General features: G+C 43.3%; 6 protein-coding genes, 1 non-coding gene and 1 pseudogene across 21 annotated transcripts; 4 read left to right on the forward strand and 4 right to left on the reverse strand.

The window, feature by feature from the left end:
- Positions 1–8,616: 8,616 nt before the first annotated feature.
- SLC30A3 (solute carrier family 30 member 3) lies at positions 8,617–33,882 on the reverse strand. 2 transcript variants are annotated; one of them, XM_072634008.1, is made up of 11 exons: positions 33,745–33,882; positions 19,387–19,549; positions 16,563–16,733; positions 15,948–16,074; positions 13,197–13,381; positions 12,584–12,730; positions 12,235–12,388; positions 11,616–11,814; positions 11,259–11,364; positions 9,884–10,018; positions 8,617–9,455 (listed from the first exon to the last, which is right to left on the reverse strand). In XM_072634008.1, exons 4-11 carry the CDS (start codon positions 16,040–16,042, stop codon positions 9,307–9,309), a joined length of 1,170 nt encoding a protein of 389 aa, XP_072490109.1. In that variant the 5' UTR covers positions 16,043–16,074; positions 16,563–16,733; positions 19,387–19,549; positions 33,745–33,882; the 3' UTR covers positions 8,617–9,306. The 2 variants fall into 2 exon arrangements, with proteins under 2 accessions (XP_072490109.1, XP_072490108.1); XM_072634007.1 differs by having other exon boundaries at positions 16,563–16,802.
- A 62-nt stretch (positions 33,883–33,944) lies between these two features.
- On the forward strand, positions 33,945–46,047 carry DNAJC5G (DnaJ heat shock protein family (Hsp40) member C5 gamma). Of its 2 annotated transcripts, none has more exons than XM_072634009.1 (7): positions 33,945–34,143; positions 43,056–43,183; positions 43,614–43,804; positions 44,111–44,324; positions 44,491–44,656; positions 45,521–45,658; positions 45,770–46,047. In XM_072634009.1, exons 3-6 carry the CDS (start codon positions 43,692–43,694, stop codon positions 45,604–45,606), a joined length of 579 nt encoding a protein of 192 aa, XP_072490110.1. In that variant the 5' UTR covers positions 33,945–34,143; positions 43,056–43,183; positions 43,614–43,691; the 3' UTR covers positions 45,607–45,658; positions 45,770–46,047. The 2 variants fall into 2 exon arrangements, with proteins under 2 accessions (XP_072490110.1, XP_072490111.1); XM_072634010.1 differs by having other exon boundaries at positions 33,945–34,093.
- Positions 46,048–48,487: 2,440 nt separating this feature from the next.
- On the forward strand, positions 48,488–82,829 carry TRIM54 (tripartite motif containing 54). Its single transcript, XM_072634018.1, has 9 exons — positions 48,488–49,054; positions 75,984–76,156; positions 79,827–79,998; positions 80,346–80,441; positions 80,953–81,186; positions 81,303–81,325; positions 81,548–81,672; positions 82,213–82,305; positions 82,702–82,829. Exons 1-8 carry the CDS (start codon positions 48,887–48,889, stop codon positions 82,302–82,304), a joined length of 1,083 nt encoding a protein of 360 aa, XP_072490119.1. The 5' UTR covers positions 48,488–48,886; the 3' UTR covers position 82,305; positions 82,702–82,829.
- Positions 82,830–83,305: 476 nt separating this feature from the next.
- On the reverse strand, positions 83,306–84,384 carry UCN (urocortin). The gene is made up of 2 exons (XM_072634026.1): positions 84,269–84,384; positions 83,306–83,879 (listed from the first exon to the last, which is right to left on the reverse strand). The coding sequence occupies exon 2, from the start codon at positions 83,851–83,853 to the stop codon at positions 83,461–83,463; it is 393 nt and encodes a 130-aa protein (XP_072490127.1). The 5' UTR covers positions 83,854–83,879; positions 84,269–84,384; the 3' UTR covers positions 83,306–83,460.
- On the reverse strand, positions 83,868–97,457 carry MPV17 (mitochondrial inner membrane protein MPV17). Of its 7 annotated transcripts, none has more exons than XR_011972430.1 (9): positions 97,218–97,457; positions 95,661–95,735; positions 88,257–88,372; positions 87,929–88,021; positions 87,700–87,795; positions 87,270–87,302; positions 86,963–87,015; positions 85,607–85,817; positions 83,868–84,872 (listed from the first exon to the last, which is right to left on the reverse strand). XR_011972430.1 is itself a non-coding variant. In XM_072634022.1 (9 exons), the coding sequence occupies exons 3-9, from the start codon at positions 95,728–95,730 to the stop codon at positions 85,748–85,750; spliced, it is 531 nt and encodes a 176-aa protein (XP_072490123.1). In that variant the 5' UTR covers positions 95,731–95,735; positions 96,229–96,348; positions 96,468–96,568; the 3' UTR covers positions 85,203–85,747. The 7 variants fall into 7 exon arrangements, 6 of the variants coding, with proteins under 6 accessions (XP_072490123.1, XP_072490120.1, XP_072490124.1 ...); XM_072634022.1 differs by lacking the exons at positions 83,868–84,872; positions 97,218–97,457 and adding exons at positions 96,229–96,348; positions 96,468–96,568 and having other exon boundaries at positions 85,203–85,817; XM_072634019.1 differs by lacking the exon at positions 83,868–84,872 and having other exon boundaries at positions 85,203–85,817.
- A 2,608-nt stretch (positions 97,458–100,065) lies between these two features.
- Positions 100,066–112,342, reverse strand: GTF3C2 (general transcription factor IIIC subunit 2). 7 transcript variants are annotated; one of them, XM_072634014.1, is made up of 20 exons: positions 112,256–112,342; positions 109,924–110,050; positions 109,205–109,488; positions 108,424–108,781; positions 107,608–107,899; positions 107,279–107,373; positions 106,994–107,071; positions 106,756–106,854; positions 105,991–106,218; positions 105,676–105,787; positions 105,288–105,396; positions 104,486–104,511; positions 104,166–104,295; positions 102,987–103,131; positions 102,723–102,884; positions 102,461–102,548; positions 101,982–102,110; positions 101,358–101,510; positions 101,110–101,217; positions 100,066–100,816 (listed from the first exon to the last, which is right to left on the reverse strand). In XM_072634014.1, the coding sequence occupies exons 3-20, from the start codon at positions 109,467–109,469 to the stop codon at positions 100,598–100,600; spliced, it is 2,796 nt and encodes a 931-aa protein (XP_072490115.1). In that variant the 5' UTR covers positions 109,470–109,488; positions 109,924–110,050; positions 112,256–112,342; the 3' UTR covers positions 100,066–100,597. The 7 variants fall into 7 exon arrangements, with proteins under 7 accessions (XP_072490115.1, XP_072490118.1, XP_072490117.1 ...); XM_072634017.1 differs by lacking the exon at positions 112,256–112,342 and adding an exon at positions 111,321–111,960; XM_072634016.1 differs by lacking the exon at positions 109,924–110,050 and having other exon boundaries at positions 112,256–112,334.
- A 299-nt stretch (positions 112,343–112,641) lies between these two features.
- Positions 112,642–117,496, forward strand: LOC140520208 (heterogeneous nuclear ribonucleoprotein H-like; annotated as a pseudogene).
- LOC140521797 (U6 spliceosomal RNA) lies at positions 115,179–115,288 on the forward strand. The gene has a single exon (XR_011973091.1). It is a non-coding gene; the product is annotated as a U6 spliceosomal RNA (small nuclear RNA).
- Positions 117,497–135,074: the final 17,578 nt, after the last annotated feature.

Raw genomic sequence — 135,074 nt, forward strand, 5'->3', positions numbered from 1 at the left:
TGAGTCCTGATAACAGGGAGAAGAAAGCAAAACCAAGAGGACAGTTTGTACAATGACCACAATAATGTAGCAGAAAATAACAGTGAAAGAGAGATGAACTCTGATGGATCCAGTGATCAGTTATGACTTCAGAGGACCAAAGTATGTCTTTCTTAGTCTCAGTAGAGAGGATTGAATGATAGGTATGGAATAAGGCATGTGTTGTCAGACAAAGCTAATAGATTAATAACATACACATATATACACACACTCGTGTGTATGTGTGTGTATCTGTGAGAGCTAACATTTATAGAATGCTTTAAGGTTTGCTAAGCACCTTACAAATTATCATTTTATTCTTACATCAACTCTGAGAGGTAGGTGCTATTATTCCCATTTTACAGAGAAGGAAACTGAGGCTCAGAGAGATTAAGTGACTTGCCCAGGGTCGCACAGCTAGTAAGTCTTTGAGTTGGGATTTGAACTTAGGTCTTTCCTAACTCCAGATCCAGTGTTCTGTAACTGTAATTGTAACACCTAGCTACTAAAAATTTTTGAGTGGGTCTCTAGCCATTGGGGGAGCAAGAGCAGGCCTCTTATAAAAAGCCTTGAAGGACAGCTAGAAGTTCCACAAAGTAGAAGCAAGGAAAGAGTATTCTAGATATGTTCGGAAGAGGTAGGAGGAGGTGGACATCTATGGAGAGCAACAAGTCCATCATTTTGGCCAGAACCTAGGTTGTAAAGGCCTTCAAATGTCTAAGAGAGAAGTTTGACAAAAGGGAGCCACTTCAGCTTTTTGGTCAGCAGTGTCACCATCAATTCCAGGCTTTAAGCAGTTCTATCTGACAGTTGTACAGAACATGAATGGGCGAGGGAGATGCATGATATAGAGAGAACAGCTAAAAGTCTATTGCAATAGAGTTGCTGAGAGGTGACTGAAGGCTTGCATGAAGGTGGCTGTGGCATGAATGGAGAGCAATGGACTTATGGGAAAGATGGGAAAATAGAATAGACAGAAATTGGCAACTGAATGGCCACAGGGGTTGGCAGGGGGTGAGTGATGTCACAGAGCCAAATAGGACTCCTAGGTTGAGAAAGTGAGTGACTGAAAGAAAATGATGGTGTCTTCAAGGGGAACTGGGGCATTAGGAGTTGAAGATGATTTAGGAGGGAAAGATAATGAGTTATATTTTGAACATGGTGAATTTGAGATGTCTGTGGAACATATGGGTAGATGTCCAGTATGCAAATGGAGAATGCAAAACTGTAGATGAGGAGAGATCAGGACTGGATATATGGGACTTGGGAGACACATGCAGAGAGACATGATAGGTGAACCCCTAAGACCTGATAACTAAGAAGAGTGGAAGAGAGCAAAAGGGAAGAGGAGAGGAAAAGAGAAAAGAAAAGAGGAGAGAGGGCAGAGAAGAAGAGGAGAAGGGAGGGGAAGGGAAGGGAACAAGGGGAGAGGAGGGAACAAGAGGAGAGAAGAGAGGAGAGCCTAGGACAGAGCCCTGGCATATACCTACATATTATGGGTGAGACATAGAGGAAGATTTTGCAAAGGAGACTGAGAAAGTCCAATAAGTGGGTGAATCATGACAGCATATCATGAAAGCCAAAGAAGGAGAGACCATTCAGAAGGAGAAATAGTTTGCAGTGTCAGCATCATGTGCTTCATAAAGGTCAAGAAGGAGGAAAGTTGGGAAAAGGTCATTTAATTAGCAATTAATAATTCATTCATGACCTTGGGAAGAGGTGGCTAAGTGGTGAAGACAAGAGGTAGATTACAAGAGATTGAGAAGTCAGGTAATGCAGAAAGATGTAGAATGAGACATACATTTTCAAACATGGCCATTATCTTGATTATTTTTTTGATAAACTATACATATTTTTATGCAAACAAGACCAATGCAGCCAAAATTAGAAGGAAAGCAGGAAATGGGTTGGGAGGAGGGAATTTACAACAAATTTCTCTGATTAAAGGCCTTATTTCTCAAAATAAATGGGGAACTGAGCCAAATTTATAAAAATAAGAGCCATCCCTCAATTGATAGATGATCAATATATATGAATGATCAGTTTTCAGAAGAAGAAATCAAAACTACCAAGAGTCTTCTGAAAAAATGTGCTAAATCACTATTGATTAGAGAAATTCAAATTAAAAATATTCTGAGGTCCTCACACATATCAGATTGATTAACCTGACACAAAAGGAAAACGACAAACAGTAGAAGGGTTGTGGAAAAGTAGGTATGCTAATGCCCTGTTGGTGAAATTGTGAACTAGTCCAGCCATTCTGGAGAACAATTTGGAACTATGCCCAAAGGGCTATAAAACTGCATACCCTTTGATCCAACAAGAGTTGATAGGTCTGTATCCCAAAGAGGAAAAAAAAAGGGAAAAGATCTACATGTACAAAAATATTTATAGCAATTTTTTTGTGGTTACAAAGAATTGGAAATTGAGGGGATGCCCATCAATTGGGGAATGACTGAAAAAATAGTATTATATTGGAATTGTGTTATAAGAAATGACAAGCAGGGTGGTTTCAGAAAAACCTGGATAAACTTATTTGAACTGATGTAAAGTGAAGTGAGCAGAACCAGGAGAACATTATATACAGTAACAGCAAAAGACTTAGCTACTCTGAATGATTCAAGATCATTCCAAGGACCCATTATGAAAAAACGCTATCCACCTCCAGAAAGAGTCTGAGTGAAGATGGAAGCATGCTTTTTTCACTTTCTTTGTTTCTTGATTTTTATTTTTTTTACATGGCTAATATGGAAGTATGTTTTGCATGACTTCCTCCTCATCTTCATCTCATATAATCCTCTTACTTCAATATGCAGCTCAATCACTATATGTGCTTTCTTGATCCCAACTGCTGGCTCCTTCTTCCCCAAACTATCTTATAGTTAAATAAATTAACTATCTTATAGTTAAATATAGCTTGTATTTATTCTCTTTACTCTCCGCTGTTACCTTTTGATTAGGGATTGTTTTATTCATTGTATTTTCATTCTCAGATCCTAGCACAGTGCCTGGCACATAACTGATGCTTGAAAAATACTTGTTGATTGATTGTCCCATATAATGTGAATAGAAGCTCTATGGCAAAGTATCTCTGTTAGTTTTATTTTTGCCACTAAAACATGAAATTAGGTATATATATATATATATATATATGTTCAGTCATTTTTCAGTCATGTCCAACTTTTTGTGACCCCATTTAAGATTTTCTTGGCAAAGATACTGGAGTGGCTTACCATTTCCTCCTCCAACTCATTTTACAGATGCAGAAACTGAGGTAGGGTCACACAGCTACTGAGTGTCTGAGGTCAGATTTGAACTCAGAAAGATCAGTCTTCCTGATTCCAGGCTGGGCACTCTATCTACTGTACCACTCAGCTGCCCCTAGGTATATATACATATCAAAATGTAATTTTTCATGCATATGTACATATCAAAAATATTACATCAATTTTTAATGAAAGTAAACTTAATTGTCTTTATTGTGTTTCAAAAGTCACTCCCTTGTAGACTGAAGCAGATTTTTTCCAGCTTATTTTTTCTTGCTTCCCCCACCCCAACACACAGAACATAGCTAATGTGGAAGTGTTTTGCATGGCTTCAAATGTATAGTGGATGTTGTATATCTTGTCTTCTCAATAAATGTAGGGAAGGGGTGGAGGAAAAGAATTTGGAACCAAAAAATAATTATTAAATGCTAAAACAACAACAAAAAAACCATTCCCCCACCCATTTCCCTTAATGCTAAGGAGTACTCCACATCCCTGAATATCCAAATTAGCATATGGGGTCCATCTATGTATTTCAAATTTTTAAGTGTTTCAGTGTTTAATGGATCAACTGGAAACACTGCCACAGACGATGTTGAGCCATTGAAGATTTTTGAACATGGATGGGATGAAATGAAATTGTTCATGGTTCAGTGCTAAGTGCACCAAATTCAACTCTAGTGAACTTTGTTTTAAGTCCCAACTCTTTCCCTTTACTAGCTCTGTGACCTTGGGCAAGTTGTTTGAGCTCTCTGAGTCTCAGTTTTCTCCTCTATAAAACTGGAGTACTAATATTTGTATTATGTATCCCACAGAATTTTTGTGAGGAGAATGAGGGAAACTTTAAAACCATTCATTATAGACATGCACTTTATCTTACTGGGGTGGTCTGGGAGCTGTCCAGCACCTCTCTTTCTGAAATTCTCCCTTAAAAAAAAGTAAGGAGCCTTAGATGCTCCCAGAATTTGGAGATAAAAGTAGAAGAGGGTGCCTCAAAATGAGCACAGTGGTCGTGAGGATGTGGATTGGTCCAACTGTTCTAGAAGGCAATTTGGAATTATACTAAGAAAGTGACTAGAATACCCATCTCCTTTAACATAGAAATCCTACTACTAAGCTTGAAAGAAAAGTCTTTCAAGGTTCAATTCAAATTCCACTATCTACATGAAACTTTTGCTGATCTCTCCCATACAAATTGCCTTGCATCTATTTTATATAACTAAAATCTATTTTCTCCCCATGCTAGGATGTAAGTTCCTTCAAAGAAGTGACTTTTTCTCTTCTGTCTTTATACCTAGAGCACTTGGCATGGTATCTGACACACAGCAGGCACTTGATAAATGCTTATAGATTAGTTGGTATACCCCAAGAAGATCAAAGCCAGAAAGGACGGTCCAATATACACCAAAATAGTTGTTGCAGCATTTGTTATGGTATCTAGAAACAAAATAGATTCCCAAGGCCTTGGGAATGACTAAACAAATCATTTTTCATGAATGTAATGAAATTTTACTGCACTGTAAGAAATAACAAATATGAAGAAATCAGAGAAACATAGAAAGAAATATAAGTTGAGGTGGAGTGAACTAAACAACCATTAAAAAATATACTCAGTGATGACCAAAATGTACAGAAAGAACAATAAAATGAAATTGAATGTCAGTCATCATTGGCCCTAGAGAAGAAAACAGAAAATTTGTGTCCTTCTCTTCACTGGGGGATGGGGGTGGGAGTGGTGGACTATGACTATAGAGTGTTGCAACATTCTGAATTGTCAGAAATAATCCATGTTGTTGGTTGATTTTGCTTAACTGTTTTCCTTTTCTTTTTTATTCTGCTGCAAGGGCAGGCTTATTGAGTAGGGGATAGGGAAGAAGAATATGTTGGAAAATCAATACGTTATACAAAAAATGGGGGCCTTAGTTTAAAATTTTAAAAATGAATGAAAAAATGAATACATAAAAAATAAAGGAAAAATGTGCTTCACGTGAGGTCTAATATTTGAGTAATACCAATCCTAAGTGTTCTGTATCAGTAAAGTAGCTGATTGAAGACAAGAACACAACAAAAAGTGAAAGGGTGGTTTGAGAGAATAGGAGCATCTGAATGCTATCCACAGTGAGGTTCTCCAGTGCAAGAGGAGCATGGAGGGTAGCCAAAAAATAAGGATATTTTCTGAGAAGCCAATAAAGTCTGGGGTGGTTAAGGTGGAAGCCTGAAGGTTTGGCTTTTGCTCTGACCTTATGTAATAGATTCTTCTGCCCAGTTCGGGACTCCTGACTCTGACCTTTTTGAATAGGAAGGTGCTACTGCTTAGTCTATCCCACCAGGAGGGACTCCTGGTCCTGTAGCCTCAAGGTAAGGGGAACAATGGTGACCCTAAGGCCCTGGGGAGGTTCTAGTCAAAAGAGAGGGAATTGTAGATCTTGATAAGGGCTTAGCTAGCCTTAAGGTTTTTTATACTCTGTCATCCAACTCCACCCTCACACTGATTATTTTTTCTCTCACTGTTACATGTGTTCACTTGTTCTCTGCAGCTGGCTATACTGTGTGTGTGTGTGTGTGTGTGTGTGTGTGTGTGTGTGTGCGTGTGTGTGTGTGTGTCTAATCCACTGCTCACTCTCACACGCTCTCCCTCCTTTCACTCTCATAGTTAATCAGCTGTGTAAAGTGCTGCCATGGCCACTGCTGATGGATAAGGAAGGAGGGAGGCACTGGACACTCATTCTCCACTTTCTCTTTGTTTTCTCCCCTTGAGCCCTATCCCCCTTCTTTTGCCCATTCCCTCATCCAGATATGCTGATTGTCCTTCTCTCTCACCCCTCTCCCCTCCTGAGATAAAGGAGAAAGGTAGAGGAAGGAAGACACCTAATCTCGGTTGAGGCAGCTGGGAAGAGAGATAAGGCCTGAGTCAAATCCCTCAGGAGAAGCCATGGCTAATGAGGAAAAACAAGGAAACCCGGCTCTCCCACTCTCACTGTATTTCACTGTCCTTCTCTGACAGATACTCTGAAGCCCATTTTCTGTGAAGCAAGGTAGAGAATTTACTCCAGTTTAGCTGAGGCTACGTCCATCCTCCAGACTTTTTCTCTCAGTCTCTGTCCTACTCCACCAGACTTTCCAGAACAGATTTCACTTTTTCCTGGCTGAAAATCTCTTCCCCACCCTCTGGGCCAAAACCTGCCTTGAGTCTCTTCCAAAACAGATGTCCCTAACCTTAGTTCAGATATCATCTAATATCACAGTAGTTAGAGTGTGTGGCATCCCATCAGGTGAGGGCTCCCTCTGAGCAGGTTCAGTGTTTTAGCCTCTCTAGACTGATAACTAACTAGAACTGAAAGAATTCAGGTTCTCTTATGGTGAAAGACCTATGACTATCCTATGAACCCATCAACCTTGATGACAGAACTGGCCTGGCTTTTCCCCAATACTGAAATCACTGGAGCATGTAGGATAACTGCTATTTCTCATATAGAAGGGAAGGTGGGGAGCAAGAAGGGTTTATAGGACAGGCCTAGAGTGCAAGCTGTTCCATGGATATTGATACAGGGTGGTGATGGAAAAGGTCCAAGAGAAGCCCTGCTCACAGAGGGAAATGGAACTCTTGGAGAAAGCTGGGAAGAGGGCCAGGGGCAATGAGAGATAGACAGAACACTGGCCTGTGAGACACAAGACCCAGCTGTATACTTACTCTGTTCTCTTGGTCTAATTCCTGGATTGGTTTTCCACTCTATAAAATAAGAGCACTGAACGAGTTGGTGGCCAAGATCTCATAGTTCTGAAATTCTGTGATTCAGGGATTCACAGTAGTAGGTAATAAGAATAAAGACTGTGGGGCAAACTGAACTGCTTTCTGTACATTGGAGAACTGAATTGGTCTGAGGCTTGAGGGCCTCTTAGCACACAAGCGATATACTAAGACTACATTGTTAGACCCTAGTATGGATTCTAGGATTCTCTCCAGAAGGGACCCGTGCTGCTAGGGGCACTCAGCTGTGTCTAGAAAAGCTGCCACTGGAGAATATTTTTAAGGTAAAATTAGATACTCTAACCTCTCTTCCTCTTTCTCTCCCTTCATCTCTGTCTTCCCCTCCTCCTCCTCTTTCTTCTCTCTCTCTCTCTTCCCCCCCCCCTTCTCCCCTTTCTCATCTTCATTTATATCTTTTTCCTGTCTCTCCTCCAACCCTATCCCATCCCTAGGGCCCATAGTCAATGAGATAGAAAACGAGAAGGTATCAGGGGCTAGCTGAGCGTGGAAACCAGCTGCGGCTGCTAGTCTGATTTCTCCTCTCTTAAATCTTTGATAGACTGTCAGTCTCTTCACCTCATTCCCACTCCCTTGTCCATAATGGTCCCTTCTCTAAACCATTTCATTCTATTTCCAGAGCATAAGGCCTGGGCCTCTTTTATTTTTACACTTCATTACCGTGTTCCAGCCACCCTCACTATCTTAGAGCCCTAGTTTTCACCCTACAAACTACCCACCTGGAACATGGAGCTCTGGGAACTTGGAATGCCTCAACCCTTGAACTACAGAGTAGTTCTATGACATTGGGAACCTTAAGATAAGCAGAATTAAAGCTTCCCAAAGTCTGGATATACAATAGGATATAGAGTCAGAGGACCTGGGTTTAAATCCTGGTTCTGCTATTATGACCTGTGAGATCATGGTCATCTAATGTCTCTGGGCCCCAGCTTTCCCATCAGTAAAATGAAGACATTGTACTTAAGATGCCTCTAATGTCCCTTCTGACTCTAAGCCTAGGATCCTATAATAAAGAGTACTTCACCCCAGGACTCTACAGTCCTGTTCTCATGGGACTTCATCCTTCCTGATGCAGGGAAGGTTCCAACCTGGGAATTCTCAAGTCTCCCCAGTAAACTGCTCAGGACATGGGATTCAGGTTGCTCATGTTAAGTATCTTGCAGATCAAATAAATAGTCAGGACCCCATTAGGGTGCTGGATGTTTTTGACATGGATTATTAGATTTAAATGGGCAGGAACAAGAAACATGTTGGGAAGATGTAGGCTCCTAGAGGACAAGGGCTGTTTTCTTTTTGTCTTGAATCTCTAGCTTCCAGCACAGTGTCTGGAATGTAGTAGGAACTTGATAAATGCTAGTTGAATGACTGGCAGAACTATTGAACTCCAGTGTCCAATTCCACTGATTCTCTACCTCCTTCTTACCCCCACACACATAGAAGACCATGCCTGGTACTGTTTGATATTCCTTTATTGGCCCAAAGCTGCTGTGGTGTCACCCCTTGAACCCAGGGCAGAGTGAGAGCACAGCACCAATAGAGGAGCAGACAGAGCACAGAACAAACAGGCGGTGTAGGCTCACAGAGACCACAGCACTGCCACATGAACAGACACAACACAGCACCAATACACGGACAAGCCACAGGCTGGGACACAGAGTACAGACTGAGGGACCCATGGATGCCCAGAGAGCAGCATTGACAGAGGGCTACACACAGACAAGGGACGCTGCAGGCAGATGGATACCGAGGACCACAACCACACAAACAGGATAGTCAGCCAGTGTATCACAACAGATGAATGAGGTACACAAACATGAGGCTATGTGGAGTTCCCCAGAGGAACAGGGGAGGGAAGATCATGTTACTCCCCAGCATCCTTCTCCCCTCTTCATAGTGGCTGCACTTCAGCCCTAGACCTCCACCTTTGGATCTGGTCATACCCAGTAGGGTAGCCCCCTACTTTGGTCATGCCCACCAGGGCTACAAGGCTTGGGGGTAGGAGGGTGGGGCTCAGAGTTGAGGTTGTTGGGGAAGGGAGGGTTGTTGACCCATCCTTGGTTCATTCTGCCTAGGGCAGAGAAATCAGGTTTTCAGACTTGGACAAGCGGCTACCTTTCCCCCCTGAAAAGGGACCTCGCAAATGAAGAGTCCAGTGCTGAATCGCGGTCTGGCAGTCTGGTGACGAGATGGTGGTGGGAGGAGTAAAGGAGGTCCCTGGGCAGCAGGAAGAAAGAAAGGTGGGGGAACCTGAAATGCTCAGGCCTGTGGGGGTTCCTGGCAGTTTGGGCACTGAACCATGTCAGGCTGGTACTGCTCCACCTGGAGAGTTATGTTACAAAATCCAAAGCGGTTGTGGAGCAGAGAGGCAGCTTCTGCCCGGACAGCCTCAGGGTCTGCAGCAGCATCTGTGGAAGAATGATAAGAAGGCAGTATCGGAGTCCCAGGGGAGATTAGCATAGGGGCAAAAGAGAATGAGATGAAGACTAATGGGGCTTGACATTATGGGGAGGGGTCCTTGGGCATTTCATTAAAGTCAGTTTGAACTGAGATTTCTAATTCATTTTAATACTTGTGAAAGAGTGAAACCCTTTCCAGAAAACCTGCTTCCCCCCAACTGTTATTTTCCTGTTTCGACCATGACTGTGTATGTGTGTGTGTGTGTGTGTGTGTGTGTGTGTGTGTGTGTGTGTGTGTTTGGGGGGGTGATGGTATAGGGAACACAAAGGAAGAGATACTTTTGCACCCACTCTGTTTTTGCATTCTAGTATGGGGTTTAGGACAAAGAAGATATCCTAAAGGTGAGGGTATCTCCTGGGGCAGCCCTGACACTTACCAATGGCCAGGTGGGCAGAAACAGCATGGTAGGTGAGGGTCAGGGCCCATAGGTGCAGCTCGTGAATTGCCCTGACTCCTGGCACTGACAGTAGCAGGTCCCGAACCGGTTCATAGTAGATTCCATAGGGGGTACCTATAATGTGATACAATGATTCTGTACTTAAGATGATCTGGGTTAAAATCCTATTCTACTACTTGTATGACCCTGGGTAAGTCACTGAGATTCAGCTTTCTCGGTTCCAAAATGACTTGGGTTAGACTGATTGTTCTCCGAGGTCCTTTCAAGACCTGTGATCTGATTTCCACCCAGCTTGCCTTAGTTTATGCTCCCTTCCTTTACCTTTAGACAATACTCGAAGCCCTAATCAATCTCAATAGTAATCCTCCCAGAGGAAACTGCGTCCAAATGACCTTGTTAGGTAGTTGTTCCATTTTTTAATTCCTTCCTTCTACAGGAGGAAAGAGTTTGAGATAAGAGTCAGTGAGGCCACTCAGCTTCAGGGGAGAAGGAGAAAAGCACCCTGATATTGTGGCATTGCTGGGAAATCTGGGAATCAATGAGTTCATTTTGCAAAGCAAATATGGAATCAGATAGTAAGAGCTACAAAAGGGGTTCACAACCTTTCATTCAGTGATTCCATTGCTAGGACAATGCTTTATATTATTATTATGATTATTTTTGTTTTTTAATTATTAATTTATTTGTTTTCAGTTTTCAACAATCACTTCCATATATTTTAAATTTTCTCCCTTTCCCTCTCCCTCCTTCCCAAGTCAGCAATGCAATCTTATATGAGTTCTACACATACATTCTTATTAGGCATATTTTCACATTAGGAGCACAACACTTTTAAGATGTTATTGTCCAGAGAGGGGGAAAAATATCTATTTGCACAAAGACTACATTCTAAGCAGTACCATTCATAATAGCCACAAACCGAAACCATCCTATATTCATCATCTGGAAAATGGATCAACAGATGTGGAATATGGATGTAATGGAACACACTTCTTTATTACACTGCAAGTAGGAAATATAGGAAGATTTCCCTTGGACATAGAAAACAGAATGGACCACTTTGTTACTATTAATAAAGCTAATGGTTTTATGGAAAGTAAGTAGGGAAGCAGCTAAGTGGCATTGTGGATAGAACACTAATTCTGGAGTCAGGACGAACTGAGTTCAAATCTGGCTTCAGACATTTACCCTGATTGCTTAAAAAAACACACAGAAAGAAAAAGAAAGTAGGTAGTGTTTGTATATTTAATATTGGTGGCTGCTGATAATAGAGGGTTTTTTAGCGGGGAGAGGAGGTGTTGCTTGTTTCCGAAACAGCCTGTACTGAGTAGGTTGAGTAGGGTTTGTAGTTTACCTTCCATGAGGATCCGAAGAACATCCCGGAGGGTGGGGGCAGTGGAACCCAGGGCACAAATGGAGAACAGGAAGGTGCTGATGGGGTCAGCTGCTTTATACTGGGGCTAGAGAGAAAGATGCCATTAAGTAGGTTGTGGATGGTAAGAGAACTGGAACCTTTGAAGTAGGGGGCCCCTGGATGTGGCTAGCTGGACCAGACTCAGGAGGCCACACCGACCGTGACCCTGAAGGAAGAGCAAGAAATGTCTGAGAGCAAGATCGAGGGTTCCGGTTCTTAGGGAGTTGTGGCAGGCTGTAGAGCCTAGGGTTAGGGGCGGGGCTACAAAGAGGGGCCAGGGATTCCCCTTGGCCATACCTTGAAGTAAATGAGGATGGATGCAGCCAGAACCCCGAGGCTTTGAAGTAAGTCCCCCAGAACATGCACAAAGGCTGCCCGCACGCTGGTGTTGTAGAAATTCAGAGGGCCCCTTTGCCCCTCCTCCAGTGGAGCATACTCGGTTCCCTTGGACCCATGGCTATGTCCGGGAGAGGCCTGGTGCAGCACAAAAGCCATTCTGGGGAGGGGGGAAGCCACAAGATACTGGACCTGGGGCACCAGTCACCTGCTCCACCTCATGCCCTGTTCTCTCATCTACTCTCACTCCCCAGAGGCCCCTTCTCTGCATCTTTGCTCCCTAGCCCTACTGCATCCAGGCTCAGACCCCAAAGGGAGGGGGAAGAAGGGAGGGGTAGAAAAGGAAGGCCGAGGAAACCCTCAAGTCTCCAGAGTGAGGAGCTCCGGTTTTTCCAGCCTCCTCTCCAAGCAGACTGTCTCCTCTCTGGGGCCACTGGGAAGTATGTGTGTTTTCATTTGATCTTTCTCCCTGTCTATGAATGAGTGAGTCAAACCTGTCTCCCATCTCTGAGCTCTGCCTTGCCAGGCTCCCTTTTAGATACAAAGCATTCCAGGTGCCCCTAGGGCAGTACATACGTACAAAAGATTGGCACAGACGGCAATGCCTGCGGTGATTAACATGGCATCTCCCTCAATGTGGTAGTCACTGTTCAGGAGACGCACAAAGGCCAGATAGAGCAAGACAGCAGTGACAATCCAGAGGGACAGCACAGAGGCTAAAGCTCCTAAGGTTTCTGTGAGGGGGGAGCAAGATATTAGGGGATCACATGGAGACCAGGTCCTCTGTGAGAAGGGAAAAGATAAGGAGGGAATCAGGGGGACAACATGGAGGCCAAAGACTGGAGGGGAAAGGATAACTAGGTCTGGTGGGTCACTCCAGGGGTCCCGGGATTGGGGAGAGGACACGAAGATCACAGAGAAGGCCTTACCTGAGCGGTGCCAGCCAAAGGTCATGGTTCGGGTGGCTGGGCGAGTGGAGAGCCAGAGGGAAAAGAGACTGCCTGCCATGCTTCCCACATCTGCCAGCAGGTGGACGGCATCGGTCATGATGGCAAGGCTGTGGGCTAAATACCCACCTGCAATACGCCAAGACTGGTGCTAGCTCCTTGATACCATCCATCCCCTGTTTCCTTCAAGCATCAGTTCAAATGCCACTCTCAGCAGAAAGCTTTTTGTGGACCCTCCCCTCACAAGCGGACAGTGACTTTTTCCTACTTTCTATGTGTCTTGAATATACCTGTATATGTATACATATGTTTTTGTATGCACACATGCTGTCTGTTCTTGGGGTTAGCACAGTACATAGTAAATTCATAAATGCATGCCTGTTGACTGATAATGGCCTCATTGCTCTTCCCCTCCCAAGTCCCCAAGTGCTCACAACACCCACTTTTCATTTATCAGTCATCCATTCTTAACCTCTTCCTTCCAATGTCCTTGGCCCTTTCCCAGGAAGCCAAGATTGGAAAGAGATAGCTGCTGAGAGTTTCCCAGAGAAGAGGACACTTGGGCAGGGGGTAGGGTGGGAGGTGCTTGACATACCCACAATTTCCCCTGCCATGAAGAGGAAACAGACTGCACAGGCGGCAGAGAGTTGCTTCTGGGCCTGCAACTGCTCAGGGCTAAGACCAGACCGAGGGACACAGTCTATGTGGCAGTGACGGAACCTAGGTTGCTCCAGAGCATCTTGTTCTTCTGGGGGGGACTTTGAAGACTCTGTGAAGAGACTGATGCCAGGGAAACCCTAAGCCAAGCAGCCTACATCAGGCAAACTCCCCCCCACCCCCTCCGCACCACTCCCAGACTTTGGGGCTAAGGACACCGCTCAACTTTGGTTGTCTCGGAGTGTCCAGTCCACATTGGAAAATTCTCTCAAACAATAGGGCTGAGGACATAATTCATCAATAACTATCACTAGTAGTCCAGCCCCAGACAACTTAATACCCACCTCCAACACCCACCAGGGGATTTGGATGCTGTTCTCTCCCACACCTCAGCTTTTAGCACCAATCCTGATCCTAAATTCAGTCTATCACTCCAACGCCTGTATCTCATAGCCTTTCCATTCCTCACTCCCACCAGGACCTAAGAATCAGTCCTTAAACTTCCCAGTCCCTTTTGGTAGTAGGGTTCTTTGCTTTTGACAAAAGGTTAAAGGATGGCCCGTTTAAGAGAGGAATGGCATCCTTTCTTAAAGTGAAGCCCAAAGAACCTGTGACAGTTAAGGAAGAAAATGGAGGAAAAGGTTTCACGGAAGGATGGGATGGGGTGAAAAGCTCAGAGGTGAAGGAGGCAAATTTCATATCCAGATGTTTGAGGTTTAGATGAATTTTCCAGCTCAATTCTTGTTCTAAAGAGAGTGCTACATGGACTGTGCTCCAAAAGGGTCTCCCATAGATTCGGAAACCCACTTGGTAACTGCACCAAATGAGGACAGTTATGTACAGGCTGCATTCAAGTGCATTCTCTGTAGAAGCACACACTCAGATATAAGGCCATTCAACACACACACACACACACACACACACACACACACATACACACACACACATCGAGAATCTATCTTCCTAGGAAGGTAACAGGCCTCTCTTGTTCTATCAGATATGAGAAGTGGGTTTGTGTTCATTTTTCAGAAGCAAGATCAGAATCGTTCAATTCTGCTCTGGAGAGGGAAGGACACTTTTCCAGGCCTCTCTCAACCCCCTTCCCTAGAAAGAGAAATCTAAGGGGAAGGATGTAAGAGGGACAATTTGGGCATGGAAGAGAGTGGAAAGCAGAGTCAAAGGAATCCTTCCCAGAACTTCACGGACCAGAGACCCTAAATCTATCTCTATATTCACTCTTTTGTGAGTCTTTTCCTTTCCTCTCAGCCCCTCATATAGGTTGGTCCTATTCCACCCTCCCAGGCCTTTCTACACAAAATTCTTAGTCTATAAGGAGAAAAGAGTGAAGAATATAGGAAAGACAAAGAAAAAGGGACAAATGAGGAGGGAGATACAGAAAGATTGGAACCAGAAAGATATCCAGAAAGATAGAAACTAAGGAGAAAATCCAGAGAAAGACAGACGGCCGAGGACCGCAAGCAGCAGACATAAGTAGATAGACAAGGCACGCACGCACAGTCTGGCCAGGGTGCAGAGGGAAGGAAGGCAAGATTGAGGGGGTGGGTGAGAAGGGTGTAGCAGGATGGGCTGGGGAGGGGGGTTGTATTAAATAGGAAAGCCAACCGAGGCTGTGGGGGCGGTTCTCCCGCCCCCAACCCCTCTGTCCCTGGCGGCTTCGCGGCTCATTTCACACCTCGCCGCCCCCGGAACCACGTCTGTGCTGAGCCGGGAATACCCCCCACCGCCCAAACCGCACCTGCTCTTTTCCTCCCCCTTTCCTTGCTTTCCCCGACACTAGCTTTGATCCTTATCCCCCACCCCCCTTCCAGGAGAAGACCCACCTCCCCTGACGCCGACCTCAGAGCTAGTCCTCCTCACAGACTGTCAGGTGCCAAGGCCTGAATCCCCACTGCCCCTCTGAACGCAGCTGGAATGATGCCCCCCTCCTTCGCCTCACAACAGAGAAGAAACAGGACGGGGGATCCAGGGGAATAGGACAAGGAAGAAGAGACTGGGGAGCTGAGGATGTTGGAATTGGGAGCCTCGGGATCTGGAGCACCCAGAATGGTTCGGAAGGAGTGCCGCCTGCCAGAAATGTGCCCCTCTTTCTTCAGTGGACAAATTTGCGAGCAACTGACATCCCAATCCTGCTGGCCTAATGCGGTCTGCTTCTCCTCAGTCACTGAGTACTCAGGAGGTCAGCTCTGGGTGGGGAGCCGTGATGGGAGGAATGGGGATGATGGGCTAATGATTGGGGGGAATGAGTAAATGGGGGGATAATGCGGACAGAGGGGAGGGCAACCTGCAAGAGCAGAGTCTGAGGCTGTCCCTGCGGCAGCTGCAACCCGGTGGCCGAGAAAAAGAAGAGAGCAATAAGGAAATGGGGGCCGGTGATGGGGCACTGGGATACAGGAGTTGAGGGGACAGAGGCACAGGAGAGCAGAGGAAGCCCAAGGAACTCAAGGGGACAGACAAGGAAACAGAGGAAGTCCTTCTAGGGATAAACTGAGGGAGGGTGACAGCCATGGGACAGGCGAGCTGAAGAATCGGAAGGTCTAGGTACAGAAGGTGGGACTATAGACAGTAGAGACTCTGAGGGGAGTGGGACAGGAAAAGAGAAAAGGAGACAACGAATGCTGGATGGAGAGTCAGGGGACCAGAGTATAAAAGGGAGGAATTGAGCTCTGACCTCTTGAGACGGAGGCTACCGGCGCAGCTGGGAGGTCGGGGGTTCACCAAGCGAGTTGTTTCTGAGTCTCCCGCGGCTGTTGGATGAGGCTCCATCCTAGGTCCACACGGACCGTCAGTCAGGGTCCCTTGGAGATAAGAGGCCGTTCCTTCACCGAGCTGGAGGAGACTTGAGGACCGCTCAGTTGGGATCAGGATACTGAACCCCGAGAGGGGCTCCTTAGGGCAGTGGGGACAGCAGAGATTGTGAGAACTGCGGCGGCTACTGTGGCGACTGGCATCCGGGCTGCAGCGCCCCCAGCCAACAGAGCCCCGCCCCACCCCGCATCTTGGGGACTCTGCCTCTCCCTACTAGGGCCCCTCCCCTCAGCACTAACCCCGCCCCCAGCTTCAGATCCCACTTCCCCCTACACACTACGAGGCCCCTCCCCCAGTTCTCTACCTGGAGACCTTGGCCTTAGAACAAGAGCGGTCTCAATGGTACTGGTACTAAGTGAATCCCCCAGGCTCCAGAAACGTGAGCTCGGGAACCCCCAACCTTCTGAAGTCTTTAACCCTTATCAACCAGAAGGTCCTGGGAGGCAAGGACTGATATCACACTATTCTAGAGCCTTACCTAAACCCCCGACTGAAGGCCATTGCAGGGAGAGGATTAATTAACCAGAGGTTTGCACGGTACTAGGCGCACTAGAATCTCTAGAGGCAGTGTAGGGCGATGGAAACCGTTCTGGACAAGTCCTGATCTCGATACTTCGCGCCCCGTGGGTAAGTTACCGAGTCTCCGTTTCTTCATTTTGGCAAATGAGAATAATGCTCTTACTACCTCCCCCACAGAGGTTGAAAGCACTTTGTAAACCTGAAAGCATTATTAGAAATATGAGCCTTTGTTATTATGACTCTAGGTAGAGAAAATTGTGGTGGATGGGAAGGAGAGGGGAGAAGACAAAGCGAGAGCCTCAGATGTAAGTCAAACAGGGAGACCTTTCTTTAGTCAGGGGCAGAGTGGGGCAAGTGGAGCCTGAGGGCCGAGTGGAATGGAGGGGTTGTTGGGAGCCAAGTTTTAGATGCGTCTTTATGAGTATCCTAAAGAAGGCTAAGAGGGGCTGGGCGTATAGGGGAGATCGAGGGAGAAGTGAGTTCTAGGGAGCAGAGGAGAACTGAGAGAGCAGGCTATGGGCTGCGCTAGGCGAGAGGAAACAATAAAGCTGTCGAGTTAACAACATTTAGGTAGTTGGGCCCACAGGGTCTGGAAGATACATTAAATATTAATGCAGGTTGTGGACCTCTGATTTCACCGGTGTAGGAAACTCCAGACGATTACACTCTACCAGTGCAAATAGGCACCTCTAGCCAACTCAGAGCTGGCTAGAGTCCTAAGACATTAAGTGATTTGTCCAGGGGTCACACAATTTAGTAGTGATCGGAGGCAGAACTCTTCCTAGGTCTTCGGGATTACAAGACTGGCTCTGTACTCACTGTGACAAAGCTGCCTTCACCTTTATCATTTATAATAGTGATCGGCGTTATCTTAGGTAACTGGGTATATAGTCATGGCTTAATCGATGTTTCTTGATTGATTGTATGATTGTGGGTAAGTCTGTTAACCCTTCAGTGCCTCCACTTCTACACTAAAAAATTTTTTTTTATTGATCTGTTGTTTTTACATCACCTACAGTGATAGGCAATAGTCAATAAACATTCATTAAGTGCCTTCTAAGTGCCAGACACTGTTCCAAGGGCTAGAGTTACAAATGTGAAAAAGAAAGACAGTCACCTGACCTCAAGCAGCTTACAATCTAAGAGGGAAGACAACATACAAAACAAAGCAAGGGGGAGTTCATACCTGGTGTAGGGGTCCACAATTATTTTAATTTTTTTATTCTGAACTTATCACATAGCAAAAAAAATTAACATGCACAAGTGTGTGTGTGTGTGTGTGTGTGTGTGTGTGTGTGTACACTTATATAGTGGAACAGAAAAGGAAAGCTATGTGTGCATCTCTTTGGTACAGCATGCTTTTCTTTTAAAATATATAATAAATTCATGTAACTTTTAAAGCTGTTCCTATCGTCTTTGATTCTTTTTGACCTATTCTCTCCTGTGAATTTTTAAAAAGTGCCTCAATGGCCCTCTTTTCTTTCCTTTTTTTAGGGCTTCCTTGTTCCACTTAGAAAAGAAAAAAAAGGTTTTTTTGTGATGTTATTATCTAACTTGTTCTCCTAGTTCTGATCACTTCACTCTGACTCAGTTCAAACAAGTCTTCCCCAGTTTCTCTGAAACTATTCCTTTTCTCATTTTTTTAATGGGGACAATACTATTCCATTACATTCAGATGTCATAATTTGTTCTGCCATTCCTCAAATGATGGACACTCTCCAGTTTCTGATTGTTTTCTATATAATTAAGAGTTACGATAAATATTTTTATGCTTTTTCTTTTTCTCTTTGGGATTTGGGTCTAATAATATTATTGATATCAAAACGTAGATACAATTTAGGAATTTTGGGGGCATAGTTTGAAACTGCTTTCCAGAATGGCTAGATTGCAATTTACAGCTCGAAGAATAGAAAATTAATATGCCTGTTTTTCCTAGCCTCTCCAGCAACTGTCATTTTCCATTTTTGTCATCTTTGCCAGTCTGATCAGGGTGTCACCAACATTTCCCAATGTAGCCCTCCCCTCTCTGCATCTTCATAAATTACAGACAGGTTGTTGGTCTGCACTGGAGACAGTTTCAACCCTCTCTCTCTGTCTGTCTCTGTCTCTCTCTCTCTGTCTGCTGTCTGTCTGTCTGTCTCTCACACACACCCCTTTCAGTACAGTACAACCAGATTTCTGAAATAATGATACTTTATTTTTTGCATAATTCTTTCCTGTTTATAAAGCATTTCACATCCTATCTCCCAAATGACTGTCACAATCATTCTGTGAAGCTAGAAAGAGAGGGAACCCGAGAATCAGAAAGATTAAGTGACTAGGTTAGTGGAATCATACAACTAGTTTAACACAGAATTAACACAGTTTCTGTCCCCAAGGGTTTTACTATGTAGCTGAAGACTAGAACATAATTCCTATATACATACGAAGCCTTAGAAAATCAAGAAAGTGAGGACCACGGTGCACATCATTCTGTAAGGGCTAAAAGCAGATGCCAGATAATCAAATGATTAGAATTAAGAGAGGAAAATGTAGAGGATGAGTTGAAGAGCTAGAGGACTGGGATAGAACTGTGAAGGGCAGCAAGACATTTAGAACCTAAAAGGATGGCATGTGTCCAGACTTGGAAGTTGGAAATGGACAAGGAATTTTATGGTGGACGTTAAATTGGAAGATGGGAGTAAATTAAAAGAAATAAAAGTGTCATTTCCCCAACTCCTCCCTCATCTCATCCTCCACTTCCCATGATCTTCCACGTTGCCCTTTGCTTATGTGGCTCCCACCTTGTCTTCTACTCCTCTCCATATTTCAAGGTCGATTCAAATCTCCTTCCTGAGGCCAGAGGCACCTTGGTGCTTTGGAAAAACCTGGGATCTGGCATCAAGGGAGCTGGCTTCCTATTTGCCACCTGACCTTAGGGAAGTTACTTCCCCTCAGTTCCTCCATCTATAAAAAAGGGAAAAACAATGTTTAGGTAAGTACTACCGTTGTCTCAAATTGTTTTGAGGACCAAATAAGATTAATCAATCAACATTCACTTATTAACTTCAGCCACTGGAAACAAAAAGGTGAAAAATTGATGTCTCTGGCCTCAAAGAACTTATATTATACGGGGCTGAGGAGATATGTAATATATATGTATACACATATACATACATATACGTATATATACATATATATTAATTGAGGGCAAAAGCATTAGAATCTGGGGAGGTCAAGAAAGTCTACAAGAGGATGTATGTAAAACATGCGGTAGCCTATAAAATGTTATATGAATGTCAGCTCTTGTTAATAGTATTTCCTGACCCATCCCACAGTACTACTATCTTTTCCTACTCTCCTCCTCCTGGGGATCCTTACCATATATAAAGTCTCTTTCCTCTCCTCCTTTGGGACATCTGTAATTTTGAAGGTTTAAGGGGTGCTTTCCATTGAAGCAGATACCAATTTTTTCATAACAGGTAAATTTTAGAGAATTGAGTCTCAGAGAAGTTACATGACTTGTTCAAGGTCACACCACTAGTGTCAGAGGAAGGATCAAAACCAGCTCTTCCTGACACTGTCTTTGTTTCACCCCCTCCACACTGTCTTATCATTCACTGGTCTAGGTGTTAGTCATTTGCTTGTCTATGTATTCCTATGAACTTGCTAAACTTGAGAGAGCAAGGGACTATGTACCCAACCCAGTGCCAAAAATGGGAACAGGCTAAAGGTTCCATCTTTTGTTCCAAGGGAAATAATGAAAGGGAAGCACAGAATCAAGTGATGATAATGATGATGATAAATGTTGTCTATTTGGTGCCAACAGTCCAGCTCCTGGGGACCTATAATGTGTGCAAGGTTAAAATTCTGAGATGATGTGTTCAGTCCACTCAGGCTATGTATAGGGATGTGTAAGTTTGTTGATTCTTTAATACCTATGTATTGTTAATTTGTTTAAGTTAAGTTTTTTAGTACTTAGCTATTGATATTAGCTGACAACTTGTACAGGATTTGAGGTTAATAAACACATGATATGCCTTAATCTTCATAAGCTGGAGAGGTAGTATTACCATTTTACAGATAAGTAAACTGAGACTCAGGTGAGATCTAGGAAGTAACTTCCTTGAGGTCACACAGTTTAGTGACAGTTAGGATTAGATCTTAGGTAGGCAGATCCAGTGACTGCCACTTGCCTTCTGAAACATTAACAGTCAGGGTTTGACTTGCTAGAGTAGCAGGTTCAGATTATGATTGAAAATGGACAAAAGTTTACATCTGGAAAAGACTAAAATCATCCACTTATCTTACAGGTGAAGAAGCAAAGACCGATAGAGGGCAAGGAGCTTACTGAGATCAGTAGCTCATTAGTTCTGCAGTCAGAGCCAGAATCTAGCTCTTCTCCCAAACCCCGCACTACTTCCAGATGAGTCTATGACATTAGAATGCTACAAGACAAAGGCTCTTGAAATGAAGAGCCTTTTGTCCTACGTGGTGATAAAGGAAAAGAGGGGAGGGGAGTTATGAAATCAAGAAAACTGTGAAGAAATTTGTCTCCATAGGATCAAAGAATCTTAGAGCTGGAAGTCCCTCTACTTTGCTCCAATCGTCTTATTTTACAGATGAGGACACAGATTCAGAGAGGAGAGATGTTGCCCAAGGTCACACATGGGGTAACAGCAGAATTCCAATGTTATGCTGTGTCTCCTAATCCAGTGAGTTCCATGTGTGTTTATATAAGTATGTATATATGCATAATGTATACACATAACTATATATGATATGCGCACATACATAAACATATACACGTGTGTATATACACATATAAGTATGTATGTTTGGCTGACTTTCGCCATTAGGCCGGCATGCCTCTTCCTTTCTGAACACTAGACACCAGTGATGATGAATGACTTTCAGTGTCTGAGTAGGCAGCCTCACCACAGCAGCAAGCGGGCTAGGACAAAGTGCACTGCCTGCTTCACAGTGGGTGTTGTGACGAATTAGCTTTGTAAACTACTGAGCGCCACAGGCACGTGAACTATTGTTGAGATGAATGGAAATTGTACTGGAGGGACTCACAAAGGTCCCGGGGAATGAGTGTAGCCTTGGATATCTGGGAGAGGGACTCCGGGATCACTTCTCTAGCTCCCCACGAGCCTGCCATCTGACTTCTGTGGGTGCTGGGTAGGTCACAGGCTCTGGGGTAGCCTTTCCCACGTTCTCATTCCGCTGCCAAGAGTGGAGGAGGTGTAGATTCACACCTGAAATACAACTAGGAAGCTTGGCAAATAGTGTAAGGGAAAGGGTAGAGTAACATGCTACAGCTTCCTCGCTTTTGCTAAGTCTGCCGACTCGCTTTTCCCCAACTAGGATTTGTGACCGCTCCGCCCCGCGCCGCCACCCCCCCCCCCCCCAATCTCGGTTCAGGGTTTACCCAACGAGTCCCGTGGTGCTGGATATGAACTGGATATTTCTTTTCTTCCCTCCTGGTCTCCCCTGCTTCTCACAAGCTGTCTCTGGAATGTTTAGGCTTGGCCCCTGCTGACACTTGTCTGTCATCCAGCATCTTTATATAATCTTCCTTAAATGCGGTAATCTGAGTAGGCAGACCAGCTTAACAATTCATGCAATAACAATAACTTGTGGTCACATAGAGTTTTAAGGACTATAAAGGATTTCCCTCACCAGAGCTGGAATCGTAAACTTGTGTCGGACTCTGGAGAGCCTGGAGCTTGGATTCCATAATGTAGTCCCTTTAGGGACTTTAGGGAGCTAGGTGGCTCGGTGAATAAAGCGACGGGTTTAGAGACAGGAAGAGGGGCTGAGTTCAAATCCGATCACAGACACTAGCTGTGTGACACTGAGCAGATCACTTAATGCTGGTTTCCTCATCTATGAAATAAGCTGGAGAAGGAAATGGTAAACCACTCCAGTATCATTTAGTCGGACACTACTGAACAGCAACATTCCATAGAGAAGACTAAAATGGAGTTTGAACAGGCAAATGATTTGATGAGATTAGTGTCTTAAGAAGATTAATTAATCGGGCAGCCACTATCTGTTATGAATAAGAGAAAGAAGACTGGTGTGGGAACGAGGAAATGGGCAAAAGCAAAAAACAAACAAAGGAAGAATGAACAGACTTGACTTCTGAGAATTGGTGTGAAAAGAAAATCATGTGTTCTCTTCCTGTTTTGTCGAGGACAGAATGATATAATTTATAGGAGAGCACTTTGTCATCTATAAACCATTATGAGCAAATGAAAAAATGTCATTTATGATTTGAGGTGCAAAAATGATAAAAGTTGTTTTGAGTCTGAGTTTGAAGAAATTCCAGTACCATCCACAAACAGGGAAATTAGGAAGGATAGTCAATTTGGAAAAGAAGCTGAGGAAGAGAGGGCAAGGTTAGACTATGGACATTTATTAGAAGTGTTAGAAACACAGAATGTGGGAGTTGGAAGGAATGTTCAAGGTCAACTTAGTCCAATACTCTCATTCTACAGATGGAGTGGAGACAGGAAGAAGTAGAAGCAAAATAACTTGCCCAAGGTAGTGACAAGAGGTATGACCAACACTCTGGTCTCAGTGCTTTTCATTGAGCACCCAGCCCAGTGCTTTTCCTGCTATGGAATAATGCTTCTTACTTGGTTGACACATTTTAATTTTTTTTTAAAGGAAAGACCTCACATTTCTCCTTCAAAATCAAAATTATTTAAATATGTTAATACATATTTGTTTTCTTAACATCAGCATAAAGTGTATACTTGGAGCCATAGTAGTAGATGAGATCTTGAAGGCGAGTAAATTGAAAAAGAGAAGAAATGACATCTGAAGATTGAACCTTAGGGAATTCCGTCCTTTAGGAGGTGGAACAAAAAGCTGAAAATACTGAAGAATGAAGGTTAACATATGCTCAAGTACTCATAGCCAGCACTCTTTTATGGTAAGCAAAGAATTGGAAACAAAGTGGGCGCTCATCAATTGGCAAAAAGCTGGGGAAAAGCCCATGTCATTTGAATGTAATGGAATGTTATTGTTCAGGGAGAATGAAGAATAAGAGGAATTCAGAGAAATATGGAAGAATTGTATGAATCAATAATGCAGCCTGAAATAACCATAGCTAAGAGAATATCATGCATTACAATTTATGACTATGCAAAAGATCATTAAAAAGGAAACAAATGCTGAGTATCTGGGAAAGCAGTGAAAGTCACTGATAGACTAGATAGATATAGAAGATAATGAAACAGACTGCCTTAGGCCAGGGAGGCTGAGAACCACTAGGACAAAAAGTATATACATTGTCTGATTCAGTCACTGGATCAGACAGATGTTTCTACTTAATTTTTTTAGAGAAAAAGAATTAGGGAAAGATATGGAAAAGGTGTTGTCAGAGAGGTGGGAGGAGAATTGGGAGAGCAGTGTCACAGAATTCAAGAAAGGAGGAATCACATTGGTACGGCCAGATGGGAAGGGACTAGAGGTCCACAAAGATTCCTCCCCCACCAACACACCCCAAGAAGACCCTGCAAGTGACCTATAAGTAAGCACTAGTTAAAAGGACTTTGACCATTCCCTTAACTTGCCTGAAAAATTTCAATTAATTATGTTGTATTAACTGGAATTCTACCAATTAAAACATCATTTGGGTTGAGAAATGACTTTTTCTTTAAAAAAAATGTTGGATTGATGCTGTTTATTTATTTATTTACTTTTGCGCAGTCACTTTCCAATAACTCCATGCTAGAACTCTCCCAGAAAGAAAAACAGTTCAGTGAAATCTACTACATCTGACAACAAATGTAATATTCTGTTTCTGTAGTCCATCACCTAAATACCAAGAGGGGAGGAGGGCAGTGTGAACAAGTGTCTTTTCTCAAAATTCAACTAACAGTATTCTCCTAAGAGGTAGGGGGAGTATGGGTTGGATGACATGACTTCCCTTCCAACTCTTAAGATCTGATGAGTGTAAAGGAGAAAGGGTCATTCATATCTTAGTGAGATTGGATGTAATTTGATCCCTTTACACTCCTAATATTAGGTCAGATAAATCCTACATTGGGGAATACTTCAGATGTAGCAGAGGTGAAAGGAGAAATGCAAAAGATAGTTTTGATGCATGAGATAGTGAGGGGAGAGGACAGGTCTTGGGGAAGGTACTACAATAGGGATTGTAAGCAAACCAGAGGAGAACCTGGGATGAAGGAGAATGGGGCTGTCAGGAGGCTGGAAGAAGGAACCTGAAAAGGTATGAAGGCCTTCTTGGAGGGTCAGCCCTGATCCTTCCCTTCTTCCCCAGCTAGCAGGTAAGACACCACTCCTCCCTTCAGAAAACCAGACCCATAAGACAGAAGCTCCATAGTCCATTGTCATGTCCTAGATAGTTCAAAGGTGGCAGGTAGGGGAGAAAAAGGGTGTTATGAGCTGCTTCCTTAAGAATTTAAGTTTTTCTCTCACAGAGAATCCGGGGCTTCCAAGGGATTGGACAAGGCAAACAGAAACTGTGCACAGAGAAATTTTTGGTCAGAGGCATGCCCAGAACCTGGGTAGGCGGATAGGGAGCTGATGAAGAGAGTGACATCATCTCAGTCCACTCTTTGGGGAAGGGAAAATGTATGAGTCACTAGTCTGGTCTTTATCCAGGTCTGTTTTCCAGGAATGGATTTTTCCAGGCAAAGCATACATTGCTTTACATATAGCCAAGGACTTAATAAACATTTGGTGAATGCGTGAATGAGTGAATATCCATTGTGGCATCTGCAAGCATCATGTTTCCAGTTCTATGAGTCACATAGTCCTTATAGGTGCCTGGGGCTACCTTTGAAAAAGGATTCAAGCTTGCTGGCCAAGGCTAATACCAAGTTTAAAGATGCCTCGTAGCATGGTGTGTGAAAAGAGCTCTTCTGGATTTTTTCTGGACAGTCTTCTCTGTACATGAGAGACTTGGGTCAGAAGATCTGAAAGGTCCCTCTAAGTCTGTGATCTAAAAGACCTGCACTGTGACAGACTACAGCTGAAGGTCCTCAAAGTAGACAATTAAGGGAGAAGAGCAAAGCAAGTAATAACCCCATAGTCCATAGCCTCCTGGTAGAGTCTATTCACATTTGCCTCCTCTCTCCTGTTAACATATGTGTGTAGGTGCCCAGGCCTGAGATTCTCGGGTTTCTAGGCTGATTATCTAGTCCACCACCCACTCGATTAAAGCCTTGTGTGTAAAATTAGGATTATCTCTTCTCTGTTCTCCTGGGGAGACCAAATGTCTCTGAAAGTAGAAAATATATTTTTAAAAATTCAGGTTTGGAAGCATGAGACAAACAGGTTTTAGTTCAGTAATAACTATATTTTTCAAAGCTGGGTCCTTACGTGATAGAGCAGGTATGATAGCTTTTATAGAGGAGGAAACATACAGCTTAAGTGACTTGCTCAGGATCAATCAAAAAGCATTAATTAAGCACTTACTGTGTGTCAGAAACCGTGCTAAGCGATGCATAGAAATCAGGCTAGGAAGTGGCAGAAATGACACTGGACTCTATCTCTCCTTATTCCCTAGTCCAGTATTCTGAAAGAAGCTTCCAGGCTTCTGAAGGAGGAGAGGAAAGAGGGGACACAGAATGGGTTTTTCAAGGTTAATGTGGTGGACCTCCCTCTGTGTGTGTGTGTGTGTGTGTGTGTGTGTGTGTGTGTGTGTGTCTAGAGTCAGGTCTGGAGCTTAATTTTACCCAACTCCTTGGACAAAATTTCTATGATCATTTCAGTCCAAAGAATAATTTATCCTCAAACAACAGCTATACCACTTAAAGCAGAAACTTATATTATAATACTTCCCACCATGATTTCTACACTTCAGTCAATGTAATCCAATAAGTATTTGCTAAGCAACTATTGTACTGGGAACGTACTCTTGTCAAACTAAAATATTACATGCAATGCAATCCAAAGAGGATTTATTAATTGCAATGTGCAAGGCATTGTGCTAGTAAGGCCAGCAGAAACAAACAAAAAAAACAAATCCAAACAACAAAAAACAGCCACTGACCTTAAGCAAGGGCATGTACTCAGAACGTGCCTTTTTCTTTCTCTTTGCCTTTGCTTATTCTGTTTCCTGTTCCCAAAACGTCCTCCCTCAACCTTTCACCTGTGGAATTTCCACTTATCTTTTAAAGTCCAAGTCATACGTTGACCTTTTCCTGAAGTTTTCCCAGATCTTCTCCCACTCAATCCATTTACTGTGAAACAATAAATTTTCTCCTAGAACCTTTGTTACATTCTTTAACACAAAACCAACCAACAAACAAAAAGGCATTGTGCTAGGGGGCAGAGGGATGAAGATCAAAGTTAAACCAATTCCTGCTCTCCAGGAACTTGCTTTCTCTAGGCGGGATGCAACATGCACATAGATAAATATATACAAAAAAGAAGTTCACAGATGGAAACTCAGAGGTCTTCAGGTTGTTTTCTCTCATTTTACAGAGCAGGAAATTGAGACCTGGGGAGATTAAGTGACTACAAGTTTATACAGGTAAGCAAGTGTCCGAGAAAGGACTTGAACCCAGATGCTCTGACTCCAGGGTGAAAACTCTGTTGGATGAGGGAAGGCATGGATAGTGAACACATACAGGAACTATATGAACACAATGACAAAACATTCTTTACCCAAATAAAGACAGATCTAAATAATTGGAGAAATATGAATTGTTCATGGGTAGGCTGAGTCAATATAACAAAATCCTACCTAAATTAATTTTTAGTGCCTAAGTTAATTATTAAAATTTAGTGCCTACATTTAATTATTTAGTGCCGTACCAATCCAACCACCCAAAGAATTACTTTATAGAGCTAGAAAAAAATAACAGTTCACCTGGAGGAAAAAAGGTCAAGAAAGTCAAGGGAATCTATGAAAAAAAAAAGTTAAGGAAGGGGGCCTAAGCAATAGTAGGTCTCTAACTATACTACAAAGCTATAATCATCAAAACAATTTGGTATGAATAAGAAATGGGCTAACAGATTAGTTAAGTAATATACAGAAATGAGCACAGTAATCTGGAGTTGGATAAACCCAAAGATCCCAACTACTGAGACAAGAATTCACTATTTGGAACCCCAATAAGGAGCAGTCAGACAGGCAAGGCAGGAAGGGATTCAAGAGAGCAGTCACAGAAGCCAAGGGAGGAAGGAGTCTCAGCAGTGTCAAATGCAGCAGAAAGGTTAGGAGGCTAATAGATTTTGCAGTTGAGTGAACAAGAAAAGCATTTATTGATCATTTATGTGTGAGGCGATGTGCTAAGCTCTGGGGATACAAAAAGAGGCAAAAAGACAGTTTCTGTCCCCATGGAGTTCATTATCTAACAATGACAGTGAGTTCTTTGAGGGCAGAGATCATCTTGTTTTGTTTTGTTTGCATCCCCAACACTTGGCAAAGTGCCCTATACGTAGTAAGTGATTAACATATGTTTATAGACTGACTCTGACTGAAGTCAAGAAGACCTGAATTCAAATCCAGGGGCCTTTGCAAGTTGCTTAACCTCGATTTACCTTGGCTTCCTCATCTGTGAAAAGGGGGTAATGCTAGCACCTACCTTCCAGGGCTATAATAATAATAATATAATAATATTAATCTATTACTAAGATAATAATCGTAGCACAGTGCTTGGCACAAGTAAGAGCTATATGAGTATTAACTACTATTATTGAGTATTACTGTGCATTGCAGTCGTGGAGAACCAGATCTTATCGAAACTATCTTTCCCACCTTCAAGGACTTCTGTCTGGGCTAGAGAAATGTTTGTTGAATTGAGGGATAAAGACCTAAGAAGAACCACAAACTGGGGTTAATTGGTTAATTATCATTTCAAAGGACAGTGATAAGGGGAAATAACAAAGAAGCTAGTAGCTGGGGATGGGGGAAGCTGCGTAAGAAAAGGAGTTTGCACAATTTCCAATTCACTGACCCTGCAGGCCTTTCACTTTCCTCACCCCTTCTCACCTTTCTCCCCTTTCCCCCTCACTCTCAGTGGTTGTATGGCAGTAGAATGCTGGTTCCTGGGTTTCACCCATGTCTTTCTTTTCTTTTTAGGATAGCCTCTTATTGTCTCCACTGGGCCTAACCCTGGCACTAGAACTTTTTGTCCACTGGGGTTCTAGCTTTCAAGGGGATTGGTTCAGGAATGGGTGTGAATAATAAACAGAAAGTGTTCATGGAGGCATTTTGGGTCGCATGACCAGAACTCTGTGGGCAGAGGGTTACTGGGCCTTTTTTTGCACTTGCCACAGAAATAAATCAAGTTGGTTCCTACTAGTTCTACTGTCTCTTACTATATATAATTTTAAAAGAGAGAGGTTGTTTAGCAAAGTTAAAAACACCCCAAAATGTCAAATTTTTCACCCTGCAGTGACTATTAATAGATTATCAAGCCTTTATTAAGCACCTAATATACACCAGACACAATACTAAGCAGTGGGGACACAAAGACAAAACAAAACAAAAAAGTCCCTGATCTCAAAGAGCTTACATTTTAATGAGGGGCATGGAGAGAGAGAGAACATGCACATATATAAACATCTACAAAATATATAGAGCAGTTAGATGACGCAATGGATAGAGCACTGGGCCTGAGCGACCTGGGGCAGGTCACTTAACCCTCTTTGCCTCAGTTTTCCCATCAGTAAAATGAGCTGGAGAAGGAAATGGAAAACCACTCTAGTATCCTCGACAAGAAAACACCAAACAGGGTCACGAAGAGTCTTGACACAACTGAACAACAAATAAAATATATAAAAAGGAGTACAAGTAGTACTAGGGAAAAGAGCATTAGCAACTGAGGGATCAGGAAAAATTCTTGTAGATGGCGGTACTTTAGCTGAGGAAACCAATAGTGGAGGTGAGGAACGACGGTTTCCCAGGAAAGTGAGACAATTGGTGCAACAAAGAGAAGGAGAGATGGATGGAATGAAAGAGTAGGTTAGTGTGGTTGGATCATGGAGGGGAGGATTAGGTAGAAAGACTGGAAGAGGTTTATAAAATTAGTTTAGTATCTCCAGCACTTAGCACAGCATCTCTTACGTAGTAGATGATTAATAAATGTTTATTGACTGACTAGGTGATGCAGAGATCAGCTTTCAATACCAAACAGACTAGTTTATCCTCGATTCTAAAAGTAATGCCATCCCCCCCCCCCCCAGCCCCCGACTGAGGCCAGTCCAATGTTTTAGGCACTTTAGCAGCTAAGTGGAGGATGACTTGGAGTAGGGGGTGGGCATGGGAGAGACTTGAGGAAAGGAGAGCAATTAGGAGTCTGTTGCAATCATCCAGTTAAGAGGCGATGAGGGACTAAACCCAGGTGGTGGTCTTGTGAATGAAAAGGAGAGATATGAGAGATATGAAAAGAAAAAGACAAGATTTAGCAATGGATTAGATATGTGAGCTAAGTAATGGATGACACCAAGTTTGTAAACCTGGATGACGGGGATAATCTATGTAAAGGGCTTTGGAAATACAGCAGGTGTTGCAGTGGATAGAGTGTTGGACCTGGAGTTGAGAAGACCTGAATTCAAATCTGACCTCAGATACTTACTAATTGTATGACCATGGGCAAGTTGCTTAACTTTAGCCTGTCTCAGTTTCCTTGTCTGTAAAATGGAGATAATGTTAGCACATACTTCCTAGGGTTGTTGTGAGGATCAAATGAGATAATATTTATTTCAAATCTTAAAACATTATATAAATGCCAGATAACTCAAATGGGCAGCTAGGTGGTGCCATAGCGCACATCAGGAAGACTTACCTTTGTGAGTTCAAATCTGGTCTTAGACACTTCCTAGCTGTGTGACTCGACAAGTCACTTAACCCTGTTTGCCTCAGTTTCCTCATCTCTAAACTTAGCTGGAGAAGGAAATGACAAACTCCCCTAGTATCTTTGTCAAGAAAACCCCAAATGGGGTCATGGAAATTTGGATGTGACCAAATAACAACAAAAATTACCTAAATCAGTGATGGTGATGATAATGCTATTTATACACTCTGAGACCTCATGTACTCTACATGTCTGCATTGGCAGGTAGGTAGGCTAATGATAATAAAGATGTAGATAGGGAGAGGACAGTGGGGGTCATCTAGTCTGACTCATTTATTTTCCAAGTAAGGAAAATGAGACCCACAAATGTTAAGTGACTTGCCTAAGGTCAAACAGGTAGCACTGGGATCATGAGTGTTAGCCATATCATTATAGAGGTAGCATGGTGCAATGGAAAGAACACCTTTGGAATCAGAGTACCTGGGTTCAAATCCTAACCCTTTTACTTACTGCCTTTGTGACCTTGGACAAAACACTTGATCTCTTTGGTCTCAGTTTTTAAATTTGTGAAATAAGGGCACTGGACTTGATGAAATCTAAACTTAGGGCAGAATTAAGTTGGCTTATTTATGGTTGCAGAATCAATATGTTTCAAAGGAAGACTTGAGCCTAGGTCTTTCTGACTTCTCTTTGAGCTGTCTATCCCTTTTGCCACTCATTTATTTGGGCATAATATAAAAAAATCATATTGTGAAGTAGCATGACACAGAGATGTTTTTGGATGCAGAGAGGTTGTTGTTCATTCGTTCTCAGTTGTGTCCGAGGCTTTGAGACCCCATTTGAGGTTTTCTTGGCAGAGATGCTGGAGTAGTTTGACATTTCCTTCTCCAGCTCATTTTACAGATGAGGAAACTGAGGCAAGCCGGATTAAGTGACTTGCTTAGGGTTACACAGCTAGTGTCTGAGGCCAGATTTGAATAAAGAAGACTTCAGGCCTAGCACTCCATATACTTCACCACCTGGCTACAGAATGACTAGGGCTCAGATCCCACTGATGGTACATAATGGTGTGTGACATTGGGCAAGTATACCAATGAAATTATTTAAGTCATTAAGGTAATTTCAGTCCCCATCCCAATGAAATGAAAGCAGAAAAGAAATAGGATCTTAGATGTGGAAATTATCTTAGAGCTCAATAAATACATTTAAAATTATTTGTTGTTATTAAATAATTTTACATGCACTAATTTAAAAATCAATGACTCATTTTGTAATTAGTCTCCTCCCCTACTCATCTTTCCTCCTCATAGCCATTCTTTCTTTTTAAGTTTTATTTATATTTTTATGTTTTTACATCACAGTTATTTCAGGACTCCCACCCTCATTAAACCCTCCCTTGTGAAAAAAGAAAGAAACAAGTTAAGCAAAAATACTCCATAAACGAGTTACATTTTTAAATCTCCCAAACACCCATTAAGAGTCTGGTCACGTAAATAACTTTCTGCCCTAGTAGTCCTCCACCTTTCTGCCATCTGATAGTACTATTACCTTTGATCCATTCTGCATGCTGAAGTCAGGTGAGTCTTCTTATATAACACTACCTACACAGAAACATTCAGTGTCTCCCAACTGCCTATAACAGTGAACTGGAAACAGCTAGTAGATCACAATATTTACCAAGCCTTTACCATTGCCACATGCCTTATCTGATGTTCCCAGTCTTTGAAGCAGGGAGGGGATGGATGGAGGCTAAGAAAGCTGGTGGCAGTGCCTCACTCCTTTGTTGCTCTCCTCATCATCACTGTTAGCATTCCCTGTTCCTAACTTCAATGATCATAGGGCTTTGGGGAAACAAGGACCCCTTCTTCTTGAAAAGGTTGGGGGCTCTGGCTTAACAGGATAGAGGTGAAGCACCTTTGCTCCTATCATTTCAACCTCATCACTCTCTACTCTTCTTCATCAGTGAGCCTTCCCTCCACCATATCTAGATGGACTCCTACTTCTCTTTCAGGCTTTCCCTTACCACTCCAGGTTACAGTGGTACCCCTCTCCAGTTAACTACTAAGGCAATCTTATTGTCCACATCACTTGCTTGGCTTGATGCCTTAAACTATTAGGTTATTGTGTGTATTGTTGTTATTTGATATGTCCTGATTCATTAGTCAGCCATTCAATCATTCAGCAATTATTCATTGAATATTTACCGGGTGCAAGGCACTTTACTGGGTACAGAGAAGAGTAAGGTGAGATCTCTGATCTCAGGAAGCTATGCTATAATGGACGATATCATTAGAACTGTAACTAAGGCAGGGCAATTAGGACTTTCCCAGGACAAGGATATGGGTGCTTCTTTGGGAAAGAGAAGACGCATTTTTCCCCACAGTAATCTGATATCCCAAAGCCCTGATTTTCATTGTCCTCTATCAGTCCAGTATTTTTAAGCACTGTATGTCTCTGCTCCCTTACCTTGAGGTATGACCTTGATCAGCCATCCCTAGAGTCCTATTACCAAAGCACATCTTTCCTGTGGAAAGAGGAGATGGTGTCACCATCTCTCCTCATGCCCCCAGTGGTGTGACCTGGGCTTTCTAAGGTACTGATTGTGCCTTCTCCTTTTATTGCAAGGGGACTGCCAACCAAGTCTCTCTGCTTCTCCTCCCAAACACACAACAGCAGCAACAATCTATTTTTTACCTTAGGGGGAATAATCCCTACTTAAAGTTCTGGGTATGATTCATAGATTTATTTTTTTTTAATCTGGAAAGAATCTTAGAAGCCATCTAGTCCAATTCCTTTATTTTACAAAGAGTCGTTAATTTTTCCCTTAAGTAACTTGCTCAATGTCACATCAAAAAGCCAGAATTTGAACCCAGATCCATCCCTATTTTCATAGCCTCTCAATATCTCATCTTTGCACCTTATAGGAGTAGGCAATTCATGTTACAGAATGATTGATCTGAATTAAGGGGAGAGAGACATAAGTATGTAAGACCAAAGAATGCCAAGGTAAATGAGGCTGAACCCTCTTAGCAATAGCTGATGATACAGTTACAAGGTTTGCAAAGAGCTTTAGCAACATTAGCTCAATTGGTCCTCAAAGTAACACTGTGAGATAGTTGCTACTATTAGTTCCACTTTTAAGAATGAAGAAACAAGATCAGAGAATTCAAGGGACTTGCCCAGGGTCACACAGTGAGTTTCTATCCACCCCCATTGCTTCTCTCTCACATATACATATATATGTATATACACATACGCACACACACATATAGATACACACATGCAAATATACGTATATATCATATATGTATATACATGTGTGCCTGTATATAATCCAGTCTAGCAATAATTATTTTATTAAGCACCTACGTGTCAGTCACTGGATACAAAGGCACAAAACAAAACACGAATGGTCCCTGGCCTCAAGGAGTTTCCATTCTGCTGACTGGCTCCCTTGGCTTCCTTCCTCCACCTAGCACAAAGGGGAAACTCCGAGGCCGCACCACGCCCAACTTCTAGAAGGACTAAAGAGCTCGGTCGGATTCCTCCGCGCGGCGTGGGCGTTCGAGCACGGAGATAAAAAGTCCGCGTATCCGCTCTGCTCTCGCTTTGCCGGCTCCTGCGCAGCTGTCAAACCAACGGTGACAAGTGGTGGGCGAGAGTAGACTGCGCAGACGCGGAGCTACTGAGGCAGGACTAGACTGTGGCTCGTACGCGGGTGTGTGGAAGGGCTCCGGGCTCCTAGCTCCTAGCCCGGGCCTGGCGGCGGTGAGGACCAGGCCGAGCCTGAGGAGCCGCGGCAGGGCGCGGAGGAGGCGTAGCCCCTGCTCTGGGACTCAGGCCCTGTGGCCGAGCGTGGCCTCCTTCCCACCCCCCCATTCTCCGGTCGCCCCCCGAGCCGGTCGGACCCCAGAGTCCCCCCCCACTCGCTCGTCCGGGCCCCGTTACCTGCTCCCCAGATCCCCTTCTCGCCCTAGTGCCCACAGCCCAGGGGGCGCCCAACTGCCACGAAGCCTAGCTCCGTACCCCTGCCAGCCCCAGACTCCTCTCCCAGAGCCCTTGTCTGGCCCGGGATTCGCGGCTGCCTCCGATCTCTACGCCCTCCCCCCATGCGGTTCCCAGAGGACCCTCACAAGAGCCTCGCCCGTGCCCCGACCTGCACTCAGTGCCCCCTGTCCCGGTGCCACAGAGATCCTGCTCCCTCAGAGCCCCTGCCAGGTCCCAGGTCCAACCCCACTGTCCTTCACTGTCCCAAAGCCAGTCCCCAGTTAACAGTCCTCCGAAGCCCCCCACTTAATCCAGAATCTGGTCCCAGTGCCCACCTGCCCCAGTGTCTCCCTGCCTGGCTCAGAATATCTTCCCTCCCCAGCGTCCCCTACCCAGAGCTTCTTCCCCGCTCAGCTGGACCCCAGTTCTCTTGCCTGTCCTAGAGTGTCTGCTCAGTGTCCTCCCCCCCAGTACCCCTTCACTGTCTGTGCCAGAAGATCTACCTGCCACATGTGCCCCCCCTCAGAGGGCCTGCCTGCCCCAGGGCCCAGCCTGTGTCCTTGCCTGCCAAGAATCACTCTCCTCCCCAGTGCCCAGTTTCAGAACCCCTCAATGTCCCTGGGCACCCATTCAGTGTCCATTTCCAGAACTTCTGCCCACCACCATGCCCCTGTCTGCCCCAAATGCTCATCCCCAAAAGCCTTGCCTGCCCCAGGGCCCAACCCCAGTGTCTTTCCCAGCTCCCAGTAACGAACATTTCTTAGCCCTTCCCCATCCCAGATCCTGGTCCCAATGTCCGCTCCCAATGTCCCTGATCACAAGAGCCCTTGTTTTCCTGAATGCCCTCCTCAGTGCTCTTTCCTTCTCCATTGCACACCACCAGTGCCCCTGCCAGCCCTAGATCCCAGTCACAAGTGCCCATTCCCAGCACTCTTGCCTGCCCCAGAACCCAGCCCCAGTCCTCGCTCCAGGACCTGATCCCAGTGCCCACCCCTGTGTCCCTGCTAACCCCAGAGATGGGCCCCTGCCCATCCCAGAACCTAGTTTCAGTACCTCTAAAGATCCTGCCTGTCCCAGAACCTACTTCTAGTGCTTACTCTAAGAACTTTGCCTGCTCCAGTGCCCACTCTAGTGCCTCTGACTACTCCAAGGTCGCCTCCAGTTCCCAAAGTTTGGCCCCACTGCCCACCTTCACTGTCTCCATGTGCCTCAGAGCCTTTGCCCTCCTCAGAGCTAAATCCCAGTGACCCTGTCAGTACCAGAACCTGCCCCCAGTGTTGAAACCCCACAGCTTCTGCCTGTCTCAGAGCCCAAGGCCTACCTGTCCACTGTCAGTACCCCTATTTACCCTAGTAGCCCTACCTGTCACAAGGCCCCCTCGTGGTGCCCACCCTTTGAGACGTCCATCCCACAGCCTTGTCCCAGTGCTTACTTGCAGTATCTTTTGTTGCACCAAGGCCTGGTGTGTTCAGGGACGACCAGTACCTTTGGTGTGATGGCTGCCGAGCCCTTTTCAGGGCTCTTTCCACCTTTGGTGTCCACCTGTTCCACCTAACTCTCACCTGTGGCTCCAAGAAGCTGCAGCATGCGCAGCAGCCACACCCTGGTAAACTATTTTGGCAGATGGGCCAAACCAGGTTGAGGGTAGCCAAGGGGTCTCAAACCCATTGATGAGTTAGAGGGTTGTCTCCCCAAGCATGTGAAGACTTCATCTGGTGGAATGGGAGAATGAGAACAATTTGTTCCAACGGCCATGAAGGCAGATGAAGCAAGTGATGTGAAGCACTTGGTTAGATACTGCAGATGCCAAGGTCATCCACTGCATCCTGAGCCATCGCCAGTCAACTTGACTCTGTCCTACCACTGGACTATGATGACTCAGGACGAGAGAGTGAGGCTGAAGACTTTGTGCGGCTCTGCCTCACTTAAATCAAATTTACGCACAAATCAAAAGACCCTGGGACCCTGTCCTCCCCAGAGGCTGTGCGTGGCCTATAGCCTGTCCTCAGGTTTCCTTCCTTCCACAGAGCTGGGCCTTAGTGCCCTTGGCTGTGTTATGATCCTCCCCTAATATCCCTGCCTGTTGCAGAAGCCCTGTGTCTCAGAGCCTACCCCCAGTGCCCAAATCTAGAGCCCCTACCCACCCCAGAGCTTGGTCCCAGTGTCCCTGCCTTTCCCAGTTCCCCTGCCTGCCCCATGGATCACCTCCAGTGAGCCTAACTCTAAGTCTGTCCAACACAGGATTCACTCTGATCTCATGCCCTCCCTAGTGACATTCCCTAGATCGCCTGGCTGCCCCAGGCCCCACCCCCTTTCCCCTGACTCTCCCAGTGTTCACCCCCAATCCCCATCTTTCTGAGTCCCTGCCTTTCAGAGGGCCCACCCCCAGTGCTCCATCTTGTCCCCAGGACCCCTTTCTTCCTTAGTGCCTCAGCCTGCTTTATAGCCGGCCTCCAGAACCCCTGCTGCCAGCATCTGTCTACCTCATAACTTTCTGCCTGCTCCAGTGCCCCCACCCTAGTGCCCATGACTGCTCCAGGACCAAAGACTTGTCCTGCCCCAGAAGCAGCCCTGCCTCTCAGGTCCCCACCCCCAATGCCAGCCTCCAGAGCACCTGCTCATTTGAGAGACTGATCCCAGTGGATGACTTCCAGTGCCCATGCCCACCCCAGAGCACCTTATCTTCTCAGTGACCACCCCCAAGAGCTGGGACACAGTACCCCTTCCTGCCCTGGATTCCAGCCCCATTGGTCTGCTGCAGAGTCCCCGTGTGCCCCAGAGCCTAGTCCCTGGAACCACCACCAGAATGCTTGCCTGCCCCAGAAACCACTTACAAAGACTTCCTTCCCAGGGGCCCTCCCTGCCCAAGGGTCTGCCCTCAGTGCCCACCCACAGAACCTTCTCATCCCAGAGCCTGGTCACATTGCCTACTCTGCCCCGGATCCACTGCCTACTCAAGAGCCCAGTCCCATTATTCATTCCCAGTGCTCCTGCCAGTCTCAGAGTTCCTCCCCTCCCCAGTGGCCACACTCAGTCTGCTTTTCCCTAGTGCTACCCCTAGACCCTGTGTCTGGTCTTCGTTTACACCACCAGAGCCCTTGTTCACCCCAGAACTCTAATATTCCCCAGTGCCCCTGCCTATCCAAAGCCCACTCCTAGGATCCCTGCCCACCACAGAGCCTGGTCTTATGGCCCTTCGCCAATGGACCTGCCTGCTCTAGAACCTGATCTCATCATCACCCACTGCCTGCCCCACAGCCAGGACCTAGAGCACCTGCCTGCCACAGAGACCAGTTCTGTCAGAACTCACCTCTATCCTATCCCTAGGGCTCCTCAACCTACAATCTGGTTCCAGTAACTGTCCCAAACACCTGCATGTGTCAGTAACCACCTTCAGTGACCCCACCTGCCTCAGGAGGCCTTGCCTGCGCAGAGATCACCCTCAGTATAACATCAGAGCCACTGCATGCTCCATAGCTTTGTCCCAGTACCTACTCCCAGAGGCCCTTCCCATGGCAGAGGCTAGTCTCAGTGCCCTTGTCCACTCCAGATCCTGGTCCAATTGCCTACCCATAGTTTCCACTCACAGAAACTTTGCCCACCCTAAAACTTAGTTCCAGTGACCAATTCTAGAGCCTTGACTTCTTCAGTTCCCATACCCTCCCCAGGGTCAATCTCCAGAGCCCTTTCCTGCCACCAAGAGGCTGATCTCAGCTATTACTATCTGCTCACCCATGGTGCCCCTGCCTGTCCAAGAGTTTATTTGCTCCAGAACCTACCCCCAGAGTCTTCACAAGTGCTCCTCCATGCCCCAGGGCCTGACCACAGTGCATACCTCCAGAAGATCTACCTACCCCAGAGCCCTCTCCAGCACCCACCCCTAGAGTCGCTGCCCAATACAAAGCCTAGTCCCAGTGACAGCTCCCCAGAGCCTTTGCCAATTCTGGCTACCCTGCCTACTCCACAAGCCTGATCCCACTGACTGCTATTGGAATCTCTGCCTACTTCAGAACCAGAACCTAGTGTCCTTGCTTGCCTTAGAGCCCATTCTTAGTGCCTTTGCCTGCTTCAGAAGCTCCCTGTGGTACCCACTCCTATAGCCCCTGCCTATCTCAGAACCCCACTCCAGTATCTTTTCCTAGAGCCACTGCTTACTTCAAAATGTGATCCCGGTGATTACCCCCTAGCACCTCTGACTTTCTCAGTTTCTCTGCCTACCCCAGAGTCCACCTCTGGGGGCCCTGCCTGCCCCAGAGGTCTTGCCCACATCAGGGCCTGCCTCCAGTGCCCAACCTCAGTGCTTGATCCCAGTGCACACCTCCAGAGCCCTTGCCTGCTCTAGAGAAGGTCTCCATTGTCCTTGCCTGACCCTTGTGCCCAACCCCAGAACCTCTGACCACCGCAAAGCTCAGTCCCAGTCCCCTTGTTCTTAGTGTCCTTGTCTACTGTAGTGTCCTCATCCCAGTGCCCGCTGCCGTGCCCCTGCCTGTCCTAATGACCACCTCCAGAGTTCATCCACAAAGCCTGATCTTGTTGTCTACCACCAAGGCCCTTGCATACTCCAGAGCTCCTGCATTCTCCAGTACCTATCGCCTGTGCCCCTGTCTACTCCAAGCCCACCCTTCATTGTCCCTGCCAATCCTTATACCCACTGCCAGACCACCTTCTCTGTCCTAAAACCTGATCCCAGTGACCACCCCCAAATGTTTGCCAGCCCCAGAGCTGTGACCTACTGCTACAGCTTGCCTTAGGGCCCACCCACAATGACCCTGCCTGCTGTAGGGGCCATCCACAGTACTCATTCCTAGATTTCTTCTTTAGCTCAAATCTTAGCCCCACCTGTGAACCTGCCCCCTGTGCCCCAACATATGCTAGGGACTGACATCAGTACATACTTCCAGACCCCCTAGTTGTCCTAGAGCATGATCCAAGTGCCCATACATATCCCAGGGTCCAACCCCAGTGCCTATCTCCAGAACTCCTGCCCAATTCCAAGTCTGATTCCAGGGCTAACTCCCAGAGACACCCTGCCTAATCCCAGAATTTGTTTCTAGTGCCCTTGTCCACTACAGTGTCCCTGCCCTCCCTAGTGTTCACCTCAGATATCCTGCATGCCTCGGTGCCCCCCAGTGCCTCTGCCTAGCCCAGTACTCACCCCCAAGAGCCTGGTCTCACTGCCCATCACCAGGGCCTTTGCTCACTCCAGAGCCCTTGCACTGCCTAGGACCCATCCCCAATACCTGACAGCCTGAGAGTCCTGCCTTCATGGTTCATCTCTAGAGTCTTTGCCCACTTATTCCCCAGAGCCCCTGTCTTCTCCAGTTTCCATGATGAGCCCAGTAGTCTTTTCTGTCTGAGAGCCCACTGCCTTCAAAGCCTGTGCCCAGCACCCACACCCATTGTCCTTGTTTGTACCAGACCCCCCCCATGTCCCTGCCTCCCCAAGAGTCATCCACTATTGCCCAACACCAAAGCCCATGTCCTCTCCTAAACCTTTGTCTGTCCCAGGGCTCATCCCTGGTGCCCATTCCCAGGGGCTCTGCCTGCTCCAGAGCCTAATCCCAGTGGACCACTGCCCAAATGCTTGCCTGCCCCAGATTTGGGACCTAGTACCCCTGTTTGGTCCAGGCACCCCACAATACTTTGGTCTCTGCAGAGGCCACCTGTAGTACCCACCCCCAGCTCTCATCTTCACCCCAGAGTCAACTATAACTCATCCCCTGACTCCCTTGGTGCCTACCCCTAGAATTACTGCTCACCCCAAAGCCTAGTTTCAGTGATCACCACCACCCTCTCCAGATTCTCTACCTTCTCCAGTCCCCTTGCCTACCCCAGAACCTACCTCCAGTGATCCTGCCTCCATAAGGTCTAGCCTGTCCCAGGGCCTACCCCAGTGCCTCTGCATGCACCAGGGCCTGACCCCAACACTCAACTCTAGAGGCCCTGGAAGCCCCAGACCCCACTCCCAGTGCCCACCCCAAAATCCCTGCCCAGCCCAAAGTTTGGTCCCAGCATCTACCCTCCCAGACCACCTGCCTTCTCCAGTTCCACTACCTTCCTCAGTCCTCCTCTCGTGCCCTCTCCAGAGGTTCTGCCCACCTCAGAGGTAGATCTCAGGGCCTTGACTCCCCAGTGCTCCTGTCTTCCCCAGAGTCCTTGCCTGCTCCAGTGCCCATCACTTCTTCCCACCCCATAGAGCCCCTGCCTTTCTCAGAGCCCCTCCAGTGACCCTGCCTGCTCAAGGGCTATCTTCCAGTGCCCACCCCCAGAGCCCCTGCCCCACTATGACCCACCCCCTGTGCCCACCTCCACAGTCCTTGCCCAACCCAGAGCCTAGTCACAGTGCTGAATACCAGGGCCCTTGCCCATGTCAGAGTTCCTACCTCCCCAGTTCTCATCTCCAGTGTCTCTGCCTCCCCCAGAGCCAAAGCTAATACTCCTAATTGCCCCAGGGCCCTCTGCCAATGCTCCTGACTGTCCCAGAGGCCTTGCCTGCCCCAGTGCTTTCTCCCTGTTCAAATCAAAGCTTTGTCCCAGTAACCACCTCCCAGAACCCCTGTCTTTTCCAGTTTCTCTGCCCACTACCTCTAGTGACCCTATCTGCCCCAGAGGCCTTGCCTGTCACAGAGCTTACCCCCAGAACCTAGCCCTAGAGTCACTGCCCACACTAAGTCTGATCCTAGTGCACACCCCCAGAGCTCCTGTGTGCCTCATAGCCCTTCCAGTGTCCCTGCATTCTTAAGAGCCATCCTCTAGGGCCTAGCCCCCAGACCCATACCTTCCCCCTTTTACCTACCCCAAAGGCACTGCCTGCCTCAGGGTATACCCCCAGAGCCCCTGCCTGCCCCACAGTCCACCCCCAGTACTTCTTTATTCCTAAGAGCCATCCTCTAGTGCCAAGTCCTAAGCCTATGCTTTCCCACTTCTACTTGGTTACTCCAGAGCTCACTCCTAATGCTCACCACCAGAGAACCTGCTTACTCCAGAGTATACCCCCCAAACCCACCTCTCTAGCTTCTGCCCATCCCAAAGCCTGGTTCTAATGTCCTCCCCAATACCCCTACCTACCCCAGGACCTGTACCCAGTGACACCCCTAGAACGTTTGCCTAAGAGCAGGATCCCTGATGCCTAGCCCATCCTGGGGCCCATCTTTAGTGCTCATTTCCAGAGTCCCTGCTCACTCCAGGGACTGGCCTGAGTGGTCACCCTCAATGTCCTTGTCTATCTCAGAGCTGCTAGCTGCTCCACTGCTCGTTCTCAGAGTGCTTACTCACCCTAGAGTGGGGATTCACTGCCTCTTCCTGTCCAAGGACCCACCCCCAGTGCCTATTTCCCTGACCCTCTGCCTTCCCCTACCTGCCCCAGAGTCAATTGCTGCCCAGGGCCCATTCCCACCTCAGACCCTGGCCCCAGTAAACACTCCCAGAGCACTGTCTACCCTAGATGTTCTGCCTGCACAAGGGTGTGCCCCCAGTACCCCTGCCTATCCTGTTCTCAGTGCCCACCTCTAGAGCCCCTGCCTGCCCCAGATCCCACTGCCAGAGCCCCTACCTGCCCCAGAGTGGGACCCCAATCTTCCCCTGGCTCCAGATCCCACCTCTGTCCATTCCGGGCAGCCAGCCTCTCCAGGTCCCCGTCCATCTAGAACAGCACTGACCCTGCCCCAACCCTAAACCTACCACCTGACCACCTTATAAACACCTGTCAGGCCCAGATTATACTTCACCCCTTCCCTGCCCTGAACAGTCCTATCCCATTTTCTGGTCCTGGGAAACATTGCCCCTTCTTCCCTTGCCTAGCCCAGCCTCCCTGATTTACTCATTTCCTGCTTGGTTTGGGGAGGCCTTCCCCTCCAACCCCCACCCAGATAACCTTGCACCTGGCCTCCTGACCCTCCCTCCTCCCCAAGTCAGGCTCTGGGCTCCTTGCCCCCCAACCCTGATCTCTGCCTCTTCTGTGTCTCAGGGTGCCTTCTTCCCAGCCCCTATTCTGCTCTTTCCTTTCTGCCATCCAAAGCTATTCACCCATCCCTGGACCCCAGCTCCCCTGTCATCCCATCTCCTGTATAAATCTCTAACACCAATCCAATGGAACTCTCAGACCTTAATCTCTACTCTTCCAAATGCAAACCCCCAATGACCCCTCCCGCTTCACTGCCCCTCTGCTTGGCTCCAGCAGCTGCCAGACCCATTCTTTCCTCCAGGTCATTCATTCCTCCATAGACTCAATCCCCTTTACCCCTATCTCAGATTTTTTTAGCACTGACCCAGGATACCTTCTTCCCCCCTCCTCCATCTGTCCTCAGCCCCTATCTCCATTTCTTTCTGCCACACACAAGGCTTTCCCTAGCCTCCATTCCTCCTGCATCTGAGTACTATCTCTGTATTGAGTACTGTACTGTACTAGCTCTCCTAAGCCTTACTTAAAATGCCCCAGCCCCTATCTCTAGACTTTTTTCCAATACTGATTCAAGGTATCCCCAGTTCCATTCCCCCCTAGCTCCAATTTATGCTTCCTTCTGTTCCAATCCAAGGCAACTCCATGCCTCCATTTTAGCTCCATTCTCCAACACTGACTCATGGTCCTCTGCTTCCTCAGCTTGTGCTCTCCAAAGCCTATGGTCCTCTCCTTCCTGCCCCTAGAACTATTATCTTCCTACCTTTGACAAATCTTGCTTTTATTCTAACTTCAGTAACTTACCCTTTGTTGTACCCTGCTGCCTGCTGTGTCTCCTATAACTGAGCTGCCATAGCATCCCAGGAGGAAGTTCCCTTTGCACAAAAGGGGATGCTCAGAATGAACCACTGAGGGTAAATGGGGGTAAGTAGTGCCCTTTGACCTCAGACCCTAGGAGACATGACTTATTATCCTGTTGAACTCTTGGGTGGCTTATGTTTTGGGTGTGAATTGTATTTCCAGGGTAATCAGAAATCTTCCCCATTTCTAACCTATCTTATTCAGCCAGATATGACTGGTTACACTGTTCAAGACCATTAGTGTGGGTGAAGAAGTCCTAGAGGTTTTATCCTGGTTTACTAGGAATTCCAGACAGATAAAATGTTTGGATAAGATCCTGCATCTTGGTCCAGGTCACACCTATTTCATACCATTTTACCCCTGCCCCTTCCTAAACTTCCTTGGGTTCCCTAGTGGCAAGAGATCTATCTATGCAGCATCAGTTCCTTTTTAAAGGTGCAGTCTGCTGTACACACCAGGAGAGCATAATACTTTCTGCCTGCTGGATATGCAGGCAAGTTTTGTTTCTCCCATGGCTTCAACTCCTGTGTGAAATTCTTACATCTGCTTCCCTGCTCTCTGGACCCAGAGAATGGCAGAAGCACCTAAGGAAAGGTATAAGGTGTCCAAAGCTGGAGCAACGCTCTATGAAGTGCTGGAGCTGCCTCCAAGAGCAAAACCTGAAGAGATCAGGAAAGCCTACAGGTCTGCACTTAAGATCTCCTGTCAAGCCTCTTGTATCCTCAAACCTTAGACCATCAGCCCCACTTGCCATCCACCGTTTTCAAATTACTTGACCCTCCCATTGAGACTAGGGGAAGGCAGAAATCCCCTTGTCAGTGTGGATCAAGGAAAAGAGGTTTTCCTGCTTTCCTTGTTACTGAATCTTAAAATATCTAGATTCCTCCCATGCTATCTCTATCCCATGTAATCCATTCATCTTACTTTCCCTTCTTCAATTTGGGCTTGTTGCTCCTCTTTGTGCCCTCCTTCATGGTCAATGGCTGGTAGAAAATTGGCACTGAAGTACCATCCAGACAAGAATCCAGAAGACCCCAATGCGGCAGAGCGGTTCAAAGAGATCAATGCAGCTCATTCGATACTCGCTGATCCTGATCAGCGTCAGATCTACAATATGTACGGTACCATGGGCCTATATATGGCTAACCAGTATGGCTCAGACACTGCCAAAATCTACCTCATTGTGACCAAGTGGTGGTTCAAGGTATGCATTCCTTTGAAATCCCTCCAGTATTTTGGCAACAGAGATGCCTATGCATACACTGAGCATGCTGCCCCATTGCTGTCAGCGTTAGGGAATTTGGGGGTGGGGGAGCATAGACAACACTAGAGAAGCTGTTGGACTGAAGTCATTCTCCCCAATCTCCCAGTGCCTTCTCCTCTTGTGTACACTTCTCTCTTGTTGCTGCTGCTGTTGCTGCTGCTGCTTTTGCTGTGGGATGAATGTACCACAAGAATATGACGATTTTAAGTGTAGAAGGGATCTACAAACACAACATGCAGGCACAGATGTGCAGAAACAACCTTCAAGGACAGGTGAGGCCAAAGGAAAGTGGCCAAGGTGAGATCTGGGCCAAGAGTAAAGGTAGGAAGGTCTGAAATGAGAGGGATCTCTGAACCTGGGGTCCCCTAAAGCTAGGAGAATGAGATCTGGGATGGGATCAGATTGAAAGGTAATCAGGGTATAGAATCTGATGCTTTTTCAAGGTGCATATAATTTGAGTGAATGAAAAAGCATTTATTAAGTGCTTACTCCAAGCACTGGAGCGACAATGCAAATAATGAGATAGTCTCTGCCTTCAAGAAACTTCTAATAGATAACACATTCAAAGAAGTGGTGTCCTGGTAAGGCAGCTTTGGTTCGAGGAGTCAAGGGGACATTGAGTTGATCTATAGAACACTTGATTGACACACCCTTTCCAAAAGCAGGGTGGTATTGTTGATTTGATTACTAAGCGTTAGATATGGAAAAGTGAGGGAGGAAAGGAATGCCAGTAACTCATATGGTGAGATGATCTGGATAAATAGCTGAATAAGATGAGGCACAGTATGGTCTAGGGCTTCCTGGATATATTCTTTATTGATAGTTTGAGTATGATACTTATCCTGTCTAGGGTCTTTGCTGAGTTGGGAGGTGAGCCTAAAAGAAGTCATAGATGAAGGTGGGTTAGGAGATATACTTTTTGATATTTGCTCAAAAGATAACCAGCTTTTAATTTTTTAAATTAAATGTTTGTCAACTGATTTGATTGATCAGTTTAATCTAAAAGTGATCTTAAATTTCTGCCTCATCGCCATCTCAGGATCTCAGGAATAACTTCAGTGTAATGGTATTAAGTATTAGATTAAGACCGGAATTGTAGCTCATTTAAAGAAATGTTTGTATTCCAAATTCCATAGATGGAACTGAATATGCTTTCTCCAATCTGAACCAAAAAATGGATGAAGATGAAGAGGCACAAAATGCAGAAACTGACAAACAATAGTGTTCAAGGAGAAGAGAAGAAAAGGGGCTAAGGCAAAAAATTAGTGAAAAAAGTATATAACTTTATTGTATCTTGATTACAAGTTAAGTAATAAAGGGTTTTTTTCTGTATACTTACTTTAAGGGTTTCATCTTAATATGGTACTTGCTTCTTCTGTTTCCAGATGCTGACCCTGTGAATGTGTCTTCTGCTGCACAGTCTACTGTACACACTGAAGAAGGGGACCTCTAACCCCAGTCCTGATCTTAACCCTGCTCCTGTAAGCACCATGAATGCTATAAGCACTGCTAAACTCTGGCCCTCTCCCTATGAGAACTCTTTCCCTGACCTTCACAGTATCACCAGATCTGGCTAGAATACTATAAATCCCAACACTGTAAGCACCATCCCTATGTAACTTTCCTAACCTGGCCCCAAATCTGAATACAGCTGGAAACAATACCATGTATTTCATGCCATCTCAACCTTGCGAAATCTTGGGCTGACAGAGCTGCCTTCTCCCCAAAAGAATTGTGTCTTGTTCCCATGTAACTTAATGGTAACCACTGGGGTCTGTGTCTCTAAACTGTCTGGGATAATGTCTCCCTCAGAGACAGCTGGTGGTACCTCTGAAAGAGCACTGGGTTAGAGTCATGAAGACCCGAATTCAAATTTGACCTCAGATATTTACTAGCTATGTAACCCTGGGCAAATTATGTAACCTCTGTTTACCTTAGTTCCTCAACTGTAAAACGGGGGAAATAATAGTACCTACTTCACAGGGTGGTCGTGATTATACATACATACATATATGTATATGTATGTATATACACATATATACATATATATGTGCGCATGTATGTGTATATATACATATACATCCACTCAGCACAGTGCCTAGAACATAGTAGGCACTATATAAATGTTTATTCTCCTTCTCCACCCCACACCCTTCAGGGCAGGAGCCACCTTGCAGGGTAGATTCTGTACTTGGACTTTATGCATGAACTGATGCTTCCCTCCATTCCCTTGGATCTGGAATCCCATGGCTGGGCTGAGTCCTAAGCTGACCTTCCTGGGGTGGGCCCCATCTCCCCTTGCCTCCTAGTACCCTTTGTATCTGAACCACTTTATTCCACTGTGACTCAGCTCTCAAGAATGAGAAGGAAGGAAGGAGAAAAGGTTACGATGCTTTGCCAAATACTCTAGTTTCTTTCTACCAGCATTCACCCAGCCTTACCCACATGGTGTTCTTGGGACATAGTCTGTCTTCTTCCCTAAGGTTCTTATTCCCAAGACAGAGGTGTTAATTGCATCCTGGAGGAAAAAGTACTTCTCACAAAACTTTCCCTTTATTATGTCTTCTGTGCCAAAGTATTGGACCCATTTCAGTTGCTTTCCACAAACATTCCACCAAGGGCCAGCCCATATAGCCTCCCCTTAACTTAAAGTGAAAGAATCAAGCACTGTTTTGGAGCAGGAAGCACTGGGATTGAATATACATCAATGAATAAAGAAACTTTGTGCAGTGGATTGGGGACAGAGAAGACAGCCTAGAAACAGTTTGTAGAGATGAGTACCAGGGTTCTGCTACCAGGGTTGACAACTTTAATGACTAATTTGGTGGTATTTGGCAGTTTTATAGAGCTTCGAGGTTATGCCTTTTCTTAGTGGGTTAAAGTTGTTTTCCTTAAGACCTTTGACCCCTATGCCCAAAATGGGTTACAAGTACCTAAATCTTCTTTATACTCACCTCAGTTCTTAACTTTCCCCCCAGATATGGAAGCTTTACTATAACTGACAATCTGTTCATGGGACTATATTTTCTCCACTGCCTATTTCTATTTATTTTCCTTGACTATATGTTCCCCCATAGTGCCAATGCTGAGCCCATCACATGAATAGAAGAGGGCAATTTTTTTCCACATTGAGAGAAATCCTTTCAAATACTAGGCATAAGAGAAGAAGAGCCTGGTCCATGAATCTATCCGGTCTTAAAAATGCACTCCAGGAAATAAATTTCAGGCCTTGATTGGGACTTCATCAGTGTAGGCAATAATGTCTGATTGATGCCTCACTGGTCAAATGGAGGCAAAGTTGGATTCTTTATGACTATGCCAGCAGAACCCAAGCTCTGCTAGGTCCTATCAAAGTTAGAAAGCTTTGAGTATAGGCTGGTGACATAAATTCTCTATATGTCTGAGGACTAACCTAGCTAAGGCCCAAGAGATTCATCATGAGCTTGGTCACAACAAGGTGATTCAGTTTTTTGGTCACAGTAATTCTGGAGGAGTTGTGATCTGTAACTGTAGAATGACTTCCACATTGATGAAATAACTTGTCCTTGAATCTAGGTACCACCAGTTCATTGGATATCAAATTCCAGAATGACTTAGGCAGAGTCCTGGGGGAAAACAGGGGAGGGACTATCTTTTGCCATGAATCTGATAAGATGTGGATAGAGAAAGGAGGTCGAGGGTTACTGTGGCGGGTCCAAGATATATCTAATTCCCATTGTCCTTGTCAAAACTCTCCAGTTCTTGGGCCTTCCCAGCTGCTGAGCCATGGCTGGATGCCTTCACTGGGATTATTTGTAGGGTCATAGTCTTTGTGTCCAGGATAAGGCCCAAACTGGAGTATGACTGAGTAAAAACCAATGGGAGCCCTTTTAGAATTGGTATGTGAGAGACTGAAGTATTCCAAACTCTTTTTCTGGCTCAGGTTTGCCCCCTATTCCCACAAAGGCTCTAGCCCCTCCTCCAGCCCCTAGTCTATGTGACTCAGGGTCACTTGTTTGGTGACAGCTGTGGCTCCCCTTACACAAGCTAAATTGGGAATAGGAATGTGAGAGATTGTGTCATTGAATGCCCCTAGTCTCCCCTATCCCCAAGTTAAAATTAGTCTCCTGCTTTAGGATTAAGGAACAAACAGCAGTGCCTAAATTGTGAGCAATAGTCGGCCATTTGGGGAGCAGGAGATAAGACTATCCCAGGAGTGAGGGGGGAGCCATCTGAAGTGTAAGGGCAAGACAAAATTTTCTTAATCTGCCTGGTCACTCAGAGTAGAAAAGTAAAGATTAAAAAACAGCTCTCCAGAGAGAGAAAATCAATTGGCTGCCTAGGGGCCACGAGGTGGATTGATTAAGGGACAGAACAAGGAGACAGAAACAACTTTTAAGAAAAATCTAGACAGGCTGTAGCAAAAAAAGGGGGGCAACAGCTGAAGACAGACTCACATAGCTGAGAGAATAAGCCAGGTTTGGAAAAAAGACCAAAGAGGGGTGGGCACGACCACCGAGGGGATGAACTTCGCAGTGGGTTTCAAGCCGCTGCTGGGGGATGCACACAGCATGGATAACCTGGAGAAGCAACTGATCTGCCCGATATGCCTGGAGATGTTCTCCAAGCCAGTGGTGATCCTGCCCTGCCAACACAACCTATGCCGCAAGTGTGCCAATGACGTCTTCCAGGTGGGCTCAGAGTCTGGGGTTGGGGGTGGTGGGGAAAGAAGAGGGGACCCGTTGATTATGCTATCAAAGTTGGGGTTTGAAAATTGGATCCACAAGTGCCACTTACCGTGGTACACTGCTTTAGATGGATAGAAGCTTTAGGAAAGAGGTAAGATGCATGAGGGTGGCCAGCTTGTGGCTGAACAGAAAAGGACCTAAGGTGTCTAAGCAGATCACAAACCATAAGAATGTTGACAACACAGGTTTTACTTGTTTTGTATGGTGCTTAGTAGAGTGCCATGCACAAACAATCAAAATACCAGACAAGATAAATACCAGATTTGTGGGTTAGGTGTTAAGTATGGTTAAGTAGATTTAAAATTGGTTGAATGACCAGTCCCTCAAAGTAGTCCTTTAATAAAAACATATTGTGAAGCCAAACAGATTTCCATATTGACTCTGTCCAAAAAAAAAAAGTCTAAATCTGCACTCTGAATAAGTGCATGTTTCATTTAAGAATCTTCTAGAATCATGATTGATCATTGTATTTATCAGGGCTCCTAAGTCTTTCAAAGTTGTTTGTCTTTACAGTCTTTTTGTTATTGAACCAGTTGTTCTGGTTCTGCTCGCTTCACTTTGCATCTACATACAGTTTATACAATTTTCCCCAGGGTTTTCTGAAATCATCCTCTTCATCATTTCTTATAGCACCAACTTCATCACATTCATACATCATAACTTGTTTAGTCATTTCTCAATTGGTGGACACTCCCTCACTTTTCAATCCTTTGCCACTGCAAAATGATCTGCTATCAATATTTCTGTACATCCTTAGCTAATGTTTGTTCTACTTAAGATTACTCTCTCTATTAATTTACCCTCCCTTTTATTCTCCCCCTCCCAATCTTTCCTTTCCTTCTTGTTTCCCTGTTGAGTGAAATACATTTCTGTACTCAACTGTGTGTATGCATTTTCTGTCCTTTGATCAATTCAGAAAAAAGGGTCAAGTATCACCAGCTTCTTCCACCCCTTCCTCCTTGTTTGTATAGATGTCTACTTGGGTACCCTGATGATGTGAGATTTTCCCCATCCTTTCTCTCCTTTCCGTTCCTTTTATTAACCACCCCCTTTTTGTTCTTTTAAGATAAGCCATAACAGAACTACTCCCAAGCGCTCTGTCTAATTAGATGCCATCTCAGACCACTGATAATGATAGGGAACTGAAGATACGTTTACATCATTTTCTCATATTATAATGTAAACAGGTTATCCTTATCCCTTATGATTGCTTGTTCATGTTTACCTTTTTGTATTTCTCTTGACTCATGTATTTATTTGTACTTCAAATTTCTATACAGCTCTTGTCTTTTCATCAGGAATGCTTGGAAGTCTTCTCTCATTAAATGTCCCTTTCCCCCCACCCCCCTGCAGGATTATACTAAGTTTCATTGAGTAAATTATTCTTGGTACGTCTACTTGGCAAGTGGATCATATCCTCTTTTTTTCTGGAATACTTTGTTTCCAAGCTCTCTGCTTCTTCATAATGGTGGTTGCTACATCTTTTTATGTCTCCTCATTCTTCCAGCCTGCTTCCTGACTTTAGACTTTATGTTAGGGTTAGATCCTGCACTCTTCTGGAGAAAAATGCTTGAGCTGACCTTGAATCCTCTAGATTCTTACTATTGCATTCTTGAAGGTATTGAGTTTTGTGTTATTTCAGGATCTCAAAGTAGATCTTCCAGCTCAGTAGAAGCTAGGGATCTGCAAGCTTTTTGTGGTCCCAAAATCATTTGCTCTAAGGCAAATCTGTTCTCTTCCTTCCTAGTCTGAGCTCTGCAATTTCCTGACCTAGATTTGGATCTGAGCAACTCACTTGTGAGCTTGCCCCAGTTTTAATTTCAGTATTCTACTGTTGAATTCAATTACTATTAGCCAACTGGAAAATTCTTCTGGTACAGAGGGACAGAACTGCAAACTCCTTTGGTGATTCCTCTGCAGGCTTCAGATGGGACTGGAGACTGGAACAGAGATCCTTCTCTTCTCCTGAGGTCAGAGCCACAGAGCTGCTACTTGCTCAGTATATAGTCTCAAGTCCACAACCACTCCTCACCCTGGAATACTACTCCTAGTGCAGGTCCCCTCTACAGTCAACCTTAGATCTGTGACCTGAAACTATGTAGTGAGCAAAAAAGTTGCCATTTGACAGCTATTCTTGTACCCTATACACTTGGAGGTCCATTTACTGGATTTAGAATTTCTTCTTGCTCTGGTGTACAGTCTCTCTTTGCACTGGAATGCTTTATCCAGGATAGGCCCCCACAAGCAGTATCTCTAGATCTTTTTGTCTGCCTCCCTGCATTGATAACCTGGGCTGAAAAAAACTTTTTTTTTAATTTAAAGATCAAGATTCAGATCTATTTTCAGGTACAGTGAGAGAGAGTGAACTTGTCTATACTTCTTCCTACTATTCTGTCATCTTAGCTCCACCCTAAGTAACTTACATTGCTTTTTTTAAATTCAATTTTATTTTATTTTCAGTTCTGAATTCTCTCCCTCTGCCCCATTGGTCACCAGTCGATAAGGCAAGAGAAACAAAACCCATTATGAATGTGTACAATAATGCGAAACAATTTTATGCGTTAGCCATGTGAAAGAAAAAAGGAAGGAAAAGAAATTAAGAAAATAAAATAAATTATGCTTCAGTCTGCGTTCTGAGTCCATCAGCTTTCTATCTGGAGGGCAGAAGCATGTTTCATCATGAATTCTTCAGAATTATAGTTGGTTATTGTGTGGATCAGAGAGTATTTTTACAATATTATTGTTCTTATATAACTTGTTCTCCTGATTCTGCTCACTTCACTGCATCAATTCACACAAGTCTTGCCAGGTTTTTCTGAAACTATTCCCTTTATCATTTCTTACAGTACAATAGTATTCCATCATATTCATATACTATAACCTGTTCAGCTGTTCCCTAGTTGTTGGGCATTCCTTGAGTTTCCAATTCTTTGCTTCCACAAAAAGTGCTGCTATGAATATTTTTGTTCATTTGGGTCCCCTTCCTCTTTCTTTGATCTCTTTGGAGTATAGATCTAGTAGTGGCATCACTGAGTCAAAGGGTATACACAGTTGTATAGTTTTTTGGCCATGGTTCCAAATTACTTTCCAGAATGGTGGGGCTGGTTCTCAGCTCCACCAGCAATGCAGTAATAGACCTGTTTTGTCATAGCTCTCAGTATTTCTCATTTTCCTTTATTTTGTTAACTTAGCCAATCTGACAAGAACGAGGCAGTATCTAAGAGTTGTTTTAATTTTCACTACTCTAATTATTAGTGATTTCGAGTTTTTAAAATATGACTATTGATAGCTTGGATGTCTTCCTCAGAAAACTTCCAGAGGAACTTACATTCTAACAGGAGAAGACAACACATAAAAGGGAGTTAGAAAGGTTTGGGGGGAGATCATACTTGCTTGAGGGCATGATGACAGAAGTCAAGTGAGTCAGAAGTATAGCTGGAAGGGGAATGAAGTATGGCCAGCCTGGACCCATCTGTGAAATGGAAGCCCTCTACTCCAGATGAAGCATACCAATGGGAGAAGGGGATTGGCATGGTGAAGGGAAGTCAATTGAGTCCTGGTGTAGAAGTCTGGAAAGGCAGAATTAGAACCTGGAGGGGAATAATAGGTGAAAGTTGCGGAGGTAGATTTAGATTAGATATAAGGAGTAACTTTCAACAACCAGAGCTGTCTAGAACCAGAATGGCTGCCTTAGGAGGCACTGGATGTCCCCTTACTAGAAGTCTGCAAGCCAAGGCAGAATCACCACTTGAGGGTGTTCTAGACAGAATTCTTGACCAAGGGTGAATTGGACCACATGGTCCTAGAGGTCTCTTCCAACTCTGAGATTCTTTCAGCAGGCCTTTCTCAAGTTACAGTCCTAAGGGATCAAATTAACCAAAGAGAACAGGAAATATCCTTCTGTCTGAGTCAAAACAGAACAGGACCTGAAATCCAACAGCTTTTATCCAACCCTCCCCAAGCCTGCTCTCCCTCCCTCCTTCCTTCGCTTTCCCCACACTTCCACCTACTTAACTGCCAAGAATTTTGAGCTTGGAGAGGAAAGCTGTTAGTGCATGTGTATATTTGACTCCAACAACTGTCTATATTTCTGTATTTGTAAATGGTCTCTTTTAGATTCTAGGCTGCTAAGGAACAGAATTTCAGTCTTTTGATGCACATGATCTTGTTCACAGGAGCCACTTGGTTATTTAGCCTCTGAAAGCTGCTATAATCCAACAGACCAGTAATCTGTGTAAGAACAGAACCTAAGAGTCTGTGTTTCTAGGAAGGGTATATCCTATTTGGGGGAGGGGACAATGTGCCTGCCTCTTTGGCAAAGGGTATGCAGAGACAGAAATATCATTGTGGGGGGATGGAGAAAGAAGGAAAGCATGATTCTGTTTTTGTTACAGAAAGGGAAGTTTGAGAAGAGGAACATTGACTTCCCTACTTAGATTCTCCAGTCTAGTTGAGGGGTGTGGCTTTGTTTTTAATTATGTGATTAATGATGTGTGTGATTAAGTCTAGAACTGTTTTACTAATTGTGTTTTTAATTAGGAAAAAGACATTTCCTCCCTACCTCCCCCCAAAAATAAAACCAAACTAGGTCTTGATGGATTAAAAGCTCAGTATAAGTCAACAGCAGCACCAAGACTGTCCCACCATATTTGCATAACTCCTCAGTTATATGTAGCTTTAACTTTACTGTGCAGACCAGTACTGCATGAATTTGTTGTTGTTCAGTACTGTCTGATATGACCCCATTTGGGTTTTTTTTGGCAAAGATATCGGAGTGGTTTGCCATTTCCTTCTCCAGCTCATTTTACAGATGAGGAAACTGAGGCAACCAGGGTTAAGTAACTTGCCCAGGGTCACACAGCTAATAAGTGTCTGAGGCCAGATTTGTACTCGGAGATGAATATTCCTGACTCCAGGCCCAGCACGCTATCCACTGCACCACCTAGCCGCCTCACTGAATGAATACCAATCTTTATTTTCTGAGCTGTCAGATTTTGAGAGGCAAACTATGATTTTCCTACCACCTGTCGTTCTATAAACTCATTGAAGGAAGGAAAGATGATACTTTTGTATTTGTATCCCTATTGCCTAGAACGGTGTCTGGCACATAGTAGGTATTTAATAAATACTAATTCTGTGTTCCATCCTGATAAAGCTTACTTAGGATCGTTAGGAAGGACAGAAAATAGTTTGATAAGAAACGGTTCATTCTAAACCATAAATGAGCTTCCCTCCCCCACCCTCAACTCTGCAAATGGGAACAGATGTATTTACAAGTGAGTTCTATCAAACATTAAAAGAATAATTAATTCTCAAACTGTAAAAGCAGTTTTTAAAAATAGGAAAAGAAGGCACCCTACCAAATTCCTTCCATGATACCAATATGATCTTGATAGCTAAATCAGGGAGAATCAAAGCAAAGAAAGAGAACCGTAGAACAATATCTCTAACGAATGTTGATGCAAAAATTTAGATAAATTTTGCATGAAGACTGCAACAACATCACAAAGATTTTAAACTATGACCAGGTTGGATTAATACCTGAAGTACAAGGTTGGTTTGATATTAGGAAAACAATAAACATCATTGACTATTTTTAAAAATGGCTCAGTAAAGCAACTGTGTTTATTCAGTGGAATACTACAGTAATGATTGTAATCTGGGACATTCCTTTCCCAAACTCAGTCTCAAAAGTTCATTTTCCTTTGTCTATTTCCTTATATCCTATGGTTTACTCTGTGACAATCTATGGTTTAGATTTCCACAAATGTGGGTGAGCAGGATCCCCAAATCCTGTACAAGTACTCAAGGTAAAAAATTCATATCAGGTAGAGAACAGTCTATATTTCACTCCATAGAAAATGCTAAAGATGCAAAGGACTCATAGGAACCTATGAAAACATATAAAGCACATAAAATATTTGTGGCCACCTATAAATTTCCCTTTGAAGGAAATTAAACTTGAAGATGTTAGTAGGACAACATACTTACATTCCAGTGAAATCTTTTCTCTCACAGGGCCCTGCAATACTCCCAATACTCATAGTATCACCCTATAGTTGACTTCCCCCAAAAGAAGACATCTACACTTTGGGGTTGCTGAGCATTCAAACCCCTTCCTATCAGTCCTGTACTTTTAAAAAAATTGATGTTATTAGCAATGAGGAGCAAAGTATAGGTCTTCTGTTGCTCATATTATGGTTTTAGATGCCTTAATGTTTCTCTAGCTGCAGGAGCCAACACAGGTAAGTCTCTTCTATCTCCAAGAGGCCAACTGATCAGGTGCTTCTTCCTCCAGGAGGTCAATTGTTCCCTATGTTCAAGCTTGGGTTATTCTCTGGACAATTTCCAAGGCTGGTACTGTCCAAGAAACTTTCCTCCTTTACTAGAAAACTAGTTTCTGTGGTCATGCTTCCTAGGAAATTTCCTATCTAGAAGTAAAAAGATTCAGAAAAGAAAGGGTTCAGGAATGACATTATTGTCGAATTCTTTTCTCAAGTTGTGTTAATGAAAGCAAATAGCTGCTTTGTGGTATCTTAGGGACCCCATCTCTAAGATATTTCACAATATATGGCAGGTGTTTAGCCTTAACATAGTTATCAAGATGTATCCTAATCATCATCATAACTGGAAAACATTTTTAAGCCCCATCTATGGTAGTAACATGCCTACCATAGGTAGAGCTAAAGTATTTGCCCTCACGAACCTAATAGTCTAAGACAGACAGTACCGGAATAGACAGATATGAAGAACTCAGATAGTCAATTTTAAAAGTTAATTCAATACAAAAGCAATAAATAATGCTAACATTATAGAGAAATAAAGGAAGTAATCTTAACACCACAGAAAAAATAAAGGCCTTATGGCAGATGGGGAGGGGGCGTTAAATGAGGGTGAAGAATGTGAGTTGCATTTTTAAGCAGGACAGCATTGGAGATAATTGGTTCCTTGTTTCAATTAGCCTGTGAATATTTTATAGAGGATGTGTAGGAAGGCAAGGCAGGAATATAGAATGGAAGAAAGAACAGTGCCTAAAAGAAGGCACAAAAATGGCAGTGGGTTGATTAGATACAGGGCCAGTTTTAAAAACTGGTAGAGTATGCAGTTATACAAAAGGCTTGATGAAAGAAGTCTGCAAAGATCCTTTTTGTCTAAAAATCCTTTCCCTACCAGTTTCAAAATATTTCTCTTGCTGGCTTGTCATGATGGGGCCTCAAATTCTCTTTAAAAAATAGTTATTCTATTGTGCTATAAGAAATGAGGAGCAGGATGATTTCAGAAAAACTTGGAAAGACTTACATGAACTGATGCATAGCAAACTGAGCAGAACCCAGAGAACATTATACTCAGGAACAACAATATTGTGCAATGACAACTATGAATGACTTAGATATTTTCAGAAATACAATGACAATCCCAAAGGACTCATGATGAAAACTACTATTGACCTCCAGAGAAATAAATATGGAATCTGAATACAAATTGAATCATACAATTTTTCTCTTCCTTCCTTCCTTTCTTTTTTCTTTTGTCCTTTCTCTAGAATTTTCTTATACAAATGACTAGTATAGAAAAATGTTTTACATGATTGCACATGTATAACCTATATCAGATAGCTTACCATCTCAGGGAGAGAGGAGAAAAGGAATGAGAGAATTTAGTACTCAAAATTTTAAAAAATGAATATTGAAAATTGTTTTTGGATGTAATTGGGGGAAAATAAATTATTTTAAAATAATTACTGATTTTTTTTTGTTTTAGCATCACCTAAGTTTTCCCCAATATCTTCCCCCTCCCTCTCAGACAAAAAGCCTATATAACAAATAATTTTTTTAAAAGAGGAAAGAGAGAAAAAAAATCAGCAAAATCCATCAATACATAAACCCTGCAGTGATAGCTAATGTTCTACATACATGAACCCCACCTCCAACCTCAACAAGTGAGTATGGGGAGATGTCTTCTCATATCTCTTTTGGGGGTCATGTTTGTTTTTTGTAATTTTGCAACATACACTTCCTTTTTAAAATAAATTTTTATTTGAATTTTTTTGTTTTTATATCACCTAAATTTCCCACTATATCTTTTACCAACCCTATCTCCCTCACAGAGAGTCCTCCCATATAACAAAACATATTTTTAAAAGACAGTAAAAGAGAAAAAAAAATCAGCAAAATCTATGAAGATATTGACAAAATTTGAAGATGTATACAATATTCTGCACCAAAAGACCTGTATAGAAGTGGGTGGTGGCAGTGGTATATCTTCTCATGTCTCTTCTTGTTCTTGTGATTTTGTAGTGTTCACTTTTGATTGTTTTGTAGTTGTTTTTCCCACCATCTACATTGTTGTAGTCACTCTGTATATTGTTTTCTTAGCTCTGCTTACTCATTCTGCATCCATTCATCAATATATACAACATTGTATATATTATTTTCTTAGCTCTGCACTCTTCACTCTGTATCAGTTCATGTAAATCTTTCCTTCTTTCTCTATAGCCACATTTGTAATTTCTTAGAGCACAATAATATTCTATTATATTCACCATCAAAAACAAATTCCCATATTGGCTATGCAAAAAAAAAAAAATGTCTTATTCTGTACTCTGAGTCCTTCACCACTCTATCAGGAGATGGGTCACATTTTACATCCTAAGTCCTCTGAATTGTGTTCCAAGTCTTTCAGAGTTTTCTGTCTTTACAGCATCATTGTTGTCATAGTATAACTTGTTCTCATGATTGTGCTTACTTAACTTTGTATCATTTTATACAAGTCTTTGCAAGTTTATCTAAAACCATCTCCATCATTTCTTACAGCACAATAATATTCCATTAGATTTATATACCATAACTTATTCAGCCATTAAGTAATTGATGGGCGCACAGTTTTCAATACTTTGACACTGTAAAAAGAACTACTATAAATATCTTTGTATATTCTTAGAGTCTGTTTGGCTTAGACTACTTAGACTACTCCATCCATTAATCTGTCCTCCTACTTATTTCCCTCCCTCATTCTCCTTTTCTCTTCCTGTTTTTCTGTTGAGTGAAATATATTTCTGTACGCAATTATGTGTGTATATATTATCTTCTTCTTTGACAAGTTTAGAAGAGACTGAGGTTCAAGATTGACCCATTCTCCCTTTCCATTTCCTCCTTGTTTTATACACTTCTACTTGTTTAACTGGATTATGTGAGGTTATTTACATAATTATGACATGGGAGAAATACTCCCAGGCCCTCTATCTAATTAGACACCCTTTCTTATCTGTGCTGATGATTCTGAGAGGATATTTGTATAATCTTCTATTATAATTTAAATAGTTTACCCTTGTTTAAAGTCCCTTGATTGCTTGCTCATGTTCACCTTTTTGTATTTCTCTTGAGATGTGTATTTGCACTTCAAATTTCTATACAGTTCTTATCTTTTCATGAGGAATGCTTGGAAGTTTTCTGTCTCATTAAAGGTCTGTTTTCCCCCTGTAGGATTATGCTCAATAAGACATTAATGATCATAAGCCTATATCCTTTGTCTTAGAGAATATATTATTCTAAGCTCTCTGCTCCTTTATAATGGTAGCTACTAAGTCTTTCGTGATAATGACTGTGGTTCTTTGGTACTTGAATTGTTTCCGGCTGCTTTTAGTATTTTTTTTTTCTTTGACTTAGAAGCTCTGAATCTAGAGACTATTATGTTCTAGGAAGTTCTCATTTTGAGGGTTCTTTCAGGAGACAATCTAAATGTCCATTTTGACCCCTGGCTCTAAGAGGTCTAAAATGTTTTCTTTTATGCTTTCTGGAAATATGATGTCAAGGTTCTTTTTTAGGTAATTAAGAGGTTCTTAAATTATCTCTCCTTAATCTGTTTTCCAGGTGAGTTGTTTTTGCTATGACACATCTTCCATTTCCTTCTTGTTTTTCAATCTTTTCACTTTGTTTTTAATATTTATTGTCATTTCACCGATTTATTCTCTTCTATTTGATTGATTCTAATTTTTCAAGAATTTTGCTGCTTGGAAAATGTTTTGTAACTCTTATTCCAAGCTGTTAATTATCTTTGCAATTATTTCTTCCATGGTTTTCATTTCTCTTCCAATTTTTTTCTTAAGCATTCTCATTTCAGTTATAGCAACATTATAAATTCTTAAGAAGAAAAATCTCTTCCAGGATTTTTATTTGAATTTGTGCCCAAGCTATATTTTACATTGAATCTTTACTTGTAGGTATTTTGAAGTCATTCTCTCTCTCTCTCTCTCTCTCTCTCTCTCTCTCTCTCTCTCTCTCTCTCTCTCTCTGTCTCTCTGTCTCTCTCTCTGTCTCTCTCTCTCTCTCTCTCTCTCTCTCTCTCTCTCTCTCTCTCTCTCTCTCTCTCTCTCTTTCTGTCTCTCTCTCTCTCTCTTTTACAAAAGAAAATAGTCTGCTTCATTCTGATCCAATTCCATAGTTCTTTCTCTGGATGTGGAAGGCATTTTGCCTCAAGAGTCCATTGGGAATTGTCATTCTCTTCTTGACTTGTGTCCTGAGTATCGTCATCACCATAATAACTTTTTATGATGGAATTATTTTTTCCCCTAATCATTCTTCCAATCTATTTCCTGATTTTAAACTTCATGTAAGGGTTAGGTTCTGCATTCTTTTGGAGGAAATGCTTGAGCTGACCTTAAATTGCCCAGATTTTTGCTATTGGTCTCTTAGGTATTGAGTTTTATGTTATTTCAGAATCTCAAAGTCAGTACAAGCTAGGAAACTGAAAGCTTTCAGTGGTCCCCAAATCATCTGCTTTAGGACAAATCTGTTCTCTGCTTTCCTGGTCTGAGCTCTGTGAGTTCCTGATCTGGGTTTAAGTCTAAGCAACACATCTGTGGACTTGCCCCAATTTTAATTTCAGTGGACTCAGCTAAGATCAGCCAACTGGAAAGCTATGCCAGTTCAGAGTGACAACTGTGGGTTCCTGAGCAGGACTCAGTCTAGTGTGTTTTCTGGATCAGTTTGGACAGAACTTTATTATCTTGGCTCTGACTAGACTTGAAGTTTTTCACTGTTCTAGCTGACCTGCTCTGGAAATTCTCTAGCTTATTAACATCATTCTTAAATTATACATAATATTCCAAATGTGGTCTGAAGTAGGGCAAAGTACAGAGGGATTATTGCTTTCTTATTGTTTGACACTGTGCCTCTCTTAACATGGTTCAAGATCACATTAGTTTTTATGGCTACCAAACCACTATTGATTTACAGAATTTACAATCCAATTAAACCTTGAGATTTTTTTCAGATAAACTGCTATCTAAACGTATTTCTTCTGTGTTATATTTACAAAATCAGTTTCCCAACTCCACATGCAAGTATTTATATCTCTTGTTATTAATCTCATAAGATTCAGCTAAATTTTCTAGATATTTTCAGTTTCTTTTTGGATCCTGACATCCAATGTATTAGTTATTTCTCCCTGCTTTGTGTCATCTGCAAATTTGATAAGGTTAGTATTTCTTTTTTGTTCATATAACTGATAAAATATTAAATACTACTAGTTGCAAATACACATTCCTAAGGTTCTCCATTGGAGATTTCTTTTCAACTTGATTTGGAACCATTAATGACCATCTTTAATGACTACTAGAATGAGGTCATTTAACCAGGTCCAAATCCACTATCATCACACCCACATTTCTCTGAATTTTTCAAAATAATCAAGAGATACTTTATTAAGTGCTTATATATATATACATATATATACGTATATATGTACAACTATAGCATTCCTCAGATTTACTAGTTTAGTAACTCTGTTAAATAAAGAATTAAAGTTAATGTGTCATGGCTTAGAGTTTTTAGCTTCCATTTCTTTCTTCCTTTTTTCTTTTTTTTTCAGCATTCATTTTTCATGAGATTTTGAGTTCCTATTTTTTCTCCTCCCTCCTCAATATGGCAAGCAATCTGATAAGTTATACATGTACAATCACGTTAAACATATTTCCATATTAGTTGTGTTGTGAAAAATAAGCAGAACAAAAGAAAAAACCCCCCAAAAAAACAAAGAAAGTGAAAATAGTATGCTTTAATCTGCATTCAGACTCCATCAGTTCTTTTTCTGAATGTGCATAGCATTTTCCATCATGAGTCTTTTGGAACTGTCTTGGATTGTTGTATTGCTGAGAAGAGTTAAGTCTGCCACAGCTGATCATCAGACAATGTTGGTATCACTGTGTACAATGTTCTCCTGCTTCTGCTCACTTCACTCATTCAGCATCAGTTTATGTTGTCATTCCAGAATTTTCTGAAATCTGTCTGCTCATCATTTTTTATAGCATAATAATATTCCATTACATTCATATACCACAATTTGTTCAGCACTTTCCCAATTGATGAGCAGTCCCTCGGTTTCCAATTCTTTGCTGTTACAAAAAGAGATGCTATCAATATTTTTGTACATATAGGTCCTTTTTCTTTTTTTTATGATCTCTTTGGGATACAGACTATGCATAGTTTGATTACCCTTTGAGCATAGTTCAGAATTGTTCTCCAGAATGGTTGGATCAGCTTACAACCCCACCAACAATACATTAATGTCCCAATTTTCCCCACATCTTATTCAACATTTATTTTCCTTTTCTGTCATATTAGCCAATCTGATAGGTGTGAGGTGATACCTCAGAGTTTTAATTTGCATTTGTCTAATGAATAGTGACTTCATTTTCTTTCTTATTTCACAAATTGGGACGCATGCATTTCTGGCTAGGATGTGTTATTCCTATATTAAGGCTATGACCCATAAATCCAAATTCCACTCTCATACACCATTTTCTTAACCAACTGTTCATCTCCTAAATCACTTTTTCTCTTCTACAGTCTTTGCTTTCAAGAGGCAGTCTTCAGTTTCTTTCCTAAGACTTTGTAAAATTAGGCAATATTTTCTAGGTTCCTTCCAGCAGCATCATTTATGCCAGCATAAATGACCAGAAGCGTATAGCTGTTTTTCATTTTGATAAAATCTTGAGGTTCTCCATTACATCTTGGATACAGGTCACAGGAAAACCACATACCTATGTTGTACAAGTAGAACCAGACTGGGAGGCTTTATAGTTTCCCTACATATCACTCTGACCCTGAGAATATGCCCAGTACTTGATCTCCAGGGTGGAGAATACAGTTTGTGTAGATGATGATCACATTGACTGGGCTTAGCTTGAGCCAAATCTCCTGTGCATATGATGCTTTGCCTAGAGACCCTCTTTAAGCCCCAACTTCCTCCCGATATGAGGGGGTGAGATCTCAGTTCTACAGAAGTGTCAATCTGTTTAACATACCAAACTCTAGGTATTAGCCACCACATTCCCAGAGATCAGGACATCTCTGGGGATAGAGGGAACAAAGTGGCTATGACTACTCAAGGCCATCTAGAGACAATCTTCTCTCCATTTCCACGTATCCTTCAATATTCTTCCTTCCTTTTCTTTCTTTCTTTCTTCCTTCCTTCCTTCCTTTCTTTCTCTTCTTTCTCTTCTTTCTTTCTTTCTTCCTTTCTTTCTTTCTTCCTTCCTTTCTTCCTTCCTTCCTTCCTTCCTTGCTTCCTTCCTTCCTTCCTTCCTTCCTTCCTTCCTTCCTTCCTTCCTTCCTTTCTTTCTTTCTTTCTTTCTTTCTTTCTTTCTTTCTTTCTTTCTTTCTTTCTTTCTTTCTTTCTTTCTTTCTTTCTTTCTTTCTTTCTTTCTTTCTTTCTCCTCCCTCCATGTAGGGTATCACACCCTTACCTGCTGCTCCTCTGTCCAAAGGAAATGTCAATTTTAATGTCTGAAATTTTTTTTTGTTTTTTGTCTTAAAGACCAGCCTTAACCTCAAATCATTCTGGCTCTCACTGATTGGTCAACAGTAGGTCCCAGACCAAGCCCTACTTGGTCATTTTTTCATCCTGATTGGTTCAGAATGAATGTAAATAACAATTGGTTCTGCTTTGGTCAGAAACCATGAGGGTGTTCCCCTCCCAGAACTTTTTTTTTTTTTAAAGAGGCCTCTCTGCCTCATTTCTTATGAAGCCTTAATCATTGATTGGGTGCAGCCTCAGTTAAACTGAGACCTTAGCTTGAAAAGGCCCCCACTGCATTCTAGACCATCTCCAATTGTCTTGATCCATATCTGCCCACTGGACCTAGATGACTCAGGAGGAGAAGTAAAGCTGGTGACTTTGCACAGCCCTCCCTCACTTAGATCCAATTCACTTGCATGTCACAGCACCACCTCCTTGATATCATGTTCCTCTTCAAGAACAAAGGAGAAACAGCAGCAACCTCTAATAAAGCCCATGGCAGCAAGTCAAACAGGAGTATGCTCCACTGTGTCAGACTGTGTCAGTCCTTTGAACTGCATATCAGGATACCTCTCCATTGCTATCAAATCAATGAATTAACTGTTTCAGTTTCCTTTAACAGGGAGTGACTAAATAGCATCAACCTTTTTTTCCTTTGATTCTTACTGGGCGACCTCTAAATTCACTTCTGGCTCTAAATCTATAATCTTCTACCCATGTATTCGCATCATCACACCACACACACACACACACACACACACACACACACACACACACACACACACCGCACACTTGTGCACACAATATTAAACAGCCAAACTGACCTTGCAGTTCTTAACACTACTCCACTTGCTTCTCTACGCCTTTCATAGACTGTCACCCATGCCCAGCTTGCATTCACTCCTCACCTCTGCTCCTTAGGATGCTTCATTGATGCCAACACTCATTGATTCTTGACCCACCCCAGGTGCTAATACTAGTGCCTTTCCCTCCTCAGATATTTTGTACCTGTGAGGTATAGAGAAAAGGGGGAATGGACTTAGTCTCTGGACTTCAAGAACCTGGGTTTGAAAATTCTGCCTCTAACAGTTACTACCTGTGTGTGTGTGAACAAATTATTGAACCTCCCTGGTGAGGGTTTTGGAGGACTCGCCTTTCCTGGCTATAAACATTTTGTATACATCTATATTGTACTGCTTGTCTCTCCAGACTAAATCATAAGCTCCCCACTTAGGACTATTTCCACTTTGATCTCTGTTGCCCATGGCAGGTACATAGATGTTTACTAGTTGATGGACTCTTATGGCATCTGATAACCTCCTCCTCCTCTGAGAGACAGAACTTCAAATTTGTTCCTTACCTCTAAGTATTTAATAATTTTTCTTTCTTCTTTGTGACATTCCACCCTTCAACTTCCTGAAAAACATCTAGAATTTCCTCTGACTCTGTAACCTTTCTTCCACACCAAAGGTTTTCTGTTTTTACTTTATTTTTAAGGAACACATTTTATTGTCCCTGAAAACCTGAAGTGCAGAGAATTTCTCCACATTTTTCACCTCTTCTAGGAGGGACACTTCCACTTCAAGCATTAAGTTGGCTAAAATACAAATATTACTGACTTAATGCAAAGCACTGCCAGATTCACTCTGCTCTCTATACTTGCTGGTAGGTTGTACCTTTTTATCATTGCTTTATTCCCCTTTCTTCCTCTTATTTCACTTTCAATAACTTGATGGCCGCATCCAACTTCTTTTCCCACAACTCAATAAAGTCTTACTGGGTTTTAGCTAATTGATTTGTTGTTCTTATTAATCTAGCTTTGGGGCAGCTAGGATAGACAATAGATAGAACATTGGATTTGAAGACTCATCTTCATAAGTTCAGTTCTGGTCTCAGACACTTGCTAGTACTGGGGCAAACTCTAAACAAGTCACTTAACCCTGTTTGCCTCAGTTCCTCATTTGGAAAAATAAGCTAGTGAACAAAATGACAAACCACTTCAGTATTTTTGCTAAGAAAACCCCCAAAAGGGGTCACGCACAATCAGACATGACTGCAGTGACTGAACAACAATCTACCTTTACCAACTGCCTTCTTCTTGGGTTCTTTCCCTCAATAATTTTCATTTTTCTAGATCAAATCCTTTTTCCCCTCCTTTAGTTTAAGTGGACTCCTTCCCATTTTTCCCCTGGTTCTCCCAAATTTCTCTATCTCAGACTGCATAGACTGGTTTATCACAGTCATTTGAGTTGGTAAGGGACCAGTTCATTACTGAGAGGTCACTGGAAGTCAGGAGCATTACACCTGAGGAAATTGGGAGGAGGGCTAAGAAGAAAGAATGCCAAAAAAGAGAATCCAGAATACTACTAGATATTACTAGGTAATTACTAGGTAAGATTTCCTTAATGCTTTAAGATTTACAAAGTGCTTTATTATCTCTTTGCTCCTTACAAGGTAAGTGCTACTCTTATTATGCCCATTGGAAGCTAAGCAAGATAAATGACTTGACCATAGTCACACAGTTAATAAGAGGCTGAGTTCTGAATCCAGATCCAATTCCAAGTGTAGCACTCTATCCATTTTGCTATGCTACACTTTAGCTTGGTCTGAGGATGGTCTGAGGATCAAGGGTACGCCAAACTATTCCCCCTAAAGGGAGAACAAAATGAAGAAAAAATTGAGAGTGGTAGTGAAAGGGGATAGATATGATTTATTGGAGGCTGGACAATTTGCTGGAGAAAAGTTGGTGACAGGGTAACTAGATGTGAGATTGCTGTGTTCTGCCTTAGGATGGAGAGTAAAGGAAGCAAGCTCTTGTTAGAGATGGAAAAGTTGGAATCTGGCGATCATAAACTTAGAGCTGGAAGGGAATTGTAAAGACCATTTAGTCTAAACCCATACCATTTGTTGATGAGACAACTAAGTCTCAAACAGGTTAAATATTACCCAAGATCACACAGGGTAAGGCAGTGACAGAGCTGAGATTTTTACTCTCATCTTCTCTCTCTAAATCCTGTGCCCCTTTCACAGTACCATGCCCATGCTACTTGGAAAAGATGGATTCCCTCTTGAAAACTGTGTCCCAATGGGCCGCCCTTTCTATGGATATTGGTCAAGTCAGGGCAATACAGTAAACTAAGCCAACACAGTGCCCCTACTTTCCTTTTCAGTCTCTCTTCCAAGGCTTTTGTGTTACCCCAGCCTGTTACTTTCCAGAGAAAAGACTTTTTATACACTCTTTATGTTAAGTCATTATAGACTAAATGTTTCTCTCCCATGCTCCACTCCCTTCTTTTTATTGATCCTAAACTTTAGAAAATACCTTGATTAGGCAAATAGAATTCTATTACTATTTGAAACTTAATGAAGATAGTCTCTGCCCTAATAAATAAAAACACCCACACTAATGGATGCTCTAATGGAAAGAACACTGAACTTGGAATCACAGGAGCCAAGTTCAAATCCTGTTTCTGTCACTGCCTGTGTGACCTTGGGTAAAATACCTCCTTCTCCTGGCCCAAGTTTCCTAGTCTGTAAAATCAGCGTATTGAACTAGATGACCTTTGAAGTGACTTCCTGATCTAAATCTATAATTGTATGATAATCCCAAAGGAATGAAGAGTTAGAGCAATGAATGAGAAATAGAATTAACACTAAGTAATATAATATCAAAGGCAGGCCCAAGATATAGAGTATTTAATATAAATATGTTGAATAGCAAGGAAAATATGTTAGTCATTCCAAGTATCAGTTGACAAGGCAGCTGGTCTCTTTCCATCAGTGACTCATTTTTCACAAATAATCTTCCCTGAGACACTGGTATATAAATTCCTATCAGAGAAACTTTGTTTCTGTTTGTATGTCTGAATAAAACATGGAATTCCTTTATTGCTCTTGATGCTACCTGATCCTTTCACAATTAAAGTAGAGGAAATTATTTTCTTCCATGTTCTCCCAACATCCCTCCTGACTTTAGAATTCTGCTTTTGCCCAGTTTTGTTCTTCAGAACGCATAAACAATGACACTTATATATGTGCACACATATGTAGATTACATCCTGTGTTGTATGTATATATAGTCAATAACATTTGTCCTTTATATATCTTAGTGTTCTGTCTAGAAATTGCTAAGGACTGGGGTAAAGGTGGATGAGAATCTATGTCAAGTTGTGATAGTATCACTGATGCCTCTCTCATGCTAGAAACATTGGAAAGGCAGGTTCAATATGAGGAGGAGGGAGAGATGAGGAGTCAGATCACCCTCTATGCAGCACCCAAACATCCTAACTATAGGTATGTTCACCACTCTCACAACATTAGTGAAGGAGAAGAATCACCAATTTCATTTCTAAGATATAGTTGGAATTGGGCTAGTAAAAGTTGTCTTCTAAGCTCTGTGCTGACAGCTGTCAAGGTCCCTCAGAAGGGTACATGGATTTGCTAGCTATTAGTCCCTACCTCCCCATCCCTACATGCACAAAATCAGTTGTTAAGGGTTTACTTTCTCTAGGGGTAAGTTATTTATTTATGTAAGGGGAGGGGGAGGGTTGATCAGGAAATTGCTCAATCAATTTGACAGAGTTCCTCCAATCACCACAGTGAGCTTATGGGGCAAAGCACCTTTGAAGCATTCAATGAGTACCTCCCCCTGAAGACTGTGAACTTGTCCACTGGCACTTTGTTGATATAGCTTTTTGGTTTCCAGTGTATGGGACTACCCTATAGATCGGTGATGTCAAACTCAAATAGAGCTGTTACATGTTGACTTAGAAAGCCATACATTAATATTATCTGTTGCATTGAATTTTTCATGGGGCAGCTAGGTGGCACAGTGGGTGGAGCACTAGGCTTGGAATCAGGAAAATCTGAATTCAAAGCCAACTCAGACACTTACTATCTGTGTAACCTTGGGCAAGTCACTTAATCCCTATTTGCCTCAGTGTTTAAATGTAAAATGGGGACACAGTGGAAAAGAAGGTGGCAAACTATCCACTCCCATATCTTTGCCAAGAAAACATGGGATCACAAAGAGTTGGACACAACTGAATAAAAAAAGGTATTTTATTTTGTTAAATGTTTCCAAATTATATCTTAATTTAGTTCTTACAGGAAGATTTGAGGTGGGCTTGTGGGTAGAGGCAGTAAGTTTGATACCTCTATTATAGATGATTGGATGGATGGCACTTAAGAAGGCCAACTCTGGTTAAATCAATGTGTGCCAGCTTATAAAAAAGAGGCAACAGACCCATCTCACTTCCTCCCTTCCCTACTCTTCCCCCCATCTTCTCTGTTCAGAGTGTTGTGTTGGGTGAAAGATAAAATCACTGCAAAGAATAAAGGTTCAATCTTCTAAGCTTATCAATTTATTAAGTGATGCATGCCAATTGCCTAACAAATCAGGACCAGACCTTCTCAGCTTAGGCCTGGACCTTGAATACAGGGAGAGACAGCCTTTTATTTATTAAAAACAATAAAAATAAGGCCAATTAATTTTTTAAATTAAGTTATTTGTTTTCAGTTTTCTACAATCACTTCCATAAGTGTCAGATTTTCTCCTCCTCCCTTTCTCTTCCCTCCCCAAGACAGCATGCAGTCTTATATGGGTTCTACACATACATTCTTATTAAACACATTTTTCACATTAGTCATGTGGCATAGAAGAATTAAAATGAATGGGAGAAACCATGAGAAAAATTCTAACAAAACAAAGCATAACACAAGAGAAAATATTCTGCTTCATTTTGCATTCCAATTCCATAGTTCTTTCTCTGGAATTGGATGGCATTTTGCCTCAAGAGCCCTTTGGGAATGTTTTAGATCCTTTCATTGCTGTGAAGGGCTAAGTCTATCAGAAAAATGCCTTGCACACTGTGGTTGTTACTGTGTACAATGGTCTCCTGGTTCTGCTCCTTTCACTCAGCATCAATTCGTATAAGTTCTTCCAGGCCTCTCTGAAGTCTTCCTGCTCATCATTTCTTATAGCACAATAGTACTCCATTACATTCATATACCACAACTTGTTCAGCCATTCCCCTGTTGATGGGCATCCCCTCGATTTCTAGTTCTTTGCCACCAAAAAGACAACTGCTATAAATATTTTGGTACATGTGGGACCCTTTCCCATTTTTATGATTTCTTTGGGATACAGGCCTAGAAGCAAAATTACTGGATCAAAGGGTATGCACATTTTTGTAAGGGCCAACTAATTAAATGGAAACAGCACTACATTAGGTAATCTGATTTCTAATTGAGGGAAAGATTAGGGACTTTCCAAGTAGTGAGTCAGACAGTTCACAAGTTCTGAATTCAGAAAAAGAAGTATCCCACTCACCCTGAGTGTCTGTAAGCAATCAAAGGAATATGGAAATAACTGATTTCCAGATTTCAGTTTTCAGATAAGACTTCTGAGTTGTTTGAGATGTACAATTGTGAGAAAATTCCTTGCATCAACCTTTGGATCTGGCTGGGTTTCTGGTCAGAATAACCTATGTAGATCCTTGTTTAAGGGTCTCTAAGTAGTAGAGAAAGTTGCTCTGGTTTCCCACCCATGCAGGGCTAAGTTCAAACAATGCAATAAGGTTTTCTCCCAATTTCCACAAATGAATAAACTTTTCTCACAAGACAGAAATTGGACTAGACTCATAATTGAACAGAAACTAAGATCGCTCTAGAATTGAGTCACAAAATGAAGTCAGTGTTTTTCACCCAATTCCCACAGTTAATCAGTTGCTTTCCTAATCCCCTCAATTCCTTCAGATCTATGTCCTGGAAGGAATGATGTATCATGTATGGGCATTCTCCTCCCTCCAAGGACTGGAGTGACTTTCTTGGGCACAATCTCATGGGAATTAAACATGTCCTTATTCACAGCTTTCTGAACAGAGGTCAGTTACCTTAGAATTGATCTACCCAGTCCCCAGAAATGGTAGCAACTGGGACAATGTGAAAATTTTTTAAAAATTTATTTGTTTTTAGTTTTCAACATTTACCTTCATAAGCTTTTGGGTTTTCAATTGTCTCCCCTTTCCTCTTCTCCCCCCTCCTCAAGACAGCGTGCAATCTGATATAGGCTCTACATATACATTCATATTAAACATATTTTCACCTTAGTCATGTTGTAAAGAAGAATTGGAGCTAATTTCTTTAAGAAAGAAGAAACAAAACAAAACAATAAAAGAAAAAAAGAGAGCAAATAGTATGCTTCTATCTTCATTTAGACTCCAAAGTTCTTTCTCTGGATGTGGATAGCATTTTCCACCATGAGTCTTTTGAAGTTGTCTTAGATCCTTGTATTGCTGAGAAGAGCTAAGTCTATCAAAGTTAGTCATTGAGCACTGTGGTTGTTACTGCGTACACTGTTCTTCTGGTTCTGCTCACTTCACTTAACATCAGTTCATATAAGTCTTTCCAGGTTTTTCTGAAGTCTGCCTGCTTGTCATTTCTTATGTTATGATAGTGTTCCATTGCATTTATTCACAACTTGTTCAGCCATTTCTCAATTGATGGGTGTCCCTTCAATTTCCAATTCTTTGCCACCACAAAAAGAGCTGCTATAAATATAAATACTTGTATGATCTTTTTGGGATACAGACCTAGAAGTGATATTGCTGGGTAGTATGAAAATTTCTTGAAGAAGCACACGGCAAAGGTAGATATATGTTGCCCATGTGGCTTAAGAGGAGAGTTCATGGACAATGTTTCTGAATTCCTATCTCCTGGGTAGAGGAAGAAGGAGTTTCCTTAGTATCATTCCAGAATCTAACCCAGAAGGTGAGGGAGATTTCTCAGAATGCATCTACCTTTGGTCTTGACTCAAGAGTAAGTCAAGAGCAATCAAGCTCTTATGTCCTAGGAAATAACTCTGACTGGAAGGCAATGTTTCTACCTACTGTTCTCTGGCTCCAAATAGAATATGTCTAATCCCTACTCCTTATAATGATCCTTCCTCTTCTTCATGCTAAGCATTCTTAGTTTCATCAGCTAATCCTCATCTGGCTTGAATTCGAGTCTTTCACCATTCTGACTGCCGTCCTCTGAATAGTCGAATTGATCAATGTCCTTTCTAAACTGTGATGCCTAGAATTCGACATGACCCTCCAGATATAGACTAGCCTAGAGCAGAATAGAGAGGGACAGCTATCTCCCTAGTTCGGGAAGCTACATGTCTCTTAATGCAGCCTAGGATTGCATCCGTTTCCTGGCTACTATATCACCCCAATGACTCAGATTAAGCTTGTAGTCTCTGCAAGAGATACTGCTTGTTTGGCCTCAGAGGACAGAGCCAGGACCACGGTGTGCAGGTTCAGAGGGGCAACTTTAGGGTGGACATAACAGAGAACTTCCTAACAATGAAAACTTTCCAAAAGTGGCATGGTTTGCCTCTGGAAGTAGTGGGTTCCCTTCTTTAAAGGTCTTCACACAGAGACTGGATGACCAACCGGTTATAGTGACATGGAAGGATAAATGGTATCGGTTGAGCTAAAAGGTAGCTAAGGTTCCTCATACCTCTGAGGTTCTGTGGTTCAGAGAAGCAAATAGTCTGAAACAAATACCACCTCTTGTGTGGCACAGTGGATAGACTGGACTCTTCGTGAGTTCAAATCTGAACTCAGACACTTACTAGCTGTGTGACCTGGGCAGGTCATTTAAACCTGTTTGACTCAGTTTTCTCATCTGTCAAATGAACTGGAGAAGGACATGGCAGATCACTCCAGCCTCTTTGCAAGAAAATACCAAATGGGTCACGAATAGTCTGAAATGACTGAACAATTACAATGTGTGCCTCTCCCTTTCCAAAGTAAATGTCTTCTCTAAGAGCCTCCCTCTGGAGCCAGTCTCTGGAATCAGTTTTCTCTCTGCTTTTGAGGTGTTGAATTTAAAGCAAATATCCCATGAGTGACCCTTTTCCTGCCAGAGTACTGCTATTCTACTTAACCTAGCATCAACTACATCCCTCAAACTAAAGCTAAGAGTAAGACAAACTTTTAAAAATCAACAGGTTTACTTTGAAACATGTCCAGTATGTTATTTGTGTAGCACTGATGGTAACTTTAACAAGATATAAGTGAATATATGTCCCCTCTTCCTCCACAGGTTTCTGCAGTCCTTCCCTATTTCCCTATCTTGCCAATTCTCAGGATTTCCTCTGCTTTTCTGTTTCCTGAATTTATTTCTCAGAACTACTCAGTTTCACTGGTACATGTCCTTTCCATAGGTCTGGCTTTCATTAATATTATTGGCATCATGGCAGAGAGGTCAGAGTGCCAAATTTGGAGTCAGGAAGGTCTGTTTTTGAACTTTGCCTCTGTGAGTTCTTGGGCAAATAATTTCATTTCTCTTGAGTCTCCATTTCTGTATACGTAAAATAATGACAATAATTAACTATACTATTTAACTTTACAGCATTATTCAGAGTTTCAAATTAAATAATGTATATTTAGGTTGTGACCCAGGGTGCCCCAAAACTCTGGGCTCACCCAGACCAGATCAAACCCTGGAGGCTGATCCTTAGAAAGCCTGTGTCTCTCTGGCATGTTATTCCCACCTCAAAGTTATACTCTAGGCAAATATTCAAAATATAGCTCACTTCTTAGTTTCCTCAAATGTGTCTAACAGGAACTGAAGCTCCTGCACAAATACTCAATGTACAATAGAGGCACTGGGTATGTGATGGCCTTTATTGCCCACCTCCTCCCAACCCCCCACCCCCTGCCCAATAAATAAGATACAATGGACCCACAGATGTTCATGAACAGATACTGAAATATACTTCCTCCCAAAATGTGAGTAAATCCACTGAACAAGAACTTGCCTTCACATAGAACATCTCATTACAGATAATGGCACAGAAGGTTGACAAGATCCAAATCTGCTTTTCCCCTGCCCTCACAACATAATGCGAGACCTCCAGGTGCAGGCTGTTATTCTTCCTTGTCCAAAAAGCACATTGCAGAAGAAATTTTCTCTCTCCGGTACACTGGTGGTGCTCAGACACATGAACCTGGAGACTCTCAGAAGTGGGGTTATCTATGAGAAAACCCTAAAGCTGGTGCTGCCTAGAAAATCCATCCCCTCTCTAGCTAAAAGGTTAGATTATAGGATGATGGCCATCAGTCAATAAGCATTTAGTAAGTGTTTACTATATGCAAGATACTATGCTAAATTCTAGGGATACAAAGAAAGGCAAATCCTCATCCCTGTCCCTCAAGCAGCTCCTGATTTAATGGAGCAGACAATGTACAAACTATATACACTTATATGTATACGTATGCATATGTATGTGTATATATACACATATACACACTCAATAACAACAATAACCCCTCAAATAAATAAAATACAAAAGACTCAGGGGTATCCATGAAGAGATACTGAAACATACTCTCTCCCAGAAGGCAAATACATTGAACTAGAATATATTAATATCCAATCATATAGAAGACATAACTCTATAGAATATATAATCATAATATATTACATAATTGTTCATTACCTTTCTTTCTATAGAAAGGAGATTTTGGGTAGATATCGATTTACCTATCTATCTGTCTATCTATGAAGTATAGTTATCCCCTCCACATCGTGACTTTGGATATATCACGTCAGAATACAAAATTAAATGCGAATTTTGGAGTTTTGTGGAAGCCACAGATGATACACGAAGACTGGCAGACAACACAGAGTCTATGACCAAATAGTTAACTCAAATTTTACAATAATATGTTGTAAACACCCCATAAAATATTTAAAAATTCAGACTTCTTCTCTGGTACTAAGAGAGGGTCAAAAAAATTTATGTGGATTTTTTCTGATCACAAGGGTGATAACTATAAATTTCAGATACTAGCTAGGTGGGGAGGTAGCAAACCAGTAAATGCTACCTAAGAAATTCAAATTCAAAATCCTCCTTCTTCTGTACAAAAAGTTAGAGTTGAAGAACAATTGAACTCTTCATTCAGGCCTCACACAAGGGCATGTCTGCAATTGTCATATATGTCTACTGTAAGTCGCTCCTGGGAGTAGAGGAAGAAAAGTTCCTTCCCTCCTTCCAGAGGTCTATTCTGCTGAGCTCTCACCTGGAAGTCCTAGAGGGGAAGGGATAGAGAGTCTGTGTCCAGTTCCCTTTTGTTGACCAAAGGGAAGGAGGCAGCTCTTCTATCAAGAGTCTAATTCTACCCCCTGCCCTCCTCTTAAATGACAATCATGTTGGAGGCAGCGCCAGTCTTTGGGAGCCAATCAGAGGGATTTCCTGAGTCCTCTCAGTAAGAGAGTAGGGTGCAGGTTGAATTCCCTGAGAAGTATCCTTAAAAACTCCCAGACTTGGTATGACCAAGACCTATATTGCACAAGCCCCATAATCTCATCAAGGGGCAGCTAGGTGGCTCCATAGTGCACAGAATGCCAGGCTTGGAGCCAGGAAGACTCATCTTCCTGAGTTCAGATCCAGCCTCAGACACTACCTGTGTGACCCTGGGCAAGTCACTTAACTTTATTTGCCTCAGTTTCTTCATCTGTAAAATGAGCTAGAGAAGGAAATGGTAAACTACTCCAGTATCTTGGCCAAGAAACCCAAAGAATCAGCCATGACAGAACAAGAATAATCTCATCAAATTGATGGGAGATGCCTTAGTTTGGTCAGAGGCTCTCCTCTTCAATTTTCCTTTCTTATGTAAAGCAGGATGCAAAGCTATCCCAAGAGTTGTTGTTCTCTGTCCAGTGTGAGAAGGACTCTTATCTAACCACCTCAGTCTGTATAACTCTGATAATACAATCATTGAGAGATGCTAGATCCAGCTCCACCTCAGCCTATTATAGATTTCATGACTCCTTATTCCCCTGAGAGTAGGTCTAGGTTGGCTAGCAGGGGACAGCAAAAGGGAAGTTACCCCTTCTTGACCCCTTTATTAGAGCCAAAGAAGAGCATGCTGTCCCCACAGCGGCAATAGGGTGCCTGTTTGTGGCTGACTGGTCAGAATTAAAGAGTAAGAACACTTTCTGTGAACCACCTGTCCTGGATTTCTCTTAGGAGATTGGTCATTAGAAGAGAATATATTCTAATTTCTATGTGGGGAATATACATCTATGATTTCATTGTGAGGATTATAATTGCCCAATCTGCAAGAAAAACCACTGAGGCAGAGCTCTGAACCAATGGCACTTTACTAAAGTGTTCATGGTCCCCTTTAAGGAAGTGGAACCCAGACCTTCCTCACAGTCTGAGACACCCCTGGTGCCCAGGACCTTATTTTATGGAGTTTGATACCAAAATAAGCAAAAGATGTGTGGTAAAAAATCTCATTGAGTGATAGACCTTGCTTTTGAGGGCCCAAAATGACATATTTGCGGGGTTGGGGGGAAGAGGGTGGTCACAAGTTGGGCTAAGCATAGGGCATCTCCATTGACTTATGATGGTTACTTGCTCATGTTGAACAAGAGAGAATGAGCTGGAGGTAAAAAAATAAGTTGGGAGACTGCTGGGGGACTTTCCAAAGAATCAAGTCATTCCACCCATGCTGGAACATGGAATTTGAATAAAACAGGATAGCGATATCTTTGTCAACATTCTCATGGTTGCACAGGTGAGCCTCATAACTTGGTAAATAAGGAGTGAACATTACATTAAAATTTGAGACCCATTATTAAGGCCTCCTATAAGAACCTTTCTTATCTAATTATCCCTATATGATTTATGTAAAATAGCAAACTGATTACTACTGATTAGGGTCCAGATGAATTATTTCTCACACATTACTATCTAACAGAGGTTGTATTTATAATTCCCATCCTTCACAACTGTTAAGTTGTGGATTAACTATAAATTCTATGAGAATAGGGACCATGATTGAAATGTCTCCACAAGTCTTCTAGCACCTAGCACAGTGCCGAGCACACATGATCAACGAAAGAATAAATGAATGATTGATGAAAACCTTTACCTTATTGTTTATTCTAGCCCAGACCTTTTAGGATCCTATGACCATCTGCTTCCCAAACCGTTCCATGTTTAACTGATCTGATGATGTAAAGATGCTGCCCTTGATCCTCACTGCTCCTAATTTTTTTCCTTCCCTTGCAGGCCTCAAATCCTCTGTGGCAATCCCGGGGTTCCACCACAGTGTCCTCAGGGGGACGGTTCCGCTGCCCATCCTGTAGGCACGAAGTTGTTCTGGACAGACATGGTGTCTATGGACTGCAGCGCAACCTGCTGGTGGAGAACATCATTGACATTTACAAGCAGGAGTCTTCCCGGTCAGTCCTGACTCTCTCCCTTGCTGTTTTGTAGATACATATCCAGCATTTATAAAGCACCTACTGTATGCTGACATCTGTGCTAGATCTTGGGGAAAATGCAATATTTCAACAGGTCCTTGGTATGGACTTCATAGAATCTGATTTAATGGAAGGTTAGCTACAAACATAGTTATCATTCATTCATTCATTCATTTAATAAACACTTACTAAGCACCTACTATGTGTCAGACACTGTACTAAGTTCTACAAAGGGATACAAAAAAGAGGTAAAAGTCCCTACTCTCAAAGAAATTACAGTCTAATGGGGGAGGCAGTATGTAAACAAATATCTACAAAGCAAGCTATATGTAGGATTGACAGGAAATAATAATGGGAAGGTACTAGAATTATGAGGGTTGAGGAAGGCTTCCTTTAGAAGGTAGGATTCGAGGTAGGACTTAAAGGAAGTCCAGGAGGTTAGTAGTCAGAGCAGAGAAGGGAGAGCATTCCAGGCATGGGAAGACAACCAGAGAAAATCCCTGGAGCCAAGACATGTGAATATCTTATTTGTGGAATAGCCAGGGGACTATTGTCACTGGATTAAAGAGTGTGTTGGGGAACAGTGTATATAGGAGGCGACTAGGTTATGAAGGGCTTCAAATGTCAAACAAAGCATTTTGTATTTGATCTTAGAGACAATCAAAGTTGAGTTTATTGAGTAGGGGACTGGGGTCCTTTAGGGACTGAATGGAAAATAGATTAGAGTGAGGAGAGACTTGAGGCAGACCAATCCACCAGCAGGTTATTGCAGTAATGTGGGTATGAGGTGATGAGTGCTTGCATCAGGGTAGTGGCACTATCAGAGGAGAGAAAGGGATATATTCGAGAGATGTTGCAAAGGTGAAATTTGTAACAGCTCAGACATAATTGGAGGAATGGGGTAGTGAGAGATAGTGAGGATTCCCAGATGATTCCTAGATTTCAAGCTTGGTTGGTAGTGTTGCCTTCTACAGTAATAGGTAGGTAGGCAGGAGGGAAAGAGGGTATGGTGGGAAAGATAAGAGTTCAGTTTAGACATGTTCAATTTAAGATGTCTGCTGGATATCTAGTGCAAGATGTCTGAAAGGCAGCTGGAGATGTGAGATTGAAGGTTAGTGGAGAGACTAGGGAAGGCAGTTAGATGGCAGAGTGAATAAAGTTCTGTGCCTTGAGTCAAGAAAACCTGAGCTCAAATCTAGGCACAGGCACTTACTAGCTGTGTGACCCTGGGCAAGTCACTTCACCTTGTTTGCCTCAGTTCCTCATCTATAAAAATGAGCTGGAGAAGGAAATGGCAAACCACTGCAGTATTTTTGCCAAGAAAATCCCAAATGGGGTCACAAAGAATCAGACATGATTGAAAAGAGTGAACAGCAACAGAAAGATTGGCACAAGATAGGCAGATGTGAGAATCATCAGTATAGAGATGGTAATTAAATCCATGGGAGCTGATGAGATCATCAAGTGAAGGAGTATAGAGGAACAAGAAAAGAGGGTCTAGGACAAAACCTTGAGGGACACCTAAGGTGAAAAGATGTGTGATATTCTGAACAACCAAGTGGATGAAGAATTTCTATTGTCCAGACTCTGATGGGTAGTTGGACGGGCAACCCCTAGATTTCGTCCATCATTACCGATATTTTGTACAGATACTGTGCATAGGCAATGAGCTGGGACCAGAAATGAATAGGATAAAGGAGAGCAGATTTGGGAAATTGTGCAGTGCCTTTAATGACCCCAAGCTTCTCCCTTAAAAAGGACCCATCTTTTTAATCCCAATATTCTTCTGGCAATCACTCATGGCTATGAGTCACAAAATACCACAGCCTCTGAGGAATACAATTTGAGGGTTACTCAAAGGGTAATGGAGAGGAGCATGGAGGTTATGCCTAGGACATTGCCACTCCAACACTAAATAAGAGAATGAGTATAGAGGATATTGTCAGAGAGATGAAAGGCTAGAAAAGAAGATGGATCTGATATGTGGTGACAGTGAGAGAATAAGAAAAGATGCCCTTCCTACTCTATTGGTAGCAATACAATCAGAAAAAAAAAACAACTTGAGGAAAGCATCCAGCCAGTTTGGTGGACCCCATATGGAACATTGACAGGAATTCATGGACAAGGGTCACCCAAGGCTGAGGATGAGTTGTACATCACTGAGAGAGTATCCACATCCAGAAGTTTGAGGATCCATTAAAAAATGCATTGTAGAGGGTCAGTTTTGTGCCCAGTGGCACATATTTGTTATAAGGCTACCTGGATTTAGGCGGTGATCTCAGACCTTAAAACTAGGTCAACACAACTGACCCATGGGAGAATGAATTTATATGTCAGTCTCAGCACTTATTTCTGCCCATACCTAGTTGTAGACTGAGAGAGCGAGCTTTGGAGCTAGGAACACCTGAGTTTACATCCCACTTCTGAACATCTGCTGGTTATATAACCCTGAGTAAATCACTTAGTCTCTCAGAGCTCAAGGAAACAGACTAAAAGTTGCAAGAAGTGCTAAACTTTATTGGTAAAGGGAGTTTCCTCATGTGAGAGTTCCCTAAATCAATGAAATCACAGATCTATCCCCTATACCTGTCCCTCCTACCCACCCATTTGATTCCTTGTAGACCTTGGGGTGGCCATTGTCCTGGGATGGTTTTCTCCTCTGAAGGAAAATGTTTAAAGAGATTAAACAAGGGCCCTAGACATACAGCTCATAGACAGGACAGACAGCTAGTTTCAGCGGGAATTTTTGACTGCTAAATGCAACCTCCACTTTCTTTTTTTTTTTTTTTGTAACCATTGGAAATTTTATTTTTTTTGTTCTTTTTTTATTATTTTTAATTAATTTTATTTATTTGCAGTGTTCTACAACAACTACCATATAATTTAGATTATTATTTTCTACTCCCTCTCTCCTACCTCCTTCCCCCCTCCCCAAGGTAGCATACAATTTGTATAGGTTCTACACATACATTCCTTTTAGATACATTTTCACTATAGTCATGCTGTGCTGAAGAATTAAAATGAGTGGGAGAAATCATCTAACAAACCAAAACGCAATACACAGACACAGACACAAACACACACACACACACACACACACACACACACACACACAAATGATCTGCTACAATCTGCGATTGAATTCCATAGTTCTTTCTCTGGATGTGGAAGGCATTTTGCCTTAGAAGACCATTGAGAATTTTTTTTTAAGTCTTTGCATTGCAATGAAGTTCCAAGTCTACCAGAAAAAACTCTTGAACACTGTGGTCGTTGCTGTGCACAAAGTTCTCCTGGTTCTGCTCCTTTCACTCAGCATCAGATCATATAAGTCTTTCCAGGCCTCTCTGAAGTCTTCTTGTTCATCATTTCTTATAGCACAATGGTATTCCATTACATTCATATACCATAATTTATTCAGTCATTCCCCAATTGATGAGCATCCCCTTGATTTTCAGTCATGGCCACCACAAAGAAAGCTGCTATAAATATTTTTGTACATGTGGGACCCTTTCCCATTTTTATGATCTCTTGGGGATACAGTCCTAGAAGCACTATTGCTGGGTCAAAGGACAACCTCCACTTTCTCAGATCTGTCTTTACTAACCCTGGTTGCCTGCCCCCTGATGATCCCTATGCTATTTCTGTCCAGGCCTCTGCATTCTAAGGCAGAGCAGCACCTAATGTGTGAGGAGCATGAAGAGGAGAAGATTAACATCTATTGCCTGAGCTGTGAGGTGCCCACTTGCTCCCTCTGCAAAGTGTTTGGTGCTCACAAAGACTGTGAGGTGGCACCACTACCCAACATCTACAAACGCCAGAAGGTAACTACATGCAGTGTGGGAAGAGAGACTTGGATCTTAAAATCTAGATCTTATCCAAACTGTGAGGTCCTTTGGAATCCATCCTTTTCCTTACTTCCTATAACCTGCACATATTGGGTTCAGAGAACCTGAGATTCACCTCCCTCCTCCCTTTCTAGCCTCTGAAAACTTAGCTTCCCTGGGGTTAGAGTTTCTGAAATAGTTTCTTAAAGTACCCTCCCTAGGCAAGGATTCCTTAAGACTTCTGTTGCTGTTCATCCTGGCTCTGTATTTGAAGAGAGGGTGAGAGCCTAAAAGTGGGAAGATGCCTAGGCATAGAATCATTTTGTGCTTCACCTGTGTGGCAGAGTGAGCTGAGCGATGGCATTGCCATGCTGGTGGCTGGAAATGACCGGGTCCAGGCAGTCATTACTCAGATGGAAGAGGTGTGCCAGACCATTGAAGTAAGTGTGGGGAAGTGATGGAGAAAAACCTCCTGGAGAGGTGGGACCAGGAAGGGGGGGTAACTGCTGCTATGGCAGTCAGGGCCCAAGGAAAATGGAGTGCCTAGAACCTAGTGGGGAGAAGAGCGGAGAAAAACTTTTCTCTGGACTGCCATCCAAGACACAGGGCTTAGGACCAGGAATTCCTATTGTATTGAAGAATTGTATAGTGTGTTTCTCTGGCCCCTATCAGATCAGAATTTCTTCTGGTCTCCCTAACCCTTTCTTCCTCCCTCTCTTGGAGGTGAGACTGTTAGATAAAACCAAACAAATCCTGGGTGGGATATATTTGTGTATATGAGTGCATGTGGGTGTGTGACAGCTCTCAGCTCCTGTGCCTGTCTTTGGTAGCTGACTCATGGTAGGACCCTGACAACACAAGTTCTAGGAGTCACTCTGGGCTTTTTGTGGGTGCCTGAGATCCTTGGTCCTTTGAAGGACTCTCCTCCCAATATCTCTACCCCAACCTTAGGACAACAGTCGCAGGCAGAAGCAACTACTGGGGCAGAGGTTTGAGACCTTGTGTGCAGTGCTGGAAGAGAGGAAAGCAGAGCTACTTCAGGCCCTGGCCCGGGAGCAGGAGGAGAAGCTCCAGAGGGTTCGAGGGCTCATCCGTCAATATGGAGATCACTTAGAGGCCTCATCTAAGCTTGTGGAGTCTGCCATTCAGTCTATGGAGGAGCCACAGATGGCTGTCTACCTCCAGGTGGGGCAACTACAGTGCACGTGGGGTGGGGAAGCTGCTCAGAGGTATGTTTTGGTTAGGCTGGGGTGGAGCTGGCTATGTTGGCCTCACTTTTGCTCTTCCTTTCCCCCCTATAGCAGGCCAAGGAGCTGATTAAAAAGTGAGTCTAATGTGTTGGGCTTCACTCTTAGCTGGACTGGGGAGATTGATAGAAGAAGTGGGAGGGGGGGGGTATATGTCTGAGAGCACTGTGTTCCTTGAGTAGGAAGGGGTGGGAGTCCATCATTGGACCTGGACTGAAGAATCAGGGAAGGTTTAGAGGTCTCAACAAAGGAGACCTCCGTAGGGGCATTTCAGAGTTGAACTGAGCCCACTGTTGTAGGGTTGGGGACATGGCAAAAGTGGAGCTGGCTGGGCGTCCTGAACCAGGCTATGAAAGTATGGAACAGTTCTCAGTGAGTGTGGAACATGTGGCTGAGATGCTCCGGACAATCGACTTCCAGACTGGTGAGAGAACTGGGGAGATACTGGTAGACTGAAATTCTTGGATCAAAGGAAAGGGGAAGAGGGATGAATTGGAGGTAATTTACTGCAATATGATCATAGATTTGGAGAGAGGGGGGAACCTTCCAGGTCATCTACTCCCACTTCCTTATTTTCAGTTCAGGAAAGTGAAACCCAGAGATGTTGTGACTCATCCAAAGTCAAAGTCACACAGACTTTGATAGCAGAACCAGAATCATAGGATGAAAACTTTAAAACTAGAAGGGACCTTAAAGGTCATCTAGTTCAACCCCCTCCTTCATTTTACAGGTAAGAAAACTGAGTCCCAGCAAAGTGAAGTGAATTGCCCAAGGTTGCACAAGAAATAAGCTTCAGAAATAGGATTTGAACCCAGGTTCTCTGACTAGAAATAGAGCTGATCCTGCACCTCCTGTATCATATTGTGCAGTTGGCTTTGGGTCTAACTAAGGGACATGAAGGAGCTGAAAATTCAGGATGATGGGGGTCCAAGCCTATGTAATCAGATTTTTATATTTCTTCCAGGGGGTTCTGGAGAAGAAGAAGAGGAGGAGTTGGTGCTGGAAGGGGAGGATGGCAGTGCGGGGCCTGAGGAAGAGAGACTAGAGGCTTCCTAGGGTAAGTGAGCACTAGTGGATTGTGGAGATGCCTTTCAAAAGACTGATCCAATGAAAATAATAGGGGGTGAGGGCTAGATTGGTTCCTCTCACCTGATTCCTAGCAGTCACAGAGCTAAAGTACCCAGGGAAGCTAGGATACTACCTAGGTATGCAAGGGCCTTTCTTGGGCTCCTATATTCCCTCCAGAGCCCCGAGTTTCTGAAGAGTAATATCTACCCTATCCTTTGCCTCTCCCTGCTTTTTCCAAAGGGCTGGCTGTAGGAAATGCTGTTTAAGCACTGAACCAGAAGGAGGCTCAGTAGCTTCTGGTCTAAGTGGAAATGTATGTACCCTCTGGGGTCCTCTTGGCACCTTCTTTAATGCGCCCACCCACTGAGTCTTTTATTTGGAACAGGTCTGCATTGACTCGCCCTAAGAAAATCTTCGAGGTTCCTGCAGGCACATACGAATAGCTCAGAAGACAAAGGGAGAGAAGAATCTTCGGCTACCCTGATGCTCAATAAACGATGTGATTGCCTTTTATGCTACGAATTCTCTCCCTTTGTCCCCGTGGCCTCATGGCCCGGTGTCTAGGCCCCAACCTCGAGCTCCTGGTCTCTCTTCTCCCCATTCCCAGAGGTTAACTGCAGCCCCGCCCCCTCAGGTTCCTGATCTATTTAGGGTCCTTCACCCAGGGAAAAAGAAAGCTCTACCGAGGTTAGATCTTAGCCGGAGAAAAGAGGAGAGTGCGACGGGTTAGTCTACTCAGATTTGGCTTGGGAAATAATTGGAGGGAAACAGAAGTGTCAGTAGATCGAACGGTAGCCTGGAAAACCCTGAGCGTTCAGCTTTCAGAGGGATCTGGGGAGAAGGATCTTCCCCTTAATTTAGTGGGGTTCCACAGAAAGGGATTGGGTCTGGCCTTCCAGAATGGCCTGGTCCACGGTCTCAGCCCAGTGTCCCTCTCCGCCCCCGCCCCTGACCCAGTCCCTCGTCCCCGCACCAAAGCGGGAGACACCGACTCTTCATCGCTTTTATTAGAAAACAGAAACACCGTCCGCAGTAGGGAGCCGAACCGGGCCACGCCCCGCACGGTTCCGGGGACTTCCAGAACTGGCCCCCCGACGCCACCTCTTGGGTCCCAGGCAGCAGAACACGACTGGCTAGTCGGAGCTCACTTGCCCACCGAGTCGAAGATGAGCCGGTTCTGCTCGGCCCGCTCCCTCTGGCTCTGCGTCCGTGCCAGTTCCAGCAGGGTCCTCAGCAGATGGAAGGTCAGGTCGATGGAGAGAGAGGGTTCATCCCGTTTGGGCTTGGACTGATAGCCCAGGGGCGAGGAGAGGGTGCCTGTCCCAGAGGCCAAACGCGGGAAACGCTCCGTCAGGAGGAGGAGGAGGGCACGGGCTCCCCCGGCCTGGTTCCCGGGACTCCATCGCAAAGTCTGGTCCAGATCCTTATCCCGGAGAGAAGACGCCTCCAGAGTCCTACGGCCGCCACTGCATGGGCGCAGCTGGACTAAGAGGAGCAGCAGTGCCGCCAACAGAGCTGTGCGCCCTGGCCGCCTCATGGTGTTGGTGCCGCCGCCGCCGGTCCCTGGGAGGCACACACAAGGGGAAGGGCGCGCAGAAGACGGGATGGCGTGGGGGTTAAGGGGGCGGCGGGGCCCAAGGCTGCCCCAGGCTTTTGGCCACTTCTACCCCAGCACATTCCCTCCCGTTCCAACCTTGGACACCACGTGCCCTGCCCGACCAAATCCACCACGTGCCCCGACAGCCGCTGAAGCTAGGCGCACACCCCACTCACCCTTTTATCTTGGAGACAGATCTGGGACTCGTCCCGTAATGGAGCCATCCCACCTCCCAGCCCGCCTGGAAAGGGGATTAGGCTACCCAGGAAAAGCAGCCGGGGGAGCAAGCGAGCAAGAGCTGGTCCGGGAGGGCGCTGAGCTAGGGGCGCGGGTGCGCTCATAACGAGCCACTCACGGGTTTCTCCGAGTGTGTTGCCGCGGGGGCGTAGCAGAGCTTCAGTCACTGTCCCAACCGAACCGGAGTCTGGGAGCACAGGGCTGGTTGCCAGTGCCTGGGGAACGCGGGGAGTGTCCCGGGGTTGCTGCCAGATTTATATAGGGACGGGGCAGCTCCGATTGACGTCAGTGAAGGACATGCACTGATTGTAGATGAACTGACAGAACCGCAGCTCTAAGACCGGCAGGGAGAGGAGTTGGACTCCCCCCAGGGACAAGCCCCCCGGAATGGAATACCGCCTGCTACCTCTAGGGGCAAGCGCTGAGGTTGGTGCTTGGAGTAGTTACGAATAACATCAGTTCCAGACGGGCCCGGACGTGGGCAGTCAAAGCTTGGACCGAAGGACCCAGGAGGACCTCGCACCGTTTTCAGATCAGTCTACAGCATCTTTCCATTTCCTGTACCCTCCTCCCTGGTGGAAACCTCAACTTCTAGGGGAAATTTTTCCTTGCCGTGAAGTGAAAGGCGAAGCAGAACAAAAGTCAAAATTGTGGAGCTGTCCATGGTTCTGACTAGTTCTCTTTTCATCCGGTTTCAGCAGAAAAGGGATCTGAATTCTAGACTGAGAGGAAGAAAGGGGACTATATACAATTGGCACACAACCCTGATAGCCTGTACTTCCAGATCTGCAGCTACAGACTGGGTCCAAAGGCTGTTCTCATGGGCAAAAGAGACCAAATTAATCCACTGAGCTAATTCTCTTTCCCTAAAGGCTCCCTAACATTTGTACTTCTGTCCAGATCCTGAAATTTAAGTGTAGGGTCTTTTAATTGAGGATTTAAAAACAGATAGTCTCTGGTGCCCAGGAAATTCCCAGGCCAAAAAGGGCACGTTCTGTTTACTCCATTACCCTGGGCAGATGATAGTTATGCAAAGAGGAATTACCCAGTGGTCTAGCCTAGTTGCCTCTTTTATTCTTAAGTCAGGGAAGAAGGGGTAGGAAAAGAGGTATAGGTGCTGAGCTCTGGCTTCAGCCAGAATTTTTCCTTCAGTCAGGGAGAAGGAAAGGTTAGGGTGGAATACCGAACAGCATCACAGGTCTTTGATTAAGTTTCTGTTAGAACTGTATTCTGTGTCTAGAGCCACAAACCACATCAGTTATCACTGCCATTTAGTTAAGGTAGAGGGGTCTGTGAAGGTTTAGAGGGAATTGAGGGTCTAGCCAAACTTGGAGGAGGATGGGTTAGAAAGAGATGAGTAGAGAATTAGGCAAAAGCTGCATATAATGGTAGCAAAGGAAGCAAGATAACATCAATTTTCATTTTCTAAAACTACCTGCAAGGTTGTACTATTTACATTTCACAAGAGGGACTGATTCATTTCAGTGTTCCATCCCAGTGGCTTGGCATCCTAAAAACTGTCTGGGACTTCTCTGAAGACATCTGAACCCATCCCAGGGTCAAGAGATAGAGTTCCAAGGTTGGGGGACATGGCAACTCAGGACTGATATGACTTCCAGGATAGGTAGGTGTTCCAGACAACAGCAACACACTGGACAAAACTCAATCTGAGAAACAGGAAAAGCATAATTGAAAATAGGAGGAAGGGGGTGCGGACAGAGATGTGGAAGACAAAGGAGAAGAGCAATGAGGGGAAAGAAAGATGGAGAAGAGGGAGAGAAAAAACAAGAAATAAATTTTCTCCCACAGGAAATTGGTAGGTTTTACAACCTTATCTTACCACTCAAGTCTTCCACCTCTTTCCCCCCTTAAAATTGTAATGATTGTACTGGGTCAGAACCCTGGTTTACCCGAGTCACTGTTCTGGAGCCAACAAAAGCCCGAAGGTCTGTACCATGGCAAGTACATGCCTCAGTGTTACTTTTAAAGGTAGAGAATAGCTCAGCTTCTCCATTTATGGCTATCATTCAGGAACATATCCAAATGCTTTTTGAATGTTTTGATTTCCTGCCTGTACCAGCTTCTGGAGTAGTGAGTTCCTTAAGTTTATTACCTGCTTCATGATGCGGTATTTTCTTTTATTAGCTATATGTTTGCCATACTGGCATTTCAGAGGGTTTCTCCTCATCCCAGCATTTCAGGATTTGGGGAAGTCCATGTTCACCACATCTATAGTGCATATGGCTTCCTTTGCATTTAGATTGTCTCCTCTTAGCTTCCTCCTTTCCAGACTAGAGATCCAATTGTAAGATTGCCTCTCCCCAATTATTTTATTTGCCTTTCTCTGGTTGCCTTATAACCTTCCTGAGGCTTCAAAACCAAATAGTACAATATCCACCAGTTTTACTGAAGAGCAGTAAAATGTTTTCTCTTTGACTAAACTGACATATCCTATCTGGCCTCCTCCTGCCCTACCTGTCTGCCTAACCTAGGCTGTAGTAGCCTGGACTCTGTCCCTCCAGCAATGGCATCAGAGGGAAAGGAATCAGATGGAACAGGAAAAAGGACTGTGGAAGTGGAATCTTTTTTGGAATTCTATATGAGATTCAGAGGGCAGACTGAAGAGGATTCTGTGAGGGTTGAGAGGTTCTGGCTAAGCACAAAGAAATATGAAGAGCCCTGATTAGTGGGCAGAAGGTTTTGGTTTTGAGGGCTGAGGGGTTTAAAGATGGAATGACCTTGATATAGCTTTCAGACTTGTATTTTTGAACCTAAAATATTCTGGGAGTGTAGTGATGGGTTTTTTCCCTACCTGTAGATAAGGGGAATGAGGTAGAAGTTGACCAACTGCACAGTAGGCCAGATCTGCAAAAACAAACAAACAAACAAAAAAGAAAGAAAGAAAGAAGTTACATCACTGTCTTATCCAGAAACAGTATCTTCTGGCCCCCATTCAAGGAGCCTTCACCAGACCCATCCCAACCCCTGGGCATGTGAATCCGATCCAAGAGGTAACCTGCTCAGGCCCCAAGTCATCCCCGGCCAAGATCCAATCCAGAGAAGGCCCAAAGCCCAAGGCTTTCCACAGTCTTAAGGAGAATGACTGATTTGTCTCTTACATAGTAGTTGGTGATGAGGACATCAGGGTAATCCTAAAGAAACAAGTAAGGAAAAGATTAAGTCTTACACTCCCTCCTCTTGGCATCATACCCTTTCCCACTATCTTCTATTAACTCCATGAGAGGAGGGACAAGTCTTAATTATCTGTGACTCTCCCCCAGAACCAACCACAGTTATCTACACACTGAACACACTGAATAATTGACTGGTTTTCAATGAATGGGACTTCCTGCTGCTCAACAAACATGTCTTCTGCCTCATGTAATAACTGCCTTTTTCCCTATCACTGGACTCAAACTACCTGTTAAGTCTCTGAACTTCCAACATTCCTAATTTGTTTGAATTCTATGTTCCACTGAGGATCCCCCAGATCCACCTGTATGCCTAACAACATCCTCAGACTCAATCCAGTTCAGGCTCCACACTCACCTGTCGAAATCTGGCCCAGTTGTCCTTGACTGACATTCCCTTAAATGTACCAATCAGTGGCAGCAAGCCCCCAAAAAAACATGGGGCAAAGCACGCCTGAGAAAAGGAAATAGGAAGAGAACATGTTAGAACGCTAATGCTTATCTGTCAGAGTACATTCTTTCTACACAGATACAGATTCATATCATCACAGCCCCTACTGATCCATGCTCAATTCCCCTCTGCTCACCTGATCCACTACCATCTTCTTCAGTGCATCCATCTTGGTGTTGCCAGGGATCAGCCGGTCCAAAACCCTGTACCAGCCACCTACCAAGGGGCCCTGAAGGCAATCCCAGAACAGAAGGAGAAGCAAAAAAGGGAAATTTTGCTAGTAAATACTGTTTTCCTTCAAAGGTGTGAAATCACATCATAGGGCAGACAGCTGAGAACAAGGAGAGGGAGACTGGAGATTATGGGCACAAAAAGATAGAGGTCAAGAGCCTGGAGAGTACAAAGGAAGATGGCGATCTGGGTCCATTGTCCAAATCATCCAGCCAACTATGCGCATGACTCACCACATAGCCACAGCCTATCAAAGCCATGGTCAGGGTCCTGCGGACTTGGTGCTTCTCTAAACCATGTTTCTCTATCAGCTGCTGAGAGATGACATCACCTATCCCCATCAGGGAACCTGGGAGCAGAAAATATTGTCAGGTTGCCTTGTTGGGAATCCAAGATTAAGAAGAGTTTTCTAAAAGATGGGGTAAAACCTATTAAGCATAAGGTTTTGGAGATCACTGCCTTCATCTCTTTCATCCACGGGTCTTCGGGGAGGCATCCTATTTTTTAGAAACTGCTGTAGACTGAGGGCTCTCTCAGTTCCTGGAAGCTTTCCCTATCTCCAAGGACCATCACAAGAGTAGTTGTGTCTTTGCAGTTAATTCTTGAGATGAGAAAACTGTAAGTAGGACCCGTCAAGAACCTCCAAAAAGGACAGGAAATCCTTTCTATTTCAAGAGCTCTATGGTGAGTTGCTGATAGGAGAGAGAGAACCTCAAATGCAGCTAGGAGATGAGGCAAGGTACTAGGACCAGGAATCCTGAGTTTGATTCCTGGCTCTAACCAAAATCCTTCCTTTCTCCAAATATCATAGTCTGCATGAAGGCAGCATGGTACAGTGCAAAGAACCCTGACTCTGGAATAAAAGGACTTGGTTCAAATCTCACGTCTGACACTTGCTACCTGTATGATATCTGACAAGTCACTTAATTCCTCTAGGCCTCATTTTTCTTAGCTTTAAAAATCAGGAAGTTAAACGCAACGAACTCTCATCGGTCACAGATCTATGGCCTATGATCTATGGGGAACAGAATGAATAGGTCATTTCCAGAAACACTCTGGTGCTATAGAAAGGGCAGCTGAGCTGGTGAGCAAGTTAGAAAGAACAGACTTTGTTTCCCTCTGGCTTGCAGACAGCCACAAACTACCAATGCCTCCTCATCTCATAGCCCCACATTTCCTCAGGGGCCTTGAAGTGAGAATCCAGAAGGAATGACAAAAGTTAGAGGGAAAAGGGTCCCTGTGGAGTCCACTGATACACAGCTCCCATGCAGTCATAGATACCCCTACACAGGTCCTCAGATAGACATCATCAATATTGACTGAGTGCCCAGTGGGCCATGATGTGTGCGTACACACATTTGAGTGCACAAACATATACAGAAGCCTCTGTGTAAAGTGACCAGCATCATCTCCAGGTTTCTTCTGTGTCTTGCTGAGTAATGAAAGCACCCGCCTAGAGCCCCTGAATGTCCCTGTGCCCTCAATTAGAACTGGGCAAACACATCCTTCCACCCCAACGTGTATCCTGGCTGGCTCTGACGTCCATGCTGGCTGCATGATCACCCTTCTGGCTCACACACCCAGTGTGCTCAGCTCTTTTCCCAACTCCCACGTCGTGCCCTGAGAAGTGGATGAGCATTAGCCAACAGCCAACGGGGGGAGATTAGGAGCTGGAAGAGGTTAGTCAGCCCTGCTGGCACCCTAAGCCATGAAGCAGCCCCAGGCCCTATTCCAGGGGAGCCCAGCACAGGCAGCCTGTCCACTGCCTCATTCAGTCTCATCCCAAAAGGGTGGAGTTATTCTCCCCACAGCAAGAGCAAAGTGACTTAAATGACCCTTTAAGTTTTCCTTAAAGAAGCTCTATTCCCCATCCCCCCAATAATACCCCCATGTACAAACATATACTGGGTCTCTATCAGACCCAAGAATGGAAGTGGAAGACTATAACTAGTCCAGTGGGTCATGGCACAGGGAGAGGAGCGGCCCAGGCGCTCTGCTATGCTGACCCTCTACTCTTCCAGTTATGTGCCTGTTTCTTTCTGCATCCAGAGGGAGTAACTGTAGCTATGAATACATGGGAAGGAAAGAAGAGTACCCATTACCCAGCTGACAGAAAGGTGATAGGCTCAGGGTGCAAAATAAGACCTTTTATTTTGGACATGGCCAACACTGGAATTTGTTTTTAGCTACAAGGGTTTTTTTTCTTTTAATGGGAAGAGGAAATGGGATTGAAAGAAAATAAATGTGTTAATTGAAAAAACAAAATATTTAATAAAGAAATAAGGGGGAAAAAGTAAAACCTATTAAAAGGCAAGTGATTGGGAGGGAAGAAGAGGAGGTAGGGTCATGTGCTGCCTTCATGTGAGAGACCACTGAGGAGCCCTCAGGAGGCTCAAACAGAGCTCAATTTCCCAGACCCTGTGGGGCCAGCAGGCAGAAACATCAGCCCCACTGTATCTCACCTCCAGCAGTGCCTAAGTGATTCTGCTGAGCTCCCACCGGGCCACATTAACCGCAGCAACTCTAGCCCTTTATACCACCTTTTACCTTCATCTCACTTAACACCCCTCCCCTCTCCAGTGACCCTATGAGATATAGAGAGACCTTTGGGGGGGGGCAGGTAAGGAAATTGAGGCAACAGAGAAAACAGATGATTTACCAAAAGATCATATGGCAGATTAAGGGCGGAGCTGGGGCTAGAACTCAAGTCTCTTGGTTCCTGGTCTTCAGCTCTTTTAGCTCATTGTACTTAGTATGTATATAGTACCAAGAAGCAAGAGAAACATTAATTTAGAGCTCATGACTCCATTCTCCAGCTCCATTTTCTTGGTAAATGATGGGCCAGCAATATGCCAAGATGGGAGGTGGTAGTTTCTCCAGCATGTCTGCCTTGGACAGTTTTCAACAAAGACAACTTAACATATTTTTACCGAGTATTGACTATAGAGGAGGGAACCTGTGAGAGACACTGTGATGAGGAGATAGAAAGTTTGATTGTGTTCTCTGTCCTCATGAACTGATAATTTGGTTCTGCTTCTGACTGAAATGGGCTGAGGGCTTCCTTTTTCATGAGGGAGGAGAGGGTAGGCTTCTGAGGCTAGAACCACTCCAGGTCTGATTTCCAATTTGAATTGGCTTTGTGGAGATTGAAGGGCAGGGATGTGCAGTGGATAAGGTAAGCAAGGATTTGACCTTAGGCCAGGTGTCCTAAGGGACCTTGGTGTAAAGGCCTGAGCATTGCTTTGGGTTGAAAGGGAAAAGTCAAGAATACAAATGCCATGGTCCACTATCAGCCCAATATCTGGTACTCCCATGAGCTCCCCTCCCAAACAGCCATATTCTCTACCTGTCAGATTGACATTCTTAAAATACAGACCTGACCACACCATTCCCCTGTAGTGACTCCCTATTGTCTTGAAGATCAAATACAAACTCTGTGTGACATTTAAAGTCCTCTGTACTCTGGCTCCAACGTGCCTTTCCAGAGCCATCTCATATCTTTCTCCCTTTCCTACTCTTGTTTCAAGCCCAAATGGGCAATAGTCTTCCCGGTTCACAACATCCTATCTCCGACCTCCATGCTTTTGTACACATTGTACCCTGCCTATAATGCTTGCCTTCTTCTCCTCTACCTCTTACCATCCCTAGCTTCCTTCAAGGCACAACTCAGGTACCTCTTCCTTTGAGGGGGCCTTTTCTAATCCCCTCAGTTGTTAGTACTCTCCTGGAAATTACTTCCTATCTCTTTTGCATTATATCTGCATTTATATTAGAGGCATCATGTTGTGGTGGACAGAGAACTGGTCTTGAATCCAGGAAGACCTGGGATTGAGTCCTACCTGTGACACAGACTGTCTGGGTGACAAGCCACTCAACCTCTCTGTTCTAAGCAATTCTTTGAGCCTCTGGGTTACACTGGTAAAGGGAGTTCCATGCACCAAGGACATCACAGGCCCAGTCCCTGTTCTAATACATATGCACCGACCTATGCACATGTTCTTTCACCCCAGCAAGCTCCTTGAAGGAGGTGCTCAAAAAATGAACCAAATAGACTCAAACTTCAAAACTTCCCCAGCTTCCTGGAAGTCCTTCAGGAGGGATATGTTTGGGTACAGCTCCTAGGACCACTTTTACATCACTCACCCAGTCTGACTCTCTTTCTAAAGGTCTAGGGAGTGGAGGGTGGCACCATTAACCTGAGCATCTAACCTGATGACTCTTCATAAAGCAACAAGGTAGTTAAGCTGTGAAGCCCCCAAGCACCGCTGGGCACCGAGCCCACTGGGCAGATAGCTGGTGCAGGCAATGACGTCATCTTTCTGGGCTGGGGCCAGGTTCTGATGCTGTCACTCTCCAACACAATAAGTATGAGAGTGGAGAGGAAGAAGAGAGAGGGGAAAAAGGAGAACCAGTCCTAGGGCACTGGTCCATCCAGGACCCCCTGCAGTGATCCCAAGGCCCCTTTCCCCAACCCTGTCCCAAAGCAATTCAAGAGATCCTGTAAAAGGTGGGATCCCTCCTTACCTCCCCTGGACAGACCACAACCCAGGGGTCAAAAGGGAGTCTGGAAGCAGAAAAGTGAAATTTTAATATTGGGTTGGGAGGTAAATAGATAGAAGTAAATGAGAAAAAGAAAGGAGGCTAGAGCTAACCCCTCAGAGGATTGAAAATAGGAGATATGTCCTTGAAAAGCAGCAGCCCTAGGTGGGACAGAGCCACCAGTGCTGCCGACTCACCCAGCTCCCCCCTCTCCTCCCCAGGGGCCTCTCAGGAGATTAAACAGTGTTAAGGTAGGGGCTTAGTCTGGCAAGAAGCCCAGGATGAGCTGGAATCACAGGACAGCAAAGATTGGGAACGAGAGGAAAGGAACAAGAAGGGACTCATCTTCCATGTTTCAGGAAGAAGGGTCCCTTAGAGCTCCAGGCGCTACAGCCTCTTGCCCCAGCCACCTGTTGCCCTTCTCAAAAGAAAAGAAGGGTTTCTGGGGAAGTGGAAAACAAATGGTCTTGCAGTTTATGGTGTCCAAGTCCAAACCAGTGGAAGCTGAATCCTAAGACTTGAGGTCTGGATCAGTCCTGGGAGGTTGGGAGGATTCTTAGAATCTTAGGACTTAGAAATGGAAGGGTAAGGTTTACAGCCCCTTTTCTTTTACAGAAGTGACTTGTCCAAGGGCATACCGGCACTAAGTAGCAACCCCGGGATCTGTGCTGGAGGACAACTTATTGGGGACACTACAGAGGAGATTAGTGTTCTGCTCCGGAGTAAGTTACTTCTGAGGTCCCTTCCAACTCTCAGACTGGAGATTCTGAGAACCAAGGTTCTCTCTGAGTCTAAATTCTGTCTGTACTCTTTCTACCAGCCCACAGAATCACAGAATGCCAAAGCGGAAGGAAAGTTAGGGTCTCTCATGTTACACATGAAGCTGACATTCAGAGAAGTGAAGGCTTTTACACAGCCAGTGAATGAAACAACTCAGACTAGAACATGGTTCTTTGGTGTCCAAGTCTCTTCCCACTACACTATGCTTTCCTCCCTGGGGAAAGTGAGTTAGTTCCAGTGTCCCCAGGGGAGTTTAATTCCTATCTATGGAAGGCCCAGAATGTGTGGGACCAGGGTGTGACACAGCCTCTACAAAAGTAAAGAACAAGGCTGACTCAGTTTCTCCAGAATCCACAGGATTAGGGATAACATTATAACAGTTGATCCAGAAGCAGACACCTTCTCCCCCTAGGCTCTCCTGGTTCAGACTCAATCCCCGTAGGGCCTGATCAGAACATGGCAAAAGCCAAACCCAATGCCATAAAAAGAGCTTGTGGAACTGGACCAGACACCCCCCAGGGCAAGGTATGTTCTATGTGGCAACACGGTGGGTCAGGGAGAATAAAGGTACAATGAGGAGAAAAATAGGAGTCGAGAGAGACCCACACTCGAATCCTGCTTCTGACATTTAGTAGCTATATAACTGATCAAGTCACTAAATCTCTCAACCTAAGTTTTCTCATTTGCAAAATAAGGATAATAATGCCAGTAGTAACTACCTCAGTTTTGTCGCAAGGATCAAATGAGAGAATATATGTAAAATGTTCTGCAATCCATGTAACGTTATGTAAATGTCACCTGTTATTATTAATAATAATAAAAATGGGTCCTAGGTCATTAACATGCACCGAGGGCTGCTCTCTTTTCTTGCACCTATAGTTGGTGCACTTTGAACACTGTTCCTGGAATGGACCTAGCCTATGGAAACCTGAAGGACTTTCTGTGAACCAGGGTATTCTGGAGGAATCTAGTGAGTCTAGGAAAACTCTTGGTCCAGTGTGTGCCTACCCTCAGGACAGGTCCTAGAACTCAACTGGCTTCTGCAAAAAACGTGATAGGAAGAGCTTTGGTCCTCAATCCTACCCTGGTCATAGGTCCAGGAACTGGGAGCCCCCAAATATGGCTTACTCACTTTACTATACTCATCAACTTTCTTCCCCAAACAATCTCAAGCTTCTCATCCATGGTCAGAAGAGACTTTCCAGGCTCAGTGGAAGTGAGAAGAATGAGAAGAAAAGGCAAAAGGGTCGCCCCTCTTTTCTCCTCAAGTCCACCCTGGGACCTTCCTCCTGGCAGCTGCCAGCTCTGGACAAATGGAGAAGCTGGCCGGGCACAGTGCCCAGCGTGTCAGTTCCCATCATGGCCATACAGTGCAGCATGAGTCACCACACACACGCAGCCCAGGTGAGTCACTGCCCTGGCGGGCACGCTGAGGACAGGACATGGGGTGGTCGGACACAGTGGGCTGGGTAAAGACCCAGGGGAGTCTGAGGCAAGGGGGTGAGATGGGAAGAACTCGGCTACTCAGGGCCACTTATTTTAGACTCTGGGGTTGTGGTGGCGGTAAACAGGAAAAAGGTCTTTAGCACTGACTTCTACTCCCCCTTTTCAACAATGCCCTGACTCGATCTAGGCTCATTGTCTTTATGTTGTCTTGGATTGCCCAGAACTCTACTCCAAGGGGCACACCCCTGTGGTCTGGAACTATGGTCAAGGTCCCTTCAGCCAGCAAAATTTACTTGTACATGGTCCTTTCAGAGCCCTAATCTCCAAGGATAGTTCGTCTGTTAATGGAAGGTATTCATAGACTCTAGTGTGTTGTCTAGCATTGCCCTTTCTCCAGGTCATACATTTGTCTCTTCACAAAAAGGACTGACTCTCGGATCCCCAGAGCAGGTCTCAGTGGGAGATTTTCTTGAGTAGGCTGACCTGTCAGTCCTCTTCAAATCACATCTTATGAATGACTTTTCCTGTTCCTTCACCTCCCTTAAGGACAGGCCCAGTCTGGACTTAAAGTTGTGAGGAATAAGGATCTTGATAAAAGTATAAAGGGAAAGAGAATCTACCCCTATGGGAAGGAAGGAGCAGGTCCAGGGACTCAGTACTGCCTTCAGGGCTTGGCGTTATGATGAGAACGAACCGTCAAAGAATCCCGAGCATCTCGTCCTTACGATATACTTGTAGGATCACCGCATCACCGTGGGCAGGACGGAGCATCTGTCCTGCGGACGCTTCTTGGCTGGTTGGCAGGTAGGATGGGAGGGAGGGAGGAGGGAGTTTCCTCCCCAAGTCCCTCCCAGTCCCAGGGGAGTACTCACCAGACGTGATTATCTGTACCTTCCATGGGTGAGCGGCCAGTGCTTGCTGGTATGCCCGCCAGAGAGTCATGCCTCCTGTGGGGACAGGGGGTCCGGGGGCACAGCGTTAGGACTGCAGTGGGGCTCCCTTCCACTTTATAGGTGAGAGAAAACAAGCCCCAGGGAGTGACTGGTGCAGCTAGCGGTGGACTTGGGTCGTGACTCCAAACCCAGGGAAGCCAGGCGCCTGTGTCCCTGCTCTACACACACCCTCATCTGCCTGACCACGGGCTCCCCAACCCGAACAGGGGGCCCAGCCCTTCTCTTCTGGCACCTCCCTGGAGCCCGGGGGCAGGCAGAGCGGCGGGGCCCCGGCCGGCTGGTGAGGCTGGAGCGCCCCGGGCCGGCTGGAGCTCCGCAGGAAGGCATGACGCGCCCGCTGGGCTCCGGCCGACAAGGGCGCTCACTAAGGGGGGCCAGGCCTAACAGGGGCGCCTTCTTCCCGGTTCCTGGCGGCAGGGCACGAGCCCCTCAACCGTCAGCGCGGGGAGGGCCCTTAGAAGGATCTGGACTGTAGGGCTGAGAGAACCTTAGGTTTCACGAAATCGACCCCCTTCGTTTTACAGATGGAAAAACTGAGGCCCAGGGAGGCGGAGCGATTTGTCCGAGGTCCCGGAGCGCGCACGCGGCACGGGGAGTGAGGGAAAAGCTGCGGGGAGACGGGAGAGACACCGCTATTCCGCGTCCGCGTGGTCAATGGAATGACGTCATGCGCGTGCGCGCGGCACGGCACTGAGAACCGGGGGAAGGCGGCCCCACACGACTCACCTCAGCTAAAGCCCCTCTCCGGGCGTGCGCTCCCCGCTCACCCGCAGAAGACTTCCGATGCAAGATCCGCCCCATCCGCTTGGGGGAAAGTCCCGCCCTGAGCCCCGGCCTTTGCCCCTCTTGGGGATTGGGACGGGTTGGGAGCAGCGCCCGGCCAGACCACGCCCCCTCCCCCGTTGGGCAAGAACCATCCGGGGACTTTTGGGCGCTGGCAGAAATGGATCAGGTCGGAGGCCATCTGGTCCAACTCTGGCCCAAGTGAGGCCAGGGTCGGGAAAGAATGTGTCTAGGTCACTAGGGAGATAAACTTAGCCTCATTTTGTAGAAGAGGAAACCAGGACCCAGAGAGGGAAGGAGACCTGTCCCAGGACACATTGCTAGTCAATTTGAACCCGGGCTTCTTGTGTTTGTCCTTTGTTTCTGGAAGGGGTCCATGACATCAAGATGATGACATGACTTGCTGTTGACTTTGATTTGAGTGAGAGAGGCCTGTGCAAGGTCACCAGCCTCACTTTCTCCTCCTGAGCCATCTAAGTCCAGTGGCCTGATATTCACCAGGATGGCTGGAGATGGCCCAGGATGCCATGGGAGACCTTGGTCCTTTTAGGCTAAGGTCTTACCACATTCTCACCCATTCCATGAATAGGCTTCTTTAAGTAGTTACTCAAGGGATGGCCCCTTGAATAAAAAAAAGAAAATCAAACTGGGAGGGGAAGGTCCTCAGGGTTCCTGGATAAAAGAAAAACATACCTGGGCAGAGCTTTTCAGACTCCAGATAGAATGACTCTTCCTGTGCCCTGAAGGTCACTCCTGGCCACCTGAAAACCAAGCTCTTTGTCCTAAGAAGCTGTTCCATCCTCCTTTTCTTACTCCAGGTAAAGCTCTCCTGGGCAGCTAAGTGGCCCAGTGGATAGAGTATCAGGCCTGAATTCAGGAAGCCTCATCTCCCCGAGTTCAAATGTGGCCTCAGACACTTACTAGTTATGTGGCCCTAGACAAGTCATTTAACCCTTCGGGCCTCCATTCTTCATCTGTAAAATGAGCTGAAGAAGGAAATGGCAAGCTCTGGTATCTTTGCCAAGAAAACCCCAAATGGGGCCCCAAAGTCAGACATGACTGAACAACAAACAGCTCCCTGTCTGGGACCAATAAGGAAGCAGAGAGGAGTGGTCTATGTGGGAGGTAACACTTACTGGTAAACTGATCTCTGCAACAAGTTCCTTACCTGTCTTATTGCAGCCAAGCCAGTAGTTCCCTAGGACTAGTTCCATTCCAATCTCTCAAGAATTAGAACTGCTCAGATCATGAAGTAGAAGTGGAAAAAAAAATGAAACACCCCAAATTGGGGGAGGGAGTGTGACATGACGAATTGGTGAAGAAATTTGAGAAGTGGTCAGAGAACCAGGAGAAAGTGTTGTCAGAAACCCAGAGAAGAATCTCCAGGAGAGGGTTAATAATCAAATGCTAGAAAGGTATAGGGTGAGATTGAGAAAAGGCCTTTACAACTGGCATTTAAGACAGCTTTGGTATCTTTGAAAAGAGCACTTTTGAGTCGTGAGAAGTTGAAAGTCAGATTGCATTTTGAGAGATTTGAGAGGAGGTGGAAGCAACTGAGTATGGAGTTTGGCAGAAAAGGGTAGAGAGATATATATGATCATTTGAGGTGAAAGTAGGGTTTGGCAAAGACTTTTTCAAGATAAATGAGACATGGGTACGTATTTGTTGGCAGAAGGAAGAAAGTAGAGAGAAAGATTAAAGATTATACAGAGGGGGAGGATTGAGGAGGCAGTCTTCAGGATAAGATTAAGGAATTTCAGAAGCAAATATATGTGAGAAAAGCCATTTCATTATCAAAGTAAAAGAAAAGGGAGTGAGGAATGATGGATTTCAAGGAATTCTGAGATGAAGGGAAGAAAAGCTCACAGCACATCACCTCTCTCCCCCTTCTCCCCACCAGTAAAATACAAGTTGAAGCCTTCAGCAGAGTTGCAGATAGGGAAAAAAGTGTGGGAAGTTTGAAGAGAGAAGAAAAGGAAACAACCTCTGGGAAGTGGGATAATCATTTAGGGTGTCATAAAAGCATATGGCTTTGTAGTAGACCTAGGCAGCTCAATTGTGTGAGTTCCTTTGGCTCTGTTAAGAAGCAAATGAAGAGCCAAAGAAGTGAATGGTAGAAGTAATCCAAAAGTGGGGTTTGACAAAACAGGAACAGTGATAGAAAAAGGGAGCAAGGGATTAAAAACTAAAGGACAATGTGAAATTCAACTAGTTAACTATAGGGTCAAGATAGGAAAAGGAGAGATGTGAAGTCAGAAATAGGATAATGACCTAAGAAGGTATTGAGGGAGGGACTGAAGGTCATGAGAATGACCTTCATGGTCATGGCGAGGTCTAGACTGTGGCCATCCCTATATATGGCTGAGAAAGAAGTAATGAGATTTAGTTGGCTAAGGTGTTGGATGGAGTACCAACATGTAGGTTGATGTCCCCTAATATTTCCCCAATAGAAGATGGAGAATAAAGGAAAATGGTGAGCTTGATACTAAACTTGAGAAAGGACCAATAGATATTTTTCTTACCATGTTTTTTTTTCCTTTTTCTTTTCACCATTATCACTACCTACAGTCTTCCCATCCCACAGAAGCAGCCTTTCTTTGTAACAAATAAGGTCAAATGAAAACTTCACATATTGGCCGTATCTAAAAATGTATTTTTCACTATGCAACTCTAGTCTATCATTACTTTGTGAAGAGGTGAGAAGCATGAAATCACTTTTCTGAAGTCATTATTGGTCAATGATTTGATCACAGTTCTTGTCTTTCAAAGCCAGTAGATAAATTATTGATAATAAAAACTATATTTTTCCTTCAGCAAAGGGAGAGAAAAAGGACCATTTCAATGTCCCTGGGTTCTAATTCTGTCTACAAGGAACATTAAGGTAGAGGTTAGGTTGCTGGGAATTTGGATATTAAAGGGGATTAGTTAGAAAACCCATGCAAGAGAGGATGTCTCCAAACATTACTCCCCAGATTAAGTAATGGCATTTTCTTCCCATTCTATGGCATAAGAACCTTAAACTCTCTTCTCCTGCCACTCTCTTAACTCCTTGTTTGGGCACAACCACAGCTATGGCAGGGGGGCAGAGGAAAAACCAGCCAAAGAACCAACATATAGCTGAAAAGAACAGATACAGATCAATCTCTACTACTCCTCCCCAAAGAAACTCTAGTCACTTTGGTGTCACTGGGTCATTTGTCTATTTCTGTGCTATGAGTACAACTGTGGTCATGGGTGTTGGCACTTCCAAAGGTAGACATGGTATCCTCATCTCTTTGTAACCTTCTGTAATTGAGCCCTGAGGATCCCAAAGTCTACACCATGTAGCTAAAGCACGTGTGGTAATGTTTTGGTTTTTGTGACTGTACCATCCATGTGCTTGTTCTGTTGGTTTGACACCAAAGAAGGTCCACTGCAATAAAATGTTTGAACTGCATTCCTCCATTCCTGGAGTGCAGGTTTAGCTGTGAGGAGGAACCCTGGCAGAGTCTTACCATAGCTGCTCCACCCCTTTTTTCCCAAAGCACAAGCACACAAAAGGTTGTCCAAAACACTCAGCACCTTTATTCAGTTCTGCCTCCAAGTACAACAGGCTCAATATGAGCAATTTGACTCCGAACCCCATGTCTGACATAGGGCTGCTTCTTCGGTGTTTGCTGAGGAGACTAGAGTTCACATCTGGACACCCCCTGCCAGCAGGGGGTGGGGGGCAGTGATTACAGAGAACAGGATCAGTATGTAGAGTCCTGAAGATACAGTCCTTATAGCCTAACAGGATTGTAGGTTAAGAACTGGAAGGAACCTCCAAGGTCTAGTCCAACTCCTTCATTTTATGGAAGAGAAAACTGAGGCCCAGGTGATTTTCTCAAGGTCAAATACACCATAACTAGTTGAACTAGAATTCAAACCTAGGTCCTCGGACTATAAATTCTACTATACCACTCTGAAGATGTGAGACTTGGGTAGGTTTGCAATTTTGGGAAGTTTCCAGTTCACTTGGCTCATATATTTAAATGCCATATAGCTACTAAGTAGCATCAGGACCAAGGAATTCTGAATCCATGTTCAACAAACTATGGGTTGGGCAGCAGGTGGAAACTGGTTGGGGGAAAGCTGGGCCCCTGAGGCGGGGATGGTGGCTGAAACATGGCGCTGAAGTGGGCTCTGCTCTCAAGCTGCATCCGGTGGCCCAAGGGGGAGGTAAGGCCACGAACACAGTGTACCCTCACCAGTCCTGATTGGCCCCCAGAAACCAACCAACCATAAGAGTCCAAGTTTGGGCTGAAACGTACCTGTAAGAAAGAAAGAAGATGTACACAGGCTTCTGAATTAGGCTTCTGTTTAAATAAGTTTAAACACTTAACTTGCCCTTGATACTAATGATTGGCCCCAAGAACAAGATAAGGAAGAGGGCTGGACAAGGGCTGGACAGAAGAATGTGAGTATGAGAACGAGAATGGGGGAAGGGGGAGAGGAATAAATATCCTCTAAGCCTGTTTGTTAGCTCATCTGTAAAATGATGAGTATGGACTAAATGACTTCTAAATTCCCTTCATCTCTACAACTGATGATCCTAGAAGCATACCTTGTGAACAGCCTCCAGCTGCAGCCTGTCCAGACAGAGCTGAGAGCGCCCCTCTCCTTCTTGCATGCGAAGCACTGGTTCCCTTTGAAGCAAATCTTGGAATCCACGCTGTAATTAAGCAGTGCCAACTTCAGTTTTGGATACTGTCTTCATACTAAGGGGCCTTCTTGGAACTCACAGCTATTACCTCCACCACAGGAACCCCCTGTTCTACCTGATTCTTTGGCTACCCACTGGCCCCAGCTTACCAGGTCTGTGTCTCTGAAGAGTAGGTAGTGATGTTCAACTGTTTCAGCATAAGTTCTGGCCTTGGGAGGTCCAGGTACCAAAGGTGAGGCAGCATGGTGATCTCGGTCTTCAGAACCTTCCCAGTAGGGCAGCAAATCTGCCTTATATATGGGCTACAGGGAGAGATCATAGGATTGGGAGAGAAAGGATAAACGAAAAAGGAAAACAAGCAAATTATAGTTCTAGTGAAACTTGTGGGCCTCTGAGGTTAGGGTAGGAAAGTTGTAGTAATAAAAAAAATGCAGATATGGAAGAAAAGAATAAATTTAGGTCACAGGTTTGGGCTGGACCTAAAGCTCCCTTAATTCAAGGAAACTGAAGCCCAGAAAGATTAAGTGATTTGCTCAAGATCATACCAACAATAAGCTGGTAGTTAAGAGCTGGGATTCAAATCTGGGTCTTCTGCCTCTCAATCCAGCATATTTCCACTGCATCATGACCAAGGCTACACAAGTACTAAAACGGGGCTTTAACCTCCCAAATCCCAACCCCAAACCCAGCTGGAAGGAAACCTACAGTAACTTCTGTTCAGACAGGCTAGAAAGCCTGTGGATGGCATGTCCCTCAGACACTGAGATACTCACAAATCTGCGCTCAGCTGGACGCTTGACATTCATTGGGTTGAGGGCCATGTCTGGCAGCACAGCAGCAATGAGCTCCCCCGACATGTCCCCCGCAGCCACTGCTCCAAGCCAGTCTGAGCCTGATAGACTCTACAACAAGACATGGGCATCAGAGTCCTGTCTTCCCAAGTGGCTTTATGAGGATTAAATATACAACACACTCTTCCTTCTCACAGATTGCTGTTTGTCCCCCTCCTTGCTCTGTGTTATAACAAAAAAGTTCTTTGAGAGCAAGCATTCTTAGCTTTCTTTGTGCCATGGGCCCCATTTTCAGTTAAGTGAAATCTATTCAGAATAAGGTTTTTAAATGCATAAAATAAAATACAGTATTGTAAAGGAAATCAATTAAAATACAATTACCAAAATATTTTTAAAAGCAAGGTCATGGACCCTAGGTTGAGAACCCCACTTAAGAGTAATAAAAAGTAATGAAGACTCACCCAGACAGTGCCTTTTCGAGGGGCTGTGAAATAGGCCTTGAAACCAAGGAAACCAGCATCAATGTAGTGAATCCCACAAAGCCCATAGCTTTGAGAGAGAGAAGAACGTCACTCCTTATGTAGTTTAAGATCAGATTCAGTTCTCAGAATCTCACTCACATTTGGCCAAAACACCCAGCATCCTTGGCACTCCCAACCCCCCCCCCCCCCCCAAATCTGGTCCCTCTAATCCCATTTCCTCCCTTTTCCTTGCCCTACATACGAGGCATAGCAGTTGTCCTGGGCCACAGTAACACCACTGTAAGGCAGCAGCCATGCCAGCTCTGTACTTAAGAAACGTTTGATACAGTTGATAGGCTCATAGGGTCGTCGTAAGTCCCAGAATTTGATTTTCCGGTCACTTCCAGCAGAGACTAGAAAGTTACTACAAAAAGATAGGAATCCAGGACATTACTCAACAGATCCCATAAATGTTGACCTGTCCCATTTTTCAACTTCTACCTCCTTTACTCCTGCTGTTCTGTACCTATTAGCTTTGCACCACTGAAGGCAGCGCACGGCCTGGTCATGGGCTGGAAGGCAGTGAAAGGGATAGAGTTTCAAGGAGCCATCTGGGAGTCGGACACGCTGCAACAGTGATGTAGTGGGTAGGTTCCAGATTGCTATTGTGCCTAAGGTAGAGACAGATACTAGTTATGAACACAACAGGCCAGGACCTCATCCCTCAATACTGTCTCCCCTCACAGGGTCCTTGGGCCCTTTCCTTTAGCCCCCAACACTGTCAGAAAGGAGTGAGACCCATGTGAGACATCCTGAGTAGCTACACTTAACCCTCCCACCAGAGCTACCATCTACTCGGCCTGCCCTCCATCCTCAAAAAACAGTTCCACTCTGAGGTCCCACCAGACACACAGACACACGGACACACGGACACACACACACACACACACGCTAAGCTGACAAAGAAGGAAAACGACAAATGCTAGAGGTGCTGTGGAAAAACAGGTACATTAATGCATCGTTGATGGAGGTGTGAAATCAAAGCCATTCTGGAAAAAAAAAAATTGGAATTATGACCCAAAAGCTATTAAACTATACACACACTTTCAGCCAATGATACTACTACTACCACCTACTAGTGCTACTCCCAAAGAGATCAAACAAAGCATCCATACATACAAAAATAGTTAAAGCAGCTCTTTTTTGTGATGACATTGAACTGGAAACTGATGGGGTACCTATCAATTTGGGAATGGCTGAACAAGTTATACTATATTTATGTGACGGAATACTGTTGTATTGTAAGAAATTATGAAGGGAATGGTTTCAGAGAAATTTGGGAAGCCTCTGATAAACTGATGCAAAGTGAAAGAAGCAGAACCAGGAGAACAATTTATTCAACAATACCACTACTGTAAAGATAAACAGCTCTGAAAGACTTAGGAACTTTGATCCAACCCAATGACCTACTACAATTCTAGAGGCCTCAAGATGAAACATACTACCCACCCCCCAAAACAGAGGTGATGGACTCATAGTACAGACTGAAACACAGTTTTTTGGACATTTTGTTTTTCTATGATGTGTGTGTTTGGTTTTTTGTTGGTTTTTTGGTTTTTTTTTGCGGGGGGCGGTGAAGTGAGAAAATGCAGATGTGAAAATAAAATAAAATTTAAATTAAAAAGTTGTTTCTATGTCCACTCACCATCGTAGAACCCAGCTGCCAGATGTTGATGGGGCCGAGTTGGCATCCAGGCAAGAGTGAAACACTGACCACACTCAGAGGGCTCCCCCGCTTGTACTGAGCCCACTTGAAGAGAGGCCACACATTGTACCTGTAAGGTTAAAGAAGAATGGGACTTAGTAACATCTATTTCAGAAGAAGCTCAGGGCAGGCTTTAGTCAGGAGAGCATGGAAATTACATCCAGAAAATTAGCAGCAGCTGGCAAGAAGACCAATGTGAAGAAGTAATGTTAGAGGTCAGATGGAGTATCAGCTAGAAAGAAACAGATTCCCTTACTCACCTTATAGACAGGAGGCTTGAGAGCATCTGTGAGGAGAGAGAGAGAAACAACATGGTAAGGAATGGGAGACATGGGACTTCTTGGAGTCCTCCATAACCTAGGGCTTCTATATCTTATCCCTTATCTCCTTAAAGCTGCTTCAGTTGAGACTTAGGCACACCTCCTTCCTCTACCTCCTTTCACAGGAGGGTAAAACAGCAAAAGAGCGAAGAAAAAGAAGAAAGAGACACAGGGCAGTGTGAGGCGGGAGGGAAGAGAAACTAGAGAAAGTGTGGGACAGAAGCCCAGTTCATCCCCATCAGCAACAACCCTGGCAGATCTTTCCTTTTGTTTTTTTTGGTCCAGAGCCATGATTTCCCTCAGTTTCAAGAATTCCTAGTGAGGGAATGCAGACCATCAATGCAGACTGACAACTGTTTTGCCATTTTGGTCTAGGCTAAGTGGGGCACTGAGAAGCAACTTGCCCAGGGTCACATAGCTAGTATGTGATGCGGAAGGACACTCTGAGCCTGTCTCTCCTCAGTAGATGCTTTACACAACTGATTAACCATGAAAGTGAGAAAAGGAAGACAACGTGAAAATAGACAGTGGATTACAATTAGAATGTGCAGCCAACTACCAAGACAGTAAGTTAATATATATACAGCGAGAGATGTATATAAACATATATATCAGTATATGTGGATGGATGACAGTGTATAAAGAACACCAAGGGTACGTGAGCCCTTACCAAGCACTATGGTTCCTTGTGCTTTGACAAGTACCTCCCTCAGGGCCCTGAAATCCTTTTTGCTTCCCTTACCTTGAGGCTGAAGGGCCAGAAGTTCCTCAGGGTGGGGTAGACTAAGCAGTAGCACCTTCCCATCTGAACAGGCCAGAGCCAGGAGACCCAGCCGCGGCAGGAAAGGAGCCTATTGGATAAGGCCAGGGCAAGAGCCAAATCTTCAGACTCCTACCTTACAGGTCTCTGCCTTTATTTCCCTCTTGGAAGATATCTGTTTCTTCGCTGGCCTCCCACAGAATCCAGATAACCCCACTCTGTCAAACAAGCCTTCTTTCACTTCTACTACCCACTACCACCCAACCCTGGGAGCTCCCACCAGGGCTCCTCTTGCAGACATCTAACTCCTCTTGGATCTAAACTTGGAGTCTAAATTCTATCCTCATTTCTTCCACAATTCAGAAAGTACCTTTCTTGAGGTGCTGGGCAACTCCCAGCCTCCACTAGGGCAGAACTTGAGGTCCCAGATGCAACCATGATCACAAGCAATGCCATAGGCAAGGTGGGCCTTATTGCTTGGGCTAGAAGGAGAAGATGAAACAGGGAGAATGAATAGAAAGTATCCTTTGTCAACATATCACATTCAATGAAACAGAAACTTGTCTTAAGGGAAGCTTCTTCCCCAATCCCTCCAGCACAGTTTACTGTTGCTTTCTCAGTCCCCCAATACTCTATCCCCATTCCAGTCTGCTCTCCTCTTGCAGGGTTCCCAGCCCCACCTCACCAGCTTTCTTGCTGCAGTGTCCCAAGGTCCCAGAGCTGCAGAAGCCCAGGGCCTTCATGAGGTCGGCTCAGTGAATGGGTTTCATTCATGCTGGGGCTGCAGAATAGTGCCACATACTGGGAAGCAACTGCACCTTCAGGTACTGGGCACCATTCTAGTGCCCAGAGCGGTCCTCCTGTGAAGAAGGACACATCCCACCGCTCTGGATGTGGTGCCAGTGAACTAAACCTACAGAAAAAGACAAGGTTGTGTCCTTAGGTAGGACATAACTGGACTGCAAAGATTAGAGAAGAGAGGAATCTAGACTAGTTCTGATTCAAACAGGTCAACGAAACTGAGATTATTCATCAGGAAGTGAGGAAAGTCTAACACACAATAGAAAATTAAAACTTATACTCATTCATCCAATACCTTACTTCTCCTATTTTCCAATTCTAACCATTTTCTAATCTATCATCAATAACGAATCTTGAACCTACCACAGCTCTAGATGATTTGGCATGGCTCCTAGAGCTCTGAACAACTACAAGGTACTCAGGGTTTAGTTGCTCCAGGTATATCAAAGAACAAACTTTTGATTTGTGTCACCACACTGTCCCATAATCCCACATACAACCACTGGGGTCATAGGACCCCCACTCCTAGGACTAGAATGACTAGTCCTTTCCTAAGGAGGAAAAGGACAAATTGTCACCAATTTCTATTGGCTACTTTTCATTCCTTATCCCTGGACAACTAGAAGAAATGGAAGCTGAGCCCTCTTACCTATTTATCCTATATAGAGTGCTGTCCTCGGGAAGACCTTCCCGTTGCACAGAGAAAAGAGGAGACCTCAGCTCCTGAGGCAAATATGATGCTGCTTCACTAGAGTAAGACAAAAGGAAAAATGAGTCTTTATTTTATTCCCACTGGTCTGAACCCTCCGATTTTCCTTCGGTAATGTTCTAGCCTTTCCTTTTCTTCCTGTGACTTGTTTAAATTAAAGAACACCACTTGGGCTTACCTTTCAGATAGTAAATGCCACTTCAAGGCTGAAGGGATCCATTCAGGGAACTCCCAGTGTGAATGGTTTTGCTCTCGGCTAAGAGGACAGGAGAAAGGGTTACCAAGAGAAGAAAAGGTAAAACCAAGGTCCACAGTTTTTCCTTTCAGTCATTATAACCTCACCAAAGTGTTAGCTTTTCTTCACTTCCTCATGGTTCATTTTCTATTTTAAATCTCTCACTTTCCCCACTCTAAAATACTCCTTTTACCACATGCTGCCCCCTTGTCATCCCCAGGATCTCACAGGGTCTTGGTGAGGCTGAGGCTTTTCCAAACAGGAGCCATGATAGAATTTGGAAGCCCATTGGGAGCCAGTCCCCGGCATTGTTGTTTCTGTTTCTGAAACATTAAAGAAGGGAAATATTTTCATATGCCTCAATTTCCTAGTAACCTCCTTTTCCCACTGGGCCCACCCAGCTTCCTACCTACCAACCACCCGGTCACTTATTTATTTGTTCCGCCTCCTTGCTTTTTTATTTAACCCTGTTATTTTTCGTGAAATGATCCTTCTGGTAGCCTGCTGCCAGCTACAACTCTGACCCCCTTTAGTCTCCTGTTGCCCTTTCTGGTTACCCCTGAGGCAGCCCCACGAAGGCCACTCCCCCGAAGTGCTGTAAGCTCCAAGTCAGATGAGCTCTCACTCGGGGCTTCACTTTCTTCTTCCCCTTCTTCGATCTCAGCCTGTAGAACAAAATCTGCATCCCGTGCTGAATCATCTTCTTCCTCTTCTCCGTGCCAGCCTGCCCGCCGACGGCCCTGGCCCCGTTTAGGTTGGCCACCTATCTCGGGGTTCTCAGGACAAGAGGCTGGGGCAGGCAATGCTGAGGAGAGCTCTTCAGCCAATTCCTGAAGGTACAGAAGTGCCCTGTGGAATAGAACCAGGTCAGGGACCACAGAAGAAAATTGGAGGTCACAACAAGGTAAAGAAGCCAAAAGAGCAAGGGAGAAAGGTAGAAATGGGAACACAACTAACAAAGGAATGGGCAGGGGGAAATCTGTTCAATCTATACTGTGTTCCCAGCCAAGACCTTTAGTGGAATGTAGTCAGAGTGGAAGTTATAAAAAAGAAACTGCTTAGCCCACAGATAAAGAACCAAGAAACTAATAAGAGGGCAGTCATGTATTTGCTGAACAAAGGGAATCTCAATCCTCAAACGTCCACCTTTAGTCTTAGCACAGACTAAGATCTCATCTCTGACCCAGAAGCTTACCCAAATCCTCTTTGGTCTTCCAGTATTACCCCAAAATAGCCTATTTCAAATGAGACAATAATTGCAAAGTGCTTAGCACAAATGCTACATAAATGTTCCCTATTATTATTCTTTTACACAGGCAAATTACGCCTACTGTATCCCATCATTCCCCCCAACTCAGCCCCACAATTCTCACACTTTAGCAGCCCGTCGGCGGGGTCGTGCCCCTGGTGGGGCCTCAGGGTTCTCAGGGGGACTTTGTGGAGGTGGGGGTTCGGGCTGCTCTAGCCCCTTTGACAATTTCATCAACAGCAGCTCAGCTTTTGACTTTCGGCCTCGCTTCTTAGGGACAGTAGTAGATGGAGGGCCAGAGTGATCCAGGGGACCAGATCCCAGGGTCCCGGATGGAGGAATGGCTGGCAGTAAGGTAGATGAGCGGTCACCCTTAGCTCCCACTCCACCCTTCTTTGGGCCTCTTCGAGTTCGAACACCTTTTTTCTTGCCAGTCTTTTGAGCCTTCACCTTTGATATCTCTGGAATTCCTGAAGGAACATCTACAGAGAAAGAGGAGAGGCTGTGGGCAAGGAGCCAGGCCTCAGAGCCTCTCCACCCATGCCCAGGCCTTGATCCTGGTAGACTTTCCCTGAGATACAAAGAGGAAAGAAAAAAAAAAACATACTCAAAGTTAGGGGTGGGGAACCTGAGGCCTCACAGTCACATGTAGCCTTCTAGGTCCTTGGGTGCGACCATTTGACTGAATCCAAGTTTTACAGAACAAATCTTCTTATTAAAGGGATTGGTTCTGTGAAGTTTGGACTCAGTCAAAGGGCTGTACTTGAAGACCTAGATAGCCACATGTGGCCTCAAGGTCACAGGTCATATCTCCTCCTCCCCTCTCACCCCAGGTCTATAAAAGGTCTTAAATTTAGTTTTCTTTTTCATTCTGAGGTGAGGAAATGGAGGGACTGGCTCCATACCTTGCCCTTCAGGTTTGGAGACATTTTCCTGCTCTGAGCAAGTATCCAGGTGACTTTGTTTACTGGAGGGATCCTCAAGTCCAAGAGAGATTGAAGGTGTCATTATGGAACTATCCCCACATGTTGTCTTAGCCCCAAATGTTGGGGTCTCAGAGCTGAGTTGGTCTGTTACTTCTTTTCTGGGAGACTCTGTCACAGTAGTTTCCCCCATGGAGTTGGCCCCTCTCAGTGTAACGCAGCCAACCCCTAGGGTATCCATCAGCATTACTCTTCAGTGGCTACACCTACACATATAGATGGGTATCATAAGTCAACCAAAGAAGTCAAGTCCTTGATGGCTCTGCTATTAGATTTGATACTCTAATTCTACCTCTACACACCCCCTCACCCCCTCAGCCAAGCTTCTTCACTTTCCACCAAAGTAAGTAGGATTAAATGGACAGGTTCAGTCTTTTAGGGAAGGACTAATGCAAGATAATTAGAATCTAGCCCCTTGTGAGATAACATTTCACTACAGAATGAATTCCACAAGGTATAGTGTGGCATTGCTACCTGTGTCTATTGCCAACCTAGACCTTGGAATCGGAAGGCATTTGGGTCAGGTTTCTTATTATTTGCCATTATACCATCACCTATACTATTGAAGGGTTTTGAGTGAAGGTGCTACCAGTTCATAGTGAAGAGGAGGGGTTTTGACTGCTCATTCCTATAACACCAACCGAGTTGTGTCAGAGGACTCCATGCACCTTTTCATGCCTATACTCAGAATGTATATGTCCACCAGGCGCGCAAGGGCCCAGGCCAGGAAATACAGCACCTACTATGTGCCAAGCATTGAGATAAGATCTGGGGATGCAAAGACAAAAGTGAGACAGTCCCCCCCCTCAAGAAATGTACACTTTTATGGGAGACTGTAGAATAGGTGCAAAATAAACATCTCCCTCACAGCCACCTCACTCTCTCCACTCTTGTTATGGCCCTTAGCATCTCACCCGGACTATGGATAATCTAACTCGTCTCCCTGTATCCAGCCTCTCTCCTCTTGAATTCATCCACAGTCACCAAACTAACATTCATAAAGCACAAATTGCCTCATGTCACATTACTCCCCAGTTCAAGTAGCTTCAGTGGTTTCCTATTAGTTTGGAGATAAAATATGAATTCTTATTTATAGCATTAAAGACCTTCACAATTTGACTCCAGCTTATCTTTCCAGCCTGACTATACATTACTTTCCCATGCAGACTACCTGCGGTTCCCCAAATGTGCCAATTCATGCACTACCTTCAAGCCTCAGCACAGGGTGTCTCCCATACTTGGAATACTCTCCCTCTGATGGGGCTGATGGAGCAATGGGAACCCTAAAAGGGGTCCTTGAACTTTCCCATAAATTCCAGTGGCCCAGATCTGTAGCCTATCCCAGTCAAAAATTCTTTCAACCATCCTTTCATAGTGGCTCCTGACCAGCCCAGCTCTTCATTCTGTTACCTCCAGACCACCCAAGGCTACCTGCCACTCCTAGATCACATTCAGATCTTCCTACACTCTCTTTTCCTATAAAAGCATCAATCCTTTCCTTAACAAATGTATGGATTCGCTAGGAATCTCACTCACCCCAACAGTTGTCTTAATGAACCCACAACTTGGACTGAAAGAAGGCTTGAGTGGTCGAATTCTTTTGAGGCAGACTCCCATCCCGTACCCTTGCATTTTGGGGTTCCCAGCATCCCTAAACCACAACACGTCCTCATTCTACCTCTCTGAAACCTTAAAAACTTCATTAAAACTTAACTGTAACTTCCTTGAAAATGCAGCTGTTACTTCCGCCAAAAAACCTTTCCTGATTCCTTTCTCAATTATTCTGTCTTTATTTGGTACCTATTTTACACTTATATGTACGTCCTGTGGCTCCCCCACCCCCATGACTGTAAGCTTCTTAAGGGCAAAAAGTGTTTCATTAAGGCACCGAGGGGACAGAACATGGGATTTAGACTCAGGAAAACACTACTCCAAATCTGGCTTTAGAAGGTTGGTAGTTGTGTGTCTTCAGCCAAGTCACTTAACCTGCTTGTCTCCGTTTCCTCAACAGTAAAAAGAATAGAATAACAGCACCTACCTCTCAGGGATGTGGAGGATCAAATGGGGTATTGTAAAGCCCCTGGCACACAGTAGGCCCTACGTAAGTGCCAGCTGCCATATTTCTGTCACCATGCAGCTGGTGGTGCACTGCATATAGGTGGGCCCCAGAATCAGCACCCCTGCCCCACACTGCCTACCCCACTTGATTCTTCTGTAAAATGGGGGCACCTGCTCCCCAGGGTTATTGTGAGCACAACAGGAGCTATTTGTAAATTGCTAGCTATTACTATTACATCACGGGCACTTGATAAACGCCGGCAGGCGGATTCGTTCCAGGTGATGGCGAACACGGGGCCTCCCAGGTACCCCACCCGAAGACTGGGCAAAGTTGGGTGGGGCCCCGGAGAGGTCACTTCCCTTTCTCAGCCTGAGTTTCCGGCTCTATAAAACGAAGGAGTCGGCCTAGATGCCCTCCTGGGGCCCGTGAAGGCCTCAGTCTAGGGCCCTGTGACGTCCTATCCCTTCTCTGGGCTCGGTCACCCCAATTATCAAAGGGCCGCGTGGGAAGGCATGGATCCTCGGGCCCCGTTAGTTCTGGCAGGCTCGGAGGGAGGGGCAAGGCCCACGAGCCACCGCTCCGAGCGGGCCGGGCCCCCGCGGGGACCAGGAGGGGAGGTACGTCACGGTTCAGGGGTCAGGGGTCGCGCGGTGCGGCTCCCGAGGGACGGGCGCGCGCCGCCCGGGACGAAGGGTGGGGATGCGCGCGCCGCGGCGGCGTTACCACTGAAGGACCAGGGGGCGGGAGCGGCGGCGCCCGCGGAGGTGGGGAGAGGGGTGAGGGGAAGGTCGTTGTTATTCCTGGCAAGCGGAGCGGGAGGTGGCGGGGAGCCATCATTCCCCCGCTACAAGGGGAAGGCGGGGAGCATGAGGCGCCGTCCTCGGGCCTCGCGGAGACTGATGCTGTACACTCACCAACCACCGAAGCCCGACCGGAAGTCCAAGTTCGAAGATGGCGCGGCCTGGACCACCCTGGTCGCGGACGGATGACGTAGGGGATGCAGCCACGTCTCGTTACTACAGATACCTCGGTGCACTTCGGAGTCTGCCGTAGATTCCCGGCGCTCCGGTCTATGATTGGATGCTAGGAGAATGGGGTGGAGTAAACCTCATGTCGAAGGGCGTGACTTGTATCCCAGACTCCTACAGATTCCATTAGGGAATGCAGCTGAGCCTTTATGGATTCGTCTTTTGAATGCACCATAACCTCCTTTCGAAAGGTCTTCTGGGAACTGTAGTCTTTGGGGGAGTTTGGTGGGTGGGGAGCACTGCACATGCGCGCTTCCCTTCTCGACCTTTCAGGGCTCCTCCACACCGAGGGCTTATTCTTCCCCTTGCAGTTGTTAAATAGAGCGGGTCTCTCCTTCCATCCAGACACTGTGGTTCGGGGAGTGGCGGTTGGTGGGGTAGAGCTGGAGCAGACCCGGGAAGGAAGTTGCACCGAAGGGCGCTCCAGGCTTGAATTTGGTGGGAAGCCACAGAAAGCCTTGGAAGGCGGGAGCCGCTGCTGAGAGATAAGCCTTGAGGACCTGCTTGCTGGAGGGTCTGGCGTGGGCTGGGAGCGTCGGTCCTCCTGTGCTGCACGCAGGGAGGGGTCCAGCGAGGAGAGTGCCCAGGGTCCCCAGCAACCCAGTATCCTTCCTACCTCTTCGCAGGAAACCGCCCGTCTCATTCCCTGGTAACTACGAAAGTTGCCTGTACACACGTGCTTGTTGTTACCTATTATTTCCAACTTAGATTTTAAATAAAATACCTCTAATGCTGACCCTGCTTATTATGCATAACCGGGAAGAGATGGAGATCTAAATTACTAAGGTTCTGTCAACTCAGCGTAAGCGTTTACAAGGACAAAGGGAGAACTTATTGCTGCGTGTTTAAGAGATGAGCGTTTATGAGGTGCTCAAATGAGTACCCCGAATAAATGCGAGGGAGACATCTGGAAGATTCCCTCGGTAAGCAGGGTCGAGAAGCAAGCCAACAGGTTGGAGAGACATTTTCCAACCCCACAAAGACAGGAGGGTTTAAAAGAGGGGGAGTGATTGGCTAGGCAGCACCCCTTCCTAGGGACCGGCAGGAATTCCATTAACCTCCAAAGACAGGTTCTCTGCCTTGCTCGCCAGGTCCACCTGGTGGCTAATTAGCCTTTGGCGCTGTTATCGGGGAGCTTGAAATGCTTGGGAGTTGTTGTTTTTTAATGTTATGGAGACATACGCAGTGGTGACACTGGAATATACTCTACTTGGGGAAACTTTTCTGGTGCCCTTATTTTTCAGCATCAAAATGTTTATGCACTGAATTTATTTTTTTGTGTTCTGAATTTTTCAAAGAAATTACTTAGTTTCTATCTTTAATTTTGGTTTTGCTACTTTGTTTTCAGTTTTGCTACTTTAAATTCCGTTTTTCCTTTTAAGTACTTTCTTTGGTGGTCTAATAGCAAGCAATCAAATGCATTTATAAACTGCTTAGAAATGCAAAGTACCTGTCTCGATGCTACTAACTATTGCATTCAACATGTTCTGATAAGAATGTGTGTATGCAAAAGCTTTTGATTTATTAGATACATTGGTTTCTGAATGAAGTTGCTCTTGTTATATTGCTACTAATCTGCATACTTACTTTACTATTTATTTGCCAAGTATCACTTGCAGCATTGTCTTATCAGAATATATTTCGTATTTAGTACTTACTTTAGCATTTTCAGTTTGTTGAATACTATTATTTTAGATCAGTCTCTCAAACAGATTGGGTCTTATTTGATCAAAATATATTGTTATGGAAGTGGAGATGCAAAGGGTTTCCATATTTTAGGAGTGGACACAAAACACAGGCATTGTAAAATCATTGAAAAGAGATGTGAGGGTTGAGGGGTGTGGTTTGCAAAATTAGGATTAGGAGATCAGTCAGTACTCTGTAAATTATTTGATCCATTTGATCATTTTAAAAAATTTTAATGTTCCAACAGTAGTAAACAGCAACTAGTCTCCAGAATTCCTCTTGGAGGAGGAGTAGGAAGAGTTGGTCAGAAGAGTAAAGGCCAAATTGAACAAAGGGAAAATGACAGGGAAATGAGAAGAGTACTTGAGCCAGAAAGAGAAAGCTGTCTTGTGGTCTGGGGCAAAAAGAGATATTCTGTGATAGAGAAACCTGACCCATGGGGAAGGCAGAAGCTAGAACCTCTAAGCTAAAGGTAGGGCTGAAGTTAAATATCTTATAGAAGAGGATGATGATGGCCTAAATTTGGAGAGGAACTTTATACTCTTGGGTAATGAACATGGGTAGCTTAGATCACCCATCAGAATCATTACAGGATTTGGCAAGGATATGAGTTAGAAAAGAACAGAACTGGCTTTTAGATCATATAAGAACCAATGACAATAAACCTGGGATCCCATAGTAAACCTGTTTGCAAAAACTAGGGAGATCTGTTAATGATTAGACACCATTGCAAGTGTTTGCTACATTCATCAAATCCACAGTTGATCAAAGAGGGAAATCCCCTCTGAGTTTGTAATTGATGTGAATATTCAGTTACAGAGACTGATACAGAAGCAGTCTAGCCTGAGGAAACAAATAAGGCACATCTACAGAGGTTTGATAGATCAAATGCTGACAGATAAAACGCTGTCTAGTAGAGATTTACTTCCTATAGTTTTCACCGGATTTCAACCACTTAGTAGAAATAGTCTGCAAAGTGGAGCATAAATGTAAAGCTAGTAGCTTGTGCCTTGGGAAGATTCAGCCTTACTCAGGACCATTTTTTATAGGTGGGCCACAGAAGCAAAGCAAGGGTGCTATACTACAAATTCAACAGTAAGCACCACTAAGAAATCTAGTGACAGTGCTTGCTTTAGCAGCACATATATGAAAACTGGAAGGATACGGAGAAGATTAGCATGACTCCTGGGCAAGGATTGCCAGGCCTAGAGGCCTGAGGGCTACCCGAGTCTTACCTTACCTATCTCAGGTCTTCGGCTGGCCAAACCGGATAAACGTATGAGAGAAGAGACTTTCCAGAGTCGAACGAGGGTTAGGCTTTATTCAGGGTCTTGGTTACATGTGCAGGGGGAACTCTTCCTTAGGAGAGAGGGAAATCTCCCAAGGAGGCAAAGATCTTACAGTAAGAGAATGAAAAGGGAAGTGGAAGTGGAAGTGGGGAGAGAGGGGAGAGGGAAGAAAGAAGAGAGGAAGAGGGAAGAGGGGCCTTCTGTCCTCTAAGGGCCCCTCAGCACTAAGAAGCCTTCAGGCTTTCCTGACCCTACTTAAGCTCTCCGGCCGCATAGTTTGCACCTGAATACCGTGCCTGTTAGATAACAATAGGTGTGCTCAGATCTGGGCCAATCTCGAGGGCGGGGATGCTCTCTCCCATCACGTTTCTCACGGGAAGAGGCGGAAATGCACGAGATAGCTCGGTCTCACACCTCAATTCCCTGCTGTTTCCTGGGGGGCCTCATGAGAACTCTAAGGTTTAGAAGTTCTCACCTTTACCCGCCCGAGACTGTCCACATGGAACTGAGCTTACACCCCCAACAAAGGATGATATGCAAATTCGTGAAGTGTTACGTATTTTTGTCCTGCTCAGCCAATGAAGTTCAACAGTTCTTCTTGGAATGCAAAATTCAAAATGGGGCATCAGGCACTTGATAGTAGAGGAACATTTGTTGAATTTGAATCAGAAGATAAAGTCAAATGGTCACCAGAAAAAAAAAAACCCAGAGAAACTATGGGACACAGATATGTTGAAGTATTCAAGTCAAAGAACATTGAAATGAATTAGGTGTTGAAGTATATTGGTCCATATAGCCCTGATACTGTTAATGATGACTTTGTGTACCTTAGAGGGCCCTCATTTGGCTGTAGTAAGAAAGAAATTATTTAGTTGTTTTCAGTGTTGGAAATTGTGCCAAATGGGATAACATTGCCGGTGGACTTCCAGGGGATGAGTATGGGGGAGGTCTTCATGCAGTTTACTTCACAGGAAATAAGTGAAAAGGTTTTAAATAAGCACAAGGGAAGAAGAGGGTACAAGTGCATTGAAATCTTTAAGAGCAGCTGGACAGAAGCTCATACTAATTTTGATCTTCCTCAAAAGCTAATAGATTGTGTGCACATGAGAGAATTACCTTATAGAACCCTGATCATGTACTCATTGAAATTGGACCCGAGGGCAGAATGACTGGAGAAGTGGATGTTGAATTTGTTATTCACAAAGATGCTGTGGCAGCTATGTCAAAAGACAAAGCAAATATACAACACAGATATGTTCTGTGTTCATTCAATTCAGATATTCCTGAATTCTATGGCAAGAGCAAACAGTGGTGCTTAGGGTAGCCAAATGCTAGAAGGCATAGTTGTGTCCAACCAGTCCGGTTACAGTGGCTCACCTAGCTAGCAGCTAAATCAGGGTTGTGGAGGAGACTATGGTGGTCAAAGAGTATGAGTAGATATAACCAAGTTTCACAGGGCAACTCCAGTAATTTTCAGTCAAACACTGCATAAGGAGAAATGAACAGCAACTTATACAGTAGTGGGAGTCATGCATCTATGGCAGTAAACAGAATGAGAGGGATGTCTCATATGTCAGATATGAGTGGTGGACAGGAAATATAATCCTGATCACTGACTCTTGGTCAGCATTTTTTAAAGAAAAAGACCAAAAATGAAAATTAATAGTTTTGTAATACATGCTTGTGATTTATGCCTACTCTAAGTTAAATCAGGATTATTTTAAAAATTTCAGTATTTCTGAACACAAACATTCATCTAGGATATAATAACCGAGTTGTGTAAAAACTATAACTGTTATACATTTCAGCTTTTCTCAAGGTATTTACATTTTAGAAGTGTGCTTAAGTAGTAAGTGTATTTAGATTAAAGTAGTTTGAATTATGTTAATTGTTGTTCTTATACCACATTACATGGAACACTGAGTCGCATATTAAGAGACATGCTTTTTTTGCAAAACACAAGATCTGTGTCTGTGATGCAAGAGTGAAACATTTGGCATATGTGTTCTAGTTTATATCATTTGCTATTCTGTAAGGCACATATGTTTAAGCTTTTTTCTTTAATTTAATGGGGACAGTTTGGAGATGCAATATGGATACTTTGGGATTTTGGTCTTGGTGTTTGTATTAAATTCTGAGGCCTTGATTTAAATCTTTCATTCTATTATGATTTCCTTTTAGATGTATTGTGCTAAGTGAAACTTATTAAATAAATCTTCCTTTCAAAAACTTGGGAGGAGTGGGGTTTGAGAAAGCAATCTAATCACATGTGGAACTACAGACAAAATCATTCTACTTGTAAAGGTAATAGGACAAACGAATAGATCCATGATAGCCTGATACACAGATATTGTCTATCAGGAGATTACTAGAAAGATAGAGGTACCATCTACAGTTGTCCTGATGCGTATCTGGCCACTGGGCCCGGCTGGCTCCAGAGGAGAAAGTGAGACTGGTGTCTTTGCACAACCCTCCTTCACTTAAATCTAATTCACTTGCATGTTATGGCATTACCTCCATGATGTCATGGTCCTCATCAAGAATGAAGAACAAATAACAACAACAGAGAACTACCTTTTGTCAGAACACTGTAGAAGATGACTGTATGCAGATTAGATAAACTTAACAGGAAAATACAGCTTTGATAATGTAGGTGTTGAGGTCTGCATGACCGGCATTGGGAAAATGAGATAGTGCTAGGGAAAGAGGTTGTTTCAGGCCCCAAAAGTAGTAAGTATGACCTTATAAATTACTCTTTATGAGTCTGTTCTACCTGGACTCAGACCATCCTTCCCCCAATCCCCAAAAGAGGGACTTTGAGTAAAAGAGTCAAAGTGGGTCAGAGTACATCATACTGTCCAAGATATATTAGGCAGTCAGTGGTTCTTAGTGTTACATTAATAATAGTGGTTATATAGTGCTTTAAGTTTTGCAAAACACTTTACAAACATTATTTCATTTTATCCTCACAACAAGCTTGGAAGATAGGTACAATAAATTATACAATAGATAATCTGAGATTCCTGTGGCAAATGGAGACAAAGAAGATTTGTCCAGATGTACCCAAAAGAGGTGATAATGAAGATTGAAGACCTAGGATGCACTGCTTTCTCAGCAATGGAATTCAAGTGACCATTCCATTCCATTCATTCTATAAGAAGTATTTGAGAAAATTACTATTACAGTCTTTGAAAGGGCTTAGACTTTGAGAACTGAGTGACAAAAGCTACCCATATCTGGGATATATCAAGGTGAGTTTGAAATTTTCCAAGGAAGTTGTTGGTGTTAGTAGGATAATGGATACCATGGCTCTGGCCACCATCTGGCAATGGTGTATAAGCACTGATTGGATCCAATTCCAATCAATTCAAGGTACTAGCAAGATGCTGCAAATGATAAGCAAGGATTCAATACCTGCATACTTTGACCACTCACGAAGCTTGTGCAGAAGTCAACAGAAAAATAGAGGCAAGTGATGACAGTGAACATTACAATGGCTTTTGACTTTCCGAAGTGGATCACAAGAAATTTGACTGTTATTCTCCATTACCAGAGATCAATTGAATTAGAAGTTCAACAGTAATACAAGCGTGTTTTCACTGTATAAGTAGGTTGTGGGATGTACCTAAGAGCAACTCACAGGATTCAACTTACTGACTCCTGACCATTTCAGAAACAATCTGGGAAGATTCCTTAATCTATGATGGATGACCTCTGAGATAGGAGCAATATCTTTGGCTAAGTAATAGTCTCTTTGTTAACTGTTGAATGACCTACAAATGTCTCATTCAAACATAAACTGCCAGAGCTCTTAGTCAAATCTAACCCATTACAACTCAGAGATAATCTTAAGGATTGTTCATTGTTATTGAGCCCATTGCTCAGTAACATCATCAGAGTCTGTGTGCTTCACTTGTGGAATGGAAGAAAAATAGGAAAAAGTGAATTTTGTAGACTACTGTTGTGTGTCCTTCGTTCTTAAAGAGGACCGTGACATCAAGAAGATGATGCCATGACTTGTAATTTAATTGGATTTAAGTGAGGGAGGGCTGTGCATGGTCACCAGCCTCATTTTCTCCTCAAGAGCCTTCTAGATCCAGTGGCAAGATATAGGTCAGGAGAACTGGAAATGGCCCCTCATGAAAACTACTGGACTTTGAGTAAAATAATCAGAGTAAGTCAGTACATCATACTGTCCAAGAAATGATAGGTAGTCAATGGTTCTTAGTGTTAAATTAATAATAATAACTAGTGGTTATAGTGCTTTAAGTTTTGCAAAACACTTTACAAATATTATCTCATCCTCACAACAACCTTGGGAGATAGGTGCAATAAATTATACTATAGATAATCTCAGATTCCTATGACAAAGGGAGACAGAGAAGATGATTTATCCAAATGTATTTTACCAGTCTGAGCATATATCCCAAGTTATCTTGGTTCCTACCACTTTCCAACAACTAATGAAGAAAGTAGTTGAAGACACGAATTACCTGAAAGTAGTAGTATACCCAGATGATCCCAGTGTCCTTAGAAAAATGCTGGAAGCATGTGAAGAAAGATAGTTTAAAATGTTATATTAACTAGACTCTTGTTAAGCAGCAGGGCTTCTTAAACTTTTTTTCCACTCACGACTCCTTCAGTGCTCCTTAAACTGTGGGTCTCACTGTACTAGAGGAGGTTGGTCTGAAACTGTCAATTGACAAGTACTAGTATTTCAGCACCTCCAAATTATGGGTCTATGTGGATCCCATCTCAATAAAATGTGAATGCCATGTGCCCAGGATAAGGAGCATGGACAGTGAGCCCGCTGCTCTGCCACTGTAATTATAGACCAAGGTCTTGGAGTGTTATAGTACACCAATCCAGGGTGGTGCTCCGTGTACTGGGATAGCAGCAATCTGGAAGTTCTATTTCTCTGACCTCAATCTAGGGTCATAGAACCTTCTAGGAAGTGGTGTAGGGCTAATATGTCCAGCAGCTATCTCCTGTAACTCCGACCAGGGACAAATTGCAGTTGTGTTGCCCAGGCCCTGAACCAGAATCCAGACCCTGCACAGCTTAAGATTTAGAAAGCAGCAATCAGACCATGCCTTTGATTAGATATCTTAGGGTACTAAATATTTGCAACTTGCTGCATTAAGCTGTCCCAAGATCTTTGAAGAACATAATATTTAGTCCCCAGAGGAAATAGCAGGACCACAGGAAAGATAGGTTAGGACTAAACAAGGCATTACTCCTCTCCAGAGGTGCTCAGAGGCTGACCTTGACACAAAATGCAATTCAGGAAATATAGCTGAGGAAATGAGTAAACAAAAGAAGACACTAATAATAAAATACTGTGGGTCCAGGGATTCCCAAGACACAAACCCAGAAGAAGAGAAAAACAATACAACATCTACAAACAGGCTCAAACAAAAAATAGAACTTGACCACAAGATCAGGTAGAATTCCTGGAAGAAATGAAGAAAGAGTTTAATAATGATAATACAAATAGAATGAGAGCTCTAGAGGAAAGAATTTGGAAAGAGCACTAAAGGAAAGACTTAGTAAGTAAACAGTTTAATACAGGAGAAATAAAACCTTACTGAAGTAACAGACTATCATAAAAATGAAAATCATTGGCTGTAAGGGACAACAAGAAATACTATACCAAAATCAAAATACTTTTACAAAAGAAGAAAATGTAAAGTATTTCCTATAAAAAACAACTGACCTGGAAAACAGATAACAGAAAAAAATCTAAGATTCACTGGACCATCTGAAAGCTACAGCCAAAAAGAAAGCCTAGATATCATCTTTCAAGAAATCATGAATGAAAATTACCCAGATCTATTAGAACCAAAGGTCAAGGTGAAAATAGAAAGAAACAACCAGTCAACTCATCAAAGAAACACCAGGAAAGTTATACCAAAATCTAGAGCTTCCAGATCAAAGAAAAAGTACTCTTTAATATCCATAAAGAAAGAGTTCAAGAACCAAGGAGTCCCAGCCAAGATCTCAGAATGTTTGACAGTTACCATAATAAAGGAAAGAAGAGTTTGGAACATGATATCCCAAAAAGTTAAAATTCAAGGTCTAAACAATGACCAAGTGCAGTTTGGACTGGGACCTATTATTGTCCAATTAGAGCCAAAGTGATTTAGGTTTAAGGCATGGTCCTTAAGAAAGAAATTTAGCCTATAAACCCCAAGATATCTTGCGATGTTTCAGAAGGGGAAAAGAAAGAAAGTTATACTGACCACCTGGCCAGTTCCAGCTGGGTCCCCAGTGAGACTCACTACTACTCTTCTCACAACTTCTCTCCTCACTATTACTCCTCACAATGAATGTAAATAGGAATTGTTTCTGTTTTGACCAGAAACCCTGAGGATCTTTTCCTCCCAGTTTGATTTTTTTTTTCTGGACTAGGTTTAAGAGACCATTATTTGCCTCATTTTTTTTAACCCAGCCATAATCAGTGAATGGCCATTGCCTCAGTCAAACTGAGACCTGCTAAAGACTTTAACTTTAAAAGGCCAAGGTCCTTCACTGCATCTAGGGTCATCTCCAGTAGTCCTGATGTATATCTGGCCACTGACTCTGGAGGTAAAAGTTAGGTTGGTGACTGCAGAGCCTTTTCTCAGTTAAATCCAGTTCACTACATGTCATGCCCTGACCTCCATGATGTCGTGGTCAAGAACAAAGGGCAAAAATAACAAAATTCAAGGTTTACAACCAAGAATAACTTATCTAGAGAAAAAGTTATCTGTAGTCCTACAAGGGTAAATGGAAATCTTTAATGAAATAGAAGACTTCTAAGCTCTTGGTGAAAAGCCCAGAGCTGAATAGAAATTTTGAAATGCAAACACAGTATTCAAGAGAAATGTAGAACAGTAAATACATTTGAGTAATTGGGAAGGACTACACAAGGATGAAGACCACTAGGTGGTGTAGTGGATAGAGCACTGGGCATAGAGTCAGGAAGATCTTAGTTAAAATCCAGCCTCAGACACTTGCTGTGTGACTGTGGGCAAGTCACTTAACCTGGTTACCTCAGATCCTCATCTGTAAAATGGGGACACACTGGAGAAGAAATACCCCAGTATTTTTGCCAAGAAAACCCCATAGACAAAGACCATGGGGTCACATAGAGTCAGATACGACTGAACAACTGAATAACAATAGCAACCATACAAGGATGAAGAGTCTACATTCTAACAAGGCAGAAAAAACCAATGTTCGCCTCAGAATCCTATCATCATCAAGGGGGTCATAGAGGGAGCTAAATAAGTCAGAGACTTTGAGTAGTTTTGTTATGTTATCATGATCTTAAGAGAAGGAAAAAAGGGTGGGAAATAGGAATACACTAGGGAAGAGGTTGGAAGGGAATAGAACTTAATATGTTACATAGGTTATGCAAGAAGACTAAAAATATGAGATATGGGAGCATTAGTCATCATTTGAACCTTACTTTAAACTATATAAAGGAGATACATACCATCTAAATTAGAAGTTATCTTAAAAGGAAGGCACCAGCAGTTGGGGTACTAGGAAAGGCTTTCTGTAGAAGGAAGGTGGAATTTGAAATCAGTCTTGAAGGAAGCCAGAGAATTCAGGAGTCAAAGATAATAAAGGAAAACTTTTCAGGCCTGAGGGTTACTTGGAGTAACATGTGCAAATGTACAGAGTCAGGAAATGTAGTTCCATGTATAAGAACTATCCTTCATTTTCCTTCAAGGTCCTGCTTAGTTTCAACTCTATGACCATCACATGTTCTCCAGGGTAAGCTCATCAAACTATATCATCGTACATATTGACTCAGTTCTTGATACTCAGAACCTTCTAAGCACCCTCACTTGCCTCTCCCCTCTGGAGTGATGGATTGCTAATGATGGACTCCTAAAAGGAGAAGATCATATCTTTGGGACTAGGATCCCAAAGCCCCTGAACCCAGATCTCTGGCATTTGCCTGAGTCATTCAGCCAATCCCAGTCAATAATGCTTTTAACTGCCCTTTCACTATGGCTCTTTGATCACTTAACTCCCTCCATCGTCTGTACCTGGCCCAACTCGGGCTACTTGCCACTCCTTAATCCCATCCAGATCTTCCCACAGTCTTTCTCTATAAAATATCAATCTTCCCTTTCCCCCCTCAGATTCTTCAAATCTGGTCTTCTTGTATTGGCAACACAAATAGCAGAGACTCACTAGGAATCTCGCCCACCCCAATCGGTGTTTTAATAAACTACTTGGAATGAAAGAAGGCTTGAGTGGTTGAATTCTTTCAAGGCAGACCCACACCTTTTACCCTTGCATTTCAGGGTTCCCAAGATCTCCAGAATGCAACAGAAGGATTAAAGGGCAAAACAATAACTCCCCCCAAAGCCTTCCTTTATAGAAGCCTCAGAATTTTTGAGATAACCCTTCATTTTTCATCAGTGACTCTGCTGGGTTTTGACTCTAGAAACATCATACCTTATGCCAGGTACCCCTGGTTCCATCTCTTAGCTTATTTTTGTGTATTGTCCTCCTTGTTAAATTGTAAGCTTATTGAGGGCAGACTCTCTTTTTTTTAATTTGTGTCTTCAGTGCTTAGCACAGTGCCTGACATGTAGCAATAAATATTTATTGACTAAGGTCTCAGCATGTAGATCAGCATAGATAGATTGTAGAGTATGTGGGAGGGGGTGAAGTGGAAGAAGGCTAGAAATGTGGGAAAGGACAAAGATGTGAAAGGTTTAAAATACCAATTAGGTCCTGGAAATAATAGGAGCCACTGGAATTTATTGAGGAAAGAGGTGACATGGTTAGACTTGAACTTTAAAAGATCACTGACAGCTGACTGGAGGATAGATTAGAATGGGAAGAGACTTGAGGCAGGGAGACCAATTAGAGAATACTTGGAATATCAGAACAAGTTATAAGCACCACATTGTAAAAGAGATATTGCAAGCTAAAGTCATGAGGAGTATGGCCAGGAGACTGGGAACACTTCAAAGCATGGGGGATTGATTGAATCAATCAGAAATGCTTATCAGGCATTAAAAAAAAGATTTAGGAGATACACCATCATCATCTTCAAATATGCAAAGGTATTTATGTGAAAGAGGCATAAGACCTAATATACTTTGATATTGCAATTGTAAGTTATAAACATAACATCTTTATTTCAGCAAATCATTTAGCAAATTCTGTCTTGCTATTCTTGTGTAGAAAATGCAAAGGTCTAGGTTCAAAACTGAATTCAAATGGATTAAAAACTTCTCAAATGATTCAACCAAAAAAATAAACTATAAAGGAGAGTAGAACATACATATAGTTTAGTATAGAAATACATCAGTCAGTTGAACCTCACTTTCATCTAAACTACGCAAAGGAGAGTAAAATATACACACAGCTTGATGCAGAAATATATCATTTCAATGGAGAAATTGTAGGCAACTGCGAAGGGGAGGGGAGGGGACAAGGAGAAGTACAACTAATCATAAGCTTCAGGGTTCAAATTGGAAAAAAGCCCTAAAATATAGTAATAAGTGATAAGCCATAAAAACTTAATCTCTGTTAAAGGTGGAAGCCCAAATATGGTGACCTGTTTACAAATTGTAGCTTAGATATGACATCATAACTTAGACACTGAGTCAAAATTTAAGATACTATGACCTATGAAAGCCAAAAACAAGAATTTCATGACCAATAAATAAATTTATGTTTGGGCATAACATTGACTTAACTCCCAAGCTCATTACTAAGCAGAAAACCAAAAATATCCACTAATCAGTGGAGATGCATTCTCTAGTTCCTTTTGCCTTTGTCTATAATTATCATGGGAGATTCTGGAGTAGGGGGTCCACAAACCGTCTGACAGCCCCTTCAGATTGCCCCTGTTTGTAAGTATTCATAATGATTAATTAAACTACTACCTATAATCAATATGGAGATACTTGATCTCTTCCTTTGGTATTAAAAAGAACACCTCACGATTATGGGGAAGGTACAGGGTTCCCCAGACCTTACACAGGCATAACAAATTCCAATCTCACTGGGTGAATCATGAAGTGGGAGGAGGATTCCAGGAAAGGACAGTTAAGAAATTGGACTGTATTTGGGTGAGAAGAGAAGGGAAGGAAGCAGAAGCATATTGCATCGAGTACAGATCATTTGCTGAACACATTCCTCTTAATAATAAAAAGGGAATGAGAGGCAAAGAGAAAGTATGAGGAAAGGATACAGAGATAATATAAATAATAAATAACTATAAATGTGAATAAGATGAGCTCACTTATAGAATGAAAGAGGATAGCAGAATGAATTAGAAAAACAGAGTCCAAAAATATGTTGTTTACAAGAAGCACATTTGAAACAAAGATTAACATGCAGTTAAAATAAAGAGCTTGAGCAAAATCTTTTATGTTTCAAATGAATTTTGAAAAGGGGCATAGCAATTATTCTCAGAAAAGGCAACAATAAAAATAGACTTAACAGGAATAAATAGGGTTACTGAATTTTGCAAGGCCCTACAGACAAGAGATTAATATCAATACTTAATATATACTCTAAATGCATTTAAACATCCAAATACTTAAAGAAAAGTTAAATTATTTCCAAGACAAGATAAAGAATAAAATTATAATAGTTGGGGACTTTAATGTATCCTTTTCAGATCTAGATATGTCTAATAAAAATATAAGAAAATAAAGACATGACTTGAATTTTAGAAAAGTTAGGTATGCTAGATCACTGGAGATTACTGAATGGGACAAGAAATGATCATAAATATTTCTTAGTGCTTTACACCTTTTCAAAAATTGATCATGTATTGGGTCATAAAAATTTTACAAACAAGTGTAAAAAAGCAGAAATATTAAGCACCTTACCATAATTCAGCACAAATTATGGAAAATTAAAGACTTTAGAAATAGCATTAAAATTTAATTGGAAGGTTGAATAACAAGTTGTAGAAACAATAACCTCATCAAAGAAAAAGGCAACAGTAAGACACATACCAAAAATTTTGGAATAAAGCTAAAGCAGTGCTAAAGGAAAAATCTGTTTATCTAGCATTTTTATCATCAATAGAAGGAAAGAGGGGCAGCTAGATGGTAGAGTGGATAGGGCACTAGCCCTAGAGTGAGGAGGACCGTAGTTCAAATCCTGGCTCAGATACTAGCTGTGTGACCCTGGGCAAGTTGCTGAATTCCAATTGTCTCCAAAAAAAAAAGAAGAGAAAGAATAAATCAATGAAATGAGCATTCAACTTGAAAAAAACTACAAAAGGAGCAAATTTTTGAAACCATGTAAGTACCAAAATAGACATTTTTGAAAATCAAAAAGAGATAAACAAGATCTAAATAACTGGAAAAACATTAGTTGCTCATGGGTAGGCCAATCTAATATAATAAAAATGACAATTCTACCTAAATTAATTTACTTATTCAGTGCCATACCAATCAAATTATCAGATAATTATTTTATAGAGCTAGAGAAAATAATAACAAAATTCATCTGGAAAAACAAAAGGTCCAGAATATCAAGGGAATTAATGGAAAGAAATGCAAGGGAAAGTGGCCTAGCCATACCAGGTCTTGAATTGTATTATAAAGCAGGAATCATCAAAACAGCTCGGTATTGACTAAGAAATAGACTGGTGGATCAGTGGAGTAGGTTAGGTACCTAAGACACAGTAGTCAATTACTATAGTAGTCTACTGTTTGATAAACCCAAAGACTCCAGCTTCTGGGATAAGAACTCACTATTTGACAAAAACTGCTGGGAAAACTGGAAAATAGTATGACAGAAACTAGGTATAGGCCAACATCTTACACCATATACCAAAATTGTGTGTGTTCATCCTTTGTTGCCAAAGAAGACCCTGCCATCAGAGAAATGATGACATGACTAGTGCCATGTCATTATATATCAAAATAAAGTCAAAATGGATACATGATTTAGATATAAAGACTGATAATATAGGCAAACTGGGAGAGCAAGAAATAATTTACCTATCAGATTTATGGAGAAGGGAAAAATTTATGACCAAACAAGAGAAAGAGAACATTATGAAATGCATTTTGATTACATTAAATTGAAAAGTTTTTGCACAAAGTCAATGCAATCAAGATTAAGAGGGAAGCAGAAAACTGGGAAAGCATTTTTACAGGCAATGTCTCTGGTAAAGGACTCATTTCTAAAATATATAGAGAACTGACTCAAATTTATAAGAATACGAGTCATTCTCTAATTGATAAATGGTCAAAGGATATGAACAGACAGTTTTCAGATGAGGAAATTAAAGCTGTTGATAGCCATATGAAAAAATGTTCTAAATCACTATTGATTAGAAAAATGCAAATCAAAACAGCTCTGAGGTACCACATCTCACCTATCGGATTGCCTAACATGACAAAACAGGAAAATTATAAATGCCAGAGATGATGTGGGAAAATTGGAACATTGTTGGCGGAGTTGTAAATTGATCCAGCCATTCTGGAGAGCAATTTGGAACCATGCCAAAGGGTTATAGAACTCTGCATACTCTTTGACACAGCAATACTACTTCTAGATCTGTATCACAAAGAGATCATAAAAATGAGGAAAAAACCCACATATATAGTAGCTCTTTTTGTGGTGACCAAGAATTGGAAATTAAGGAGACCCCCATCAACTGGGGAATGGCTGAACAAGTTGTGGTATATGAATGTGATGGAATACTATTGTGCTACAAGAAATGATGAGCAGGAAGACTTCAGAAAAACCTGGAAATATTTATATGAACTGATGTTGAGTGAAAGTGAGCAGAACTAGGAGAGCATTGTATACACTAACAGCCTCATTGTGTGATGACTAACTTTAATAGACCTATCTCTTAGCAATGCAAGGATCTAAGACAACTCCAAAGGACTCATGATGGAAAATGCATCCAGAAAAAGAATAATGGAGTCTGAACACAGATAGAAGCATATTATTTGCTCCCTTCCTCTGTTTCTTCTTTCTTGCGGTTTCTCCCATTGGTTCTCTCTCTCTTTTTTTTTTTTTTTTTACAACATGACTAATGTGAAAATAGGTGTAATATTAATGTGTATGTAGAGCCTATATAAAATTGCACGTTGTCATGGGGTAGGGGAGGGGAGAAATGGGGAGAAAATTTAGAACTCAAAATCTTCTGGAAGTGAATGTTGAAAATTAAAAAATATTTTTTTCTAAAGAGAGATGAACAAAAGTGAAAGAAAAAATCCAATGAATTGATAAATAAAACTAGAAAGGTTTTTTTTTAATCTCATTAAATACATAAACCATTAACTAGTCTAATTTAAAAAAAACAAATAAATATCAGAGTATCAGTATCACAGAATGAAAAAGAAAAATTCACAAGTAATAAAGAATAGAATAAATTATTAGAGACTATTTTGCATAATTATATAACAAAACTGACAATTAATGAAACAACCAGATTAACAGAACAAGAAATACAGAATGTAAATAATCTAATCTCAGGAAAATAAATAAAATTAACCAGAAATAAACTCCCAAGGGAGGATAAAAATGAGTACCAGAACTTACAAGTAAATTCAAACATTCAAAAGAGGAAATAATTTCAATACTACATAAACCAGATTTTAAAAATAAGAAAAGATTCTATCAAATTACTGCTGTCATAAAAATCAGGTCTTACTACCTAAACCAAGAAACAACAAAGAAAGAAAATTATAGAAAATTTAGTGTAAGGACACTGAATATTGAATAATGAATATTGACACAAAAATTTTAAATAAAACACTAACAAAGAAGCTACAATATATAAAAAATATTATATACTATAAACAGGTAGGGTTCATTCCAGAAATACAGAACTAGTTCAATATTAGGAAAACTATAAAAACAGTAGGCCATATTAATAACAAAAGCAATGAAAGTTACATGATTATATCAGTAGAAACAGGAAAAAAATTTTAACAAAAAGCAGTATCTATTTTTATTTTAAAAAAGAAACTGGAAAGCATAGAAATTAATGAACTTTTCCTTAATATGGAATATAGTACCTGCCTAAAACCATGAGTCATTTTACATGTGATAAACTAGTGAGGATAAACTAGTGGCCCTTCCAGTAACAGCATAAATAAAGTAAAAATGTCTATTATGACCACTATTTTTTATATAGTGCTAGGTATAGCAATTAAACAAGAAAAAGAAATTGAGGGAATTAACATAAGCCAAGAAAAAAAACAATTTGCTTTTTGAAGATGATATGACCACATAGAGAGCTCTACAGAATCAATTAAAATTGACTGAAATTATTAATAATGTCAATAAAGTAGCAGAATACAAATCCATATAAATCATCAGCCTTTCTGTATATGGGTATACAGCATACAGAATTAAATGAACATGGTAGCAATGATGCTTAATAAATTCAAAGTGTAGCAAGTACTCATTCACAAAAACCCTTGGAAAAACTGGAAAGGAGTCTGGCAGAAATGATTTTTAGACTCAACATCTTGTAACTTAAATTAAGATAAGTTCCAAATGAGTATGTAAGTTAGATATAAAAGATCACACCATAAACAGAGAAACAAGAAAGGAAATACACACACATACATACATACATACATACATATATGTGAAGATTTCATGCCACTAAATAGAAGCACAGAAAATAAAATGAATAATTTTGATGACTTAAAATGGAGAAGTTTTTGTATAAACAAATTTAATGCAGCTAAAATTAGGTGGAAAAGTAAAATGGCAAAAATCTTGCAATGAGTTTTTGATAAATCCTAATCTCTAGGATACAGAACTAATTGATTCAAATATGTAACAAGAGCCATTCCCTATACAAAAATGGTCAAAGAATATGAGCAGGAAGTACTCCAAGGACAAAGTTCAAGCTATCAACACTCATATGGAAAATGTCTCAAATTACTAATAGAGAAGTGCAAATTAAAACAACTTTGAGGTTCCCCATCATCACCATCAAATTTTCAGAAATGACCAAAAAAGAAAGTGACAGTTGTTGAGAAGGCTGTGAGAAAACAGGTATACTAATAATGTATTATCTTTTAAAATTTATTTTATTTTCAATTCATGGAACAAAACATGCATTTCCATAGCATAGTACAATAAATAAGACGATTATACATGAAGCTGCAAAATCTACCACGTACAACTTTCTATTCCCTCCAAATATGAAACCAAGTTATCATATAAATTTATTTTTTTTCTTCCCTTCCTCAACCCCTATGGAGTGGCTACAATTAGACACAAATACATATATACGTACACATATATAATTATTCCATACATCTATTTATCAGTTCTTTCTCTGGATACAGATAGTGTCTTTCTTTATATGTCCCTTATTTTTAATTTGTGTATTTATAATAGTCAAAATGATTTAGTTGCTCAAAGTGGTTCTTTAAAATAATGTTGCTTTTACTGTACAGTGTTCTCTTGGTTCATATTCACTTTTCTCTTCATCATTTCATGCAAGTTTTTCCATGTTTTTGTAAGATCATTGAACTCATCATTTCTTAGCACAGTAGTATATCTTCACAACCATACACCACAACTTGTTCAGCCATTCCCCAATTTATGAAGATCCCTGAAATTTTCAATTCTTTGTCACAGCAAAGAGAGCTGTTTTAAACATCCCATTCACATTAAAAGTTGTAAGTACTATTTCCTTCCTTATTTACTCAATATTTTCTTTCTCAGATTCTCTTTTTACCCTATCCTTGTTACCTTATCTTCACCCCCCCACTTTACCCACCTCTTCAAGAGTTCCCCCATTTCAATCCACACATCCCTCCTCAAAGTCCCCCTATCTTCTCCCCTTACCTTCCCAAATCCCAATTCACATACCCTTCTAAAAGTCTCTCTCACACCCTGTGCCCCAGTTTTCTCACGTCTACATGTTCAGATTTCTGCACCCTTCCAGATGTATATGTTGTTTTCTCTTCAATCCAGATGACAATAAATTTCCAGCATTACTAACTCCAACCTGCTTCTTCTGTATTTGTTCTTCCTTTAACATCCCATTTTAATAATGTAACTACCAAAGGGACAGTTTCAGCAAACCTGGGAAGATATGTGTGAACTAATAAAGAAGTGAATACATTCCCAGAAAAGACCACTAGGTAGTGTGGTACTAGTCTTCGAGTCAGAAGGACCTGAGTTCAAATTTGACCTCAGACACTTACTGGCTATGTGATCCTGGGCAAGTCATTTAACCCTGTTTGCCTCAGTTTCCTCATCTGTAAAATGAACTGGAGAAGTAAATGGCAAATACTTCCAGTATCTTTGCCAAGAAAACTCCAAATGAGGTCTTGAAAAGACAGGCACAACCAAACAACTAAACACCAACAATAACAATAGCAGACCTCAGAAAACAATTTATAGGACATTTTAAAGCAAAATAACTTTGAAAGATTTAAGAATTCAGAGCAATGACCAGCCATGATTCCAGAAGACCACTGAGAAACATGCTACTCACATCCTGACAGAGAGGTGATGGCCAAAGCGCAGAACTAAACACACATTTTCATATATGGCCTCCCTGGGGATTTGTTTTGCTTGGTTCTTCATATTTGATACAAAGGTTTTGTTTTTCTTTCAATTTGAAAAGGTGGAAGAGTTAGGGGAGGGAGCTAGCAATAAAGTCACCAAATAAAAGAAATTAATTAAAATAGGAAAAGATCATTGAATCATTTTTAAATGCACAGAAGAAAACAAAAGGAAAGTCAATAGGGCATAGACTAGCAGGACAGCTTTGAAAATAATGTTGAATTTATTATATACTTAAAAAGAAAAGCAAGCTGTACCTAACTGATTCATGGCTTCGGGTACGGTAATTTTTCTGTTCTACTTTATATTTGGAAATATTTGCCTTACTTGGTGTTAAGGTCAGACTAAGAAACATTTTTTAAGGAACTATACCGTCATTGCTAAATCACTACATAACCTCATTTGGGAATAGTATAAGTGAAAGAGGCACAGAACCAGGAAGGCCAAACAATAGATCTGCTCTAGCACCTATGAAACCAGTTCGAGATTGGTAGACAAATGTGAGCAAGCCTTCAAAGAAATGGTCATCTCCCTGATATCTGCATCAATATTGTAGGTCCTAACAAGTCAATCGGATTTGCACACAAATACCAGACTGCAGGATTTGGGAGTGGTTCTGTACCAAGAGACCAGTGTTCATCAGGAACCAATTGCATTTGCCTTAAAGAACATATTCACAGTGAGACTCCACACCCCACACACAAACTGAACTCGGCTTCTAAATGGCTTTTCGTGCTGTCACTAAAAAGTTCAATGGTAAAAAAATTACAAGTGTGGACTACGAACAATACATTGACATATTTTGACCAGTTCCAAGGTTGGATGCTGCCAGTGATACGCAGTAGTACTAGCCAACTATGGACTTAACATACAGCACCAACTGTGAAAGACTAGTATGGGTAGATGTGCTGTCTTCTAAAGGCCATGTTATGGCAGTGCTATACAGATTCTGAAAGGGCTTCTAGACCTTAATTAAGCATCCTTCTAGTGATGTCCTTGTATCAAGTAGAAGTGCATCTGAGAGCTTTCAGTTTCCTGTTAGACATGCTAGCAATATATGTGAGCTTTGTTTTATTGAAGCAACTTTCCCTTCCTCAGCTGGTGGTGAGAGCAGATGGCTATTAAAGGACTTTGATCATTTTTACAAGCCAAGAAGCAAGAGGTGATGCTAAACAAACAAACAAAAAAAAAAACCTCAAGTTCCTTGCAGAAAATGACATCTTACTATTGAGACCATGGCATCAATGGGAGCTGTGCCACAGAATGCTATACTTAACTATAACTGATCCCCAAGAATGACAGCAGAAAGTAGTTGGTGCTATACAGGGCATCTTGCCCTTTGACTGTGAAAGGCCTACATGATGACTTTGGATGTGGACCAGAAAAGATTCCTAGACCTTTCAAGGAAACAACTTGACTGTCACAGGGTGGTAATTAATACCACCAAGAAGTGTGAGACATGCCCAATGTGTATAAAGCACTATTAATTGATGCTATATATTTGAAGAATATAAACACTCAAAAATGTTTGGAACATATTTGCATAGACTGTCTATCTCTGGAAGGAGACAGCAAGAGCAAGACTGATTATCACCAGGTATGCATAGGCATAACCAACCAGGAACCAGACCAAAGCAAATACTTTAAAAGCAAGTTTACTCAAGGAAATGCTAGGTTGGCAGGTATCAAGAGAGCAAGAACCATACCTTACTATCTGTAAGGAGACCCTCATTCTGGAAGCTTTTGGGGGACAAAAGCTGGCTTCCCATTGTGCTTTTGGGTAGGGATTGTTTCATTCTTTGTACTTTATCCCCTGTGCCTGGCACATGTTAAGTGCTTACTTGTTTATTCATTGATTATTTAAAACTCAAGCCCTGCTCTGGGGGTGGGGAGACTGGGATTCAAGATAGATATGGCAACCAATTGAGCATGTGCAGTTGACCTATTTACGTACCTAGGTAGTGCCCAGAGTTAGAAAGATTCATCTGAGTTCAAATCTGGCCTCAGACACTTACTAACTATGTGATCCTGGGTAAGTCATTTAATCCTTTTGCCTCGTTTTCTTCGCCTGTAAAATGAGCTAGAGAAGGAAATGGCAAACCATTCCGGGATCTCTGCCAAGAAAACCTCTGATGGAGTCACAAAGACACGCCTGAAGCAACTGAACAAAAGCAGACAGCTTCTACCGGTGGCTAACCTCACTCTCCATGGTCACATGGACTTATATACATGTGTATGTATTTATCCTATCTGTAAACATGTACCACCCCACCCCACCCCCCACCCCCGCCCCCAAAAATAGAATACAAGGTCCTTGAGGGCAGGGACTGGTTCACTTTGGTATTTTTGTCCTCAGTGGCTGGCTTTATGGTAGATTTTTAAGAAATGTTGATTGCTTAGGGTGAGGAGGAAGCTGAGGAAAGAGGATCATGAGATCAAAGATTGCCAGAGCCAACTCAGATACCATCTAGTCCAACCCTCTTCTTTTAAGGGTTATGAAATAGAGGCCCTAAGAAGTTTGGTGACCTGCCCAAAGCTATACAAGTAGTAAGTGGCAGATTTGAGATTTGAACCCAGGTCCTATGAAAACAAATCCAGGACCCTTTTCATTTTACTGTATGAAGGTAGGAAACGAAGGAAGGAAAAATTCAAATGATCCAGCTTTAACTGAGTGCTTGCTATGTGCCAGGCACTGTTGCTAGGTGCACAGTCTCTGAAGGAGGAGGAGGGAGATGGGAAGGTAGAGGAGAAGGAAAACAGAACTAGAGGGATAGGGGAGGAAGAGGTAAGAGAGGAGAAATGGAGGGAGAAATAGGTTTGGGAAGGGGAGGGAGAGGAAGGAAAGGAGAGAAGGAGGACAAAAAGGAGGAGAGGAAAGGGGGAGGAAAATGGGGAGGGCTAAGGAAAAACAGAAGAGAAGAGAGGATTCAGTACTTCTCTGAATGTATAGTGTAAATAAGACTAATGCTGAACTGCCAGATGGAGAATAAGATAAGAAGGTGGAAGTGAAGGTTAGACAAGGGAATGCAGATTTGAAAAGAAAAGGCTAATTTTAGGGAAGTGTTTCTCACTTTTACAAATGAGGTTGATCTGGATTAAGAAACAGTTTGCAAAATTTTTGGAACAAGATTGTATTAGTAGATCAGGGACCCCAGCATGGTGGTCCTCTGATGTCTACCTGATTTTAGTTC

The sequence above is a fragment of the Notamacropus eugenii genome, chromosome 1 (genome assembly GCF_028372415.1).
Source record: "Notamacropus eugenii isolate mMacEug1 chromosome 1, mMacEug1.pri_v2, whole genome shotgun sequence".
Classification (NCBI taxonomy): Eukaryota; Metazoa; Chordata; class Mammalia; order Diprotodontia; family Macropodidae; genus Notamacropus; species Notamacropus eugenii.

Coding starts and splice junctions, on each gene's coding strand:
- DNAJC5G (XM_072634009.1), top strand. CDS start 43,692: ATGGCAGAAGCACCTAAGGAAAGGTATAAGGTGTCCAAAGCTGGAGCA. Junction 43,805..44,110: donor GAGATCAGGAAAGCCTACAG/GTCTGCACTTAA, acceptor AATGGCTGGTAG/AAAATTGGCACTGAAGTACC. Junction 44,325..44,490: donor TGACCAAGTGGTGGTTCAAG/GTATGCATTCCT, acceptor CCAATCTCCCAG/TGCCTTCTCCTCTTGTGTAC.
- GTF3C2 (XM_072634014.1), bottom strand. CDS start 109,469: ATGCTGATGGATACCCTAGGGGTTGGCTGCGTTACACTGAGAGGGGCC. Junction 105,788..105,990: donor ACACTGCAGCAAGAAAGCTG/GTGAGGTGGGGC, acceptor TTCTCCTTCTAG/CCCAAGCAATAAGGCCCACC. Junction 101,511..101,981: donor GTCCAGCTGAGCGCAGATTT/GTGAGTATCTCA, acceptor CTCTCCCTGTAG/CCCATATATAAGGCAGATTT.
- MPV17 (XM_072634019.1), bottom strand. CDS start 97,323: ATGGAACAGCTTCTTAGGACAAAGAGCTTGGTTTTCAGGTGGCCAGGA. Junction 88,373..95,660: donor GGTACAGATAATCACGTCTG/GTGAGTACTCCC, acceptor TTCTGCTCCCAG/GTTCCCTGATGGGGATAGGT. Junction 87,303..87,699: donor ACTGGGCCAGATTTCGACAG/GTGAGTGTGGAG, acceptor TTGTTTCTTTAG/GATTACCCTGATGTCCTCAT.
- UCN (XM_072634026.1), bottom strand. CDS start 83,853: ATGAGGCGGCCAGGGCGCACAGCTCTGTTGGCGGCACTGCTGCTCCTC.
- SLC30A3 (XM_072634008.1), bottom strand. CDS start 16,042: ATGGAGCCTCATCCAACAGCCGCGGGAGACTCAGAAACAACTCGCTTG. Junction 11,365..11,615: donor CCATCCTCATTTACTTCAAG/GTATGGCCAAGG, acceptor CTTTCTCTCTAG/CCCCAGTATAAAGCAGCTGA. Junction 9,456..9,883: donor TTCTGCCCACCTGGCCATTG/GTAAGTGTCAGG, acceptor ATTCTTCCACAG/ATGCTGCTGCAGACCCTGAG.
- TRIM54 (XM_072634018.1), top strand. CDS start 48,887: ATGAACTTCGCAGTGGGTTTCAAGCCGCTGCTGGGGGATGCACACAGC. Junction 79,999..80,345: donor ACATCTACAAACGCCAGAAG/GTAACTACATGC, acceptor CCTGTGTGGCAG/AGTGAGCTGAGCGATGGCAT. Junction 80,442..80,952: donor AGGTGTGCCAGACCATTGAA/GTAAGTGTGGGG, acceptor CCCCAACCTTAG/GACAACAGTCGCAGGCAGAA.